The sequence below is a fragment of the Nansenia antarctica genome, assembly GCF_963989245.1.
Source record: "Nansenia antarctica genome assembly, chromosome: 19".
NCBI classification, from domain to species: Eukaryota; Metazoa; Chordata; class Actinopteri; order Argentiniformes; family Microstomatidae; genus Nansenia; species Nansenia antarctica.
In genome coordinates, this window is record NC_137692.1 from 7,050,327 (window position 1) to 7,194,505 (window position 144,179).

Consider the following 144,179-nt stretch of genomic DNA (forward strand, 5'->3'; position numbering starts at 1 on the left):
TCTGTGTGTGTCCTTCCTCAAGGACAAAGAAAATGGCGTCTAAGAATAGATTCTCTGACAGGACACTGCAAATGGCGCCTAAGCTCCGCTTACACAATGGCGTCCTTTCGCACAGACAAAGAGTCTCATATGTTTTTCACTGAAACACAATTTTACCGAATTTTACACAGACACACACGATATTCCAATACCGTACAAACAATATCTATTAGTTCCACAACTAATATCTTAACACAATATTACACCAAAAAACGAATTACCAAATTCGGCCCTTATCACCAACCCAGGCTTATTAAAGATTATGAAAAGTTTGTTTCTATTCCAACAAGATTACCGTTATACAAGATTCTTTTGACTATAACTTATCTGAGATTTACAGTCTATTTTAAACACACCAATCGACTAGAGAGAGATCTCTGCAGAAAACCTACCTTCTTCGTCAGATTGAAGAGTTTGCACAATACTGTAAATTAAGCTATATTGTCTCCTGCTAGGCTCGCCATGTGTTGTGTATTTCTTATTGGTTATGAATCAAAGAACAATTATTGAGTTTAAGACGATTTAATCCGAGTTACAAACAGATTTATACATACACGTGTTGATCCTGTGGCCTGGTGAAAAAAGAGACCGCTTTCTCCCTTCCTGGCTGGTTTTCTCCAGTCCCCTAGATCCCTGCCCTCTTATGCAAATACAGTCACAGGTCATAGCCTATCACCTTATCTAGATGGTCATGAGGGCCGTCCCCTGTGATGTCACTGTGATGTCACCCTTCCGGGTGCCCGCTGGTGCAAACATGAAGGCTACAGAATAGCATGACCCCCTATCATACTATCTATGCATGTGTGTGGAAATATACGACACACATGTTTGTGTTCTTCCCAATACTGTAGGGGGTTCTGCATCCTTTCGATGTTTGGTTCAGCCAGCTCGGTATGGACCTCCACTGTTGCGTCTGCAGTTACATTTTGGGTCCTCGCCTGCAGGACTGTGGTGTCTAAACGACGCCACAGTTTGTTACCTAAAACAGACAAACAGACTGTCAGTGTCAGTGAATATATACAATAAGACAATTAGAATGTATCCAGTATACATTACCTTGAGTCACAGGCTGCGAAGCTTCTGATATGGGGGGTTGTGATGACGAGGAGGAGGAGGAGCCAAATCCGAGCCACTTCCCGAATCGGTCACGTGGTACGGCCGGAAGGCGAAGCTTCGCTCTTACCACATACGTCATCAACACACGCCTCGTTACGCGCTTCACAAAAATCTGCCTCTGTTACTCGACACACGCTCAGAAGCGTCGGCTTCATCTCGCCATCACTACTGGTAAGATTATTTCTGCCCCCGTTCCCTCACCGAGAGGGGAAAAGACAGGGAGGAGAGTGGAAAAGACAGGGAGGAGAGAGGAAACGCGCCATGCTCCCCACAGATACATTATCTAATTTTCCTAACAATAATTTTCTTTTTAAAATCAGAGCAGACAGTCTTTTCAGTCCTTTCTAGCACGTCCTGCCAGGGCCTTGGCAAGCTCTCCGAAGACGGCCAAAAAACCACGGTTGAAGGCTGCAACCTCAGCAGCCTCCCTCTCCCGGGCGGCATCCTCCCTCTCCCTGGCACGGACCATGTCCTCCATCAGCACTGCGATATGTGCGTTCCTCTGGTCTTCCTGCTGCCTGTAGTACAGCTCTGAGTCCTTCATGAAGGCCAAGTGTTCAGATGCCTGGTCCCTTTTCCTTTTGCCTAAAATAAGAAGTACATTCAAGTTAACAAGTAATACATGAAGCAGCACAATGAAACACTCAAGTTCACAGAAAATAGAACTCAGTCGAGGTTTAACAGTTGAAAAGAACATTAAGAGCAGACTTTTCTTTCAATGGCATGGAATATGGCAGAAGGAAGCTTCTTGGCCTCTCCAGAGTTATAAATATGGCTTCTCTGTGGTAAAAAAAGGTATGGTTTGATAGTAAGATCATTAATATTGGACAATTCTCTGTCGTCTGGCGTGGCTGTGCACGCTGGGCTGGTGGCTGGGGCCTCATACGCCAGAAGCTCTTCCAGGCCAGTGGGATTCTGTATTCTCATGGAGGTGTCCACAGGCTTGTGGGGTTCAGTTGGGATCTGTGCAGGTTCACTCTGTGTGTTGGCCCGTGACTCCTCTTCCCTCAGTTTCCTCTTGAGCAATATGAGGTGACGGTGATCAGCCTGCTGCTGCCTCTTCATCTGGAGGATGATGCCTTTGGCATGCCTCATCTTCTCCTTCTCTTTCTCCAGGGCCAGAGCTAGGGCCTTGTTGTTGATCTGCACGCCCTTTAGGATGTTCGGCAACACATTACCCGCACTGGTTTTGTTGATCATCATCTTGGCCCGTCCTCGGTTGGAGCTAGAAGCACTGGCCAGCCGTTTGTTTCTCTTCTCCTCCATCTTGTCTTTTATCTCGTCCAGGCTCTGCTGGTAAGATTTTTTCTGCCCCCGTTCCCTCACCGAGAGGGGAAAAGACAGGGAGGAGAGTGGAAAAGACAGGGAGGAGAGAGGAAACGCGCCATGCTCCCCACAGATACATTATCTAATTTTCCTAACAATACTTTTCTTTTTAAAATCAGAGCAGACAGTCTTTTCAGTCCTTTCTAGCACGTCCTGCCAGGGCCTTGGCAGGCTCTCCGAAGACGGCCAAAAAACCACGGTTGAAGGCTGCAACCTCAGCAGCCTCCCTCTCCCGGGCGGCATCCTCCCTCTCCCTGGCACGGACCATGTCCTCCATCAGCACTGCGATATGTGCGTTCCTCTGGTCTTCCTGCTGCCTGTAGTACAGCTCTGAGTCCTTCATGAAGGCCAAGTGTTCAGATGCCTGGTCCCTTTTCCTTTTGCCTAAAATAAGAAGTACATTCAAGTTAACAAGTAATACATGAAGCAGCACAATGAAACACTCAAGTCCACAGAAAATAGAACTCAGTCGAGGTTTAACAGTTGAAAAGAACATTAAAAGCAGACTTTTCTTTCAATGTCTTGTAATATGGCAGAAGGAAGCTTCTTGGCCTCTCCAGAGTTATAAATATGGCTTCTCTGTGGTAAAAAAAAGGTATGGTTTGATAGTAAGATCATTAATATTGGACAATTCTCTATCGTCTGGCGTGGCTGTGCACGCTGGGCTGGTGGCTGGGGCCTCATACGCCAGAAGCTCTTCCAGGCCAGTGGGATTCTGTATTCTCATGGAGGTGTCCACAGGCTTGTGGGGTTCAGTTGGGATCTGTGCAGGTTCACTCTGTGTGTTGGCCCGTGACTCCTCTTCCTTCAGTTTCCTCTTGAGCAATATGATGTGACGGTGATCAGCCTGCTGCTGCCTCTTCATCTGGAGGATGGTGCCTTTGGCATGCCTCATCTTCTCCTTCTCTTTCTCCAGGGCCAGAGCTAGGGCCTTGTTGTTGATCTGCACGCCCTTTAGGATGTTCGGCAACACATTACCCGCACTGGTTTTGTTGATCATCCTCTTGGCCCGTCCTCGGTTGGAGCTAGAAGCACTGGCCAGCCGTTTGTTTCTCTTCTCCTCCATCTTGTCTTTTATCTCGTCCAGGCTCTGCTGGTAAGATTTTTTCTGCCCCCGTTCCCTCACCGAGAGGGGAAAAGACAGGGAGGAGAGTGGAAAAGACAGGGAGGAGAGAGGAAACGCGCCATGCTCCCCACAGATACATTATCTAATTTTCCTAACAATAATTTTCTTTTTCAAATCAGAGCAGACAGTCTTTTCAGTCCTTTCTAGCACGTCCTGCCAGGGCCTTGGCAAGCTCTCCGAAGACGGCCAAAAAACCACGGTTGAAGGCTGCAACCTCAGCAGCCTCCCTCTCCCGGGCGGCATCCTCCCTCTCCCTGGCACGGACCATGTCCTCCATCAGCACTGCGATATGTGCGTTCCTCTGGTCTTCCTGCTGCCTGTAGTACAGCTCTGAGTCCTTCATGAAGGCCAAGTGTTCAGATGCCTGGTCCCTTTTCCTTTTGCCTAAAATAAGAAGTACATTCAAGTTAACAAGTAATACATGAAGCAGCACAATGAAACACTCAAGTCCACAGAAAATAGAACTCAGTCGAGGTTTAACAGTTGAAAAGAACATTAAAATACTTTTCTTTCAATGGCTTGGAATATGGCAGAAGGAAGCTTCTTGGCCTCTCCAGAGTTATAAATATGGCTTCTCTGTGGTAAAAAAAAAGGTATGGTTTGATAGTAAGATCATTAATATTGGACAATTCTACACAAAGTTTCCCTCAAAAGAGTATTTCCAGGCCGAAAAAGGTGGCCATCTTGGAAAAAGGGCTTTATCAAAAGAGCAATACCCAAGGAGCATTTGTACCGATTTTTATGCTTTTATCCACTTGTGAACGATTTTACTATCAAAAATGCATATTTTAGCTGCCCCACTATCCGTCTGTGTATCCTCTGAAAAGCACATTCCATCAACACTGATTAATAAAAGCTACAACGTAGTCAAACAATGTTTGTTGTTAGCTAGCTAGCAGCTAGGACGTAAACAAACAATGGTTGTTGTTAGCTAGCTGTCCACAGGCTTGTGGGGTTCAGTTGGGATCTGTGCAGGTTCACTCTGTGTGTTGGCCCGTGACTCCTCTTCCTTCAGTTTCCTCTTGAGCAATATGAGGTGACGGTGATCAGCCTGCTGCTGCCTCTTCATCTGGAGGATGATGCCTTTCGCATGCCTCATCTTCTCCTTCTCTTTCTCCAGGGCCAGAGCTAGGGCCTTGTTGTTGATCTGCACGCCCTTTAGGATGTTCGGCAACACATTACCCGCACTGGTTTTGTTGATCATCATCTTGGCCCGTCCTCGGTTGGAGCTAGAAGCACTGGCCAGCCGTTTGTTTCTCTTCTCCTCCATCTTGTCTTTTATCTCGTCCAGGCTCTGCTGGTAAGATTTGTTCTGCCCCCGTTCCCTCACCGAGAGGGGAAAAGACAGGGAGGAGAGTGCAAAAGACAGGGAGGAGGGAGGAAACGCGCCATGCTCCCCACAGATACATTATCTAATTTTCCTAATGTTAGGGTTGAATGATGTTTTCATAATGTTTTAATGTTGTGAATATGTTTGTTGAAGAGGACACTGTACACTTTGTCCTGTTCTGTGAATTCCGTAGGTTCAACCTTGTGCTTTTTGCTGTGCACAAACTTACAACCTTATCTTCTGTCCCAGCTGGGCCTCCACTTCCTGTCACTTCCTGACATTGTGTTGTCCGAGGGGCCCAGCAATAAAACTGTTTTTGTTAACGCTGTACTTTCCCATGAAACTGTTTATGCTAACGCTGTACTTCCTCATGAAAACTGCCTCCCCCTATCCATCTGTGTTTGAGAATAAAATGACTGGCTCAGGAGAGGAAAAGATCAGTTTGAATCTGGGGTCTCTCGGAGGAGAGACCTGGGATTCACTCTCCTTGGCAAGAAAATAAGAATCATGATTGAATCCGGGTCTCTTTGTTGTTTAAAGTCCACTACGGTCTGTTTGAACTAGCGATGGGTTAACATGACCTGCTTTACAACCAGGCTGATCAGAATATAGCATTTAACCCTAGAACCGAACACCTAACAATAATTTTCTTTTTCAAATCAGAGCAGACAGTCTTTTCAGTCCTTTCTAGCACGTCCTGCCAGGGCCTTGGCAAGCTCTCCGAAGACGGCCAAAAAACCACGGTTGAAGGCTGCAACCTCAGCAGCCTCCCTCTCCCGGGCGGCATCCTCCCTCTCCCTGGCACGGACCATGTCCTCCATCAGCACTGCGATATGTGCGTTCCTCTGGTCTTCCTGCTGCCTGTAGTACAGCTCTGAGTCCTTCATGAAGGCCAAGTGTTCAGATGCCTGGTCCCTTTTCCTTTTGCCTAAAATAAGAAGTACATTCAAGTTAACAAGTAATACATGAAGCAGCACAATGAAACACTCAAGTCCACAGAAAATAGAACTCAGTCGAGGTTTAACAGTTGAAAAGAACATTAAAAGCAGACTTTTCTTTCAATGGCTTGGAATATGGCAGAAGGAAGCTTCTTGGCCTCTCCAGAGTTATAAATATGGCTTCTCTGTGGTAATAAAAGGTATGGTTTGATAGTAAGATCATTAATATTGGACAATTCTCTGTCGTCTGGCGTGGCTGTGCACGCTGGGCTGGTGGCTGGGGCCTCATACGCCAGAAGCTCTTCCAGGCCAGTGGGATTCTGTATTCTCATGGAGGTGTCCACAGGCTTGTGGGATTCAGTTGGGATCTGTGCAGGTTCACTCTGTGTGTTGGCCCGTGACTCCTCTTCCTTCAGTTTCCTCTTGAGCAATATGAGGTGACGGTGATCAGCCTGCTGCTGCCTCTTCATCTGGAGGATGATGCCTTTGGCATGCCTCATCTTCTCCTTCTCTTTCTCCAGGGCCAGAGCTAGGGCCTTGTTGTTGATCTGCACGCCCTTTAGGATGTTCGGCAACACATTACCCGCACTGGTTTTGTTGATCATCATCTTGGCCCGTCCTCGGTTGGAGCTAGAAGCACTGGCCAGCCGTTTGTTTCTCTTCTCCTCCATCTTGTCTTTTATCTCGTCCAGGCTCTGCTGGTAAGATTTTTTCTGCCCCCGTTCCCTCACCAACCGTCCTGTGGCTCCCCCTGCAGGTTGAAACGCGCCATGCTCCCCACAGATACATTATCTAATTTTCCTAGCAATAATTTTCTTTTTAAAATCAGAGCAGACAGTCTTTTCAGTCCTTTCTAGCACGTCCTGCCAGGGCCTTGGCAAGCTCTCCGAAGACGGCCAAAAAACCACGGTTGAAGGCTGCAACCTCAGCAGCCTCCCTCTCCCGGGCGGCATCCTCCCTCTCCCTGGCACGGACCATGTCCTCCATCAGCACTGCGATATGTGCGTTCCTCTGGTCTTCCTGCTGCCTGTAGTACAGCTCTGAGTCCTTCATGAAGGCCAAGTGTTCAGATGCCTGGTCCCTTTTCCTTTTGCCTAAAATAAGAAGTACATTCAAGTTAACAAGTAATACATGAAGCAGCACAATGAAACACTCAAGTCCACAGAAAATAGAACTCAGTCGAGGTTTAACAGTTGAAAAGAACATTAATCTACTTTTTTATCTATCTATCTATCTATCTATCTATCGATCACACTTTCAAAATATCAAATTATCTATCTATCACACAGTCAAACTATCTATCTATCTATCTATCTCATAATAGGTGGGAACTAATATTTCCTTAAAGACAGTTTCCGCCTGTGAGACATTTTTGACGCACGTATTACCTAAACCAGCCTCTAAACCTGCTCGCGACCAGAATTACTCAGAAGGATTGGTTGCATAGCAACCAAGCAGCGAATTATTTGAGCCACATTGATGGAACCGAACGCAAGCTGAAATTAGATCCCGGATCTGATTTAAACCTGGATCAGAGTTAATCGCGCTTCTAGGAATCGGCCCCAGGAGGGTATTCCACGAAGTGCGATTGTAGTGATTCTGAGCGGTTATAAGGCTGTATGTTAGTAAGGATCTGTGACAACAATAGACCACAACAGCCGTAGTAATGGACAAAATACAGATATACAGATATAGATGATATTATTTGTCAAGATTTATTGATGCTGTGTTCTCCCCTGCTTAATGCAAACATATATTTGTCATATATGTCACATGTGTGTGTGTGTGTGTTGTGTGTGTCTGTGTATGTGTGAGTATGTGTGTGCGTGTATGTGTGTGTGGGCAGTCAGTCAGTTGTTAGCAATGTCAACAAGATTGACTGGCTGGTCATTTGGGTACAGATGTATTGACATCTGTAGTACCTGGATGATACATATCATCTGGATGGCGGGAAGTGTCTTTTGGCAACCAAACAGGCTTCAGGCATGAAAACAGAAATGCTTCATGGGATTATTTCAACTGTCTTAAGCCATCAGAAACAAATATATAAGCACTTATTTAGCGAGCACATAGGCAATCATTTGTAGCTTTCTATGTGTTTGCTTTCTACCCAACCCCTGAAAACACCCCCCCCCCCCACACACACACACACACACACACACACACACACACACACACACACACACACACACACACACACACACACACACACACACACACACACACACACACATACACCCACACAAGTGTTGGCAGGACTTTTTGCAAAACAAACACATTTCAGGCATTACCTCAGCAAGACCCAGCCATTATGCTTATCACTGAACTACAGGAGACCTCTGCCTCTCTATCTGGCCCTCTATCTGCCTCTCTATCTGCCTCTCTATCTGTCTCTCTATCTGCCTCTCTATCTGCCTCTCTATCTGTCTCTCTATCTGTCCCTCTATCTGTCTCTCTATCTGCCCCTCTATCTGCCTCTCTATCTGTCTCTCTATCTGCCTCTCTATCTGCCTCTCTATCTGCCTCTCTATCTGCCCCTCTATCTGCCTCTCTATCTGTCCCTCTATCTGCCTCTCTATCTGTCCCTCTATCTGTCCCTCTATCTGCCTCTCTATCTGCCTCTCTATCTGCCTCTCTATCTGCCTCTCTATCTGCCTCTCTATCTGCCCCTCTATCTGCCTCTCTATCTGTCCCTCTATCTGCCCCTCTATCTGCCTCTCTATCTGTCTCTCTATCTGCTCCTCTATCTGTCTCTCTATCTGTCCCTCTATCTGTCTCTCTATCTGCTCCTCTATCTGTCTCTCTATCTGCCTCTCTATCTGCCTCTCTATCTGCCTCTCTATCTGCCCCTCTATCTGCCTCTCTATCTGTCCCTCTATCTGCCTCTCTATCTGTCCCTCTATCTGTCCCTCTATCTGCCTCTCTATCTGCCTCTCTATCTGCCTCTCTATCTGCCTCTCTATCTGCCTCTCTATCTGCCCCTCTATCTGCCTCTCTATCTGTCCCTCTATCTGCCCCTCTATCTGCCTCTCTATCTGCCTCTCTATCTGCTCCTCTATCTGCCTCTCTATCTGTCTCTCTATCTGTCCCTCTATCTGGCTCTCTATCTGTCCCTCTATCTGCCTCTCTATCTGCCTCTCTATCTGCTCCTCTATCTGCCTCTCTATCTGCCTCTCTATCTGCCTCTCTATCTGCCTCTCTATCTGCCCCTCTATCTGCCTCTCTATCTGCCCCTCTATCTGCCTCTCTATCTGTCCCTCTATCTGCCTCTCTATCTGCCTCTCTATCTGCCTCTCTATCTGTCCCTCTATCTGTCCCTCTATCTGCCTCTCTATCTGCCTCTCTATCTGCCTCTCTATCTGTCCCTCTATCTGTCCCTCTATCTGTCTCTCTATCTGCCTCTCTATCTGCCTCTCTATCTGCCTCTCTATCTGTCTCTCTATCTGTCTCTCTATCTGCCTCTCTATCTGCCTCTCTATCTGCCTCTCTATCTGCCTCTCTATCTGTCCCTCTATCTGCCTCTCTATCTGTCCCTCTATCTGCCTCTCTATCTGCCTCTCTATCTGCCTCTCTATCTGCCTCTCTATCTGCCTCTCTATCTGTCTCTCTATCTGTCTCTCTATCTGCCTCTCTATCTGCCTCTCTATCTGCCTCTCTATCTGCCTCTCTATCTGCCCCTCTATCTGCCTCTCTATCTGCCTCTCTATCTGCCTCTCTATCTGCCTCTCTATCTGTCCCTCTATCTGCCTCTCTATCTGCCTCTCTATCTGTCCCTCTATCTGCCTCTCTATCTGTCCCTCTATCTGCCTCTCTATCTGCCTCTCTATCTGCCCCTCTATCTGCCTCTCTATCTGTCCCTCTATCTGCCTCTCTATCTGCCTCTCTATCTGCCTCTCTATCTGCCCCTCTATCTGCCCCTCTATCTGCCTCTCTATCTGCCTCTCTATCTGTCCCTCTATCTGCCTCTCTATCTGCCTCTCTATCTGTCCCTCTATCTGCCCCTCTATCTGTCCCTCTATCTGCCTCTCTATCTGTCTCTCTATCTGCCTCTCTATCTGTCCCTCTATCTGTCCCTCTATCTGCCTCTCTATCTGCCTCTCTATCTGCCTCTCTATCTGTCCCTCTATCTGCCTCTCTATCTGCCTCTCTATCTGTCCCTCTATCTGCCTCTCTATCTGCCTCTCTATCTGCCTCTCTATCTGTCCCTCTATCTGCCTCTCTATCTGCCTCTCTATCTGCCCCTCTATCTGCCCCTCTATCTGCCTCTCTATCTGCCTCTCTATCTGCCCCTCTATCTGCCTCTCTATCTGCCTCTCTATCTGCCTCTCTATCTGCCTCTCTATCTGTCCCTCTATCTGCTCTCTATCTGTCCCTCTATCTGCCCCTCTATCTGCCCCTCTATCTGCCTCTCTATCTGCCTCTCTATCTGTCCCTCTATCTGCCTCTCTATCTGCCTCTCTATCTGCCCCTCTATCTGCCTCTCTATCTGCCTCTCTATCTGCCTCTCTATCTGCTCCTCTATCTGTCCCTCTATCTGCCTCTCTATCTGTCCCTCTATCTGCCCCTCTATCTGCCTCTCTATCTGCCTCTCTATCTGTCTCTCTATCTGCCTCTCTATCTGCCTCTCTATCTGCCTCTCTATCTGTCCCTCTATCTGCCTCTCTATCTGCCTCTCTATCTGTCCCTCTATCTGCCTCTCTATCTGTCCCTCTATCTGTCCCTCTATCTGCCTCTCTATCTGTCCCTCTATCTGCCTCTCTATCTGTCCCTCTATCTGCCTCTCTATCTGCCTCTCTATCTGTCCCTCTATCTGCCTCTCTATCTGCCTCTCTATCTGTCTCTCTATCTGCTCCTCTATCTGTCTCTCTATCTGTCCCTCTATCTGTCCCTCTATCTGCCTCTCTATCTGCCTCTCTATCTGTCCCTCTATCTGCCTCTCTATCTGCCTCTCTATCTGCCTCTCTATCTGTCCCTCTATCTGCCCCTCTATCTGCCTCTCTATCTGCCTCTCTATCTGCACCTCTATCTGTCCCTCTATCTGCCCCTCTATCTGCCTCTCTATCTGCCTCTCTATCTGCCCCTCTATCTGCCTCTCTATCTGCCCCTCTATCTGCCTCTCTATCTGCCTCTCTATCTGTCTCTCTATCTGCCTCTCTATCTGCCTCTCTATCTGCCTCTCTATCTGCCTCTCTATCTGCCTCTCTATCTGTCCCTCTATCTGCCTCTCTATCTGCCTCTCTATCTGTCCCTCTATCTGCCTCTCTATCTGCCTCTCTATCTGTCCCTCTATCTGCCTCTCTATCTGCCTCTCTATCTGCCCCTCTATCTGCCTCTCTATCTGTCCCTCTATCTGCCTCTCTATCTGTCCCTCTATCTGCCTCTCTATCTGTCCCTCTATCTGTCTCTCTATCTGTCCCTCTATCTGCCTCTCTATCTGCCTCTCTATCTGTCTCTCTATCTGCCTCTCTATCTGCCTCTCTATCTGCCCCTCTATCTGCCTCTCTATCTGTCCCTCTATCTGTCCCTCTATCTGCCTCTCTATCTGTCCCTCTATCTGCCTCTCTATCTGTCCCTCTATCTGCCCCTCTATCTGCCTCTCTATCTGTCCCTCTATCTGCCCCTCTATCTGCCTCTCTATCTGCCTCTCTATCTGTCCCTCTATCTGCCTCTCTATCTGTCCCTCTATCTGCCTCTCTATCTGTCCCTCTATCTGCCTCTCTATCTGTCTCTCTATCTGCCCCTCTATCTGTCTCTCTATCTGCCCCTCTATCTGCCCCTCTATCTGCCCCTCTATCTGCCCCTCTATCTGCCTCTCTATCTGCCTCTCTATCTGCCCCTCTATCTGTCCCTCTATCTGCCCCTCTATCTGCCCCTCTATCTGTCCCTCTATCTGTCCCTCTATCTGTCCCTCTATCTGCCTCTCTATCTGCCTCTCTATCTGCCTCTTTATCTGCCTCTCTATCTGCCTCTCTATCTGCCTCTCTATCTGCCTCTCTATCTGCCTCTCTATCTGTCCCTCTATCTGTCCCTCTATCTGCCTCTCTATCTGCCCCTCTATCTGCCTCGCTATCTGTCTCTCTATCTGCCTCTCTATCTGCCCCTCTATCTGTCCCTCTATCTGCCTCTCTATCTGCCCCTCTATCTGTCCCTCTATCTGCCTCTCTATCTGTCCCTCTATCTGCCCCTCTATCTGCCTCTCTATCTGTCCCTCTATCTGCCTCTCTATCTGCCTCTCTATCTGCCTCTCTATCTGCCTCTCTATCTGCCTCTCTATCTGTCCCTCTATCTGCCTCTCTATCTGCCTCTCTATCTGCCCCTCTATCTGCCTCTCTATCTGTCTCTCTATCTGTCCCTCTATCTGCCTCTCTATCTGCCTCTCTATCTGCCCCTCTATCTGCCTCTCTATCTGCCTCTCTATCTGCCTCTCTATCTGCCTCTCTATCTGCCTCTCTATCTGCCTCTCTATCTGCATCTCTATCTGCCCCTCTATCTGCCTCTCTATCTGTCCCTCTATCTGCCTCTCTATCTGCCTCTCTATCTGCCTCTCTATCTGTCCCTCTATCTGCCTCTCTATCTGTCCCTCTATCTGCCCCTCTATCTGCCTCTCTATCTGTCCCTCTATCTGCCTCTCTATCTGCCTCTCTATCTGCCTCTCTATCTGCCTCTCTATCTGCCTCTCTATCTGTCCCTCTATCTGCCTCTCTATCTGCCTCTCTATCTGCCCCTCTATCTGCCTCTCTATCTGCCTCTCTATCTGTCCCTCTATCTGCCTCTCTATCTGCCTCTCTATCTGCCCCTCTATCTGCCTCTCTATCTGCCTCTCTATCTGCCTCTCTATCTGCCTCTCTATCTGCCTCTCTATCTGCCTCTCTATCTGCCCCTCTATCTGCCCCTCTATCTGCCTCTCTATCTGTCCCTCTATCTGCCTCTCTATCTGCCTCTCTATCTGCCTCTCTATCTGTCCCTCTATCTGCCTCTCTATCTGTCCCTCTATCTGCCCCTCTGTCTGTCCTCTATCTGCCCCTCTATCTGTCCCTCTATCTGCCTCTCTATCTGCCCCTCTATCTGCCCCTCTATCTGCCCCTCTATCTGTCCCTCTATCTGCCTCTCTATCTGCCTCTCTATCTGCCTCTCTATCTGCCTCTCTATCTGTCCCTCTATCTGTCCCTCTATCTGTCCCTCTATCTGTCCCTCTATCTGCCTCTCTATCTGCCTCTCTATCTGTCCCTCTATCTGCCTCTCTATCTGCCCCTCTATCTGCCCCTCTATCTGCCCCTCTATCTGCCTCTCTATCTGCCCCTCTATCTGCCTCTCTATCTGCCTCTCTATCTGCCTCTCTATCTGTCCCTCTATCTGCCTCTCTATCAGCCCCTCTATCTGCTCCTCTATCTGCCCCTCTATCTGCCTCTCTATCTGCCTCTCTATCTGCCTCTCTATCTGCCCCTCTATCTGTCCCTCTATCTGTCCCTCTATCTGCCTCTCTATCTGTCCCTCTATCTGCCTCTCTATCTGCCCCTCTATCTGCCTCTCTATCTGTCCCTCTATCTGCCTCTCTATCTGCCTCTCTATCTGTCCCTCTATCTGCCTCTCTATCTGCCTCTCTATCTGTCCCTCTATCTGCCTCTCTATCTGCCCCTCTATCTGCCTCTCTATCTGTCCCTCTATCTGCCTCTCTATCAGCCCCTCTATCTGCTCCTCTATCTGCCCCTCTATCTGCCTCTCTATCTGCCTCTCTATCTGTCCCTCTATCTGCCTCTCTATCTGCCCCTCTATCTGCCTCTCTATCTGTCCCTCTATCTGCCTCTCTATCTGCCTCTCTATCTGTCCCTCTATCTGCCTCTCTATCTGCCTCTCTATCTGTCCCTCTATCTGCCTCTCTATCTGCCCCTCTATCTGCCTCTCTATCTGTCCCTCTATCTGCCTCTCTATCTGCCTCTCTATCTGTCCCTCTATCTGCCTCTCTATCTGTCCCTCTATCTGTCCCTCTATCTGTCTCTCTATCTGCCTCTCTATCTGCCTCTCTATCTGTCCCTCTATCTGCTCCTCTATCTGCCTCTCTATCTGTCCCTCTATCTGCCTCTCTATCTGCCCCTCTATCTGCCTCTCTATCTGTCCCTCTATCTGTCCCTCTATCTGCCTCTCTATCTGCCTCTCTATCTGCCCCTCTATCTGTCCCTCTATCTGCCTCTCTATCTGTCCCTCTATCTGCCTCTCTATCTGCCCCTCTATCTGCCTCTCTATCTGTCCCTCTATCTGTCCCTCTATCTGCCTCTCTATCTGCCTCTATATCTGCCTCTCTATCTGCCTCTCTATCTGCCTCTCTATCTGCCTCTCTATCTGCCTCTCTATCTGTCCCTCTATCTGTCCCTCTATCTGCCTCTCTATCTGTCCCTCTATCTGCCTCTCTATCTGCCCCTCTATCTGCCTCTCTATCTGCCCCTCTATCTGCCCCTCTATCTGCCCCTCTATCTGTCCCTCTATCTGCCTCTCTATCTGTCCCTCTATCTGTCCCTCTATCTGCCTCTCTATCTGTCCCTCTAGCTGCCTCTCTATCTGCCTCTCTATCTGTCCCTCTATCTGTCCCTCTATCTGCCTCTCTATCTGTCCCTCTATCTGTCCCTCTATCTGTCCCTCTATCTGCCTCTCTATCTGCCTCTCTATCTGTCCCTCTATCTGTCCCTCTATCTGCCTCTCTATCTGCCTCTCTATCTGCTTCTCTATCTGCCTCTCTATCTGTCTCTCTATCTGTCCCTCTATCTGCCTCTCTATCTGTCCCTCTATCTGCCTCTCTATCTGCCCCTCTATCTGCCTCTCTATCTGTCCCTCTATCTGTCCCTCTATCTGCCTCTCTATCTGCCTCTCTATCTGCCTCTCTATCTGTCCCTCTATCTGCCTCTCTATCTGTCCCTCTATCTGCCTCTCTATCTGCCCCTCTATCTGCCTCTCTATCTGTCCCTCTATCTGCCCCTCTATCTGCCTCTCTATCTGCCTCTCTATCTGTCCCTCTATCTGCCTCTCTATCTGCCTCTCTATCTGCCTCTCTATCTGCCTCTCTATCTGCCCCTCTATCTGTCCCTCTATCTGCCCCTCTATCTGTCCCTCTATCTGCTCCTCTATCTGTCCCTCTATCTGCCCCTCTATCTGCCTCTCTATCTGCCTCTCTATCTGTCCCTCTATCTGCCTCTCTATCTGTCCCTCTATCTGCTCCTCTATCTGCCTCTCTATCTGTCCCTCTATCTGCCCCTCTATCTGCCTCTCTATCTGCCTCTCTATCTGCCTCTCTATCTGTCCCTCTATCTGCCTCTCTATCTGCCTCTCTATCTGCCTCTCTATCTGCCTCTCTATCTGCCACTCTATCTGTCCCTCTATCTGTCCCTCTATCTGCCTCTCTATCTGTCTCTCTATCTGTCCCTCTATCTGCCTCTCTATCTGGCCCTCTATCTGCCTCTCTATCTGCCTCTCTATCTGCCTCTCTATCTGCCTCTCTATCTGTCCCTCTATCTGCCTCTCTATCTGTCTCTCTATCTGCCTCTCTATCTGTCCCTCTATCTGCCTCTCTATCTGTCCCTCTATCTGCCTCTCTATCTGCCTCTCTATCTGTCCCTCTATCTGCCTCTCTATCTGCCTCTCTATCTGCACCTCTATCTGCCTCTCTATCTGCCCCTCTATCTGCCTCTCTATCTGCCTCTCTATCTGCCCCTCTATCTGCCTCTCTATCTGTCCCTCTATCTGTCCCTCTATCTGCCTCTCTATCTGTCCCTCTATCTGCTCTCTATCTGTCCCTCTATCTGTCCCTCTATCTGCCTCTCTATCTGTCCCTCTATCTGCCTCTCTATCTGCTCCTCTATCTGCCTCTCTATCAGCCTCTCTATCTGGCCCTCTATCTGCCTCTCTATCTGTCCCTCTATCTGGCTCTCTATCTGCCTCTCTATCTGCCTCTCTATCTGTCCCTCTATCTGCCTCTCTATCTGCCTCTCTATCTGCCCCTCTATCTGCCTCTCTATCTGCCCCTCTATCTGCCTCTCTATCTGCCTCTCTATCTGCCTCTCTATCTGGTCCTCTCTGCACTCTATCTGGCCCTCTATCTGCCCCTCTATATCTGCCCCTCTATCTGCCTTTCTATCTGCCTATCTGCCTCTCTATCTGTCCCTCTATCTGCCTCTCTATCTGCCTCTCTATCTGCCCCTCTATCTGCCCCTCTATCTAATCACAAGATAGATTTACAAGAAAATACTGATCTTGCTAGGCAAATAGTTCACGTTTAAGTTTAGGCGAGCTGCACAATAGTCTGTTAAGAGTGGGGAAGAAAGTGCAAGAGGGGGAAGAACACTTGGGAAAGACACTGAACCCCAAATTGCTCCCAGTGAGCGGGCCAGAGCCTTGCATGGTAGCTTGCCACCATTGGTGATTGAATGTGTGTGTGGATGGGTGAATGAGAGGCCGTTGTAAAGCGCTTTGGATAAAGGCGCTATATAAGTGCAGTCCATTTACCATTTACCAAGAATGGGGAATAAGAAAAGAGAGGAAAAGGGAGAAAAAGAGGGAAAAGGAAGAGAAATTGAGGCTTATTTTCCATTATCTACATGTTTAATAGTCTGAGTGTATTCTTTTTTTTTATTATATTTTTTATTCCAGTATAGAAGATATATACATTGAAAAAGGCATGAATATTTTCTGTTTTTCTCCCTGCCCTCCACCCACCCCTCCCTCTCAAACATGTCTGCATACATACGTATATACATATAGATTTGTCCATCTAGCCACACACACATATAAACAAGTTACCAGTTTTACCAACAATTTAGTGAGTAGATAAAAAAAACTAATATCTGTATGGTAGTAAAAAAACATAAATAAAAAAAAAAGTTAAGAAATAGATAAAAAATAAATTATAAGAAATTATATATTTTTAAAATATATTCATACATACATACATACATACATACATATACACGAAATAATAATAATAATAAAATGTAGAAAAAATTGGGGGGGGAATAATATCATAAGGAATTCTGCTAGGTTGTATAAATGATGTAGTAGGAGATTGCTGCTTACATAAGTCATATTCAGGCGTCAGATCATGAGCTACAATATATTCATAGGTAAGTTAGTGTCAGTTTTATTTGGAAACGTCATGGTCTCAGAGGCCAAGGCAGACAACAAATTGCTTGGTTACAAAAGCATCAGTTTGTAGGAAGTGCTGTCAGGTTCTCAAAATATGTAATGAACGGTTGCCAAGTGCAAGTAGATTTTTTTTGTTGAACCTCTAAGCGTGAACTTAATCTTTTCTAACTTTAGGAAGTGCATTATGTCTGTAAGCCACATGGCTATTGCCACTTCGGGGTAAGAGGGGTATTGGGTTTTCACAAAGTCTCTGATCTGAAAATAACGAAAGATATTACTCCGGGGCAAGTTTAGTGCATATCATCTCGAAACTACAAAAAATGTTATTCTCAAAGAGGTTCGAAAAGTTTGTAAGGCCTCTGTCCTTCCAGAGCAAGAAGGCGGAATCCAAAGTGGAGGGAGGGAATAGATTATTCTTATTTATAGGACCATTAATGGAGCTGTCTGTAAACTTAAAGTGGAGACGAAACTGGGCCCAAATCTTAAGGGTAGCCAACACCACTGGGTTGCAGGTAAATTTGGAGGGGCTTATAGGCAATTTAGAGTAAATCATTGCAGGAGGGGAGGATATAGCAAGAGTCTGAGTGTATTCTACAGAGCCCCCCTGGGGTCACATAGTAGAAAAAAAATATTTGATGTGTGAATCCGTTCCCTCGGTTTTGTAATTCGTTCCCTTGGTTTAGGAATCCGTTCCCTCGGTTTAGTAATCCGTTCCCTCGGTTTAGTAATCCGTTATGGTTAGGGTTTGGGTTAGGCCCTACGAGCCAGAACGATCGCAAGGATTAGGGTTAGTGTTACGCTCCCCCTGAGATGTTCGCCACTAGGGAGGGAGTGCAACCTCCTACCGTGGTAAAGTTGTTTTTATATTCGACATTCAACAGACATTCACATTCGGCATTTTAGGGACCGTGGTAAAAGTGTGGTAAAAGTAGTGAAAACCCCAATGGAGATATGGCTGTCCTGATCAATAACTCTGCCAATATTGGGCCAATGCACCTCAAACCAAATGTAGATTGTTCTGGGAGTGCCCCTCTAAAAATGGCAACCTTTGGATTTCGTAATCAATTGATTAGGAATTTATTAAAATTCAAGAACTCAAAAACCCTATGGAGATATGGCTTTCCTGATCAATAACTCTGCCAATATTGGGTCAAAACACCTCAAACCAATTGTAGATTGTTCTGGGAGTGCCCATCAAAAAATGGCAACCTTTGGATTTCGCAATCAATTGATTAGGAATTTATAAATATTCAAGAACTCAAAAACCCTATGGAGATATGGCTGTCCTGATCAATAACTCTGCCAATATTGGGCCAATGCACCTCAAACCAAATGTAGATTGTTCTGGGAGTGCCCATCAAAAAATGGCAACCTTTGGATTTCGCAATCAATTGATTAGGAATTAATTAAAATTCAAGAACTCAAAAACCCTATGGAGATATGGCTTTCCTGATCAATAACTCTGCCAATATTGGGTCAAAACACCTCAAACCAATTGTAGATTGTTCTGGGAGTGCCCATCAAAAAATGGCAACCTTTGGATTTCGCAATCAATTGATTAGGAATTTATAAAAATTCAAGAACTCAAAAACCCTATGGAGATATGGCTGTCCTGATCAATAACTCTGCCAATATTGGGCCAATGCACCTCAAACCAATTGCAGATTGTTCTGGGAGTGCCCATCAAAAATGGCAATCTTTGGATTTCGCAATCAATTGATTAGGAATTTATTAAAATTCAAGAACTCAAAAACCCTATGGAGATTTGGCTTTCCTGATCAATAACTCTGCCAATATTGGGCCAATGCACCTCAAACCAATTGTATATTGTTCTGGGAGTGCCCCTCCAAAAATGGCAACCTTTAATTTTCCCAATCAATTGATTAGGCATTTATTAAAATTCCTTTATGTGGTCTCCATCCACAGCATACCGGCAGAGGTCACCAAGGAGGATTCCACTCCACAATGGGAAGATTCCCAAGTAGTCACTGAACAGCACATCTAGTAGCTCAGGACAGTAGTAGTGGTTTGGAAGTGCTTGATGGTTACTCTCCATCCGGATTTCACCAGAGACCTCCTCAAACACTCCCTTGAACTCCTTTGTAAAAGGTGACTGCAGGGTGAAGTGTACTCCCGACCGCTATCGGGCGATGGAGTACTGGGTTAAGTGTTAAGAGCATGGCGGAGGGTGTAGGACACGTTCCTGTTTTCTTTGGAATGAATCAATGCCACTACCACCCCACTGTCTTCCTTCCCCCAGAGAGAGTTGATCTGAAACACATTAGTTGAAATTGTTAAATATGATTTCAGACCCTCTTAGACAACATCATACTACATATCAATATGTGTCATACGGTATGTACACTTTGACACATTTGTAGATATATATATATGTATTTTGATATCAGATTGATGTGAACAGTAATCGCTCATGTTTGTGTTCATATATATGTATGTATTACAAGTTATGTCCATAGCATTCGCTCATGTTAGTGCTGTTACCTATTGTTAGTGCTGTTACCTATATGTGTTATAGTATGCTAACAGTATTGTCTCATGTCTGTTGTGTATGATATGTTTGTTTATATCTTGTTATGTGTGTCTTGTTATGGTCATTGTATTCACTCATACGTTGTATTCTCACCCACAGGGTGTTGACATATTTGTCTAAATAAATATCACAAACAGACATTGAGGAGTCTTCTTCATGTCAACACCATGAAGGTGGAATGCCCCTTCCCCGGCTGCGACTTCGAGACCAGAGACGTGTCCGAAGCACTCGCCATCGTCTTGCTGACAAACCATGGACATTCCCATCGAGGTGCGGCGGTTCAGACCCCAGCTCCACCTTGCAAAGATGGTTTCAGCATCTGTTGGAAGCTCATTCTGTTGGAGGAGAGGCTTTGTTTGTGTATCACCATGTAGTGTGCCAGTTTTGGCTATGAGCCCTTGCAAGACAGTGATACTCTTCTTTATCACCTCTGATGAGTACTTTGCCGTGAACACAACACACATGTGACGAAAGACTGTGAGAGCAGTCAGCATGCATGTGCTATTCAACAGCTGTGCAACGCAGTAAGTTGCAAACTCTCTCAGAGCCTTGTCTGTGGTCTTCCTGCTGAACGCCCCACTCACAGCCTTGATGATATGAGCAGAGCAGAGGTGGACAACAGTCATCTTCCTCATTTGTCTCCTGGTAAATCTCCCCTCAATAAGAAGGTGTGCCTTCTCGATGTAAATGATGACATTCTCCTTATTGAAGGTCAGAAGGGCACTCTGGATTAAGGCCCAACTGTAATCAAGCTCCACCTGGTGGACTCGGATGACTGTCACTTTGGAGATCCTCAAGAGGGTCTGCATCAACCAGAATGACAGATTTGGGCCAGAATGAGGCCAAGCGAGCTCCAGTCTGGAAGTGCCGTCTTTGCTGTGACAGTAAAAAGGGTAAACTCAGGTACATAGGAATGTAGCACCTTAAAGCCCATTGACACAAGGAAAAACACCTTACTATCAATGACTGAATTGTAACACATTTCCATCCCAAATAAGACTATCACCACCCATTCTATGGACTGGTGGCATTGTTTTCTGAACACCACAGCCTAATGTGTCAGAATATATGGAGAAGTAAAGAGAGAATGTCTTTGAATTATTACTTTGAAGTAAATATTATGTAGAAAGAAAGAGAGAATGGGTTTGAATTAAATGCGAGGAAATGTCCCAGTCCAAAAGCGTTACGCCAGGGTTCAGGCTATGTGGCCTGTCTACGCATTGACCCTTCTCTCCCTCTCTCTCGCTCTTCCTCCATTCCACAGGGCCCATTGAGCAGCTCAGTGACTACACCAGAATGCGCAGTGCCCTGTTCTAACTAACGACTTCGACGCCTCACCCCTCCCCACCAGTGTTGTTCTGTGCGTCATATCAGCTGTTTGTTCTCCTCCTCTCCATCACTCCTCCATCACTCCTCCCTCTCTCCTCTCTGTTCCAGCTGGTTAGGAGAGATAGTTTTATAATAGTTTATTTTTTGTGCCAATATTTTTTTTAAATAAACATTTTGTGTCCATTTTGCTGAGTCTGAGAAAATCTGCTCCTCGACTGAAATAAGTACACCTACTGATAGCCTAAGCCTTGTATTGTTGTGCTACAGTGATTACAGCAGATTCTGCTGTCACCTCCCCGATAGTAATCTGCAATTGGTTTGAGCTGCTTTGGCCCAATATTGGCAGTTATTGATCAGGACAGCCATATCTCCATAGGGTTTTTGAGATCTTGAATTTTAATAAACTACTAATCAATTGATTGCGAAATCCAAAGGTTGCCAATTTTTGATGGGCACTCCCAGAACAATCTACAATTGGTTTGAGGTGCATTGGCCCAATATTGGCAGAGTTATTGATCAGGAAAGCCAAATGGGGTTTTTGAGTTCTTGATTTTTAATAAATTCCTAATCAATTGATTGCGAAATCCAAAGGTTGCCATTTTTTGATGGGCACTCCCAGAACAATTTACAATTGGTTTGAGGTGTTTTGACCCAATATTGGCAGAGTTATTGATCAGGAAGCCATATCTCCATAGGGTTTTTGAGTTCTTGAATTTTAATAAAATCCTAATCAATTGATTGCGAAATCCAAAGGTTGCCATTTTTTGATGGGCACTCCCAGAACAATCTACAATTGGTTTGAGGTGCATTGGCCCAATATTGGCAGAGTTATTGATCAGGAAAGCCAAATCTCCATTGGGTTTTTGAGTTCTTGAATTTTAATAAATTCCTAATCAATTGATTTTGAAATCCAAAGGTTGCCATTTTTTGATGGGCACTCCCAGAACAATATACAATTGGTTTGAGGTGTTTTGACCCAATATTGGCAGAGTTATTGATCAGGAAAGCCAAATCTCCATAGGGTTTTTGAGTTCTTGATTTTTAATAAATTCCTAATCAATTGATTGCGAAATCCAAAGGTTGCCATTTTTTGATGGGCACTCCCAGAACAATTTACAATTGGTTTGAGGTGTTTTGACCCAATATTGGCAGAGTTATTGATCAGGAAAGCCAAATCTCCATAGGGTTTTTGAGTTCTTGAATTTTAATAAATTCCTAATCAATTGATTGGGAAAAACAAAGGTTGCCATTTTTTGATGGGCACTCCCAGAACAATATACAATTGGTTTGAGGTGTTTTGACCCAATATTGGCAGAGTTATTGATCAGGAAGCCATATCTCCATAGGGTTTTTGAGTTCTTGATTTTTAATAAATTCCTAATCAATTGATTGCGAAATCCAAAGGTTGCCATTTTTTGATGGGCACTCCCAGAACAATTTACAATTGGTTTGAGGTGTTTTGACCCAATATTGGCAGAGTTATTGATCAGGAAGCCATATCTCCATAGGGTTTTTGAGTTCTTGAATTTTAATAAAATCCTAATCAATTGATTGCGAAATCCAAAGGTTGCCATTTTTTGATGGGCACTCCCAGAACAATCTACAATTGGTTTGAGGTGCATTGGCCCAATATTGGCAGAGTTATTGATCAGGAAAGCCAAATCTCCATTGGGTTTTTGAGTTCTTGAATTTTAATAAATTCCTTATCAATTGATTTTGAAATCCAAAGGTTGCCATTTTTTGATGGGCACTCCCAGAACAATTTACAATTGGTTTGAGGTGTTTTGACCCAATATTGGCAGAGTTATTGATCAGGAAAGCCAAATCTCCATAGGGTTTTTGAGTTCTTGGTTTTTAATAAATTCCTAATCAATTGATTGCGAAATCCAAAGGTTGCCATTTTTTGATGGGCACTCCCAGAACAATTTACAATTGGTTTGAGGTGTTTTGACCCAATATTGGCAGAGTTATTGATCAGGAAAGCCAAATCTCCATAGGGTTTTTGAGTTCTTGAATTTTAATAAATTTCTAATCAATTGATTGGGAAAAACAAAGGTTGCCATTTTTTGATGGGCACTCCCAGAACAATATACAATTGGTTTGAGGTGTTTTGACCCAATATTGGCAGAGTTATTGATCAGGAAGCCATATCTCCATAGGGTTTTTGAGTTCTTGAATTTTAATAAAATCCTAATCAATTGATTGCGAAATCCAAAGGTTGCCATTTTTTGATGGGCACTCCCAGAACAATCTACAATTGGTTTGAGGTGCATTGGCCCAATATTGGCAGAGTTATTGATCAGGAAAGCCAAATCTCCATTGGGTTTTTGAGTTCTTGAATTTTAATAAATTCCTAATCAATTGATTTTGAAATCCAAAGGTTGCCATTTTTTGATGGGCACTCCCAGAACAATTTACAATTGGTTTGAGGTGTTTTGACCCAATATTGGCAGAGTTATTGATCAGGAAAGCCAAATCTCCATAGGGTTTTTGAGTTCCTGATTTTTAATAAATTCCTAATCAATTGATTGCGAAATCCAAAGGTTGCCATTTTTTGATGGGCACTCCCAGAACAATTTACAATTGGTTTGAGGTGTTTTGACGCAATATTGGCAGAGTTATTGATCAGGAAAGCCAAATCTCCATAGGGTTTTTGAGTTCTTGATTTTTAATAAATTCCTAATCAATTGATTGGGAAAAACAAAGGTTGCCATTTTTTGATGGGCACTCCCAGAACAATATACAATTGGTTTGAGGTGCATTGGCCCAATATTGGCAGAGTTATTGATCAGGAAAGCCAAATCTCCATTGGGTTTTTGAGTTCTTGAATTTTAATAAATTCCTAATCAATTGATTTTGAAATCCAAAGGTTGCCATTTTTTGATGGGCACTCCCAGAACAATTTACAATTGGTTTGAGGTGTTTTGACCCAATATTGGCAGAGTTATTGATCAGGAAAGCCAAATCTCCATAGGGTTTTTGAGTTCTTGATTTTTAATAAATTCCTAATCAATTCATTACGAAATCCAAAGGTTGCCATTTTTTGATGGGCACTCCCAGAACAATTTACAATTGGTTTGAGGTGTTTTGACCCAATATTGGCAGAGTTATTGATCAGGAAAGCCAAATCTCCATAGGGTTTTTGAGTTCTTGATTTTTAATAAATTCCTAATCAATTGATTGGGAAAAACAAAGGTTGCCATTTTTTGATGGGCACGCCCAGAACAATATACAATTGGTTTGAGGTGTTTTGACCCAATATTGGCAGAGTTATTGATCAGGAAGCCATATCTCCATAGGGTTTTTGAGTTCTTGAATTTTAATAAAATCCTCATCAATTGATTGCGAAATCCAAAGGTTGCCATTTTTTGATGGGCACTCCCAGAACAATCTACAATTGGTTTGAGGTGCATTGGCCCAATATTGGCAGAGTTATTGATCAGGAAAGCCAAATCTCCATTGGGTTTTTGAGTTCTTGAATTGTAATAAATTCCTAATCAATTGATTATGAAATCCAAAGGTTGCCATTTTTTGATGGGCACTCCCAGAACAATTTACAATTGGTTTGAGGTGTTTTGACCCTATATTGGCAGAGTTATTGATCAGGAAAGCCAAATCGCCATAGGGTTTTTGAGTTCTTGATTTTTAATAAATTCCTAATCAATTGATTGCGAAATCCAAAGGTTGCCATTTTTTGATGGGCACTCCCAGAACAATTTACAATTGGTTTGAGGTGTTTTGACCCAATATTGGCAGAGTTATTGATCAGGAAAGCCAAATCTCCATAGGGTTTTTGAGTTCTTGAATTTTAATAAATTCCTAATCAATTGATTGGGAAAAATAAAGGTTGCCATTTTTGGAGGGCCACTCCCAGAACAATCTACAATTGGTTTGAGGTGCATTGGCCCAATATTGACAGAGTTATTGATCAGGACAGCCATATCTCCATTGGGTTTTTCACTACTTTTACCACACTTTTACCACGGTCCCTAAAATGCCGAATGTGAATGTCTGTTGAATGTCGAATATAAAAACAACTTTACCACGGTCAACCTCCTGCCTATATTCACTCTGCTAGTAGATGTAAAAACCCTACCATGGGTGTGGTGCAAGCACTTATGGACAACTAAACCAAAAAGGGTACCTTTTAAATAAAATGATTTATTGCTGGGGTGAAAAGTATATTTACAAGTGCACAGTATATTTACAACATTCATATATAGTAAACAATTAACAAAGGGGATTAACAAAGGGTAGGAGAAGGGAGGGAGAAGGACCATGCGAACGGTGTCACAAAATAACAAACAGCCCTATTCATAGCTTTCAGTCACGTGGTTTCTTCCCTAGCAACCACCAACCTGACGGGCAAAAAGTATCATAGCAACATCGCTCAACATGGCTGCCTACTATTTAGACCACCTCACTCATGAAGAACTATCAAGATACACGACGGTGGTAGGAGTGGAGGATTGACACCATTCACATAGTGTTGGATTCCCTGTCTTCTACTCTATCCGGACACGTTGGAATTATTTTCCTAACCCCCGGATAATCAATGTTATTGACCTGCAAAGGGTGCCTCCTTGACCGGCTTTTCCCGTGAATAACACCGGTTATGGAGGTGGTACACACATAAGACTATTATTGCTAAATTCACCATCAGTATACGGTCATTTTGAGCCCTTAACCACCGCGCTGACACCCCGAGAAGATATACTTTTAATATGAAACTCGATCAACCGGGCGTTCACCGGCTGCTGGACGAAACTCCCAACTCCCGCTGTCAGCGAGGCGAGGGAATATTTATATCCGGGAATTCGCTCCTTGCTGTGTCCACGGTGATAGGAGTGGAGGATCGACTCCATTCAAATAGTGTTGGATTCCCTGTCTTCTACTCTATCCGGACACGTTGGATATTCTTTTCCTAACCCACGGGAAATCAAAGTTATTAACCCGCAAAAAGTGTGTTTTGCCCGTGGGTTTTGCCCGCAAAAAGTGCCTTTTGCCCGTCAGGTGGGCGTTTCCACTATGCTGTGACGTCACATGAAAGCTATGAATTCTTCCCTACACCACTGACCTACCTATATCACAAACTACTAACCCGGAACCTAACTACCTGCTACAGAACTACGGGGCGTGACACCCGCTCGCTTCTTACCTAATGTTTCTAGACAGTGGTTATCTACGTGATGCAGAGTGTATACCCCAGGGTATCTTACCTAGCCCTTCTCCCTTGGCGAGGAAAAGAGAAAACGGGGGTCATCAACACACTAAACCAAAGCTATGAACAAAAACAACGATTTCTAGTAACAGGATATTCAATTAGTCAAACAAAAACTACTACTTCTCTCTTAAACAAAACCACCACTTCTCTCTCAAACAAAACACCAAACTTCTCTCTCTCGCCACACATGACAAACACACATTAAGTAGGAGATATGATCTTCTGTGATTGGATGACCGGGGATGATTGCTGATGGAACACAGGTGAGGGCTGACAAGACAACGATGATGGACAGGAACCAATAACGAATAGGGGAGGAACCACATGCACACCACTTCACCTAGGGGGAGACAGACAGAAGCAAAACAAAAACAGACAGGACACAATACAAAACATACAAGTCTGTAACAGTTAGGGTTAGAGTTAGAATCCTTGCGATCGTTCTGGCTCGTAGGGCCTAACCCTAACCCTAACGAATTACTAAACCGAGGGAACGGATTACTAAACCGATAATTCAGATTCTGATTTGGACATAACTTTGACAGATGTAGATGTAGTCTCTCTTAAGTGCCCTTTTGAGTGGCAAAATGCCCTTTTGAGTGGCGAAAATGAGAGGATATGCCCTATTGGTGCCCCTCCAATGGTCTAAACTTGACCATGTGCACTGATGAGGTCCCATGTTGTGCAGTAGATGCCCTTTTTTTCTTTTCGCCCCTGCCCTTCAAACAGCCTGAGTCCACCACTGGTGGGGGGGCATCTGTCTCTGTGGAACACCCTTACACCAGACATCCAATGCTCTGATACTTTCAATACATTCCTGACCAGAATTCAAGACCCATCTTTTTAGACTGGCCTACATGGCCTGGTCCTGACTAACACTATTAACACTAACCCTTCCTACAGCATGGTCCTGACTAACACTATTAACCCTAACCCTTCCTACAGCATGGCATGGTCCTGACTAACACTATTAACACTAACCCTTCCTACAGCATGGCATGGCCCTGACTAACACTAACCCTAACCCTTCCTACAGCATGGTCCTGACTAACACTATTAACACTAACCCTTCCTACAGCATGGTCCTGACTAACACTATTAACACTAACACCTTCCTACAGCATGGCGTGGTCCTGACTAACACTATTAACACTAACACCTTCCTACAGCATGGCATGGTCCTGACTAACACTATTAACCCTAACCCTTCCTACAGCATGGCATGGTCCTGACTAACACTATTAACACTAACCCTTCCTACAGCATGGCATGGTCCTGACTAACACTATTAACACTAACCCTCCCTACAGCATGGCGTGGTCCTGACTAACACTATTAACCCTAACCCTTCCTACAGCATGGCATGGTCCTGACTAACACTATTAACCCTAACCCTTCCTACAGCATGGCATGGTCCTGACTAACACTATTAGTGGAGGCTGATGGAGGATGGTGGAGGCTGGTCTCATTGTAATGTGTGCATGCAACGGAATGAGGAATGGTATCAAAACACATCCCGTTCCATGCATTTACAATGAGCCTGTCCTCCGATTTCTGTATTACACCAGCCTCCCCTGATTGAGTTACCTACAGCTGAACAGAGGGTCAGGCAGCTTAATCACGCACACCTGAATCAAATCAAATCAAATCAAACTTGTGAGACACAATGTGCTTCACAGAATATCAAAGAAGATAAAAACAAGCCAGGATAGTGAAAAGTTGTGACCGAAAGTAGCTCTGTCAAGCACTGACAACTGTTAGTCAATCATTCATTCATGAGGCGATTACTATAACTGTTTAAGTCCCTCTGCTTTTCTGACAGGACACTGTAGGCTACAACAGGGTCTGACCTGGTGGCTTCTTCTTTAGTCATGTTTACGTGTGGCATTCAGGTGTGGAGATGGATTCTCTTTGTCTGTTTTCACTGGCTTTGTTTCTGTCAAGAAACCCCAAGACCGTAAGTAGCCCTGCGTTGTAAACCCTGACCCTGACCACTGAGACCGGTAGGGTTTACAGCTGTGTGTGTGTGTGTTGTCTCCGTAGGCTTTACATGGTCACCATCCCTGCAATCATCCAAGCAGGCTCTGAGACCAGACTTTGTGCCACCCTCCTGCAGCCCAACGAGTCCCTGGTCATGACCGTCTCTCTGGGCGCCGGCGAGGAGAAGAACGTCCTTTTCAACGAAACTTCTGACCAAGAGTTTTACCGCTGCTTCCAGTTTCAGGTCAGTCCAGCCCTGGTTACGGATGTCAGGTCCAGGAGACATGAAGTAGTGTTTCCCTTCCGGAGATTATAGTTCTCAGCTTAATGCATCTCTTGAGTTACAGTTCAATGCCAAGTTGAGGTCCCTGTGGTGTCCGACTGTGGCCCTTCTGGTGGTCCTGGTGATCTCTACCTGGTTTTGATTGGATGTTGATGTTGATGAAACCTTTGAGCAATGTGTTGATCCATACACTCTATGTTTCTGACAGGCCCCTGCAGTGCAGAAAGAGTTGGTGCAGAGCTTCAAGGTGGAGGTTCGTGGCGACACATTTCTGTCCACAGAGGAAGGGAAAGTCAAGATCAAACCCTACGACAACATGACGTTTGTTCAGACGGATAAACCACTCTACCTTCCAGGACAAACAGGTAATAACTGTACAGGCGTATTGCAATGATAGATGGAGTACGTCTTTGTTGAAAATGTCTCTTAAATGTCACAATATTCGGTATAACTGTAATAGGGATATTTTTACGGTATCTTGACGTCCAAGTTAAAAGGTCAGAGGTCATTATATTATTCTCCAGAGTAAATGCAAACTGTCTAGTTGTTTTGCGTCAACATGGTATCTCTTTCGTTGCCTTTCTACAGTGCATTTTAGAGTCATCACCTTAGATGTCGGTTTTCGACCTGTCAATCAGCAGGTGAGTGTTGGAAATGTTTAACGTTGAAACCTGTGTTTACATAGTTTGTTTGGCTAGGACTTCAAACATTCACCATAGGCAGCCAGGAGTTTCTCAAGCGACCTGACCAGACAAAAAACTTAAGGCCTTAAAAAAGGGAGGCTTCATTCATACTATAGAGGCCTGATGGGAATGTGATGCATTGTGGGGACTTTTAGAGGCTACTGAGTAAAAGCCCCACGACAGCACTTGCCTAAAGAAGACGACTCGTGTTGCGTGCACCATGTACTGTATCGTAGCCAATGCTTTGTCTCTGTGTCTATATAATATGAAGTGAGTCCACGTTCAAACTGTCTGTGTGTGAGTCAACAGCTTCAATTCAGATTTGTATATGCAAGGATTCCCCCTTTTTTTGTATGTTTGATTTAGGCTTTAAAGGTTAGATTAAGTGTAGTAAACCCCTGCATGTCATCATTGCTTTGAGGAGGACAAGATCTGCACTGAGAGAGGTGCAGGTAGAAATACTACATGATGTGACTGACGTTCACACTGCTACTAGCTGTAGAAGTTGACACTCTTTTGTTGCTGTTTGGGAAATGTGGTGAGTGATTGAACTTTAACCTCTAACCTCTATGTTTCCCCTCTACAGTACGACATCGTGGAGCTTGAGGTAAGACTCTGTAGTTCTTTGTCTTGATGATGGCAGTCACTGTAAATACCGGAGCCTATATTGTACCATGCAACATAAGGCGTCTTATTCCATTAGCACAAGTGTTGAACATCTGTCAGCTTCTTGTTTTTACAATCTTTTTTGCCCACATAGGATACAAATGGCAACAGGATAAGACAGTGGGTGAACACCACTTCCAATGGAACCAAAATATTACAACTTTCTCACTCCTTGACCTCTGAGGCACCTAAGGGAACCTATTATGTTATTGTGTGGATCGATGGGAATAAAATACGCCATGGCTTCAAAGTAGAAGAGTATGGTAAGTTGAGCTGTTGTACTTTGTTGTGCAAGCTACTTTCTTTCACCTTCCATATGTATCATGTGTTGAATTAGTTCATCAATATCCTGTATATCGTCACCTTCTTAAAATAATGGCTTAAGTCAAATTATGTTGTTGCCTAAATATCATATATTCTATATTATTTTACAAACATTTACAAAACAAAATACACATTTGGGTTCAGTTTATTCCGTTTTTCTCAAAACTTGAAAATATGACTTAAAATATGAAACATGACTTTAAATAATATATAGGCTATATATAACCTCTTCTTATCCACCTCATTTTTCTGGTTTTCTGCTCGAAATGACATGCCCACAGTGAATATAGAATATCTCCACAATCACAAGGGCCTTCATAATGATCTTGTTATCAAATGAAAGCTAACACCTGTGGGGTGGCTGTAGAAGTGTCAGAATCAAAATCTATGTTACTGTGTCAGAGTAAATAGAGCTAGAACATTATAAAAAATCTAAAATTCAGTCTCCGCCTAAAGAAACAACAGCTTTTACAGTGAATATCACCTTGGAAACCTGATAACGAAGCCCAAATCATCTAGGAATCAGTACTCCAGGGTCTTATTAGTACTTGTGCCAAAGTCGATGCTAGTAATGTGAGCAAATGCAACTTTGTACCTGTTTTAGTACAGGTATGTTTAGGCGGACACCTATATGTTTAGGCCATTTGGAGATATGTTGGCACCATCTTTGACCTTTGACCTTTCTCATGTATCAGATTTCTTTTTTTCTTTTCTTTTTCTTTTTTCTTTTTTTGAGTTGGCCGACCAATGGTATGGAAATTTGGCGTTGAAACCGGACATGACACATTCTCCAGTTGGAGAAAACTGGATGTGACTTAGGCCGTGTTTACCGTCTCTGGAAAAAAAATGGTGGCATCGTATAGCATGCAAAGTTGTGAAAAAAATGTGATATCGATGAAGAGAATTGATCGAGGTAAACTCTTTATCACTTCGGATGCCCATGGGGGTCCGTTGGCTCCTATGAGGATAAAATATGACTTACCGGTAACACCAGAACAGTCATGAGGGGTAGTTTGACCCCTGTGAGTAACGAAAAATGTTATATCTTTGCACTCGATCAAATTTCAGGACCCTCCTTTCATGACTTTTCCTAGATATAATAATAATAATAATAATTTATTAAATTTATATAGCGCTTTTCCAAGGCTCAAAGAAGCTGACAATATATGATACACATGGGGACACGTAACAACAACAAGTAACATGGAACACAGAGTCAGCGAACGGGGAGGGGGGGGGGGGGGGGGGGGGTGATGTGATATGTGCGTTCTACCACCCAGTATCCTTACATTTTCAAAATCACACCAGGATAAGATAATATAAAGCTATTTTGCTGTTTTTCTGTGAGCGAAGCAGGCTAATTTACAAACGGCCAACTAGTGGTCGTTGTGTGGAAGTAGCAGCTTGAGCATTGTAAAGAGGGGCCCCTGAGGCGGCTCTTTTAGTAGGTAAAAAAGGCACGGTTGTTCTAGTGTTAATCCATTCTTTTAAGAAGTTGACGATAGATGATATTAATATCTGGGCTCACTGATGTGTCTTATCTTTAGTTTTGCCAAAGTTTGATGTAAAACTGAAGGCAGCTGGAGAAGCCAGCGTCGGTCAAGAGGAATTCAGAGTTAAAATCTGTGCCACGTAAGTCTGCTGTACCTTACTGTTTTGAAGTTCACAATACAATGTCTGACTAAAAATAATGAATAGATTTTTTATTATTTTGTAGTATTTTTTTTATTTATTATTGCATTCACTATGTCACTATGAACCCCAGATACTTCAACCAAGTGTTGGGTTATGATATTAGATTGATTGAAAATTTGAGAAATCCAAAGTCTATTTATCATACGTTTTTGTGATTCTTTCCCTAGGTACACGTATGGCCAGCTAGTCCCTGGGACAGCTGAGTTCGGGCTGTGCCGTGTGCGGTATACATTAAAAAATGTTGCTAAATTGAACCCCTGCCACAATGCATCAGTAGAGGTCTGTCTACCCCCCTGACACTAGCGTCACAAGGACGCAAGGTTCTCACAACATGTAATCCTCATCAAAATGATCCCCCGTTAGATTTGGTGCATGCCTCGTTTTGTTATGGAATCTATGTGCATGATAGCATAATATGCAGTGGTATGCTACAGTATGTAACCCCACTGATGTTTACTGGATTCCATGAAATTTGTTGCAAATGTTACTTTTTATTGAAGGTAAACTGAATCTAATGGAGGAACTTAAATATAAAAATATTACTGGAACTTACTTTGATCCATTCTGAAAAAACTGGCCCGTGGAATGGCTTTGGCCAACATCTCAACTCTGTACATGATGATGATGAGGTTGAAATTAAAAGCAATATTTTTAAATTGTTTGCTTTTTCCAGTTGGACAGATCTGGCTGTGGCTCCTTTGCTTTCAACATGTCAATTTTAAAAAGAATCAATGAGAAAGTCATCCAAGACTACAGCCTTAATCTCTATGTCAGGGTAGAGGAGGAGGGGACAGGTAAGGCATTCTGTAATCACTTCGTAGACACAAAAAAATGCATTAGAAATCTTAGTTGATTTTGCTTCTTTTTTTTCCTTTAAAAAAAAAAAGCGGTCCCTTGTTCTGCTTTGTAACAATACATAACATTGCCCAACAACTTTAATAACCGTTTTACTACATGGATATTCAGCAATGTAATGGAATGCATTTCTGATCAATACTATATGTTTTGTGTTTAGAGGGAGTGATGTTTGGTATGAGAAATGGACCAGCTGTTAAAATGTTTCCCCTTAACAGGCGTTTCTCAATTAGTGTTACATTATAATGTTTCCCCACGGCAGGTGTTTCTCAATTGGTGTTACATTATAATGTTTCCCCTTCACAGGTATTTCACGTTCACAAGAGAAACGCATTTCGCTCACCTATGAGATTGGAAAGCTTTCATTTGTTGAGACTCCTAAGATTTATACGCATGGATCAATTGTAGAGGGCAAGGTGAGTTCAAATATAATTGACTTTCCTTTCCTGTTGTACATTTACACTATGATGAATGTTGTGTCAATTTACTATGTGTTGCTGTGCACGAATCCTGTTTCACTTGATGGGACATTGAAATGTATAACATGAATGAGATACTTTCCCCCTTTTCCTCAGGTTAAAGTGGTTCATTACAATAACACACCTATACCTGACAAGTTAGTCTACTTGCTTGAGGGTGAAAGGTGGTCAGCCAAACTCCTGCAGAACCTCACCACAGACAGTGAAGGCATTGCCAGTTTCTCTGTCAATACAACTGATATGCCTGAAGCAGATATTATACTGAGAGTAAGTGTGATTCTGACCTATTTTTGTGGGGGAAAGACGGTGCTAAACATTAGCATTGGGACTAATTAAAACATTTCTCCCTTTTGTTACCTTACAGATCAGCGGCACACAACAAATGGACTCTTATTCGTATAGGACCCCATATTTTGTCAGTGGGCTACTAACCATCTCCTTGATCCAGCCTGCCGCTCCTCACAGTAAAACAGTCAGCTATCTGGAAATCCAGGAGAGAGACCAATCACTGCCGTGTGAGGGAGAGGAGCCAATCATCATTGAGTACACCATCGTGGGGGAGACCGTGGCCATGGGCTCTGTGGATCTGTTCTACCTGGTGAGTAACATCAGGACCGGGCTGTGACAACCATAGAACCAGAAGGAACACAACAGATATTCTCTAGTGGATAGACCTCCGCTGGGACCATACTGAACAATGTATGCTCTCACTGCAATGTACGTCGCTTTGGATACAAAACGTCAGCTGAATGGCAAATATACAGTCACCAAACACTTTATTAGGAACACCTGTGGACATCCATGGACCCAACCTGCCTTGTGTCAACAGTCCCAGCTGGTGGAGGTGGTGTGATGGTGTGGGGAATGTTTTCTAGGCACACATTGGGTTAATGCTAAACAATCATCGCTTTAATGCCACAATCTATTTGAGTATTGTTGTTGATCAAGTGCATCCCTTCTTGGCTACAATATACACTGCCCGTACACTTTATTAGGAACACTATACTAATACTGGGTAGGGCCTTTGCTCTCAAAGCAGCCTATTCATGGCATTGATCCCACAAGATTCTGGTCCATATGATATGACTGCAGCACACAATTCCTGCATATTTTTCAGGTGCACTTTCAATCTGTGAATCTCCCGTTCTACCACATCTCAAAGGTCTTCTATTGGATTCATATCCAACTAAGTTTTAACCCCCCCAACCTTTAACTGGGGGATATATAGAAAAATATCCTTTAGTTGAAGGGAATAATGTGGGAATAATGCTGTGTTCGCGTATCTTGATGTGTTAACGTTACTGCAGTTCGCTAGGCAAACGTGAATTACTTGAGATACGGAGGTCTGTTGCCTGCATTGAAACATAATGGCTGATGTACAGACGTCAATCATGGCTTAATATATATATATATATATATACCACTATATTATATATATATACCACTATATTATTTATATACTGTATATATATACCACTGTCCCTCTTCTAGGTCTTATCCAGAGGGGCCATTGTCCATCAAGGACTCCTGAAGGTTGATGTACTTGACAGTCCAGGTGAGAGAGCAGGATTCTCCCTCAGAAAAGAGTTGTTGAGTGTTAGATGTCCTGTCTGATGTTCGCATGTTTAAAGATGTCCTGTATGAATATAATAGAATAGACTTTATTGTCCTTGTGCAGTTGCCTATACAATGAAATTGTAGTGGTTCTTCTGAAGGTGCAAAAACAGAAAACATATTCATATATACACATGTAATCACAAATATTACACACTAGACAAATTAAAAAGCGAAAATGCTATAAAACAAGCTGAGACAATGAGGTCCGTGGTGTCAAGTGCAAATAAAGACAACAATCTTAAGAAAATAAAAATGACGATGTTGACATGCTGTCTGATGTTAGCATGTTCAAAGATGTCCTGTATGACGATGTTGACATGCTCTTTGATGTTAGCATGTTCAAAGATGTCCTGTATGGCGATGTTGACATGCTCTTTGATGTTAGCATGTTCAAAGATGTCCTGTATGGCGATGTTGACACACACTCTGATGTTGCAGTAACCTCGGGGGAAATCACCTTAAAGTTGGCAGTGTCTCCAGATATGTCCCCGGTGGTTCAGGTCCTGGTGTACGTCATCTTACCCAGCGAGACTGTCATCGCTGACAGCAGGGACTTCCCCATGGAGAAATGCTTCAAGCACAAGGTGTGTGTGGATGTATGTGTGTGGATGTGTGCGTATGTGTGTGTGTGTGCGTGTGTGTGGGTGTGTGTCATAGACATAAATATAGAATGTTGTGTACAGTCGAAGTGGTCTCTTTTCATAAAATAAACAGAAAGGGCGTTATGGCAGTGAGCAGTGCTGTTTGTGTGTGTCAGGTCCAGGTCCAGTACTCCCCCTCCAGGGCCGTCCCGGGGGAGCAGAACACCCTGCAGGTGACGTCTCTGCCCGGCTCCCTCTGTGGCCTCAGCGCTGTGGACCAGAGTGTTCTGATCAAGGAGCCGGGCCAGGAGCTGGACGTTGACAAGGTAACGGAGCCACGCTGATGGAGAGAACATCAGCAGAGGAGAGAACCAGCCTGCCAGGTCACTGGGCTTGGAGGGGACACCACATTGGTTCATAGAAATGGGTCATTTGACTTAGCACCGCCATTTATAAAGTTGTTATAAGTAGTTTATTGACTGTTTATTATTCTGTTGTAGACTCTTGATAGGTCATACTAGGTCATAGGTCATGCACTGTTATTCATGTTGTATAATGCGTTGACAAATGCTTGCAATGCACATTTTCAAACCCTTTGTAGAACTTTAATTAACAAGTTATTCTTTTTATAACGTTTTATTGTCATCAGAAGTAATGGAGCTCTTTTTGCGGGTACAACAGGTAAAATAGTGTAAATATCACTGCTAATGCGTAATCAGATTCAGCTCAGGTGCTGGAGCTGAAGAGTATCAAATGGGATGAGAAGAAGCATCCGCACACTCAAAAAAAATTTATTGTGCAGCTTTCGGTCGTTCAGGTCTGTTGCAGCTTTCGGTCGTTCAGGTCTATTGCAGCTTTCGGTCGTTCAGGTCTATTGCTTGCGCAATAAAAAAACATCGATTTTTATGCACAGTCTTGAGTGTGCCGATGCCTCTTCTCATCCCATGCGCACCAACAGGTGACATAAATACCAACAGGTGAGAAAGATTTCATAATTAATCTGGTAATTCCATCTCATCTTTTATTCCATAGATATTCGATTTGTTACCAGTGACGAAGGTGTCACGTGTTCCATATGACCTTGAAGATCCTTTTGAGTGTTTACGGGTGAGACCAATACGGAGACCAAGAAGGTCGTCCCCACCATGGATACGCCCACGCCCAGGACGTGGTGACAAAAAGGAAGCCTATGAGGTTTTTCAGGTAAATTGCTTCATCTTGTTTTCAACCAATGGTGACACCAGCTGGTGAAATCATAAACCATAAACCAATCATAAACCACAAGTAGTTTTTCAGTTTTTTTGCATAGTCTGAAACTACAGATTGCAAGCTTTCACATTATTGTCATACATTGAATTAGGGAAGAAATTCAAGACGACATGAGTATTTGAATGTTGGAATGCGACAGAATGGGAGAAAAGTAACTCTAATGAAACCTCAGCTACAAACGCTGCTAACAGCTAGCGGCTAACAGCTAGCTGCTAACAGTGGTACAGAGCTACGAACGTCTTACTGCCTTTTTATAACATCACAACATGTTGAGAGAACATCGACATGCTAAAAACACATAACTACACATCATTTAATGAACACATGTCCTAAAACGAAAGTGTGTTTACAAGTCATTATCACTTACCGGTTGCCTACGGCAAACAAGAACAGTGAATCCAATCCACTTCTGCTTCTGCTTCTTCTTATTTAGCTGTAAATGTGGCGGCAGGACTGAGCCGTAGATTGTTGTCTATTACAGCACCACCTAGAGGCCATTTATGGTTTTGGAGTACAGGGTGGACATGAACTTCGATATGGCCAAATACAAAATGTTTCATAAATATTAGATTCAACTTTTAAACTCTCATTCATGTAGTAATGTGTGCTTTATTTCTGTTTGAATTTCATTTCTCAAGAACATGGGACTGAAGATGGCAACTAATTTAGTTACCAGAACGCCTTCATGTCTAACGTATAAAGGGAAAGAGTATCATTATGGGCTAAGTAAGTTTATCTCTTCCTACTCTCACCATTGACACCAGTTATGTAACCAGATGAAATTCAAGATGTCAGTTTGTTATGCTAATATATGGAATTATGTTTACGTAGGCTATATAACTAGGCTTGAAGATAGTGACCCTAGTATTATGGGAATGGCTAGCAGACCAGGAGGAGAACCACCACCCATACAGACAGTCCGTACGTTCTTCCCTGAGACATGGATATGGGAGCTTGTAGAAGTGGGGTATGTAGCCTAATAACCTTGTAGAAGTGGGTATGTAGCCTAACCTTGTAGAAGTGGGTATGTAGCCTAACCTTGTAGAAGTGGGGTATGTAGCCTACTAACCTTGTAGAAGTGGGGTATGTAGCCTAACTAACCTTGTAGAAGTGGGGTATGTAGCCTAACCTTGTAGAAGTGGGTATGTAGCCTACTAACCTTGTAGAAGTGGGGTATGTAGCCTAACTAACCTTGTAGAAGTGGGGTATGTAGCCTAACTAACCTTGTAGAAGTGGGGTATGTAGCCTAACTAACCTTGTAGAAGTGGGGTATGTAGCCTAACTAACCTTGTAGAAGTGGGGTATGTAGCCTACTAACCTTGTAGAAGTGGAGTATGTAGCCTACTAACCTTGTAGAAGTGGGGTATGTAGCCTAACTAACCTTGTAGAAGTGGGGTATGTAGCCTAACTAACCTTGTAGAAGTGGGGTATGTAGCCTAACTAACCTTGTAGAAGTGGGGTATGTAGCCTAACCAACCTTGTAGAAGTGGGGTATGTAGCCTACTAACCTTGTAGAAGTGGGGTATGTAGCCTACTAACCTTGTAGAAGTGGGGTATGTAGCCTACTAACCTTGTAGAAGTGGGGTATGTAGCCTAACTAACCTTGTAGAAGTGGGGTATGTAGCCTAACCAACCTTGTAGAAGTGGGGTATGTAGCCTAACCAACCTTGTAGAAGTGGGGTATGTAGCCTACTAACCTTGTAGAAGTGGGGTATATAGCCTAACTAACCTTGTAGAAGTGAGGTATATAGCCTAACTAACCTTGTAGAAGTGAGGTATATAGCCTAACTAACCTTGTAGAAGTGGGGTATATAGCCTAACTAACCTTGTAGAAGTGGGGTATGTAGCCTAACCTTGTAGAAGTGGGTATGTAGCCTAACTAACCTTGTAGAAGTGGGTATGTAGCCTAACTAACCTTGTAGAAGTGGGGTATATAGCCTAACTAACCTTGTAGAAGTGGGGTATGTAGCCTAACTAACCTTGTAGAAGTGGGGTATGTAGCCTAACCTTGTAGAAGTGGGTATGTAGCCTACTAACCTTGTAGAAGTGGGGTATGTAGCCTACTAACCTTGTAGAAGTGGGGTATGTAGCCTAACTAACATTGTAGAAGTGCGGTATGTAGCCTAACTAACCTTGTAGAAGTGGGGTATGTAGCCTAACCTTGTAGAAGTGGGTATGTAGCCTACTAACCTTGTAGAAGTGGGGTATGTAGCCTACTAACCTTGTAGAAGTGGGGTATGTAGCCTAACTAACCTTGGAGAAGTGGGGTATGTAGCCTAACCTTGTAGAAGTGGGGTATGTAGCCTAACCTTGTAGAAGTGGGGTATGTAGCCTAACCTTGTAGAAGTGGGTATGTAGCCTACTAACCTTGTAGAAGTGGGGTATGTAGCCTACTAACCTTGTAGAAGTGGGGTATGTAGCCTAACTAACCTTGTAGAAGTGGGGTATGTAGCCTAACTAACCTTGTAGAAGTGGGGTATGTAGCCTACTAACCTTGTAGAAGTGGGGTATGTAGCCTACTAACCTTGTAGAAGTGGGGTATGTAGCCTACTAACCTTGTAGAAGTGGGGTATGTAGCCTAACCAACCTTGTAGAAGTGGGGTATGTAGCCTAACCTTGTAGAAGTGGGGTATGTAGCCTAACTAACCTTGTAGAAGTGGGGTATGTAGCCTAACTAACCTTGTAGAAGTGGGGTATGTAGCCTACTAACCTTGTAGAAGTGGGGTATGTAGCCTAACTAACCTTGTAGAAGTGGGTTATGTAGCCTAACTAACCTTGTAGAAGTGGGGTATGTAGCCTAACTAACCTTGTAGAAGTGGGGTATGTAGCCTAACCAACCTTGTAGAAGTGGGGTATGTAGCCTAACCTTGTAGAAGTGGGGTATGTAGCCTACTAACCTTGTAGAAGTGGGGTATGTAGCCTAACTAACCTTGTAGAAGTGGGGTATGTAGCCTACTAACCTTGTAGAAGTGGGGTATGTAGCCTAACCAACCTTGTAGAAGTCGGGTAGGTAGCCTAACCAACCTTGTAGAAGTGGGGTATAAGGCGAGAAGAGCTGCGCAGATTCCAGTTATGTAATTGCCGTCATCAGTGGTCCTAAATGACATGATGTGTTTGTCTCTAGACAGTCAACCTCTGTATCACATGAAGTGTTTGTCTCTAGAGAGTCAGGCTCAGCCGACGTGCCCCTCACTGTCCCAGACACCATCACCACCTGGCAGACGGAGGCGTTCTGCCTGTCCCCTGAGGGCTTCGGTCTGGCTCCTCCCACGGAGCTCACCGTCTTCCAGCCCTTCTTCCTGGAGCTCACCCTGCCCTTCTCCATCATCCGGGGCGAGCACTTTGAGCTGAAGGCCACCCTCTTCAACTACCTGCCCAAGTGCATCATGGTACTGTTTGCACGGCATCCTGGGTGGAGCTCTGTGTTGTGTTTACATTGTGTTGACTCTTGTACCTTTGATACGTAATAGTGTGATATACACGTTTCATTGTTATAATTCAAGATTAATGTTTATACCTCAACAATGTCGGTGATTTTAAAGCGTTGAAAAAAAAATGGTTCATTAACTACTGTAGCTGACAATACTACATCATACACACAAGGTTGTCTAGAAAGTTAAGAAGGAATACTGTGATATTTCTGTACTGTTGCAGATAGTCTAGCTAGCTAGTTAAATTCGACTAACAATTGGCCATTAAGGCTAGTTTTCCAGGGTTTATGTTCAATTAATTCCAAAGAAGTTTGTTGTCTCATTGTTCATTTGGAGTAATTCTCCACATTGTCTTACGAGTGGTCTTCTCTGGCAGGTGTCTGTGACTCCCGGCCCTTCCTCAGACTACACTCTCACACCCGTGTCAGGGCTCCAGTACTCTTCCTGCCTGTGCGCCAGTGGAAGAAAGACCTTCAGCTGGACCTTAGCTGCCTCTGCCCTGGGTGAGTCTCCAGCCGCCATCCCACCGTCATCCTGCAGAGTAATAGTAATAGTAATAATAATAGTAATAATAATAATTCAAAGGCGCTGAAAGACGCTGACAATATGGGAAGAACAGAAAACACAGAAACAACAAGCAACAGATAACAGGAGCACATAGAACACAGAGTTAACGAACAGGGAACAATTAACACAGCAATGTCCAGGGGGGGGTAGGGGGGGTGCCAGGGTTGGGGGAGATGGGTAGGGGAGGTTGTATGCATGGGAGAACAGGTAGGTTTTGAGGTGGGATTTAAAAGTGATGGTGGGACAGTGAGAGTGTCTTCACTTAGACTCGCTGGGTCTAAACCCAAGGATGAAATTGCCCATATGCCAAATGGTTGTGACACTGCTGATCCAGTCTTCATACAGGGTATCCGCGGTGTCTTGAAAAGTATTAAAAGTTGATAAATCAATTTTGCGAAAATCAAGACCCAACTCTTTGACTGCCAGCCATGTTCAGAGCGGAGAGCTCCACACTGCCAGACTTTTGGGGCATTTTCGCTGAACTTTGAAGACCCACCAAATATTGACTTTTCGGACTACATAAACATTGAACATATCTACCAAAACTTTAGACTCTCTTCTTTCATCAGAAAAAGAAAGTTTGTTTCTAGCCTCTTTGAGTGTTTAGAAATCGGCCGTAGAACATAGGGTGGTTTCAGCAAAAACACCTGATTTTGACCAATAAACAGAGAAAACGAGCTTTTTCTGCAGAATTTTTTATTTATTTTTTTCTGCACTTTTTCTGTATCATCCGACTCTGAACTGTTTGAAGAGTCGCGCGATGGCCGCGCTGCTCCGCGATGCTCCGCAATGCTCCGCGTCGCAATGCTCCGCGCCGCGTTTGGCACATACCCTGATCCGTTTCGCCATTACTACAACCCACAGCAAGCCACTTCCTTCTCCAGGCTTTTATCGAACTACTGCCCCCATCTGGGACCGAAATACATTACACCCAAGTCTGAAATTCACTCGCTAGGTGTAGAACATGTCAATAACGCGATCCCCGCGATTTTTTTTTTCTTTTTCTATAAGACGCCAATTGGCGTCTTTGGCAGTCAACGTTACTATTCTATAAGACGCCAATTGGCGTCTTTGGCAGTCAATGAGTATTAAAAAGTCTTATCACGATTTTATGAGGTCTTGAATTTTGTAGGTATTTTTCGGAATTAGACTCTGTCCAAAGAGTTTGACTCCTAAAAACTTTTAGTAAAAGTTTGTGAATTTATTAGTTTTATTAAAAAACAAAGATGAACCTGAAATTGTGTTATATGATAGTGGTCTAGTCTATTGCGAACTAAAACTGTTAAGTTAAAGGTGTCACTGATGTCAACGGTTACAGCTCGAAGTGGCGGTGAGGTCTGGAAAAATATTTACAAGGTCTTTAAAAAGTCTTAGGAAGGTATTGAAATTAACCTCAAGATTCCTGTATATACCCTGTCATAGAAACCACACCTAGTCACTACCTGCACCCTGGCAGGACACAGAGGAAAACCCTGACAGACATATGGACGGCATTATCATTACCAGACATATGCATTATCATTACCAGACATATGCATTATCATTACCAGACATGTGCTTTATCATTACCAGACATATACTCACTATATATTCACTATTCTAAAACCAATTGAATCACTCTACAAACAAACACTGAAAATCTTGGATAAAAAGCCTAATAGTCATCATCATTGTCACATTATCCTCAAGTATAATCTGTTCAGTATGGAGAACTTTAAACAATATACATACATGTGTCTCATATTTAAGATACTTAATGGATTAGCTCCCCCTCCTTTAGGTGCATACGTCACTGTTAAGGAGTCACGGGTAACACGGTCAGCAACCAGACGAGACTGTGCTGTTCCATATAAATTTAACATTTTCCGTAAGAGCCGCAAAAATGTGGAATACACTCCCTACTAGTATTAGGAACCATAGTAATTATCATACATTTAAAATTAAACTGCAACATCACATAAAATCTCAACAAATCTGCACACATTACTAACTGATTACCTGTATAGTAGCAATATGATAACGTTGTTTTTTTGGTAATTTGTTATTGTTTATTTGATATTGTGTGTCCTGTATAATCCGTTTTAATGTAACTTTTAAGTATGCTCCTGCTCAGGGACTGCAGGTGCAATTTAGCCCTTATAGCTAACCCTGGCACATTTACATTGATTGAGATATTAATGTTGATTAATGTGCGTTGTCCCTGAATAAAATAAAATAAATAAAAATGCATTATCATTACCAGACATATGCTTTATCGTTACCAGACATATGCTTTATCGTTACCAGACATATGCTTTATCATTACCAGATGTATGCTTTGTTGACTCTGTAACAGTAACTGTCAGGCCTGCGTGTTGTATTCTCAGGAAAGATTAATCTAATGGAAGATTAGATCAGATCAGATCAGATTCAACTTTATTGTCATCGCAGAGTACAAGTGCTATACAACGAAATGCAGCTTAGCATCCAACCAAAAGTGCAAATAGTGATATACGGTAATAACATGATATGAATAGAACAAGAATGGTAGTGATGGGTAACTATGCAATATACAGTGAGAGATAGTATTGTAAACATCAGTGTAGTTTATAGGTATATACAGTTATGGGTTATATACAGTTAGGTAGCTTGTACAGTGTGGTAGTTTAGGTACAGTATCTAATGTGCAGAAGTATAAAAGAAGCTATATCAGGAGACATGTGCAAATGTGCAAAAGAGGGTATTGTAAACATCAGTAGTGCAAAGGTCATAGAGTGATCACATTAACCAGGGATGTGCAGCCATCTCAGTATTGTCATTGTCATGGTAACGAGAGATTGACTCTGTGTAAATGTGTGTAGGGGTTCTGAACGTGACTGTGAGCGCAGAGGCTGTGGTGTCACATGTCGCGTGTGACAATGAGATCGTGAGTGTACCGGACAGAGGTCGCATCGATGTAGTCACGCGCCCTCTGGTGGTGAAGGTAGGTACTACAGGTGTAGTGAAATACACTCAACAGACCAAATTTAAAAGAGACTCTTGATTTGTGTGTTATAATAACACATCTGCAGTCAAATAACTGTATCAATAAAGATTAATATCACTGGCTATATTGGTCCTGTTTTAGTAGCTAGTTGAAAGTGTAACTGGTCTCTCTCTCGCTCTCTCTCTCTCTCTCTCTCTCTCTCTCTCTCTCTCTCTCTCTCTCTCTCTCTCTCTCTCTCTCTCTCTCAGGCTGAAGGGACTGAGCAGACCAACACCCACAGCTGGTTGATGTGTCCAACTGATGGTCAGTGTTTAAATGTACAAATAGGGATGAAGAGAAAACTATGTACTTTCTTTTCAAATTTAAAAGGATTCATTGGCATGGGAAACACATGTTTACATCAAATGTCAAAGCAAGTGGGAAGATAAAAAACTAAAAATAATGAAATAAAAAACAAAAAAGAATGAAATGTACATACAATGAAAGATATACTAGAATAAAGAGCATGGTGCAAATAGTGCAGATGTTTGTCCTCTCCCTCCCTGGTAACGATGTCTCTCCTTCCCTCTCGGTGGTGACTCTCTCTTCCTGTTTCCAGGTGAAGCTCTGACAGAGGAGGTGGAGCTTCAACTCCCCAAGGTTGTGATTGATGGATCTGCCAGAGCTTCCCTGTCAGTCCTGGGTAAAACAAACTGCCATATGTTTGGTTTAGAGATGGCCGATGGTGCTGGTGGTTAACACTAGGACAGCCGTGCCTATTTCACCTACTCTTAGCGCCGCCTCATAGTCTTTAGGATGGGGAAGCTGCTACTTACACACAAAGACCACTAGTTGGCGCCTCTTGTAAATTAGCCTGCCTACACAGAAGAAAAACTATGTACTAGCTTATCCTGATGTGATTTAGAAAATGGTAAGGATACTGGGTGGTAGAATGCACATATCTAGAAAAGTCATAAAAGCAGGGTCCTGAAATTTGATCGCGAACAAAGGGATAGTCTTATTGTTTTACTCACAGGGTCACCGTGACCCCATCCATGGCTGTTCTAGTGTTAGACACCAGTTCTCCAGGGGGTCTCACGTGCCGTGTTCCTCACTAGGAGACATCCTGGGCCGGGCCCTCCAGAACCTGGACGGGATGCTGCAGATGCCGTATGGGTGTGGAGAGCAGAACATGGCGCTCCTGGCCCCCAACATCTACATCCTGGAGTACCTGAGGGACACACAGCAGCTCACTGCAGCCATCAAGGACAAGGCCACCCGCTTCCTGACTGGCGGTGAGAGTCTGCAATGCTAATGTAGCCCATGTAGAATGTTAGCATAGCATAGACACTCCTTCTTGCTAGTGGTGAGAGTCTGCAACACTAACGATTCCTACAGTTGAGAAGTTGTTTCCGCGTCTATAATGTTAGCTACAGCATAGACACTCCCTCATCTGTGGAAATATGGTTCGCCCTAAAACACAGGATACCAGCGGCAGTTGAACTACAAGCATCATGATGGTGCCTTCAGCACGTTTGGACAAGGCTCTGGTAACACTTGGTGAGAACTTTGACGGCAGCATGTTCTGCACATGAAGTGACACACGATTGCTGAGTTGTCCTTTCATTTATAATAGCTAATAATACGGTATTGTATTAATGACAGATCATTGAAATGCAGATTTCTTCTTTCCTCAGGCTGACTGCTTTTGTCTTCAGATGTCTTGGCAGAGCGAGGTCGTTCATCTACGTCGACCCAGCGACAACAAAAGAATCCAGAGTCTGGTTGGAGAAACGGCAAAAACCAAACGGCTGTTTCCAGAGCATGGGGAAGCTCTTCAATAACAGAATGAAGGTACTAGAAGGTTCTAGGAGTTGTATTTCTACTGCTCAGCTAAAGCCCAGGCGTCAGCTTGGGGGATCTAACACAGGTCTCCAGGTATCAGGCAAGGCTACTTGTGTGAGCGTGGTTCATACAACCACTTCCTTTATCCAGTACTGTGGTCAAGGTGTGATGACATCATCCTACATAAGGTTGCAGAGAATAGGAAATGTTAGAATAGGTATAGCATAGCATAGAGTACAGCACAGTGTTTTATTTGTACAGTATAGTATAGTGGATAGTGTACATAGCCTTTATTTATGTAAACCAGCTCCTTTCCCTTCTTTTTTCTTTTTCTTTTTTTTTTCTTTCCTAGCACCAGGGGAGCCCCCCCCTCCCAAATTTCGTTGTTTGGTACCTGTACTACTGTATATCAAATTCATTCATTCATTCATTCATTCATCCTGTTCTACAGGGAGGGGTGACTGATGACGTGACGCTGACGGCCTACATCACTGCTTCAATGCTGGAGCTGAACACCTCAGTGTTGGTAAGTTGGAGCTGAACACCTCAGTGTTGGTAAGTTGGAGCTGAACACCTCAGTGTTGGTAAGTTGGAGCTGAACACCTCAGTGTCGGTACGTTGACTCTCTGGACAAGTCCTTTGTGACACGTTCTAGTGTTTTGGTCGGCATATCGGCAACCAGTCAAAATATTCAGACTTTTCTTTTGAAACACGGAAATACTAATATTTCAACGTTGTTGAGAATCACAACACAAACTCGCTAGTCAAGCCAAAACACTGCAACGCAATGGATTCGTGATCCCCACTGCTACCTAGTTAACTAGAACACTACTTTGCATTGTTAGCATGCTCACAAAACAAGCTGTGTTAGCTGACTAGCGACGTGTCATTGATTTTCAACAACGCTGAAATGTATTCACATTTTTTTAGAAAGAAAAGTCGGATCATTACATCAGATCTCGATATGAGGACCAAAAACTAGAATGTGTCTCTGGACAAGTTGTTAAGCTGCTCTGCTGTAGGCTGACTAGAGCACACTCTTAATGTAAGGAATTTAAGTTTTGTTAACATGTGACACGTTCTAATGCTTTGGTCCGCGTATCGGGATCTGATGTAATGACTTTTTCCTGACTTTTCTTTCGAAAATTGTGAATACATATCAGCGTTGTTGAAAATCACTGACACATCGCTAGTCAACTGACACAGCTTGTTTTGTGATCCTGCTAACAATGCAAAGTAGTGTTCTAGTTAACTAGGTAGCAGTGGGGATTACGCACCGAATCCATTGCGTTGCAATATTTTGGCTTGACTAGTTGAGAATCACAACACAAACTCGCAACGTTGAAACGTACTTCTGTGTTTCAAAATAAAAGTCAGAACATTTTGATTGGTTGCCGATATGCGGACCAAAAACTAGAACATGTCACACACATAGTAGTGGTACCGGCTGGTAGACATTGTGTTTCTGTGTATAGTAGCATGTCCTTCTATGGTGTTCTATCTCCTGTGTTTCTCTGTGTATCGTAGTATGTCCTTCTAGGGTGTTCTATCTCCTGTGTTTCTCTGTGTATCGTAGTATGTCCTTCTAGGGTGTTCTTTCTCTGTGGTGCTGTAGGATCCTGTGGTAAACAACAGCCTGTCTTGCCTGAGGGGGTCCGTCAGTGACCTGAGCAACACCTACACCACAGCTCTGCTGGCCTACACCTTCACTCTGGCAGGGGACATGGAGACCCGGGACCTTCTTCTACAGCACCTGAACAAAAAGGCCTCCACTGAGGGTGAGCCCTGCTCTGATTGGCTACTGGCCAAAGATGCCAGCCCTCATTGGCCTAATGGTTCCCATCACTACTTGACTTCACTACTAGAAATTCACACAAAGTGAAATGTTACACAAACACTGTGGAAGGTATAAATGGTTTAACTAAAACCCTTAACTAAAAGTCTCAAATCAAAATCCAAAAATCTAATTAAAATGTATCTGTCACTTAGATGGCACACAGTTGTAATAGACAGAGTGACACTTTGGGATCTTGCTCCACGCTAAACAACAGCAGCAATAACAATTCAATAATAAGTATTAAAAAGTGACAATGAAGTCTACGTGTGTGTGTGTGTGTGTGTGTGCGCGCGCGCGCGTGTGTTCGCATGTGTGTTCGTGTGTGTGTGTGTGCGTGTTCCTGCATCCTCAGGGGGTCTTCTCCACTGGTCTCAGACCTCCTCCTCCTCCTCCTCTTCTCTGGCGGTGGAGATCAGCTCCTACGTGCTGCTGGCTGCTCTCAGCTCCGCCCCTCTGACCAGCGCAGACCTGGGCTACGCCTCGCGCATCGTCAGGTGGCTGGTCCGCCAGCAGAACGCCAGAGGAGGGTTCTCCTCTACCCAGGTACCTCCACCTGCCCCCCCCCTCTCCTCCACCCAGGTACCTCCACCTGCCCCCCCCCCTCTCCTCCACCCAGGTACCTCCACCTGCCCCCCCCCCTCTCCTCCACCCAGGTACCTCCACCTGCCCCCCCCCTCTCTCCTCCACCCAGGTACCTCCACCTGCCCCCCCCCGCTCTCTCCTCCACCCAGGTACCTCCACCTGCCCCCCCCCCCTCTCCTCCACTCAGGTACCTCCACCTGCCCCCCCCCGCTCTCTCCTCCACCCAGGTACCTCCACCTGCCCCACCCCCCCTCTCTCCTCCACCCAGGTACCTCCACCTGCCCCCCCCCTCTCTCCTCCACCCAGGTACCTCCACCTGCTCCCCCCCCCTCTCTCCTCCACCCAGGTACCTCCACCTGCTCCCCCCCCCTCTCTCCTCCACCCAGGTACCTCCACCTGCCCCCCCCCTCTCTCCTCCACCCAGGTACCTCCACCTGCCCCCCCCCTCTCTCCTCCACCCAGGTACCTCCACCTGCCCCCCCCTCTCCTCCACCCAGGTACCTCCACCTGCCCCCCCTCTCTCCTCCACCCAGGTACCTCCACCTGCCCCCCCCTCTCCTCCACCCAGGTACCTCCACCTGCCCCCCCCCTCTCTCCTCCACCCAGGTACCTCCACCTGCTCTCCCCCCCTCTCTCCTCCACCCAGGTACCTCCACCTGCCCCCCCCCTCTCCTCTACCCAGGTACCTCCACCTGCCCCCCCCCTCTCTCCTCCACCCAGGTACCTCCACCTGCTCTCCCCCCCTCTCTCCTCCACCCAGGTACCTCCACCTGCCCCCCCCTCTCTCCTCTACCCAGGTACCTCCACCTGCCCCCCCTCTCTCCTCCACTCAGGTACCTGCTCCCCCCCCTCTCTCCTCCACTCAGGTACCTGCTCTGCTTTGTTCCCTGAAGTATCTTGACTTTAAAGAATTTGGTTGAAATAGATCACGAGTAAAACTTCTGAGTTGAGACTATTTATTCAATCAAAAAGGTATTGTGTGTGTGTGTGTGTGTGTGTGTGTGTGTGTGTGTGTGTGTGTGTGTGTGTGTGTGTGTGTAGGACACAGTGGTAGCTCTCCAGGCTCTGGCCCTCTACTCCACTCTGGTGTTCAGCCCCGAGGGCGCCAGCACAGTAACAGTCACGCCTCCCAGTGGGGAAACGCAGCTGTTTGATGTGAACAGCAGCAACAAGCTCCTCTACCAGGAGAGGGCGCTGCAGGACGTGTCAGGGAGGTACAGCCTGGAGGTGAAGGGCAGTGCTTGTGCCTCAGTGCAGGTCAGTGGAGCAGCTCCCCTCCTGGGGCTAAAACCCCACTTTGACATTGACCAGGGGGGTATTCCATCAACGTTTCTAAAGGAAACATCCAGGCTTATTTGTGATAAGGCATCGTGAGATGTACCCAAAATCCTCTGTATTACTGACCGTTCTAGATTTTTAAAGGTGAATATTTCCATTTTATTAAAGGTCTGTGTGTATTTACTTCTCAATGAAATGGTTACTGATTCAAGATTATAATTGTCAACATTTCTACGAAATGTGATGTTTGCTCTTCCATGTTATGAGACATTGACATCCACAGAGGGCAGGTTGACTTAATCTTCCATGTTATGAGACATTGACATCCACAGAGGGCAGGTTGACTTCATCTCCCATGTTATGAGACATTGACATCCACAGAGGGCAGGTTGACTTAATCTTCCATGTTATGAGACATTGACATCCACAGAGGGCAGGTTGACTTAATCTCCCATGTTATGAGACATTGACATCCACAGAGGGCAGGTTGACTTAGTCTTCCATGTTATGAGACATTGACATCCACAGAGGGCAGGTTGACTTAATCTCCCATGTTATGAGACATTGACATCCACAGAGGGCAGGTTGACTTCATCTCCCATGTTATGAGACATTGACATCCACAGAGGGCAGGTTGACTTAATCTCCCATGTTATGAGACATTGACATCCACAGAGGGCAGGTTGACTTAATCTTCCATGTTATGAGACATTGACATCCACAGAGGGCAGGTTGACTTAGTCTTCCATGTTATGAGACATTGACATCCACAGAGGGCAGGTTGACTTAGTCTTCCATGTTATGAGACATTGACATCCACAGAGGGCAGGTTGACTTAATCTCCCATGTTATGAGACATTGACATCCACAGAGGGCAGGTTGACTTAATCTTCCATGTTTCCCAGGTGGCTGTTCACTACAACATCCCTACTCCCTCTGACAGCACCTCCCTCAGCATTCAGGTGACGCCAGAGGCTGAGTGCAACAGCAACTCTCTGAGACCCAGACTCACCCTGAAACTCCAATCCCTGTAAGAACCAACCGTCCCCACATGTACAACTTCAATGCTTTGTGGTGGTGTGGTGGCAGTAGACATTTGTGACACGATCTAATGCTTTGGTCCGCGTATCGGGATCTGATGTAATGATCGGACTTTTCTTTAGAAAAAATGTGAATACATTTCAGCGTTGTTGAAAATCAATGACACATCGCTAGTCAACTAACACAGCTTGTTTTGTGAGCCTGCTGACAATGTAAAGTCAGGGTGCGAAATAAGGGGGAGCTCGGGGAGCTATAGCTCCCCTAGTGGTGACATGAGCTCCCCTGGAAACATGGTTTGTGAAATTTTGGGGGAGCTCTAAAATATTCTAAATTGCGATGGATTTATTCCAAGTTGTGACGGATTTTACCTTGTGTAATATGATTTGTAGAGGCATACAATCTATTTTGATGTTGGTATTAGGTATATAAATGATATATAATAGCCTTTATAGCCTACATATAGGCCTTTATTGGCTACAACTATGCGACAGTAACTTGCAGCGGGGTGCACTGACGCTGAACCCCTCATAGTGATAAGTAGGTGGACAACGCGTGGTGCTGAAATAGCCGACATGCGGTGTGTGGTTTGAAAAAAGTAACGCCAGCTCAGTAAATAATTCAAACTTAATGTTTACTTATAGGCTATGTGAATGTGACTGCACCACACATGTGAACAGTAACAAAGCAAATGCAGTTTAATTTTATGAAAAACATTGACAACTAAATCGGTGCAAAAAAAAGAAGAAGCTGAATCTGCTTAGCCTATGCTCCTGAAAAACATTTAATGACAGAGCAAACACGCTACATTACTAGGGATAATAATTACAATGAGCCATTCATTAAAAATAGAAAAAATAATATTAGGCTATTAAATCTCACTTAATGAGAAAACTGGCATCTCCCATCGGTCACTATTTGTTGGCTATCTGGTGATATGGACGTCTTTGAGTGTCTAGAAAAGCGCTATAAGTCTAATGTATTATTATTATTTATTATTATTATGGACGTCACTTTAATCCGGCAGTTCTCAAGGTTTTTATGCACCAATCGATTCCTCTAGCGCGTCTTTATCACATTCATTGACGAAAAGGACGACTCGCATGTATAGGTGGAAGGGAACATTCATTGTGAGCACGGAAAATGCGAGTCTCTCACAACGGCTTTGCATTGATGAAACCAGGTAGGATGAACGCATAGTTCGCTGTCCATTCCTCTTTAAATGCCCTGTTTTCACCGTCAACTTTCCTCTTTAGACCTTTGGAGAGTGACATGATGTTTCTCTTGCTAGCTAGCAGGTTAAATGTTTAGCCAACTTCACCCGGCACCAAACAACCAATCCAATAATAATGTGACCTTGTAAGTCTGGGAGGAGGGGAGGAGGGGGGAATCATTATCAGAATAAAACTATGTTAAATAATTATTAGAATAAGTTAGGCTGCGCTACATCATCAGTCCACACATGTATTATTCCAAACTATGGAAAAGGGTGAAACTACGTTGTTGAGAATCACAACACAAACTCGCTAGTCAAGCCAAAATACAGCAGCGAAATGGATTGGACTGCTACCTAGTTAACTAGAACACTACTTTACATTGTTACCTAGTTAACTAGAACACTACTTTACATTGTTACCTAGTTAACTACAACACTACTTTACATTGTTAGCAGGCTCACAAAACAAGCCGTGTTAGTTGACTAGCGATGTGTCATTGATTTTCGACAACGCGGAAATGTATTCACATTTTTCGAAAGAAAAGTCAAAGCATTAGAACGTAGAACGGAAAATCGCACGCGCGCTTTGCGCACGGAAAGCCACCGGCCCCGATTTGGCCTGAATTTTTTTTTACGTCAGGAGATTTTTGGGGGGGGCTTTAATCCCTGGGCTCCCCCGCACACCGTGATTTAATTCGCACACTGTGTAAAGTAGTGTTATAGTTAACTAGGTAGCAGTGGGGAGTACTCACATTGGCTTGACTAGCGAGTTTGTGTTGTGATTCTCAACAACGTTGAAACGTAGTTCTGTGTTTCAAAATAAAAGTCTGAACATTGAAATTGGTTGCCGACATGCAGACCAAATGATCAGACTGTCACGTCACTATACGTAGATATGACATCGTTGGTAGAGGCCTTTCACATCCTCAGGTCACATGATGAGTTACAGGAAGGCACAGGACAGATCTTTGCATCAGGTGTCTGTTACTTTAGAGCTTCTGTTACTTTAGAGCTTCTGTTACTTTAGAGCATCTGTTACTTTAGAGCTTCTGTTACTTAGAGCATCTGTTACTTTAGAGCTTCTGTTACTTTAGAGCTTCTGTTACTTTAGAGCTTCTGTTACTTTAGAGCTTCTGTTACTTTAGAGCATTTGTTACTTTAGAGCATCTGTTTCTGGGAGAAGACTCGACCAATAAGTTATGTGGTTATACCCAAGGTTGTATCTTTGCTTCAGTAACAGGAAGTAAACTCAACCTGTTATTAATCCAGGTATCTGATACCTTGGTCATTGCATGCTCTTGTCAACCTTAACACTCGAACAGCCATGAGGGGTCATCTGACCCCTGTGAGTAAAGTAAAGAAAAATATTATCTTTGCACTCGATCAAATTTCAGGACCCTCCTTTCATGACTTTTCCTAGATATGTGCGTTCTACCACCCAGTATCCTTACATTTTCAAAATCACATCAGGATAAGAAAAAAGCTATTTTGTAGTTTTTCTGTGTAGGAGGCAGGCTAATTTACAAGCGGACAACTAGTGGTCGTTGTGTGTAAATAGCAGCTTGAGCATTGTAAAGAGGGCTGATCTACTGTTAAACTTTGATGTAGTATCATTTGTTTTCTCTCTCTTTATTTATCATGTGTTTTCTCTCTCTCTTTATGTGTCCAGATATGCAGGCAAGGAGGAGACGACCAACATGGTTATTGTGGATGTGAAGATGCTGTCTGGGTTTTCCCCTGACCCAGACTCTTTGGCAAACGTGAGTTTTTGTCGTAGCGTGCGTTCTGCCTTCTGCCAAATGTCGTTAATCTGTGGAGACAAACACAACATGAGTGATCAGTGAATTGTTGGTCCTTACAGCTGAAGAAGGCCCTTTTGGTGGATCGTGTTGAAACCAAAGATGATCACGTTATAATATACCTGGAACAGGTGAGATGACCCCTATCCCTTTGAAAAAGGACACATAAACTCACAGCAGATCGTCCTTCAAACTAACATACATCTGTGGACATCTTCGGTAACCTCCAGCTGTTGATAATAGTTTTGATTCTTTCTGCAGTTACCCAGCATTCCCATCAACCACCACCTGGACATCGTACAGGATCTCCCTGTACAGAACCTGAAGCCAGCAGTGGTCAAGATCTACGACTACTACCAGCCAAGTAAACTGATGTCTAATCCTCACAACAACAACAACTTCAACAAAAGTCTATTTTATTCAACACTTGTGTTCATTTACTGAGACTAACAAACCTCTCTGTTCCACTTAGGCGACCAGGCTGAGACAGAATATATCTACTCTTGTGCTGCAGGTGAGCTCCATTAGGTCTTGTGTAATTGGTTAAATATTTGCATTCATACCATAACCATACATACATGTGCTGGTAATTCACAAGGTATGCATGCAGGGTTCCCGCGCTGGTCTTAAAAAGCCTTTCAGAATCAGAATCAGAAGACTTTTATTGCCATGACATGTAAACATGTTAGGAATTTGGTTTGGAACAATGGAGCACGGTTTACAGCAGGACAGGTGCAAGACAGGACAAGACAGTGCAAACCAACATCAAAGTGCAAGAGTCATAATTAATATAAATATAAAGTGCAGAGATCAAGTGTTCAAGTGTTCATATCCAGACAGTCCAAAGCTCTCTGGGTGGGGGTGGAGGGAGGGTAGATAGATAGGGGTCAGGTCAGGGGGGGGGGGGCCCCAGCGGCATTTAGGAGCCGGATGGCTGTGGGGAAAAAGCTGTGTGTATGTCGGGCCTTCACAGTTTTTAGGGACCGCACCCTCCTGCCTGAGGGGAGCGGGGCGAAGAGACCGTGTCCTGGGTGTGCGGGGTCAGCCATGATCTTCCTGGCCCTCCCCAAAGCCCTACTTTTAAACAGGGCCTCAAGGGGGGGGCAAAGGGCAGCCAATCACCCTCTCCGCCGAGCGTATCACCCGCTGCAGCTTGGCCTTGTCCTTGGCCGCTGCAGCGGGGAACCAGATGATGATGGCGGAGGTGACGATGGACTCAATGATGGCCGTGTAGAAATTCACCAGCGTGGTCTTTGGAAGGTGGAATTTCCTGAGCTGCCTCAGTCTAAAATCCAGCAATCCGATTTATAAGGCCTAAAAAGGTCTCAAGTTTCAGGCATTAGGTCTAAAGAATGAGGTGCTAGGTCTAAAAAAATTGATTGTCCTGCAAGGAAATCAGTCCGACCACATCTATTTACGTGGAAATGAATCAAGCTGGAACAAAAAAAATGCCAATTCGTTGCCCCCGGGAGAAATGATTGGCGAACAAAGCTACGGCAGGATGACAAAAAGCTATCATACAGTGCCACGACTAGGTCTAAAAGTATATTCAAAGAGGTCTAAAAAAGGTCGTAAATTTGACTTGTTGAAACTTGTAGGAACCCTGTGCATGAGTCAATATTTCCTTACTTTTTTATTTTTTGTAAAAACAATACGGATGTAGCTACAGTATATATTCATATTGTATGAGTAGTTATGTTTTGAGTTAAATTATGTTTTCATTGAAGATTTAATCATTAATGCTGACTATTGTTTTGCTCCTCAGCAGATCAGAAGTGAGAAGAACATGATGTTTGAAATAATTTTTATTCGAAACAACATAAATAAAATGTATTAATTTAAAACCCTTGTCTCGTGCACTTTATCCTAACACCTTTCCATGTGTGTATTGATATTGAATGAGCTGCAGTCAGATGGACTGGAGGCAAAGAATATGTAGGCCACATTGATAGATTAAATACATTGGCAGTCAGTTGTTAGCAAAGTCAACAACATTGACTGCATTGGGTGCAGATGTATTGACATCTGTAGTATCTGTATGATAAATCTCATCTGAATGCAGGCATGAAAACAGGTCGGGGTGAAAAAGGTGAGAAGGATATGAGACCCGGATCCTGCTAGGGCAGTCGGAGACTGAGAGCCAAAAAAGATTATTGGGGTACCAGAAAGAGACACATCATACATGCAGGCTCACAAAAGCACTCACTCTCACTCTCCCTCACTCACACACACACACACACACACACTCCAATAGGCTACGAGACCAGTGGCGTCATTTCAGCAAAAGCCACGATATGGCATGGTACCGAATGGGGGGGGGTAGAGGTGGATTTTCCCCCTCCAAATCAGTTATGCAATAGTCAATTTTAGTGAGTTGTTTCTGTACAAAAACGAAAATATGAATGTATAATTAAGTGCAAATAAAGTATCTTTACATGTTCACATGTAAACATACACATATGTTGTATAAGAAACTAGACTGACAACTTATCATGAAATGCGCAACAGTGCAGCTTTAATATAAGCTAGTAGTGTTTCCCAAACTGTGAGGCGTGGGGAGTACTGCAGGGGGGGCGCGAAAAAAAAAAAAATGTATTTGATGACGCCCTTAGTCTGTGTACTACGGTAGCAGTCGCACTGTTATTCTGTTCTTGTATGAAGGTACGTCCTAATGCTGAAGAGAATACCGAGTCTGCTTTACTTATTGTTCATACGCAATCCATGTGCACCCAAGCTCAACACATATACCATATACTGTATCTGCCATATATCATACTTCCGTTATATATCGAAAAATATGATGATAAATACATATAAAACGGAGGTATGATATATATGGCAGTCTCACGCGCCTGTCACGTCTCCGGGCCGGCGACTGGGATATGGTCGCGGAGTTTGGAGGTGTTTGCCTCCCACTCCGCGCGCCACATATAATCCGCCCATCCTGCCGCACTGATGTTAAGATCTCTGCATTGCTGCCTGAGATCCTGTGCGGCAGGCACAAATGGGTGTCTCGACTTGAGACGCCGGGAGGGCTCCGCTGTTATAGTGAGCCTATCGTGGAGCAGATGGTTATTAAGCTCCACGGCCCGGCAGGCGAGACATGCTGTGGCTCCCATGTGGCGGAGGCCTGCGGGCTGGATGCCTGCTAGGGTGGGAAGGTTGTCCACGGGGGTAGGACGCAGGCATCCTGTCACAAACCGCAAGGCTTCGTTTATAGGCGAGTCGATGAGGCCGGTGTGGGCACTGCGACACCATACTGGGGCGCAGTATTCACTAGTTGAATAAAGGAGGGCTAGGGCTGCCGTGTGCAAGGTCTTTGCGCCGGCGCCCCAGCCTGAGCCAACCAGTCGCCTCATCAACGCCACACAAGCTGTTAACTTCTTGCCCAGTGACTCGAGGTGCCGGCGAGACATGAGCGTCCTGTCCAATGTCACGCCGAGATAGATTGGCTCAGCGGAACATGGCAGGGGAGTTCCATCTAGGTATACTCTAAGCTCACATTTAGCCTCCCTGTTGTTAAGGTGGAAGGCAGCCGACACCGTCTTTGCCTCGCTAAGCTTCAATCTCCATTTCCGGAAGTATGCCACTAGTGTCTGCATGTCCTGGCTCAGAATCCCCTCCACAGACTGCCAATTTCCAGCAGAGTACACCACTGCGAGGTCGTCTGCGTAGGCGTACTTCCGCGAGAGTGTGTTGGGCAGGTCATAGGTGTAGATATTATAGAGGAGGGGGGCCAGGACCGATCCCTGAGGGACGCCGTTCTTAAGGCGTCGAAGCCTGCTTAGCTGTCCGCAAACCGTGGTAAGGGTAAAGCTGCGGTTACGGATGAGCTCCATGATCATTCTGACCATGTGCCTGTCCGGCAGCAGGCGGAGCAGCTTGCAGGTGAGGCCGCGATGCCATACGGTATCGTAGGCAGCCGTCAGGTCTATAAAGACGGCCCCGTCTCGAGGATCTTGAAGGGGATGCATAACAGAGAGATGGGACGGTAACTCTTAGGGTCGCCTTCAGGCTTATTCGGTTTAGGGATCGCAACAACTAGGGCTCTTCGCCAGATTTTGGGGATCTTGAGTTGGCGCAAACAGGAAGTGAGGAACGCTCTCAGGCAGGACTTCAAGGCGGGTGCGGCATGGAGAATAAGCTCTGTATATCATATTTAATGATAAAAATAGGGAATGAAACAAAATAAATGAATGGGAGGAATGTGGGGAGTGTATGGTGTGCTGGTTGTTCTGTTTGTGGGATGTGTATTTACTCTATGTGTAATGACAGGCGGGTTGTGTCTCTTGACCAGTGATGCCGGTAACACGTTACTAAGTAACTCGTTACTCTAATCTGAATACTTTTTCCAGTAACGAGTATTCTAACGCGATACTATTTCCAAATCAGTAATCGGATTAAAGTTACTTATTCAAGTGACTGTGCGTTACTATTGCGTTACTACCTCATAACTTAGGCTAAATGCAGTATTTCTTTGTAATGTTCGATAGTAAACAAACATTTGTTTGCTTTTCTCGTGTCTTGGGGAGTGACGTCAGTGCTCACGTTTTCAACACGAGGTTGCAGCAGAATCGCTCACGTGTATCACCACGCTGATTGCACAGTGTAAACAGAAGAATGGAGCGAGAACAGAGATATGCGTTAAATAGCTGGAAATATAAGGATTATTTTGAGTTTGTGTCAGCAAAGGATGACAAGAACATAAATGTTCGTTGTACACTCTGTGCTGGCAAAATATTGTAAAATATTGTCCTGTGGTAAAAGCCTGAATGGTCAGGGTAGGTTTTAGGTTTTGTGAAACCACTCCTTGCTAGTTACTGTTAAATAAAGATTATATTTATTTTATTGTTTAAAAACAAGTATTTATGTTGGGTGAGGCAAAGAAAGACTCTTTATTTTGTTGTTTTAAGTTATTGTTTAAAGTTTAATTATGTAATTTAAGTTACTGTTAAAATAAAGTGAGTTTTGGCAAAACCAGTTTTCATTTTTATGTTGCGGGGGGGGGGGGTCGGGTGCCTAGGCAGCTGCCAATAGTAACTAAAAAAGTAACTAGTAATCTAACTTAGTTACTTTTAAAATCAAGTAATCAGTAAAGTAACTAGATTACTTTTTAAAGGAGTAATCAGTAATCAGAATACTTTTTCAAAGTAACTGTGGCAACACTGCTCTTGACTATGTATAAGCGTTTATGCTATGTGTGATGTGATATGTGAATGGCGAGTCCAATGCGTGCCAATGTGAGCTGGGCTGTTAGATTAGTTCATCATCATCACTTTCGTGCATCACAGCTTGGGAATCGTCATCGTTCTGGCACTGGCTGCTGCACATGTCGGTACAGGCTAAGTTCTTAGCTCTGCATGAACATCTGCCAGAAGAACAGTCAGTTTTGCATTTGCATTGTACCATCTCAATGATGGACTTTGGGGCTGGGAGGACGTCTGTGGTTGTTGGTTTAAGCATGCCATCCTCATGTTTGGAGTACCAATTTTGCAGGGGATCCAATTAGCCTATGGATCCTGCAGAGCAATGGCTGCCTGTGCCCATATACTTTTTTTTTTTAAGAAGAAGAATACAAAAAATTGCTTTGTAACTCCAACCATTGGATTCATTGACCCTGAAAATGTAGGTTTAGCAGTTAAAATCAATGTTCTAGCTTATTTAGAAGCCAAGATATTACAAAACGTGTGTATTATGGCGGCCATTTTGTAAATGCCAAGATGGCCGTCTTTCAGACATCTGTGCAAATGGAAACATATATTTTCTGATTCCTCATACAATGCCCTTTCCAAAAATGTATAGATTAGCAAATCCCCAAAAAATTCCCACGAAAGTTTAAATTGAAACATAGTGAACCTGACTATTGGGCCTAACTTGCTGAATATGGTCGAGCCATTCATCCCTTGGAGTAGCTCATCCACAGTGGGGATTGGGAAGCGTTCCCTCACTATGGCTTTGTTGGCCCGTCTCATATCCAGGCAGAGTCGCACATCGTTTCCAGGTTTTGGGACAATTACGACCGGATTCACCCACGGGGTGGGCCCATTCACTGGTTCAATAATGTCTAAATTCTCCAATTATTTTATTCTGGACTCTACTGCCCCCCGGAGGTGAAATGGAATTCGCCTGAGTGGCTGGGCTACTGGTTTAACCTCTGGGTTAATGTGTAGACTAACTTGTCTTGTTTTTAGTTTCCCGACTCCACTGAACACTTCAGGGTATTGTTGTTGGAGTGTTTGCTTTGTCTCTGTGACAGCAGCAATGTCGGCACCTATTCTCAGGACGCCCAGTCTCATCGCTGTGTCTTTTCCCAGCAGTGGTTCACCTTTCCCCCTGATTACAATGAATTCTGCATGTTCAGTTTTGTTTCCTATTGACACATTACATGTAAATGCACCTTTGACAGTTAATGGTTCACTGGAACAATATGAGTACAATTTCCTCTCTGTCTTAGGGACATAGGAATGACACTTAATGTGTTCTGCTTTCACATTTTCCCACACATTTTCTCCCATCACATTGATTGTTGCGCCAGAGTCAATGAGCATTTTCATATTCACTCCCCCCACACAGAAATCTAGTCTCTCTGACATGTGATTGTCATTAATGGCAAATGCAAAGTCTTCCTCTTCTTCTACATTGTTAACTTTTTGTTTCACTTTCTCGCCTTTAGTGCGGCACACCTTTGCAAAATGATCTTTACCCTGACACTTGTGGCATGTCACGCCGCGTGCGGGGCATTTTGGATCTCGGCCAATGTGATCAGAATTTCCACATCTGTAACACTTTCCATCACTTCTATTGTCTCTGTTCGGTTTACCTTTCTCGTTCCAGTTTTGCCATCCCTTTTTTTCATTGTGATCAACTCGGTTAACAGTCTCCGAGGTAGCTCTGGTCGTTGTGCATGACATGTCCGCCATTTGCTCCTCGATGCTCTCACAACGAGCAGCTATTTCCATAGTAACTGCTAATGTCAATCCACGACCCTCTTCCAAAAGCTTCCTACGCAGATACTCTGATGTTCCTTTCCTTAGAATTGTGTCCCTTATCTGGTTATCAGAATCTCCCCCATATCCACAGTCTCTCACAGCTTGTCTCAGGCGTGTAGCAAATTGCTGCACTGTCTCACCTGGTTTCTGGTGCATTTTTTTGAAACGCGTACCTTGCTAGCGCTGTGTTGACTTGGGGCCACCGCTGGACTGGCCATACAATCTTTCTGCCCGCTGGCAGATGGGCCGCGCTTGTTTTGGGCCGGTCGGGCCGCCTGACCCCCCCCCGCGCGCGGCCGAGCCCAAACAAGCGCGGCCCAAAATAGCGCGCCATCAACTAGCGCTGAATCAAGCGGCGGCCCCCGTTTATACTAACACATGGGCTGGCCCAATCACACACCTGCTGTCCATCGGCCCCCTCCCCCACTCTGATCCCTCGGCCGACAACCCAAGTACAGTGTCATGTCCGTAGATAAGATAGTGAAAGGGGGTGCCCAGAAAATTAGGGAGAAAAAAAGTAAGAAGCTAGCAGAGGATGCCTCAAAATGTCAGAAACTGACAGATATGTTCTCTGCATCGACTGTGGGGGCTAGGCCTACTACAGCTGCGGCTGCCACAGCTAAATCTTTACCGCTAACTAACGTTAGCACTGATGTGTCGTTAGCAATTGAGGAGGAGACAGAGGACACTTGTTACTTGGTTTTACAAAAGCAAAGTTATGTTAGTCGCTTGCATTGGCCAGATTAAGGGAGCAGCAGCAGAGAATGTCTTATGACTTATGCTAACCTGTACAGGCAGCATGATTGCATTGCGCTTCACCAGGACTTGGCTGGAATTCATGCACACACAGTGATCTCTCTCGTGGTGTAACGTTAGTGCTGCTTGGCTGTGGACTCTATAGCTAACGTTAGATGGGGGTGTTCTGCATTTTGTGACTTTCTATTTCGTTGCTAGCTAGCAAGTTGAGGTATCACTGTCACTGACAAAAATGCAATACCAACAATGGGTGTTAATAATACTTTTTATTTGAAAATAAAAATATTTGTAAAAAAAATCTACACTAGCCTAGTTCAGAACTAATGAATGCTTTTTATTGCATAGAGAAATAAAACTTATGCAGTCTGCAACCCAATAATGTTGTCTTGCAACCTTCCATTTGAAATGACTGGGCTTCTGGTGTAACATAATGCAATCATGCAGCCTGTGTGTACATGTAAATGAGAACTTTGCTGATTTTGACAACCAGTTAGTTTACTTCTCTGTCCATGTCTTGTTGAACCAGGTTGAGCTGCTGCTGCTCTCCCCAGAAAAGCAGAGTGTCAGGGAAAGAGAGGAAAAGGAGAGAGAAAAATATGAAACAGAGGAAACAGTGCCACGTTCAGGACTTCAATTACTTTGCCTGTCCTGAGCCTTCCATGCTAGATGGAAGCAGAGAACCAAAAATACAGCGGCACAAAAGTATTTCACATGTGCAGATGGCACCAGTAGGAAGTGGCTCACATATCGCGAAGAACAGCATACATTGTTTTGTTTTGTCTGTATGGCATTTGGCAATAGCACTGACCCCAGAACATTTATTACTGGAATGACAGGATGGAGACGTGCGCAACAGAATGTGGAGGAGCATGAAAAGAGTGCTACACACCGAAAGTGTGCTGAAGCCTATTTTCTAAGAAGTAGAAAAGGAGATATCCAGAGCAAGTTTGCTGGCAGTCAGATGTCTGCTCATAGGCAGCAAGTAAGAAAGAAACGCCAGGTTTTGGAGTGTGTTGTGGATGTGGTGAAGGTGATAGGCAAGAGGGGCTTGAGCTACAGGCATGTGGAGAACGAGGCAGCATACAAGTGGGACGACAGTACCCTGGATCATGGCAACTTTTTGGAGCTCATCCTTATAATAGGAAAGTGCAATGTTAGCCTCAAAGAGCATCTTGAGGAGTGCATTAAAAAGAGCAAAGAATTGCATGCATCCAGTGGAACAAAAGGTAGATTGTCCCTCGTCACCTTACTGTCCAAGACCACTGTAAACTCAGTGATAGACAGTATTGGTCATCTCATTCAGGAGACCATCGCAAGTGACATACAAAAAGCTGGAATGTTCACTGTTCAGCTCGACACCACACAGGACATAACCAGCCAGGATCAGTGTGCCGTCGTTATTCGGTACGTGACAGAGGAAGTCCATGAGAGGCTGGTTGCTGTGGTGAAGTGCCATGTATCCACAGGGCAATACTTTGTGGAATTGCTCTCTGGGGTCCTGGATGGTCTGAAACTGGACAAGATTTAGAGAAAAAATAACGCACATCCTCCTGTCTTTGGTGCTGAGCTATAACTGACAGTGCAGTAATATTTAGTACAAAACAAGGTAGCCCGCACTCACTTTTCGTTGCTCCATTTTTTTTTTAGCAAGCAGCAAGTAAAAATAGACGTTTCGACCGTGAGGTCTTCTTCAGTATAGCAGGAAACAGAAAACAATGTCTTTTTTAGACAAATGTGACATTGACAATCATTAGCCCCACCTGGTGTGTTGGAGCACGTATCAGTGTAGACATGATTTAGAAGACCTCACGGTCGAAACGTCTATTTTTACTTGCTGCTTGCTAAATAAAAATTGGAGCAACGAAAAGTGAGTGCGGGCTACCTTGTTTTGTACTGAAACTGGACAAGGCCATGTGCATCGGCAACTCAACAGATGGAGCATCAAATATGCAGGGTCAGTACAGAGGCTTTTCAGCACTTATGGCATCCCAGTCTCCTACTCATGTCCATGTATGGTGCTATGCCCATGTACTGAATCTTGTCCTGCCAGACACGACTGGAAGTGTTTTGGAAAGTGGATCTCTGTTCAGTCTACTAAACGACGTGGCAGTCTTCATCAAGGACTCATATCAGAGGGTCATACTGTGGGACAATGAAGACCAAGACAAAAGGCACAGACGACTATCTCCAATAGGAGAAACACGGTGGTTGTCCAAGCATGAAGCAGTTGGAAAAGTGTTTGGACACTTTAATAAACCGACAAGCAGCCTCTACCTCGAAACAGTGCTCACACTGACAGCCATAGAACAGCAGGCAAAGGAGAAGCCAACCATCCGTGCCAAAGCAAGAGGATTCAAAGAGGGCCTCCTCAAATACGAAACCGTCTTAACAGCACAGATCTTCCTCAGAATATTTGAGCTGACCACGCCACTCTCCAAGTACCTCCAGACCAGTGGGATGGAAATCCTCTCCGCCCATCGGATGGTGATAGCCACACAAGACAGCCTCAAAAACATCACACAGGATTTCAGTACTGTGAAGGCGGCTGCAGACACCTTTGTAAAGTGGGCCAACGAGAACTTGGAAGAGAGAGAGGGAGGAGCAGACATTGAAGTGGAGACTTCACTCCCCAAGAAAAGAATAAGGAAGAGGAAGAACATGCCGGGAGAGAAGGCTCTAGATGAGGTACCTGACAATGCTCTCAGAGCATACGAGGTGAATGTCCACAACCTAATTCTGGACACAGCCAGCGAGGTAATCCAGAGAAGGTTTTTAACAAACGGCACTCTCATTAATGATTTGGCATGCCTGGACCCCAGGAACTTCAATAATTTCAAGACGACAGACCTTCCTCACAATGCTTTCCAGGACCTCAGCAAATGTCTAATCAGATTTGACAGCAGGGCTACAGTGGAAAACCTTCAGATGGAAATGAAGAACTTCGCTCTGCAGTGGGACAGGCTTAAGGCATCCCACATGGAGGAATACACTGCCAGAACAGTGGAAGAAGATGGGTCTGCAGGAGAGGATAAGGAGCCAGATATTGTCAGCAAAAGCTGCGCCTCCTGCAGAAACTGCCCACTCTGCTGCTTTCAGGTACTTCGACAGTTCAACATGCTCTCAGATGCCTACCATGTCCTTGGGCTTGCCTACAAGTACCTGCTGACGCTCTCCGTAACCCAGGTGGCCTGCGAGAGAACATTTTCAACACTCAAGTTCATCAAGAACAGACTGAGGAGCACCCTGTCTGCAGACAAGCTGGAGACGTTCTTGTTGATGGCGACCGAAAAAGATGTCCTCATGGGGTTGGACTCTGACACCATCATTGACAGGGTAGCTGAGAAGAGTGACCTCATGAGAAAGATGCTCCTCTAGCTTAAAAAGGTGAGACATATATTTAAAAATATCTAAATTCTCATCACTAGGCTAGTCCAGTCTCAGGGATGTGTGTGCCACACACAGCCACCTACTGTGCGGGAGTGTGCCACAGACTTGCCAAACAAATGTTAATCTCTCTCCTTTTCTCTCTCTCTATGTCTCATAGGATGCCTTCCCTTGTCATGTTTTAAAGACTGCAGCCTTTCCGTTTGTGTTGGTTGATCTGGAGTTCACAGGCAGCGTTTTGACTTGGTGAGTATACACTATATAGACATGCTGCAAATCTGTTTTTTGATTCCCAGAAGATTCTGATCTGAATCTGTCATGTAATCATTCCTCTCTCCTTCTCTCTCTCTTGCTCTCTCTCTCTCTCTCTCTCTCTCTCTCTCTCTCTCTCTCTCTCTCTCTCTCTCTCTCTCTCTCTCTCTCTCTCTATGTCTCATAGGAAATCTGCAAATCTCTTTTTTGATTCCCAGAAGATTCTGATCTGAATCAGTTATGTAATCACTTATCATGTCTTCTCACTCCTTGTCTCTTTATCTCTGCCCCTCCCTCTACTCTGTTCCTCTCACTATCTTTCGGATATGGCCATTAATTGTCCAGGTGGAGATTGAAAGGGCTGAGCCTTTCAGAACTTGGTGAGTATCCAATCTTTTCAGCTATAGCCATCTTTTACATGTGTTGCTGTACCATGTCTCACATTTCTCTTGTTTGTGTGTGTGTGTGTGTGTGTGTCTTTCTCTCTCTTCCCTATTGCATTGTCTGCAAATGTTTTACAGTGGTGTTATATTGAGTGATATTTTATATTGTTTGTATTTAAAATGTTAATAAATAATTGTAATTATTCCTATGACTGCAGAGCTTTTTGTTATACAACTACTTAACAGTATTAAAATGTTAATAAATAATTGTAATTATTCCTATGACTGCCGAGCTTTTTGTTATACAACTACTTAACAGTATTGAGTATGGGTATTGTTTGCTCAGCACAGCAGCCATGGAGTACCGTGGAGTATGTCAACAGTGAGTGAGTACACTGGTTCACACTTGCATTGGTATACTTGCTGTCCATGTCACTTACTCCGCTCTATAGGGGGTTTTACAAATGGTATATTCAACAGACTGCCAGCATGTTGATCGGCGGTGTCGGACCGATTGTGTTGGGCCGGTCTGAGCCACATGGCAGGGCCTAATTTTTGTCCCTGTCCAGCCCTGCTTGGGGCACGAAGTATGCGTTCAAAGCCTCGACCGCCTCCATGTAGTCCGTTGCATCACCATTGTCCGGTAAAGTTGAAAAAACATCCTGAACGTCTGGTCCAGCTAGATGTAGTAATAGTGCACGTCTCCTTTGCTTTGTAGTATTAGGTGAATCGTCATCCAAGATGAGCCCTTTTCCGTCGCATATAGCTCGAACGACGTTAGCCAACGCTTCCATCTCGGACCTAGCGTGGCTGGCTCTGTGTAGCATGCGAAATGTTGAATCCCGGTTTTCTCCATACTAACTAGCTAAACTTGATTCTTGTAATTACAAATACATGTTTCTCCTCGTCACCAATGTTGAATCTCTACTAGACCTTGCAGAATCTAATCAATAATTAATAACTGGGGACGACACATCGAACTTGCGGTCTCAACTCGAGCACGCTTTATTATAGAATGAACTGGCCTGAGGGGCGTGGCAATCATAGACATGACAGATACAAGAACAATTACAAACCCTTCTATCATATTGCCATGATCCCTTTTACCATTTTTAAATGCTGAATAAAGTTTAATTTCGGTGCTCTTATTTTGAATCAAATAAAATAAAATTTCAACTCAATGCGCTTCACATAATAAACATTCTCAGTCAATCAGTCAATCAATCAATACTGACAGAGCCGCTAGCAGGCAAAAGTAAAAACCTGTACACTATGTAGCCAGGAAAATTCCCTTGCGGCCCTCTACACATAGAGCGACTACTAGCCAGTTTGCCTACCAGCACCCAGCGGTGGGTCCCCCCCCCCCCCGGGGGAGCCCCCCTTATTTTGAAGACCGAAAGTATGTGGGCGGAGTTCCACTATTCATCAGAGCAACGCATCCGGGTACCACGCCCCTTTTTGGGTGATAGAAGAGTAGAAGTTTGACTGGCGGTCAATGGGAATTTCTGGTCTTTGCTACTTTAATCCGATACAATAAAAAAACTGTATTGCTTTTTAGATATTAGATGCACAAATCCGATGGCCAGTTAAGCAAACTATTATATAGTGTGGTTTCCGATCAATGATCGATGTCGTTATATGGAGAAAAGTAATGAAATAGGCAGTGTGTCCTTTCAGTCTGCCTCCAGAGCAGTCATACGTCATCTCCCTGTCATCAGAACGATCACGCGACCGCTTAAAACTGTTGGCGCCTTATTGGAAAATGTAGTGTCACCATGCCCAGAGCTGCCAAGTCTCACGCAATCACCGTGAGACTCACGCATTTCAACCAGTTCTCACGCTCTCACGCCGCATCTCTATTTCTCACGGCGAGAAATAACAATTTGTTTTACGGGACTTGAGTTTCGTGGCATCTTTCTGCATGCGCGTTAACTTGAGTCTGCAATCGAAGCGGCAGGCGAGCGCTGATGGAAGAACCTGTGTTCACGCGAGCTGCAAGAACGTAGCAAGCAGGGTTGCCAGATTGGGCTACTTTTGGTACTGGACGGGTGGATTCGGCAGCTTTTAGACCGGTTGGGCTGGACATTGTCAATTCCGTCTGGCAACTGTGGTAGCAAAATATGTGCATACATTACAACATCGTATCTGGTCTACTGGACTGGGTTGCACCAATTTGGCGTAAGTCATTACTAAATGCATTTGTTTCTCTACTGTAACATAACCAGGTACATTAATAATAATTGTTAAAGGAGCATAGTCTACTACTTGCTACTGAGATGCTAACCCGACGGATTGTCCGGTTGACGCGCCGTGCGTCCTAGTTTGATGTGTTGCTGTTGGTTATATAAGATCCGTAGTCGTTGGTTTGCTGCATAATAAACATGTATTGTGTTACTATGTGCCATCAATGGCTTAATCACTGGTACAAACAATAACAATAACAAACTTAGCGCCCTTGCGGTCAAACCTATTTGCCCTTCCGGGGTCAACACCTGACGACAACAACAAATGTGCTACCTGATATACACCTGCCTCAGGTATTGTGACAGTGCCACCCCATGCCCACACAGTAAATTACAACACGTATCACAGGACCATATCTGGCTCCTACAATAGTAATAATAAATAGTAATTGCAATTTACAATACAACAATTGGGGGTCCCTCAAAAAAAATGTGTCCGCGCTACGCGCGCACAAGATCAACCACCAAGGCCTCATTCTGACCCAGGAAAAACCCTGGTATGTAGCCTACTGTATAACATGATAGCCATCTATGAGCAATGCACTGTATATAAGATGATGACCAAGGGTCTTTCTGCTGCTGACCAAGGGGCTGAGTCCTGTTGATGGGGCCCAATTTTCTTTTAGAGTCTGTAGGCTACTGTATTTGTTCATTAAGATTTCATAAATATGATATATTGTCTGAATTTTTGTCTTGTTTTATAAAATGTTAATTATTTTCATTTCTTGTGCTGGTTTATTATGAACAACATGTAAAATTGCAGGAAACTAGCACAAATAATTGGGTGGGAGAGAGGGGCCGCTGCCGCCAAAACGTGCACAGTTTTGGGTCGCTCCACCGCCAAAAAATCTCACTCCAAACTTTTGGTGAAACTTGGCAGCCCTGCCATGCCTAAGGCTTGCTGCGTAGTGTTTTGCACGGCAAACAATAAAAAAAAAAATCTGATTTACGATTTTCTTTACTTCCCCAAAAAGCAAAGGACAGTAAAAGAAGAGATCTGTGGCTTCAGGCCATCCGCAGAGAGGATGAAGGTGGTCAGCAGTGGAACCCTTCCAGTCAATACGTGTATGTCTGTGGCAAACACTTCATCACAGGTTAGTTAATGATGTTAAATGAAGTCAACAGTTATAATGTTAAAAGTCAAAGTAGTGAATGTTGATGCTGCATTGAAAGGGAAATATATAACATATATATATAGGGAATATAAAACAAACTGAAAAGCCAAGGAAATCCCAATTTAATGTTAAAGCTTGTAGCTTGTAGCTTTAGCCTGTAGCTAGGTTTACAATGGCCTCTCATTCACACATAAATGGCGGCAAGCTACCCATGCAAGGCACCTGCCCGCTCATTGGGAGCAATTTGGGGGTTAGTATCTTGCCCAAGGACACCTCGACATGTGGCCATGTAGGGTTCAAATTGCCGATCTGCTGACCTTGCGATCAGACGCCGGCTCTACCAATGTCATGGTAAAGGGCAGGTGTGGTGCAGGAGGTAGAGAACCCCACATGGCCACATGTGGAGGTGTCCTTGGGATCACCATGACATTAATGTCATGATAATAAAACTATAGGGAATCGAATCGTCATGGATTCAATTAACCCATACATGTAATTGTTCATTTTGCAGCAATACACATCATTTACTTGTGAAATGTGATTACGGTAATTGTAATCCAGAATTAGAATTGGTGACTATTGAGTGAAGTATCAGCTGGCATACTTAATGACTACATTTGATGAGTGCATTTAATCAAAGCTGTATAAAGTTCTTTTGAATGAGTATCTGCATTTGGCTTACACTTACTCTACTGGTTTCAGGATTCCATGTGAATGATTGTAGTCATCCGGATTATGTCCCATCTATTTTTCCACATCGGCAGCAATTGACACAAGGCAGAGTTAAATTACGGCGCTACAAAAATGCCAGGAAGAGAGAGGCTGGTGATGATGGGAAGGTCCTGTCAGCCAAAAGAAAACAAAGGTCACCTTCAGAAGAAGAACCTCTCACTGAGCCCACTGAACAACCTCTCACTGAGCCTACTGAACAACCTCTCACTGAGCCTACTGAACAACCTCTCACTGAGGACAGGACACTGAGCAACAGGCCAGTTTCGCACAGGGAGCAGGTTGCTATTGCCATAGAGGTAGCCAATCTCAGGAGAGAGAGAGATGAGGCCAGAAGAGAACGTGATGCTGCATTGCAGCGATTGTCTGTGAATGCTGTTCGAGGCAACAACAGTGCATGCAGGGCCATGACTGGGCTTGACTGGGCAGTGTTTGACTGTCTACATCGCTACCTTCTTCAGTTTATCAAGTCACCACCTAAGGTTTTTCGATTGTCGACCGAGGACCAGCTTTTCCTCTGTTTGCTCAAGCTACGCCAGAATCCGTCTATTGCTTTGCTGAGCCAAATACTGGACCAACGACAGTCTACCATCCGCCACATATTCCAACGTTGGCTGAATCTTCTGTATGCAAAGATCACCTTCCTCATTCACTGGCCTGACAGGGATTGCATCAGACAAACCATACCACCAACGATAAAGGCCAAATTTCCTCGCCTCACATCAATCATTGATTGTTTTGAAATCAGAATTGTACATCCAAAGGGGCTTAAAGCCAGGTAAAGACACCAAAAAATATGTAATTCATGATTACTTGGCCAGGTAACTTCTGAATGCTAACCATGCTTTGTTTTTTCCACAGGGCCAAATCTTACTCCAGCTATAAGAAGTGGACTACGGTAAAATATTTGATTGCGTGTAGTCCTGCAGGCAGCATCACCTTCTTGTCCAAAGGCTGGGGTGGAAGAGCATCCGATGTTAAGATAGTGAGGGAATCTGGCTTCATTTCACCACTGTACCACCATCCTGGGGACCAGGTAATGTAGAATGAATGAATGAATGAATGAATGAATGGTCTTTATTGTCATTGCTATAGTACAGGTACCAAACAACGAAATTTGGGAGGGGTGGCTCCCCTGGTGCTAGGAAAGAGAAAAAAAAACAAAAAAAAACAAGAAGGGAAAGGAGCTAGTTTACATAAATAAAGGCTATGTACCCTATGCACTATACTATACTGTACAGATAAAACGACTAGGGTTGTCATATTGCACATATTGTTATTGCACATTCATTTAAAGTGTCGCAGTTTGCAGGCTTGAAATGTACACATTTGTGCCTCAGCACTACACCTGATTTTTTCAATCCAGCAGCTGCCATCAATCCGTCCAGACTGTCCAGGGCCCAGAACCTAGGTCTTTGCTGTGTTCAGGGCCTGGATGGCCCTGGGGTAGAAGCTGAGCTTCAGGCTGTTTGTCCTTGCGGCCATGGTCCTGTACCGCCTTTTCGAGGGCAGCCGGGCAAAGTGTTCGTACCCAGGGTGGGTTGGGTCTCTGGAGATCTTGGAGGCCTTCCTGAGGCAGCGTGTGTTGTACAGCTCTTCCAGAGAGGGGAGGGGGGCGCCGGTGATCTTCTGGGCTGTTCTCACGACTCTCTGTAGCGCATTTCTCTCTGCGGTTGTGCAGCTGGAGAACCAGTTGCAGATGCAGTAGGTGAGGATGCTCTCCACTGCGCCGCGGTAGAAGGCCACCATTATCTCCTGCTTGATGTGTTCCTTCCTGAGGACTCTCAGGAAGTAGAGCCGCTGTTGTGCCTTCTTGATGGTGGCTGCTGTGTTGTTCTTCCAGGACAGGTCATCCTGTATGTGCACCCCCAGGAATCGGAGGGTTGAGACTCTCTCCACGCTCCCTCCATCGACGAGCAGGGGCTGGACCTCAGATTTGTTCCTCCTGAAGTCCACGATGATTTCCTGGGTCTTTGACTGGTTCAGCAGCAGGTTGTTAACCTTGCACAGCTTGCTCAGCTGCTCTACCTCATCCCTGTACGCCGCCTCGTCCCCCCCCGAGATGCAGCCCACCACGGTGGTGTCGTCTGCAAACTTTACGATGGAGTTGCTGGGGTGGACGGGGGTGAAGTCGTAGGTGTAGAGGTTGTAGAGCAGGTGTCCCCAAACTACGGCCCGCGGGCCGAACACGGCCCACCCCCACACTTGGACCGGCCCTTTGAACAACAACATTTCTAACTGCAATTGCGGCATTGCGCCGACGTGGTGGCGGGGGCGCTGTTTCGCAAATAAGTTAGCTTTCGTGTTTGCTAGCGAAATAGCTGATAGTTGATGTTGACTGCTCAAGGAGAATACATATTTGAAAGTACAGAATGCCTGAGGGGATTATATTGCATTATATTACATTACATTTTGAATGGTCATCTGGTGCCTGTGTTTTCCTTTACATAAATAATGACATTTCCACCATAAATTGATGCAGAAAGGGCACAAATTGCATCTAAATTCACCAGAATGCAAGAAATTAAGTGTTTGATGCTCGTTTAAGGACCCCCAGACAGCCCTGCTTCATGGGTCCCCCCGTGTATGATGAGGGTCCTCCCTCAAGTATCAGACTGTAAAACTGATTATATTTCATTGACATATCACTATAGGTATAAATTCCATCCAAATTCAACTGTTTAGACTTTGTTTGCATCCACCAGTGCTCTCCTGCGCGCAATTGCTTTGCGCAACCGCCTCCATTCCACTCCGTTCCATATTATTTTATGTTAGAGACCGACCCAGGCCCCCCATCACAGAAAGGAAAAATGATGTGGCCCTCACAGAAAAAAGTTTGGGGACCCCTGTTGTAGAGGATGGGGCTTAGCACGCAGCCCTGGGGGGACCCAGTGCTGAGTCTGAGGGCTGTGGAGGTGTGGGAGCCCACCCGCACCCTCTGGGGGCGGTCGGACAGGAAGTCCTTGATCCATGCACATAGAGTGTGATAGTCCCAGGTCTAGTAGTTTGGTCACTAGCCTGTCTGGAAGGATGGTGTTGAAGGCAGAGCTGAAGTCCACAAAGAGCAGTCTCGCGTAGCTGTTTCCCCTCTCCAGGTGGGATAGAGTGGCGTGGAGAGTCGTCGCGATGGCGTCCTCTGTGGACCTGTGGGCTCTGTAGGCGAACTGGTATGGATCCAGGTTGGGCGGGAGGCGTGTGACTATGTGGGCCCGGACTAGTTTCTCGAAGCACTTCATGATGATTGGTGTGAGTGCCACCGGGCGGTAGTCTTTTAGGCAGCTCACCGTGCTTTTCTTCGGGACTGGGATGATAGTTGAGGTTTTCAGGCAGGGTGGGATGGTGGCCTGGGACAGGGACTGGTTGAAGATGTTGGTGAAAACCCCGGCCAGCTGGTCGGCGCAGTCCCTCAGCACCCGTCCCAGGACGCCATCCGGCCCAGAGGCTTTCCTGGGGTCCACCGCCTTCAGCACGCGTCTCACTTCATGCTCTGTGAGGGTGAGGCTGCTGAGAGCTGGAGAGAGTGGTGTTTGTGTTGTGGTTACCTCCGTTCGCCCCTCGTCGAACCGGGCGTAGAAGGAGTTCAGCTTTTCCGCCAGCAGGGGGTCGTCCTCTGCGGCTGTGAGCCTGTTGGCTCTGAAGTTTGTCATGTGCTGAACCCCCTGCCACACCCGCCTGGAGTCGTTGCTCAGGAAGCATTCCTCAATCTTCTCTCTGTGGTCTGCCTTGGCCTCCCGGATGCCGCGCTTTAGGTTAGCCCTGGTGGTGCTGTACAGCAGTGTGCCCTTCCCTGCGAAGAAGGCGTTGTCCCTCTCATTGATCAGTTTTTGGACCTTCCCAGTCATCCATGGCTTCGTGTTGGGGTAGACCCGGACCCGTTTGTCCACGGTGACTGAGTTGGTGCAGTTCACTATGTGGTTCAGAACCGACGACGTGAACTGTTCCAGGTCCTCATGCTCATATTCCTGCCATGAGGTGTCATTTAGGCAGATCTGCAGTGGAGCGGACCCTTCTGGCCAGGTTCTGACAGTCTTAGTGGTGATGGGAGCACTTTTCCTCATGGTAGTGTAGGCTGGAATCAGGAGGATTGACACATGGTCAGACATGCCTAGATGAGCTAGCGGACTAGCCTTGTAAGCACGCTTGATGTTGGTGTATACCTTATCCAGTGTTTTTTCTCCTCTTGTTGCACATTTAACATGTTGATAGAACTTGGGTAGTACTACTTTCAGGTCGGCATGATTAAAGTCTCCGGCAATAATATGGACTGCCTGTGGGTCAGCGCTCTGTTCACCACTGATGACGTCATATAGCCGCGCCAATGCTAAGCTACCATCTGCGTTTGGTGCTATGTAAACACATGTAATGTACACTGCGTTGAACTCCCTCGGGAGGTAAGCGGGTCGGCATTTAACAGTCAAGTATTCCAGGTTTGGGGAGCAGTGGCTACTTACAGTTTTCGTGTTTAAGCACCAGCTGTCCTTCGTAGATATAATGAGCCCACCTCCGCGGGTCTTCCCACTAAGCAAAGTCCGGTCTGCCCGGTGTAGGGTTCTCCCTTCTAGGCTTACCGCGGAGTCCAGGATAGTGTCATTTAGCCAGGTTTCTGTGAGAATAATCACACAGCTATCTCCCACGATGTTATTTGTAACGACCTGTAGTCTCAATTCGTCCATCTTGTTAGCCAGGGACCTGACGTTGGATAGGAAAATACTCGGCAAAGCAGGTGTGTTCGGGCTTCTCCTCAGCCTGGCTAGCAGGCCCCCCCTTCGTCCTCGGCGTTGCTTACGGTCTCGCCTCCGACGTTTGCGCTTGAGTGTTGGGAGAGCGTAGTATTTTTCACCCGGCGACCGGGCAACGTCGAGTGGAATCCTCGACGTACTGTATACTATACTGTAACAGTTCATCACATACACAAATGTTTTTGTACTCATTATGTACAGGTGTAAATTAGTGTTTCACCACAAACATTAAAAGCAATAGACTTACTCTATTCAATCGCATTCCTTGTTTCAGATCTTGGCTGACCGGGGTTTTACGCTTAAAGATGACTTTGGCCTGCTTGGTGCCAGTCTCCTAACCCCAGCCTTCACTCAGGGCAGGAAACAACTCCCAGGCAAAGACGTGGAAGAGTCCAGAAGAAAATCCAAAGTTCGGATTCATATTGGCAAGTATATATATTTATTTATACATTATTAACAATTTCATTGAAACTCCTGCCAATATTCAACAACACAGCACAACGTATGACTGTAGCCATTTGTATAACAGTGCTATGACAAATACTGAGAACATGGGTAAAGTTATGAGAAGTTTTTCCTAAAAAGATTATCAAAAGACTTGGTATTTTACAGAACGTGTGATTGCGTCCTGAAGTGCAGATTCCAAATCCTGGGTGGGCCGCTTCCTTTTTGCTTCGTGAAGTCCCTGCGGGATGAGATTGAGAACAGGGATGTAGCTACAATTGACAAGATAGTACACGTGTGCGCTGCCTTGGTCAACATGTCAGGTAGCATTGTGTTAAATAAAAACAGACAGGGGGATGTATAGCCAGTTAATCAGTCCTGCTCTCTTTTCTGTTTGAGCTCATATGAACAATCTTACAACTTAACATACACCGTAATGTGTCTGGTGCTTAGGTCACATTTACTGTAAATCACATCATAGTCAGTCTTTTGACAACTATTTGCTCCCTCATCTTCCAAAATCTACCTTACTGCACTGCTCTCCACCCTGCACTGACTGTGGACTCCACCATAGTCTCCTGTGAATATAAATAAATCATTTTTGATTAATTATGTTTCCATGAACCTCATGAACTCATAATAGCAAATGGTAGCAAATGCTATATAAACAGATATGAACTATAAAAGCATTTCCATATGACTGCAATGCAGTGTTTGAATGCTGTATGTTCTACCAGAAGTTCCTGCTCTGCTTCTGGGACTGCACAGTCTGTGGACTCCACCTCAATCTCCTGAGATTGCAAACACATCATTGGTGATAAATTCTGTTGGCATGCACCTCATAATTAACAGAAATTGTTACATTTGTAAATGTTAATTATTTATGTATTTTCCATATTGCAGTGTTTTAAATTGTGTGTATTTTACCTGAAGCCCTTGTTCTGTGTCTGGGACAGCACTGTCTGTGGACTCCACCTCAATCTCCTGAAATTACAAATAAATCATTTGTGATTAATTGTGTTGGGTTTACCTATATTTGTATGGCATATGTTACATATATTACATGACAGACAATGTATTTGCAGTCTCTGAACAAAGTGTGTTGTACCTGAAGCTCCAGCTCTGTTTCTGTGAGGTTCCTGCCAGCTGAGGGTAGATGTGCCTGGCCCAAAAACGGCTGATGGTGTCCACTGCCTTACAAATAAAATCTTCATCTTGATGGACACGGAAGATGACCGTTTGCTTCGGGGTCCAGGTGATGAAGTCTGCATAGGTTGTTTTGCACACATACATCTGCATCTGCACCTGTAAAATAAAAGGACAGCATAGCTCTACCACCCTACAATCACCAAAACTGCCACAAACACAGAAAATGAAATTCCTTGTGAAGTGTTATGTATTGTATTACCTGGGTGTAGTAGCTGTGGTTGGTCCTCAGCGACAACAAAGTGTTGCTGTCTTGTCTGTGGACCAGTGATCAGGTGAAATATCACTGGCCCATTTCAAGGGACACTTTGCCTCAACCACTCCTTTCCCACAGCAATCACATGATATGTATGCATCACAGCTTACACCAATGTAGGGCTTCTCTTTGCACACTCGGAAGCCTGCCCTCCCAATCTTGAGGCTCTTGTGGGCTGTATATACCTCACTCGATAAGGTGATTGCAGTTTGTGCTGTGAATGTTGTTGTTAGGCCTAAACATACTTATATGTTTCGATGGCCTCCTTTTCATGTTCCCTACCCCAAACTATGCCTGGAGTTGTCAGACGGTTTTGCAGAGACCCTTTCTGCACAATATCTCTCAGAAGTGATTTTGAGGGTTTCTCAAGAGGTGTGGGTAGTACCCTGTGCGCGGAGGTGCCTGTCACCCTCCCAACTCTTTGCAGGTGCCAAGTTCAACATTCTGCCTGGTCTTTAGTTTCTTCCTCTATTGCCAGTACTTGGTCATCAGAAAACCCTAACAGATTTTCATACCATGGCATTGGCCTGAAAGAGTCCGCATATCCATTCAAAGTGCTGAGACCAACGGGCAGTGCTACAGTGGCAGACAACATATCAAGGAACTGTTTTTGATGTTGTTCTTTTGCCTTCGGAACTACCCCACACTTTTTTCCAACAGCCCTCTTTCTTTTTGCCTTGTCTGTGTAGAATTTAATGTCCTTCACCATGTCTGCCTCCACCTTTTTGGTACAGACTTTATTCCAGGCACAGGCGATGCTGGTTGGTGCCGTCCTTGTGTAGCCAAGGCGGACAGATGCCTCTAACTTAAAAAGAAGTGCCCCGACGTGGGAACAACTTTCTCCCAGTCTAGAATAAAATAGAATACAATGAGCATTTATTTTCTTCTGAAAGAATTTGATATGGCATTGAGATTAAAACTGTGATGTTATGCAGTCAGCTTACCCTGCCATGCAATCACAGTGAGCTGCTTTAACCTCTCCAGTGACCCTCCATGATGGCTTGACCTGGGTCTTGAAAACTGTGATGTCAGCAGAGGGTTTGTGGTGCAGTACCACATCCACCCAGCCACTGGTGAAGAACTTATGTGCTTCCAGGGATTTGTAGTTCTTCATTTGACTTGCCGTGTAAATCCCTAGATGAGAGTGTTACATTAGTTTTCTTAAGATAGGATCATTAATAAATCTGTTCAATGGGCATAGATGATGCATTTGCCAAAGTGATGAACTGTTAATCAGTATTTAGCCTGTATGGTATATATAGTATATGTATGTATACATGTGTGTATAATATATATATATATATATATATATTTTAAAGACGTTATAGCTAGCTATGAGTTATCCTCAAAATATCCTCAAAATAATGAACAGCAAGCTAGGTCCTAAACTAGGGCCGGTGGAGGAGGGCAATTGTCACATTGGACAGACTACCAAAACAGAAAAATAAAGTATCTTAACGACAGCAAAAGTGAAAGATGTCAGAAATGCATTACCTGGAGACTCAATAAGGTAATTGTATATGTCAGGATATGACACCTCAGGCCATTGGGTCGGGTCACGGTTCATCCACATGGATGGAGGCAGACTGAAAGGACACACATTGCCTATTTCATTAATTTTCTCTATATAACAACGTCGATCATTGATCGGCAACCACACTATATAATAGTTTGCCTAACTGGCCATCGGATTTGGGCTCCTAATATCTAAAAAGCACTACGATTTTCTTATTTTATCGGATTAAAGTAGCGAAGACCAGAAATTCCCATTGACCGCCAGTCAAACTTCTACACTGCTATCACACAAAAAGGGGCGTGATCATTCTGATGACAGAGGGATGACGCGCAATTGCTCTGATGAATGTGGGCGGAGCTCCACTTTTGGAGCGAAAACACAATTCGCACACGTACTTTACTATGGCGTCAAAAGAAGTGACCAGGATTCGGAGGTTCGTTTCTGGACAGCTGCGTGACTGTCAGGACCTCAGGTACCTAACCCTAACCCTAACCCTAACCCTAACCTTAACCTTAACCCTAACTCTGCAGAGCTCTGATGTTAACCAGACTACACCATGCATGACTCTGTTTCAGCTGTTTACACTACTAGCTAGCGAAACGTTAGCTACCCAAATACTGTCGTTGGCAATTCTTAAGTCCCTTCCTGGTATGAACTGATTTACGTTCAGATAACTTCTCTCGTAGTCTAGAGAATAGCTTGCTTCAATGTCATGGGGCACTGTAGCCGGATAGCATAACACACTGTAACCTGACACCCTTGTTTAAGACAACAGTGGTTTGCGCCTTCTTGCATTGAAGCCTCTGTGTGGTGGTCGGTGCCGCGCAAACCCCTGGTCCTAAACAAGGGTGTCAGGTTACAGTGTGTTCTGCTATCCGGCTACAGTGCCCCATGACATTGAAGCAAGCTATTCTCTAGACTAGAGAACTTCTCTGAACTTCTCTTTTTTATAAAAGAAACATAACTAAAACCTTAGACTTACAATAATCAACAGTTTGTAACATCAAAGGCCTAATCAATGAAATGTGTATATATATACACGGATTGATGGCAGCTGCTGGACTGAAAAAATCAGGTGTAGTGCTGAGGCACAAATATGTACATTTCTAGCCTGCAAACTGCGACACTTCAAAATGAATGTGCAATAACACTATGTGCAATATGACAACCCTAGTCGTCTATCTGTACAGTATAGTATAGTGGATAGTGTACATAGCCTTTATTTATGTAAACCAGCTCCTTCCCTTCTTGTGTTTTTTTTTTCTTTCCTAGCACCAGGGGAGCCACCCCTCCCAAATTTCGTTGTTTGGTACCTGTACTATAGCAATGACAATAAAGACCATTCATTCATATTTCAGCCTCATAATGGCTTTCTTGAAGTCTTTTTACTAGACCTCATCTGACAGACGCCAAGCAGACTCCGAAGGCAAATACAAAGCCTGGCTAGTCAATACTAACTAATAGGGCTGCAACGATCAGTCGACTAGTCACGACTAATCGATTACAAAAATTCGTCGGCGTGAAATGTTGTTGTCGACTAATCGCATAAAAAAGTTGTATTAAAAAAAACGGGATTTTTTTTTTTTTTTTTTTTTTTTTTTTAGGGAGCCATGCAAGAATCAGCTGGGTAAGTTTTAGCTAACGTTGTTAGCCAACTGGCTAACGTTATATTGTTAGGGTCGTAATGTTTATGTTAGCTTTACTGTTACATGTTGGAAAACAACGTCTCATGGACAGGGCTGTACATGCTATGAGCGTTTGTGCTATTAATTTATTTGCCCTGTGCGCATGTGACAGACAGAGGCGCTTGTATGTAACGTTACGTAGCAGGGGTTTTCCATGTTGAAGCCAGGAGAACGCGAGATGAAATGAAGTGAGGGGTGGTCGCTATTAAAATACCAGGTAGTCATGGTGGATGATCATGAATGATGCTTGATAAGTGAATGCTATTTCAATTATGTTGAGTCCACCAGCGAGCTGTCTGTAAGATAAACAGCGCCAAGCGTAGCCTACTAACGTGAGCTGTCTGTAGTCTAGCCAGCAATGCTAGCTAGCCAGTCAACTAGCTCTGTGAGCAGCTGTAGCTTGGCGTAACGTTAGGTTAGATAGCTAGTTAAGCCGGATTTATGCTTCTGCGTCGCCATTTACGCGCAGCGAAAAGCCACGCGACTAATCGAAAAAATAATCGACAGATTAGTCGACTACCAAAATAATCGTTAGTTGCAGCCCTACTAACTAAGCAATATCACACGAGAGGGAGTGTGTTATACTGAATATCAGCACGGCTGTGATTCGGTCGTAGGTACGAGGCCGAGTACCGAAGACAATCAATAAGTGACAACAGATTATTATTTGTTTGTTTATTTAATCATTTATTTTGGCTCCGTCAAGAAAAAATAGTTCCGCAATGGGTTTAGACCAGCACGAAGCCCAAGGTAGCTGCTGATGCTGTAGTGCTCCCCTTTAGTTGTCCGGATGGACCCAAAAAACTGCCTCAGGACTGTATTTAGCTCTGCTTTCTCAATGGACTGAATGTTGATGTCTATATGTTTAAGGCTTAGCCAAGTCTGGAGGCAGTTCAAGGCCCATGTTGTTTGCCTTACGGTGTTAATTTCATTTTTACTCTTCTCCAATTTGTCCAGGTCGGCCTGTGTCATATCAGCACACCTGGGGGTTTGCACTGAAGTACCTTCGTCCTCTCCTTCTGATTCATAATTTAAGTGAAATGTTATATTTGGAAATATATCCATCTTCTGTTTCTGTTGTAGGCTATATGACCGTTAATGTAGTCTAATTAACAGTAATTTAACACCTGTGCGGCGGAGTGATACATATAGTTAAAAGTCCCAGTGCTGTTATACTATATATCGTAACTCATGGAATGCCTCTTGTCCAATCAAATTACTTGGTTGGAACTAACTGTTGTATAACTAGACATTAACAGACTGGCTAGTCAATACTACCTAGACATTATTTCATTTCAAACCTTTATTTAAAAACTCGATAGGCACTGAGGTCACCCTCATTTACAGTGACGTCGAGTGTACAAATAGAATATAGATCATTAATATAGATGGGCAAACAAACAGTGAGCAAGACAGGATTAAAGGAAAAAAAACAAAAAACAAAAAACAATTGCAATTATTAGAATACAGTTTTTGCATCAGGAGTTTAAAGGTAGAGGCAGAGGGGAGGACCTCCAACCGGAGAGTTTGCTGCAGAGTGTTCCATGTATTAGGGGCATCAATAAAAAAGGCTGTTTTACCCAGGTCTGAACGTGCATACGGAACCCGAAAAGAAAGCCAACTATTAGATCTGGTCACATAAGTACCAAGACTCCAGTCTAATAATGATGAGATATAAGGAGGAAGCTTGCCACAGATGGCCTTGAAAACGAACAATTTCCAGTGGTAACTGCGCCTCAGAGAAAGAGAGGGCCAGCCAACCTTGTCATAAAGTATGCAGTGGTGAGTGTCATAACTGTCCCCGGTAATAAACCTTAGAGCTGAGTGATAAACTGAGTCCAATTGTTTCAATGTAGATGAAGCTGCATGCCTATAGATAACATCACGGTAATCTAATACGGACAGGAATACCGCCTCGACAACTCTCTTCCTACAAAGCAAGGGGAAGCTAGACCGATTACGGTAAAGAAAGCCCACCTTTTGCCGAAGTTTGGAGGCGAGACTGGCTAGTCAATACTAACTAGACATTAACAGACTGGCTAGTCAATACTAACTAGACATTATCAGACTGGCTAGAATCAATACTAGACATTGTCAGACTGGCTAGAATCAATACTAGACATTGACAGCTCTCTTATGCCCGCACAAACGATGCGACACAACACATCTGACTAACCGGAAACATGCTTTTTCTAGGCTATACCTTACATTTACATTTACATTTTTGGCATTTAGCAGATGCCTTATTCCAAAGCGACTTACAATCAATACATTTGACTAAGCAAGTGAATCAATCCACCAGTCGTAGCAGGAAGAGTAATCCAGCTCAGGCCCGGGGCCATTGGCAGTCTCTGTGATAGAAGGAAAAACGTTTTTTTTTTTTAAATAGACACTGGAGAAACAGAGAAACAGTACAAGGGGGGCAATATAAGTTTTAGGGGACACAGTAAAGGGGAAAAGCGGGTGTCTTCAGGAGACGCAGTGCTGGGGACAGTAGATGTCTCAGGAGGAGCAGTTAAGGTGTAACCTGAAGAGATGGGTCTTCAGTCTCCGACAGAAGATGGGTAGTGACTCTGCAGTTCTGACAGCCGTGGGGAGGCAGTGTCGTAAAGAGACGTGATCCGGCAGCATGACTGCCGTGTTGGTGTAGAGGTGGTGGGGCCAGTCACCAAAATACCTTTGGTGTCCTGAAGTAGGGGGAGTATGCATAAAAAGGGTTACAATTTCTAAATGGTGAAACTAATCTGAAAAAGTAAAACATTGAATTAAAGCTCTCTTTAATCTACAGATCTGTACTGAATCTCTATTTTAACCTAATAATTGTGTAATTGTTTGATTTCAAATCCAAACTGTTGGAGTATAGAGCTAAAAGAAGACAAAATGCTTCCTCTTTCCAATACTTAAGCAGGGCACCACTGTAGTTGGTCTTATGCAGGGCACTGTAGTTGGTCTTATGCAGGGCACCACTGTAGTTGGTCTTATGCAGGGCACTGTAGTTGGTCTTGCTGAATCAAGCCCAATAATAAGTATGTAGGATAACTATAGTTGGCTTGCTAATTACTCAGCTTGTTATATTTCTACATTAGATTCCAGAGTGGCATCTTATCTAGTTCATCTATTTGTAAAAGACAGCTATAGGGAGACATAATGGGAAATATCAAAATATTGAAATTGATCCCTTCCCCAGAGATCGACTGGGCACTTTCCTAGCTCACCATTGGTGTGCTTCTCGGTCAGATCTGACATGATTGAGAGTATCAAAGGGTGAACTTGTTTTGTGCAGAGCCGGGAGCTCTCGTGGCATGTGTCAAGACTATTGTTCCGCAAAGTCTTGTGTTAAATTTGAGACTATAGGCTCCCCCTATGTGGGTAATTGCGTATGTGTGGGCTGCAGTGTCTGAAAATGCTTTGAATTCTTCCGAATCTTTGTCCATTTCAGAACCATGGATAGCCAGGTGTCATTGTGTGACAAACAGGGTATGGCATCTGTGTAAAGTTTGGTGATTATTTGATTATAGGCATATGAACGTAGTTTGAGAAAATACCCTATCGGTTCTGTAGATCATGAGGCCTAGGCTAGTTATTTTTATTATAATTCCTTCCATGGAAAAGTCTTTGCAGCCTTCACTGGAACAATTCATGGAGCTTTGTGTGTAGTCAAATATAATAATAAAAATGTAAATTACCTTGGGGGAAATAAAACGTTTAGCCTACTATGTTAATTTAATGTGCATTGTAGTTCCTATGCTTGCTCAATGAGGCACATTTACACAATGTAACACTTTAACACACTCGATCTGAATCTCGTCAGCAATATTGACTTTTGGGGGATTTTTAGGATTGCAGGTTTTCTGTAGAATGGCGATAGAATTGCATGAAATTCACACACACCACATTTTCCTGTGAAAGGACTCTGTAACAGCCCAGGCTCAAGGCACTGTACACAAAATAAGGGGAGACCACACAGCTTTAAATCAGAACAAAAGTATTTATTTAATTAACTAACTTAAAGTACTTAAAGTAACAATAGATATGTTAGTCAGTATCATCAGTAGTGAATGCAGTGTATGGATGAGTGGAAGGTGTAGTGTAGATGTTGTAAGGTGTGTTAAAGTAAAAGTAAAGCTAAAGAGAGCCTAAGCTCAAAACAACCAAACCTGGTGGAAGGAGGAGAAGAGGGAGAATCAAGGGAGCAGCCAGCAGTAAGCCACTCCCCAGGTGCCTCAGATCACCTAATCAACCCCTCCATATATGGTTATGAGTGAGGCCCTGTCCACACCTATACGTTTTTTTGATAAACGTGGATTTTTATATTCGTTTTGGGGGGTTCGTCCAGACGCAAACGAGTTTTTGCCCGTTGAAAACGAAGATGTTTAAAAACGGCTGCCAGAGTGAAGATGTTTAAAAACGCTGTATATTCGCCGTATATTTTTGACGTGTGGACGAGATAGACGGAGCTTTTTGTATTCGTCACGTCATCATACGCGTAGATTTCTATGATCATGCGCACTGCAGCTGTTTGCTGTTCCCTCCAACGTCATATCCTAGCACCAATAACTACTATGTTTACAACAGGCAACGGTGTTCGAGGCTACACAAGGGAGGAAAATGGATGTGAACAAAGTAGGGCTGGGCAAACGATCAACATTTTTTTTCCGATAATCGTAAGAATTAACGATCAATTATCGATTAATCAATAAGCTTTTTTTTCATAAAAAAAAAAAACTAGGGCAGAAATAACAAGCATGTTTTCCTTGGGGAAAAAACGTTATTTGTGTTGCTATTGCAGAATTGCACAATGCACACATTCATTCATTCACATTAACTAGACACTACAGTCAGATAACAATCCTCTTAAACAAGGCAGTGAGTAGCCTAAATTGTTTAACTTAAAAACACATTTTACATTATAAATAAAAATATAGAAAATAAGTAACTCACCATAGGAGCAGTAAAAAAAACAGTTACTCACAAATAGGAGGATGACTGAAAACGTTAGTGTCCTTAAGAGCGTCCAGCTTAACTTAAATTTAAACTCCAGCGAGAGACTGTAGGCGGCAGGCCTACTGGTTCTTGTTCAAAAAGATGATCATGTTAACATGTTCAGGGGTGAGAGACGAACGCAATCTGGTGACAGTTAGGCCAGCCGCAGAAAACACTCGCTCCGAGGTTGCGGGGATGCAGAGGTAGGTCCGCGCTAATTTGGCCAACCGAGGAAACCTTCTTTCGTTTAATTTCCACCAGTCAGTTCGGTCGCAGTTCAGGCCCGCAGAAGGCTCCCTCAGAAAGGTGCAAACTTAGGTTTCGATGGGGATGTCAGCAGCAGCGCCTGCTGCGTATTGCTCCCCGAGGAGCTGTGCCATGGCGCTGACCGGAGCAGGTGCTGAGAAGTACAAGGTAGCGAAGGAGCAGTCAGGGTCGGGTGTACGGTTTGCAGGTGGTATTTCATCGGGGTCGTCGTCGTATTATATTTATAGGTCACTGCGCAGTGTTTGCAATGAACGAGGTCGCCTTTCAGATAAAAATGCTCCCACACCAAGCTTCGTTTCGCTCGCTTCGCCATTTTCCAAGCAGTGTGTGTTCCAACAGTTTACCGCACAGCTGATTAATCAATTAAACATGCAAGGTGCCTTTCAGGAAGTAGTGGAGATCGTGCACCTATTACTGGAGGTCAGGTTACACTAACGTACGGGAACTTCCGTCATGCCATACTGCGTTGCGAAATTCAATGCGAAGGCAAATGCAAAGTTCATTTCTCACACATAACGTGGACAAACTAATTTCCATTATTATTATTATTATAAAAAAATAATAATAATAAAAAATAAAAATAACGATTATCGAGCAAAATATTTTGTGATCGACCAAGACCTTATCGATCAATTAATCGATCATCGATCATTGATGCCCACCCCTAGAACAAAGTGCTTCTAGTTCTTTCACTGTTAACTGGACTTTTAACCTGTTTACAGATAAATGCACAGTTAATGATCGAGAACATTGAGAGACAGAGGCGTCTGATTGGCCAGCGGGGCTATGGGGATAATATTATATCGCCGACTACTGGTGTGGAATGCTCAATGACAGCGTTTATATTGCGTTCATGCGTATGCATGTGGACACAGACATTGTTTATAAACATGCTGGTGTGGACGGTAATATGTTTATATACCAAAAACGTTTATCAAAAAAATGTATTGGTGTGGACAAGGCCTGAGAGGGCTGCCACAACTCCCAGACCTTCCGCCCAAATTAGGATCATGAATTTTTGCACCAATGATTCTGTTACTCTAGGTTTAGCTATAATGACGCCCGCTATGGATAGCACTATTTTTTCCAAGCGTTCAACAAATATTTTTGCTTAGGGGAGGGTTGTACATTTTTGTATTTTGGAGATCCATTTACCTCCATGTGCTCCTCATCATAAATAACACAGCGGACAGGGCTCGATGATAAAAACAAACAAACACTAACAAATAGTTATCTTCCCTTTTTCTAGCACCGTGACTTCTTATGGAAAGTTAATTGCGTTGACTGTGATGTATAGGCCTAGTTGATTCACCTACTTTAGACTCATGTACTTATTGCAAGTCACTCTGGATAAGAGTGTCTGCTAAATGACTTGTGTCTTATTACTTTAAATGTACACTTTAGGAGACTTTAGGAAACTTTTGTCCGCCGCATCACTTGAGTTTGAAGTTGTGTTTTGACTCATCTGCGTTGTCCGTTTCTACTCTACCTACAGCAATGAGACTCCCTCTAGCGCTTCATATTCGGCTTGTGTACAAAAACTGAGTTTGAAATGCTTGAGCATGATGTTGTGCCACCCAGTAGTTCAGGGCTGTGTTACAACAGCAGCTGCTAGTGCCCACATGGAACTACACATATTGTTGCTTGGTGGTCATAAGAATGCTGAGACAGTTGTCTTAACTCCTCCCTCACACTGCTGATTTCTGCCAATTGTCTGTGTCTGTCTATTTATTCCTCTTTATTTATTCCTTTTCCTTATACAGCACTTTGACTGTTGGCATCTTAAAAGGGAGGTACTTGGCATGTGTTGGTCGTGAATCACTCACCCAGGAGGAGAAACTGTTATTCAAGAGAGTGGTGGAAGAGGAACTGATGATGATGCAGGTAAAGACATAATCAGCAATTACATCTTTTTACCTGGCCTGCTACGGGTAATAAAAGATATGTGCAGTTCTGTGTAAAAGGACCCATGTGAATTCATGAGAGCATATCAAATTGGATGTCAAATGGAAGCTTAGAGTAGCCTATATATTTTTTTGCTTTATTTCTGCTTTAGCCTAAGTAGGGATGTACACTCAACTCACGATTCGATACGATTCACGATACTGGGTTCACAATATGATTTTCTCACGATTTTTTAATAAAATGAGATTGCAGACAAATTATGATTGAAAAATATTTTGTAGCGATAATTAACTGTCTCGCAACGTATCGTAACATCCCTAGCTTTAAGTCAACATACATTTCTCAACCTTCTTCCATCATAAGAATAGGGATAAGCAAAGGTTTTGATTTCTCAGTCATTCCATATCAAATCAACAAGCCATGACACCCACCATCGCAGATTGTTCTGAATTGTTGTTGTTGTTGTTGTTGTTGTTGTTGTTGTTGTTGTGTAAGTACTCCTTCATAATTTTGTAGAAATACAGTTTAATCCCTGAGAAATAAGCTAATTGATTGTACCCAAATTGTGTTTTTTCTTTAGTTTTTAGTTGGACTTGTTAGAAGTAGTCCTTGTGCATAGCGTTTCAAGCTGGTTTGGAATTAACTGGACAGAATGGTGAAAGCAAAGCAACCAACAAGTGCAACACATTTGTGGGAGCTTCTGCAACAGACAGTCTTGGGAAGAACTTTCTGAACAATATTTGGTTTCCATTGTAGAAAGAATGTCACGAGTGTGTTCAGCTGTTACTTGGTGCGCTTCCTCTCGTTGGCCACGTCCAGTTCCCCGTTGGTGGCCATGGTGAGAAGAGCAGATTTTGCCTTAGTTTGGCGGTGGGGCTTCTCTCCAGCTCTGAGGAACACAATGGACTATGGCTGGTGGTGGCCTTCAGCACCTGGTCATGGCACCAGCAATAGTGCCCATCTCCAAGGGCTTTTGAGCAGCCGCTAAGGATCCAAAGATCCTCTTCCAGGGCAACGAGGGCAGGAAGGTGTCTCACTTTTGCCCCAGACGTGGAGGTTTGTTGGACTTGGTAGGACATTGTAGACAGCTTGGACAAGGAATCTAATGCGATGGAAGTCTGCTTGCCAGATGTTGGACCAGGTGATCTTTCGTTGCAGTGCACTTTCCCATGTAGTCCATGCTCCTTGTTGTCCCATTCCTACCATCCTGCATGCTTGTATCTCCTCCACGTCTGCTCGTACTTCCTCCTGGAAGAGATGTTGCCGCTCTTTGCCCTGGACATTGTCGACCCTGGTCACTGGGAAGTAGCCTATGCCAGCACGTCCTGTTGCTACAGATCCCACCAGTGCCTTAGCCGTGACTCAGCCACTAAATTGTGTTAAACAGTTCCATGATTTCTTCTTTTAAAATTATGGAAGAAGTGGAAGAATTGAGGTGTTCTATAACTTTTATAGTTAGGGAAGGGGCAGAGATGTCCAGACCTAAAACCTGACTGGTGCACATTTTTATGAATTGATAAAAAGGACCGCTTCTGTAATTATTCAAGTCACTGGGATAACCCCTCTTTTGAAGATGAGAGTACATTCCACACTTTGGGAATGGTACAAGAGATCATTTTCATGTTACAAATATGGGCCAGGGGCTCAACTATAAAAAGGAGAGTTGCGGATCAAGCATATCAGCCCCCTGTAGACTTTATAACATCAATCTTACACAAAACATAGACTTCCCTGGTAGAAACACAACAGTGAATTTAGAGTCGTCGTTCGCCAGTTTTAAGCCTGGCTAGGGAGAGATTCAGCCTGGCTTGGTCTCCTGTTTAGACTACCTGTCTGATTAAGGATATTTAAATCATTATTCATGACAGTTAATCGTTACCCAAAATATCATAATTGTCACTGACAATAGATCTGCCTAATGCCTAGTGTTTTTTAAGACAATAGATCTGCCTAATGCTTAGTGTTTTTTAAGACATTAGATCTGCCTAATGCTTAGTGTTTTTTAAGACATTAGATCTGCCTAATGCTTAGTGTTTTTTAAGACATTAGATCTGCCTAATGCTTAGTGTACATAAGGTACTTAGAGGATGGTGGTGAGAGGGAAGGATGCATGTCAAAATGGGGCCTATTATAATTGTGACCTTTGACCCTCAGGTTAGTGACGATGAGCCCCGCCAGAAGAAACGGAAGAGAGAGGAGGCAAAGGAGGAGGAGGAGACACAGGAAAATGGAGGGGAAACGGAAGTAGATGGATTCAGGGGCAAGAGACCTAGGCGTCAGTCTACAGATAACTCACCAGGTAGGCTACTGCTTTTTAACCGTAACAGAAGACTGTGTACACTGCTGTTCAATTAGGGCCAATTAGGGCCAAACTCACTTTTGTGCAGTACTCTTAGGTAGCTGGAGAAGGACAGTCATAGTGATTTATACCATTAGGTCAGGGGCTTATTTGGTACTGGTCTTGAAGAGCAACTCCAGTGAAAGAAATCGACCTATTGAGTTGAAAACCTTGACCAGGTTGCACATGGTGAAATACACTATACAGGGCTTAAAGTTCTCCGGCACGGTGCCGAATTTCCGGCGCGGGGGAATATTTAGCATTTTTTTTTTAAATCACATGCTATTTGTTTACATCGTAATTTAAAGAGTCATCTTCAGCAAAGAAACAGTTCCGCCTACCAATGGTATCACATTGCTCAAGCCAACCAACGACTTCTAGCCAAGAGTAGTGGGGCGGGCCTTAAGAAGTTTGAATGAGTGTAATGTTAGCTTGTAGAGACGTTCGCTTTTAGCAGCCCGCTATCTCGCTAACTTTAGTAAGAGTCCATTAAAATGGAAGCCAAGTTTCTTAAACCTGGCGAAGACACAGCTATACTAGAACGAGGAGTAAGGAATAAATGGCGCTGGGCATGGATAGAGGAGAGTAGTGACGGGAAGCCTTATGGGACGTGGTGCCTCAAACTGAGGGAGCCGGGTGCTTGTTTCTGTACGCCGTGCTCAAAGAAACTTGTCTACGGCAGTATATATATATATATATAGTATAGTAAAGTATATAGTATAGTAGTGGGAAGAAGGTTATTGCTCGACATGCCTCAGATCCCGGTCACCAAGCTTCGGTTCGAGCGCTTGCTCATACAACAACCTTGCCGGGAGCGACTGCTACAGGTAGCCTACCACTTCATCTTCAATGAACGACCGTGTTTGCGAGCAAAAGATCAGAGTGTGTGCGTTTATAGCTGAACATGATCTGTCTTTCGCAATGGCTCAGCCACTCGTCGATTTGTGCAAGAAGCTATCAGACGACAAAAATGCACTGACAAAGCTGTCCGTTTCCAATCAGCACGCCAGCTATTTAAACACACATGGCCTTTGTCCCGGAATTTAAAAAACAGCTGTGTGAAAAGCACAGTGTGAAAAAAGCAATGTTTTCAATGAATATCGACGAAGCTACTAATCTTAACATGGACAAAATCCCCAATGTCCTTGTTCGATTTTTTTATGATGATCTGGCCAAAGTAACAACACAACACCTAGCCAGAAAGAAAGTAAACATCGCCAACTCGTCAGCCCTCATGCATGAGCTCAAAGATATCCTGGAGTCCAATGGTCTTGACTGGTCACTAGTCATCAGTATTCTACTTGATGTAGATCTATTGATCTATTGTTATAGTGATAGTGGCTTAATAAGTAATGCAATCAGTTTGGCCTTGAGTGATTTAATCAGTTTGTTCTTTTAAAGACATCTAAATATATTATTTTATTTTGTATTGAGTATAAAACACTATTAATGCATGTTAACATTGAGACATATATTTTGTATTGACTATAACATAGTATTAATGCATTTAAACATTGAGACAAGAAGCTGTCTTCTGTACCCGCTCTCCCAATATCTCAAACTGTGACCCCCCTCCCCAAGAAAAAGTTTCAGGCACAGGATTTTTTTCCACTTTAAGCCCTGACTATATGGACAAAAGTATGTGGACACAATTATTGTCTGGGGCTGTTTTCATGTTTTCGGCTAGGCCCCTTAGTTCCAGTGAAGGGAAATCTTAATGCTACAGCAGTGTTTCCTCCAGGATTTTCCACATTAGGGGGTGCGATTTTCCGCGTAGTGCACGCGCACTCTCGCTCAAAACAAAGACGTGCGCATTTTCACTCTAGCAGAACAAATGTAAATCTCCAGAGCTAAGCTGTAGCTAGCTTGAGCCTAGCCACACACAGCCAGCTTTAGGCTAGCCCCATGAGTGAGCCGAGATATCGTAGTGTACCTCAACCCTGGTGCCCACACTTTAGGGCTGCAACGATTAGTCGACATAATCGACGACGTCGATCATAAAAACTTTTAGTGTCGAATTTTAGTGTCGACTAATCGTATTGGGGGAAGAAAAAAAAAAGGATTTTTTTTTTTTTTTTTTTACGGGAGCCATGCAAGAATCAGCTGGGTAAGTTTTAGCTAACGTTGTTAGCCAACTGGCTAACGTTATATTGTTAGGGTCGTAATGTTTATGTTAGCTTTACTGTTACATGTTGGAAAACAAAGTCTCATGGACAGGGCTGTACATGCTATGAGCGTTTGTGCTATTAATTTATTTGCCCTGTGGCACGCGTGTGACAGACAGAGGCGCTTGTATGTAACGTTACGTAGCAGGGGTTTTCCATGTTGAAGCCAGGAGAACGCGAGATGAAATGAAGTGAGGGGTGGTCACTATTAAAATACCAGGTAGTCATGGTGGATGATCATGAATGATGCTTGATAAGTGAATGCTATTTCAATTATGTTGAGTCCACCAGCGAGCTGTCTGTAAGATAAACAGCGCCAAGCGTAGCCTACTAACGTGAGCTGTCTGTAGTCTAGCCAGCAATGCTAGCTAGCCAATCAACTAGCTCTGTGAGCAGCTGTAGCTTGGCGTAACGTTAGGTTAGATAGCTAGTTAAGCCGGATTTATGCTTCTGCGTCGCCATTTACGCGCAGCGAAAAGCCACACGACTAACCGCGACTAATCGAAAAAATAATCGACAGATTAGTCGACTACCAAAATAATCGTTAGTTGCAGCCCTACCACACTTCCATAAAACTAATTAGGTCAAGATATTTGGGCAAAAATGGCGGAAAAATCAACTGGGGGAGAATTTGTTTTTTGCAGATATACTAGGTTGAGGACAAAGCTATTATTTGGCATACAGAACAGAGGATGGGGAAAAAACTGGCGGCCATGCTGGCCAATCCCTCCCACCCGATGTACTGCGAGCTGGCAGGGATGAGGAGCAAGTTCAGCCACAGATTTGTTCTCCCCCGTCAAAGTACAAAAAGATTTGGACAGTCCTTTGTTCCAGCTGCACTCCGACTCTACAACCAGGCCCTGCAGGGTGGGGGAGACCTGGAGCTGGAACTTTTGGAACTTTTTACTTATTGAGCCTCCACTGTTTTATGTATTTTATTGAATGTTTTTCTGTTTTCTGTATTGAATGTTTTCTGCCCTAACTGAGCTGTTTGACAACAAAATTTCCCCATTGGGGACAATAAAGGTTTTCAATCAATCAATCAATTCAATCAATCAATCAATACATGGTAAGCATTACATAGCTTTGATTGTTTATCCCAGCTTGATAGTTCCAGGATATGTAAGGGGGATACTATTCTCAACTTCAGAGCTGACTAGCTAGCAGACCTATTGCTTATCTTGACTGAAGACAGAGATTTCTCTCGGTTGAGCTAGGGTAGTTGCTTGCTGAAAATCTTTTTTATTTATTCTTTTTTTACAGAAAAGGGGCTGGATTTGCTCCTGGAGTTCCTCTTTACACTTTAGAGAGGCACTAATTGTATTCAGATCATTAAGGTTCTGTTGGACCGACAGAAAGAACATGGATGATACCTTGTATTTTCATGAGATTTCATTCTACAGAAACAACATGCATAGTGTATCTTTGGGTACATTTTAGGATGGAAAAGTGACTCATCAAAGATAAGGAGTAATGGGGCATGTTTTATAAGATTTGTTAAGACTAACCAGACTTTTACACTGTGGCAATGTTTTGAAATAAGATTTGTATCTCAGTCTTGTCGTAATTGATTGTTGTTTGATTTGTTTTTGTGTTGAACATTCTATGGATTGTGGAATAGAAAGACTTGGAAGCGAAGAGGTGGTGGAGAACGACTGCGAGACTGGCAGTGAAGAAGAAGAGAAGAGTGCAAAGAAACAAGGACATGAAACCAAAAAAACGAAAACGAGTCAAGTGAATTCAGACAGTGAAGAAAACGAAAAGCAAGTCAAGGGAAAAAGTCTTGGAGGAAAAGAGAATGTGGATGTGAAGAATAAGCAGACCCCGGGAGTCAGAAAGGACCGAAAAAGGAGGCAAAGTAAAAGCGAGGAAAAGAGGGGGAAACCATCAAAGAGTGAAGTAGGAAAAGATCCAATGCAGGTGGTTAGCATCAACTCAAAGAGTGCTGGAGAGAATAAAACAGTGGAGCAGAAGAGAGTGAAGAGGAAACAAACCACTGAAAGCGACTCCAGCTCTGAGAGTGAAAAGAGTGTCAAAAAGAATGGCAGCGCAGAGTCTTCAGAAGCAAGCGATGAGGGAGAGGAGGAAAAGGGGAAGGAGGAAATAATGTCAAAAAGAACAGCAGCGCTGAGTGTTCAGAAGCAAGCGATGAGGGTGAGTGTGTGCATATGTCTGTGTGTGTGCATGTGTCTGTATCTCTGTGTGTGTGTGTGCATGTGTCTGTGTCTTTGTGTGTGTGCGCACTTGTGCGAGCCCAATTGTGTTCTAATTCTTTACCCTTCTTCCTAACGTACATTTGTTCGCTTCAGTACATTACCTTCTTTTCAGTGGCTGTGTATCAGTAGCATTGGCAACAGGTGCACACCTGTTATGGGTTGGAAGTGCGCTATGAATAAAGAGTACTATGAATAAAGAGTACTATTGTTGAATTGATCCCGTGATCCTTTTTCGGTGGAAGACTCAGAACTTACATAATGTACCTGTGTGTGTGCCGTGGGGGGGATTGGCTTGACAGATGTTTCTAGTTAGTCAGGTGTGTCACATTTGAGCAGGCATTAGAGAGCTGTCAATATCTAATAATGATTCTAGGCTTTGCATTTGCCTTTGGAGCCTGTTATTGTAACACGTTACTTAAACCCATCTATTATGTCATTATTATGATAAATTAACTATTAAGTCCATATGACATGGTATTAAGTCCTTGATATTGATATTCCACAATGTTGACCAAAAGTGACCCCTCACCTCTTTGTTTCTCAGAGGAAATTGATAAAAAGGATGAGTCAGCCCCGGACTCAGACCCCTCGTCTCTCCCCTCATTGGACGATGAGCAGGAAAGTGAGAAGGCCCAATCCAGGCAGGTGAAAAAGACCATGAAAAAGAGCCGCAGGAAACGCAAGAACAGTGAGGACAGCGAGGACAGCGAGCCGGCATCTAAAGGAGGGACGGTGAGACCAAAGGGCTGTTGGTAGTTCAGATACCACATGTCTGCTCTGCACAGTCTGCAAATTTCACTTCAATAGGCTAATTGGAAATACATTTACTGAACAAAATGTTGATGTGTTCAATACTTATTTACCCCACTGTATCTGTTTTTGCCAAAGAAACCCTCATATGTTGCACAGTTTAATCGGATTAATTGGAACTCTAATTATTACACTTATAATTAAGTATTAATACTTGCATGTTATGAAATGTATTCTTATAAATAATAAGATGTACAGTAGGACAAATTACGTTTAAACTGATGCTGTTTTCGATGCCTCAGTTGGGCAGATACGAGTGCAGTTTCATATTGTTATGACATGTTCGTTTTTTTATCCTTTCTGTCACGATTTTCTTTCATTGTTCTCATGCAGTTCATCAGTATGGATGAATATTAATTAGGGGAGTTTCACTGACTATAAGCAACTATGGCCGTTAAAAGGGTGGGACAAGAAGCTCGGTCACGCGTGTAAAATGTTGTTGATTGTGGACATTGTGTGTTATAAATAAGAATATTTTTTGTGCGTAAGCACTGTCTGTGTTTCGTCCATACGCAACCTTTTCACGTCAATCCACCCGGCTATATACATGAGGCCCCAGGACACTGTAGATCTGAAAACCCCAGCTCAGAGGGCCTTTAGCTAATGCAAGTGTTCCCTCCCTCTCATGTAATGTGAAGGAAAAGGAGGCGAAGGAAAAGGAGGCGAAGGCAAAGGAGGCGAAGGTGGCGAAGGTGGCGAAGGCAAAGGAGGCAAAGGAGGCGAAGGCGGCGAAGGCAGTGTCCAGGCTGAAGCGCTACATCGCCCTCTGTGGTGTAAAGCGGAACTACAAGACTCTTCTGGGTGGCTGCCGGTCCAGCCGCTCCACTGTTGCTGTGCTTAAAAAGGAGCTTGAAGAGCTGGGGGTCGAAGGTCAGTGCGAGTGAGCTGCTGTGCGACCGTGTTTCTGTTAGCAGGTCATTGCCAGTGTTTGGCTGGTAAGAGTCATCAAAAGCTGGCATTACATACAAATAACAATAAATAGCCTACCTGTCAATATGCTCTGATTTCAGATCATAGGCATATTTCGTCAGGCTGCTTGGAAATTATTTTTGTGTGTGTTTGTTTTAAATTAATATTAATATTTTTTTTGCATAAGTGAAGCTCAGGTGGTGCGGTCATGCCTGATTGGAGAGCTCAGAGCATCGGCTCTTTTTTGGGGGGATCCGTGTCACACAAGCACAGGTGGCAGGTGTCTGTGGAGGACGAATCGTGCCACAATGAAATACAATACACAATTATTCTTATGAGCTGCCCCAGCCAGAGGCACGGGGGGCGGCCTCTTCCGCTGATGTAGCCCCGACCTCACTCTGTGCTGATTGGTCGATGCAGGGCAGCTGTGTGAGGAGAGGGTGTGCCCTCTCTGTGCTGCGCTGTCTTGACCCTCCGGTCGACAGGCAGGGCTGCACACAGCGTACACTCTTTTTTCTGCATGAGGATACAAGCTCATATTCATCCTCGAGGATGCGAAGACGGGAGGAATCCACCTGTTTGGACATGAGGAGCGAAGTGGATTGGGAAATACTGGTTAAGTGAATAATGTCTTTGCCCCCCCCCCAGGTCAGCCCTCTATTGCGAAGTGTAAGAATGCCAGACTGAAGAGGGAGGAAACTCACCTGGATGTCAGCAACATCATTACCACACAAGGTGACCATATTTAGTTCTTTACTACCCATCCTTTATGAAGTCCTCGGACGCTTCAACTTAATTTTTGAGGGTGACATGACTTTGGCAAAGGAAAAAGCACGATAGATTGTCCAATGCTTGGGCCACACCTTGGGCTACACTTGGGCTACCTCTACCTCAGCAGCGTGTGGGTGGGTGGGTGGGTGTGTGTGGCAGAGCTGCTGAGGCTCTCACAGCAGCGGTGTCCTTACAGACAGCGTTTCTGCTGGGGAGCTGCTACCACCAGCCCTATATTTGTACATTGAGTTTGCCTTTGATAATGGCCATCAATAATATCATGTTTCATTTCACTTCATTATGAATTGTTCTGGGTTCAGTCTCTGCTGTCATCCATCCTTAATGAGCGGTTTGAAAAAGTGAAACGGTTATAAGCAGGAAGCAGTCACGTCGGTTTTTTTTTACCCTCGTTCAGAGCGAGAGAAAGATCGATCCATCACTGGAAAAATACTGATTCACCTGATGTTCTTTTAACTTGTTAACATAACATCATTCTAGCCTACGTGGGGGTACTTTAGTATAATGGTACCTATACAGATTTTTAATTGAAACCAATTGCGGAAGTGTTGAGTTAAAAAAAGAGGGCTGGTTGTCTGCTCTAACCTGTTAACATGGGTGTCGAAATGAAAAGCACACACGCTGCTGAGGTAGAGGTAGCCGTTGTCCCTGGCTTTAATCTGGAATCATACACACACAAAAGCGTTCCCCATTGAAAGCAATGTAACTGTTGCCTTGGAAACCACAACAGTGAAGGATCAGAATCCGATAGAAGAACAAATCCTGACAGGTTAATGTCTCCGGAAAATCTCATTCTGTTCTCTCCTTTCAGGGCGCCCTAAACGGAGGGGGACGTCAGCATGGCAGCAGCCGCCCTCCCCTCTGCCCTCGTACAAGCGGACAGTGGCCTCCAGCTCCGACAGTGAGGACAGCCACACAGGACACAGGCGAAAGAGAGCCACGGACTGGAGCAACCTGCAGGGGGTCATCAGCGATGACGGTGACAGTGACTGACAGCTTGCGACTGACATCCTTCTGTGTAGGTTTTCTCCTCTGTTGGTTAAGGTTAGGGTTATGGTTATAGTTCTACAGATTATCCTTCCGAGGCACATATAGTGCAGTGAGTGCAAAGAACAAGGGTATCAAAGTTACCACAATTACCAGTCTATTTTATGAAAATGTAATTTTATGAAGTATGTTGTATGTACAGTATGTTGATGCTTGTTCAGTTTTTCAGATGTATTTCTACCGTATCTGTCTTCTTCATTTGATGACTTATTAAAGGTTTACATAGTTTAAATTCCATTGTCAAGCCACCTCCTTTTCATTGATGGAACGATTAAGCGTTATGGAACTCGAAGCCGTGGTATATCGTGGATATCGGCACGGCTAGCGGGGTGGTTAGGCACAACGCGAAGCGGAGTGCCGTTACACTCCCTAGCCGTGCCGATATCCACGTTATACCACGGCTTCGAGTTCCATAACGCTTTTATACAACGGTTACCACATTTATCTATCAATTATATTTCACAAAAGATAGACAAGACAATTAATGTATTTTAATGGAACTATGTTTTATCAAGTGTATTAATCCGTTGAACAGTTGTTTATCGGTTGCTAAGCAACGGTAAGAATGTAACTTCGATAACGGTAATATATACAAACGCAGAGTAATATGAAAAGGTGTGTCAACATTCCCTTTAGCCATGCGTATATCATGGATATCAGCGTGGCTGGAACGCAAACTGACCAATAGAGACAATGGACCGGATCTATCCATTGTATAATATGCATTCAAGACACTGTAGCGGTGGGGTTCCTGTGGCCAGCCACGAGGTCCTTTGTTTGTTTTGAAAAGTTCACTCACTGGGGGGTATTCCATCAATGTTGCTAAAGGACAATCCAGGCTTTGATAAATCCAGCGATATTTATATTTTTAAAATGTCCTTTGGTGATGTTGATGGAATTACCGCCCTGGTGTGATACCAACTTCATATAAGTGAATGCGAAGAAGTGCTCACATACCTGGGGATTTAGGTGATTTTCTTTTAATAGCAAATTATAATTCACAGCATATGTCCAAAACTGAAGCATACAGGCTGGAAAGGTTGGGATGGAGGCTATGAAAGGTTGGGATGGAGGCTATGAGCAGAAAGGTTGGGATGGAGGCTATGAGCAGAAAGGTTGGGATGGAGGCTATGAGCAGAAACCTGTTTTGGATCTGTAGACCAACCTGGTTTTGGTGAAGGCGTATCACAGGAGCAAAAGCCCGGTACCCACATAAAGATAATCTGGCCGATTTTGGGCCGGTTTTCCCCCCTTCTGACCAAGAAAAATTAAGGGAACACTTAGGCTACGTTCACACGGCAAGTCTTGATGCTTGTTACGAACCCCAGGTCTTATGGCTCTACGTCTAGGGCAGGGGTGTCCAAACTACGGCCCGCGGGCCAACTGCGGCCCATGGTCCGTTTTTAATTGGCCCAAAACAAATTCTGAAAATATAATTATTCTGTCATTTCTAACTGCAATTGCGGCATTGCGCCGACGTGGTGGCGGGGGCGCTGTTTCGCAAATAAGTTAGCTTTCGTTTTTGCTAGCGAAATAGCTGATAGTTGATGTTGACTGCTCAAGGAGAATACATATTTGAAAGTACAGAATGCCTGAGAGCCTTATATTGCATTATATTACATTATATTTTGAATGGTCATCTGGTGCCTGAATATTGTGTTTTCCTTTACATAAATAATGACATTTCCACCATAAATTGATGCAGAAAGGGCACAAATTGGTGCATATAAATTCACCAGAATGCAAGAAATTAAGTGTTTGATGTTTAAGGACCCCCAGACAGCCCTGCTTCATGGGTCCCCCCCGATGTCAAACACAACTGGTACCACCTCCGCCTCATTTTGAGCCAGGAAAAACCCTGTACACTCATCATCCACCAAGAAGCCCTCTGTGCCAAGGCAGTCCAGCTTAATGATGTGATGAACACAGTTGTGAAAACTATTAACATAATTAGAGCACAAGGGCTCTACCACAGAGAATATTTCAAGTGTTCCTATCTGATGTTGATGCTGAATATGGGGACGAGCTCTATCACTCTGACTAAGAAGCAATCTGAGGCTGCTGTTTTGAGAATGAGCCGTCTTTATATATATATAAAATAAAATAAAAATGTAATGGAAAGTTATGATATGGGCTGTTTTTCTTTAAGCATATTCAGGTATCAAGCATACTTTACCTACATTTGATTAACTTTAATACATTAGAGGTGAGGCGATACCTCACCTCTAGTGAGTGGCCCAGCCTTGAGTATATTTTTCTGTATGTGGCCCTCTGTGAAAAAAGTTTGGACACCCCTGGTCTAGGGGGTGTAGGGGGATCCGTAACATAAAGGGTGTAAGCAAGCTGCCACTTGTAGTGTGGGAGGGAAAAAAACTAAATAAAAGGCACAACACGAACGAACTAAAGTGCAATGATTTAATAAACAAATGGTGGTGTACAAAAACACAAGCCATAGGACAACAGGCAGACTATGAGCGGTGTCAACCCAAAGAAACAAAAGAATAAAGTGTGACCCTACCAGTGTACAATTCTACATAATGACAGCCGCTCCTTTGCCTACTGTATTTAACATAGATGAGCGTGAGCCTACGTGATGTAATGTATACCCAAGGGTATCTCACCTACGCCTGTTTCCTATGGCTAGTGTGTGACAGTGGCGGCTGGCCGATAGAGGGCGCTGGGGCGCCGCCCCCACCTTCACTTCCTAGTTGCGATTTGTAAAAGTTTTTTTTTTAAATAAACATTGTTTATTCACAAAATGCGGCTGATATTCTGTCGGCGCCTATCAGCATTCATTAAAAATCCTCCAATACAATAAACATTTTATCTGTGTGTGTGTAAAATTCACTGTTAAAATACATAGGGGGAGGAGTCGGGGCGCCGGCCGATTGCAAGTCTATGGCAGGCCAAATACTTTTGGCTTACACGTGAGCTGTAGCAGCGCTCCAATTGGCTGTCTCCTATTTCTCGGCCGGGGCGCAAACCCCGAGCATGCGCAGATTATAGGCTTACCTAGGCTGCAGCCTAGGGCCACTACCACTAGGGGTAGTAAACATTTAAAAATGCCCTGAATATCCCTGAATATCCGGTTGTTAAGTCTGACGTCAAGCGTGACGTTTTGCAATTTCCGGCTCCAAACCAGAAATACAACATTGTGCGCGCAAAGCGAGAGAGTTTTTGCCGGGTGAGATGTCTTCAGATAGAAAGTAAGCAAGTTGAAACGTTAGCAAATATAATTGCTGAGTGTTCTGACAGAGAAAGTTGGTTAAAATTGGTCGTTATTATTGTGACTAGAAAGTGTCTGACTGACACTTGACAATGACTATAATTCCATTGTAAATAGTGTCAAAGAACTATCAAGCTAGCTAGCTAGCTCAGAGGTGATGAGATGAGCTAGTCTGCTGCACACATGCCAGCTAAAGAGCTAACTGGAGGCACTTTATTATTTTACTTAAGTGAAATTAGATATACAATCTTTCTTATTCTGCTAGAATTGGGCTTCATTGGTAATACCATAATGGCATATTTACAGTACATGGACAGTGGATTGAAGCATTTGAAATGTCTGTTTTGTATAGTATAGTTGGACATGTTTTTTTTCCAGGTGAGAGAGTAATGTCAAAATGACATTATCTGACTGCATTGCCCACAGCAATCCAATATTCAATTATAATTATATTATTAGATTATAAATACTCTGGTTGTTATGTTTGCCTTTTGGTTGACAGCAAAAGGGAGAGAGGAGGATAGAGAGGGAGAGAAGGAGAGAGAGCAGGATGGTGTCGGCACACCAGAGAGAGAGAGAGAGCAAGAACCAGGTGAGAAAGTGGACAGGTAGTTAAGACCACATAAGTAAGTAGCCTTGAGAACCGATGGTTCTCGAGCCTAATGGCCCATAGGGAAGGAGCCTATCTCCTGTTTCCGTAGCGTGAGGCGGCTTAATGTACAAGTTAGTACACCCCCTGGACATGACGCTGGTATGTCGCAGGGTCTTACCCCCTGGGGGGGGGGGGGTCCATGCCACGGTCCATGCCACCCCCCCAAGGCAACAAACCTAGGGGAAACACTGTTATTCTCATGCTAAAATCGACTGTAAATCCAGATTTTAAAGTTTATATTCTTCCCCGTGGAGCATGCCCCCATAACCTGTGCCCCACCCAAAATGTTTAGCACCAACCGCCACTGGTGTGTGACAATACAAAAATAGAAAATAAACTGTAGTCAAATACTAAATCAAACAAACAAACAACCAAACTTAATCTTACTCTAAACAAACAACTAAATGGAAAAGGTACGTACGAAATAACACAAACAACCTAAGAAACTAAGAGTTGACAAACTAACAAACAAAACACAACCAAACAGTCAACTAACAAGGAGACACAATGAGGAACATTTAAACAGACGGGCAGCCCTCTGATTGGATGATGAGCAGCCTTCTGATTGGATGGGAGTGGGATGATGAATGAGGGAATGATTGGCCACACCTGGATGGAGAATGACAGAGGAGAACACAGAAGGGAAGGAAACACAACAAAGACACATGTGGACGTAACAATGCTAAATTCCGAATTTTTACACAGATCCGACTTTTTTGTTTGGCAGTTCACATGACTTTTAAAATGTAACCTATATTTGAACTACATTGACTAGTGTGAACATTCCACGGCCCTGAACAGACCGGCATGCGCAGAAGGACAATAACAATGACGTCAGGATGTCACACGCAGCGCACTGTTTACAGAAGTAACCATGGATAATAATAATAATAATAATAATACATTAGACTTATATAGCGCTTTTCTAGACACTCAAAGACACTTTACAAACTGAAAAGATCGAGTAGTAAAATAAAAAGAAACAAAAATAAATAATTTTGATTACTAAATCTAAATCTAAGTCTCTTTGTAGGATACAGGTCTACTCTGTATACTGAAAGTATATCTAGATTTATGATATATAATATATAGGATAACATATATAGGATAACATGTTACAACCGGTTTCATTTTCAAGTTTTTGTGCAGCGGAAGCCGGTAAAGATACAGTATGAGCAAGATATAATATGAGGTTGCCAGATGGGGCGTGTTACCGCCGAATGGGCTACTGGATTTAGCGGTTATGGGCTGGTTAGGCTGTAAATTGTCAATCCCATCTGGCAACCCTGCTAGAGTGACGTAAAAGTCGCATTAAACGCGACTTGACAGTTCAGACGGGGGCGCATTGCTAAATATCAGACATGTATCCGATATAATACCACCTCTGAACGCGACCCAGGTCGGATTTAAAAAAGTCAGATTTCATGTGACTTACGCTGTTCCCACGGTCAAAATCGGATTTGGGTCACATTTCACTGCAGTGTGAACGTAGCCTATATCATCACAGTATAACACCAAGTCAATTAAACTTCTGGAATATCGATCTGTCCAGTTAGGAAGCGTAAACAATTGTTAATCAATTTCACCTGCTTTGGTGCAAATGAAAGTGACAACAGGTGGACAGGAGAGGCAACAGCATGACAACCCCCAAAAAGGAATTGGTTTTGCAGGTGGTGGCCACAGACCATTACTCCTTTTCAACTCCATGTCCACGTGGATAGAAATACAAAGTATTGACATATCTACAATCAAATACTATATCAGCACGTTGTCTCATTTATATGAATTCACTCACAGTTTCAAGTGTCCTCAATAAATATTCCAATGACAATGTTCTCAGACATCACATCAGTCATATGTAAGTTGTGTCAATACATACATTGGTAAATAATGTTATGTCACACATTAGTCATTTTGATGTTTTTGGCTGATGTATATACGGTACACTACCATTCAAAAGTTTGGGGTCACTTAGAAATGTCCTTATTTTTTTAAAGAAAAGCACCGTTTTTTTCAATGAAGATAACATTACATTAATCAGAAATACACTCTATACATTGTTAATGTGGATGATGACTATTCTAGCTGCAAACATCTGGTTTTTAATGGAATATCTACATAGGTGTGTACCTAGAGGCCCATTTCAGATCTCCAGAGACCCAACCCACCCTGGGTACGAACACTTTACCCGGCTGCCCTCGAAAAGGCGGTACAGGACCATGGCCGCAAGGACAAACAGACTGAAGAACAGCTTCTACCCCAGGGCCATCCAGGCCCTGAACACAGCAAAGACCTAGGTTCTGGGCCCTGGACAGTCTGGACGGATTGATGGCAGCTGCTGGACTGAAAAAATCAGGTGTAGTGCTGAGGCACAAATATGTACATTTCAAGCCAGCAAACTGCGACACTTTAAATGAATGTGCAATAACACTATGTGCAATATGACAACCCAAGTCGTCTATCTGTACAGTATAGTATAGTGGATAGTGTACATAGCCTTTATTTATGTAAACCAGCTCCTTCCCTTCTTGTGTTTTTTTTAGTTTTTTTTTTCTTTCCTAACACCAGGGGAGCCACCCCTCCTAAATTTCATTGTTTGGTACCTGTACTATAGCAATGACAATAAAGACCATTCATTCATTCATTCATTCATTTCCAGCAACTGTCACTCCAGTGTTCTAATAATGGTACATTGTGTTTGCTAATCGCGTTAAAAAGCTAATGGATGGTTAGAGAAGCTATACAAATGGCCTTCCTTTGAGCTAGTTGAGTATCTGAAGCATCACATTTGTGGGTTCGATTATACTCTCAAAATGGCCAGAAAAAGAGAACTTTCATATGAAACTCGACAGTCTATTCTTGTTCTTAGAAATGAAGGCTATGTGAGAAATTGCCAAGAAACTGAACATTTCCTACAACAGTGTGTACTACTCCCTTCAGAGAACAGCACAAACAGGCTCTAACCAGAGTAGAAAGAGAAGTGGGAGCCCCCGGTGCACAACTGAGCAAAAAGACAAGTACATTAGAGTCTCTAGTTTGAGAAATAGACGCCTCACAGGTCCTGAACTGGCAGCTTCATTAAATGGTACCCGCAAAACGCCAGTGTCAACGTTTACAGTGAAGAGGTGACTCCGGGATGCTGGCCTTCTAGGCAGAGTGGCAAAGAAAAAGCCATATCTGAGACTGGCCAATAAAAGGAAAAGATTAATATGGGCAAAAGAACACAGACATTGGACAGAGGAAGATTGGAAAAAAGTGTTATGGACAGACAAATCGAAGTTTGAGGTGTTTTGATCACATTTGTGAGATGCAGAACAAGTGAAAAGATGCTGGAAGAGTGCCTGACGCCATCTGCCAAGCATGGTGGAGGTAATGTGATGGTCTGGGACTGGTAATGTGGGAGATTTGTACACGGTAAAAGGGATTTTGAATAAGGAAGGCTATCACTACATTTTGCAACGCCATGCCCCATACCCTGTGGACAGCACTTGATTGGAGCCAATTTCCTCCTACAACAGGACAATGACCCAAAGCACACCTCCAAATTATGCAAGAACTATTTAGGGAAGAAGCAGGCAGCTGGTATTCTGTCTGTAATGGAATAGCCAGCACAGTCACCAGATCTCAACCTCATTGAGCTGTTGTGGGAGCAGCTTGACTGTATGGTACGCAAGAAGTGCCCATCAAGCCAATCCAACTTGTGGGAGGTGCTTCAGGAAGCGTGGGGTGAAATTTCTTCAGAGAGATTTGAAGAGATTTGAGTCCTATTTCCCTCCTATGAACGAAGACTACGACTGGCTCCGGGATCCATTCAACCAGGGTTCGAGTTATGTGGGAGCCAATGGGAGCTGAGCTCCCATAAGGAAGGTCTGAGCTCCCATGAAAGCAGTAAAATCATACATCTGTGGGGGGTCGCTAATAATACATTACCACAACCATTATTTGATCAAAAATGTCAATGTAATGAGTATTATTTATATTTATTTATATTATAAATATTCTAAAATAAACACGTTTTGCAAAAGAACTACGCGCACCAGCATTAATCTCCTGTGAATGACAGTAGGGCTTTGACTGCCTGCACTTTACCACCAAGACACTATGGGGCGCAGTAGAATATTGTGCAACAGCAGAATATGATCGTTGAGAGCTTGCGAACGTGAAAACATGATTATTGAGAAGAAAACATTCAGTAGCTAGTTATCATGCCGCCCAAAAAAAGGCCACTGCTGCCGACCGAGTCGACAAGCCTGGAAAGTTTCGTGTTTTCATCCAAGAAACCAAACTTGAATTCAGCTGCCCTGTTATGACACCTAACGTTGAAACTGTTGAAATAGCAGAGCTCAAACAAAACCAAGTGCTTCCGAAGAAAGTAGCAGAACTCACCTCCAGTATGTATAAGGAGACAGCTAGCTAGTTCGTTCAGGGCAGCCTATACTGTCGCTAAAGAAAGGATGCCTTATACAAAACTGAATCCAATTATGAAACTTAATGAGATGAATGGCGCGACAGTTGGCCCCTGCTCACCGATCCGATCATTCATGTGCCCAGATTGTAGCACATTGCACAAGCGATGAAACAAATTAATTTCTAATGTCAAATCACTTGATTCCCGTAGTAGCATAACATTAGATGAAAGCACAATTCATGGACGAGCATACATGATTATTTTTTTACATTTTTACATTTTTGGCATTTAGCAGACGCCTTATTCCAAAGCGACTTACAATCAATACATTTGAATACTAAGCATGTGAATCAGCAATCCACCATTCGTTGCAGGAAGAGTAATCTAGCTCGGGCCCGGGGCCACTGATAGAAGGAAAAACCTTCTCCCTATCGCCTTCTACTAAAACTTTTTTTTTTTTTTTTTCTGGAGAAACTGAGAAACAGTACAAGGGGGGCGATAGAAGTTCTTAGGGACACAGTAGAGGGGAAAGCGGGGGTCTTTAGGAGACGTAGTGGTGAGGGTCAGAAGATGTCTCAGGAGGAGCAGTTAAGATGTAACCTGAAGAGATGGGTCTTCAGTCTACGACGGAAGATGGGTAGTGACTCAGCCGTTCTGACGGCCGTGGGGAGCTCATTCCACCAGCGGGGAGCCAGTGTTGTGAAGAGACGTGATCGGGCAGCCCGACTGCTGTGTAGAGGAGGTGGGGCCAGTCGGCCAGCCGAGGTGGAGGAGCGGAGTGTGCGGGCAGGGGTTTGGGGGGTTACCATTTCCTTCAGGTAGGCAGGGGCTGTCCCTTTAGCTGCCTGGTATGCAAGCACCAGGGTCTTGAATCTGATGCGAGCTGCTATCGGGAGCCAGTGCAGGGTGCGAAGGAGAGGGGTGACATGCGAGTATTTGGGGAGGTTGAATACCAGCCGGGCAGCAGCATTCTGGATGAGCTGCAGAGGTCTAATGGCTGAAGCGGGGAGCCCAGCCAGGAGTACATTGCAGTAATCCAGGCGGGAGATGACCAGTGCCTGGGTCAAGAGTTGCGCTGCCTCTCTGGTAAGGAATGGTTGTATCCTTCTGATGTTGTAGAGGAAGAATCTGCAGGAGCGAGCCGTTGCTGCAATGTTCTCCGCACAGGATAGTCGGCTATCCAGGATCACTCCAAGGTTCTTGGCTGTCAGGGAGGGGGTTACAGTAGAGTTCTCCACTGTGATGGAGAAGTCTTGGAGAGGGCAGGCTTTCCCGGGGATGAAGAGGAGCTCGGTCTTGTTAAGATTGAGCTTGAGATGGTGGTCAGCCATCCAAGTTGAAATGTCAGCGAGACATGCTGAGATACGGGTTGCCACGTGTACATCAGACGGGGGGAAGGACAGGAAGAGTTGAGTGTCCTCTGCGTAGCTGTGGTAGGAGAGCCCATGTGAAGAGATTACCGAGCCAAGAGACTTGGTGTAGAGGAAGAAAAGTAGGGGCCCTAGGACAGAACCCTGGGGTACTCCAGTGGAAAGGGTTCGTGGAGAAGACAGCGATTCTCTCCAGGTCACCTGGTAGGAGCGGCCCGCCAGGTAGGAAGAAAACCAGGAGTGTGCGGTGCCAGAGATGCCCAGGTCTGAGAGGATGGAGAGAAGGATCTGGTGATTGACTGTGTCGAAGGCAGCAGACAGGTCAAGGAGAATGAGAACAGAGGAGAGGGAGGAAGCTTGGGCAGAGTGGAGGGCTTCCGTGACAGCAAGGAGCACAGTCTCAGTGGAATGCCCAGCCTTGAAGCCGGATTGGTGGGGGTCTAAGTGATCCATCTTCCGGAGATAGTCAGTCAGTTGTTTAGATGCCGCGCGTTCAAGGGTTTTGGAAGGGAAGGAGAGAAGGGATACAGGTCTGTAATTGTGGACAGATGATGGGTCAAGGGTAGGTTTCTTGAGGAGAGGCTTGACTGGCTATTTTGAAGGCCGCTGGGACAGATCCTGTGGATAGGGAGGAGTTGATTAGGGTGGTAAGGTAAGGAAGGATGTCGGCGGAAATGGATTGGAGAAGGGGGGAGGGGATGGGATCAAGAGGGCATGTGGTTGCCCGCTTTGATGTGATAAGTGTGAGAATCTCATCGGGGGAGAGGGGGGAAAAAGATGACAATCCAGAGACCGAGTGTCCGGGAGAGAGTTTGGAAGGGGTGTTATCATTGTTAGTGGGAGGAGGGAGAGGTGGGGGGGAAAAGGTGCTGCTGATGTCGTCCACCTTTTTTTCAAAGTAGGTGACAAAGTCATCGGCGGACAGGGAGGAAGGAGGAGGGGGAGGAGGTGGATTAAGGAGTGAAGAGAAAGTGGAGAACAGTTTTCTAGGATTAGAGGCAGAAGAATGTATTTTGGAATGATAGTAGGATGCTTTAGCAGCTGATGCCGAGGAGGCGTAGTTGGCAAGGAGAGAGTGATAGAGGTTAAGGTCATCAGAAAGGCCAGTTTTTCTCCATTTCCTCTCAGCTGCTCTGAGCTCTAGTCTACAAGCATGTAGCGTTTCAGAGAGCCAGGGAGCTCGAGGAGAGGATCGAGCTGGCTTCAGGGTTAGTGGACAGAGGATGTCGAAGGATGAGGTGAGAGCGGACAGGAGGGTTGAGGATTTATGTCAGGTGCGATGTCACTGGAAATGGAGATGTGGACAATGTGTCGTGCTAACAGGAAAAGTGAATGGACTGTATAGCAAAAACAACAACATTATTGGCCGAGATACCCGTGACTATCGCTTATAGCTGTTGTTTCATGTGGTGCTGTTGATGTGGTGAAATGAGTACTCTATGGCTAATTAAAACTTGTGTTGTCCCAACGCTGTGTGGGCATGATTCGCGCGCGTGCATGAGAACATTTCGCACTGTTATTTTGGAGACCCCCACAAAGCTCAGCTTATAACTCGAACCCTGCATTCAACCCCCTCTCATCAGCATCAGCCGCTAGTTTGAGCAGCAAAGCTCAAGATGAACTGGCAGAGCTCATGATGGACCGCACACTGAAGCTGTACGGGTGAACTATGTTTGGGTAGGTTTTGGCTGCTTGTGGGACATGAGTATCCATCTTCTCTCAATTCTGTCATGATTATTATTGTTATTATAGTTGTGAGTTACCCGGTTCACATGTGAAATAATAATCTCAGAATGAGCGTTGAAATGAGAATAACATGTTTAGCCATTATTTTAAGAAAAAAAAGAAAGATTTTATATCCTTTGTTTCATTGATTTATTATATAGGCCTTTGCCTATTTTATTTGTGTGAAGAACTCCCTCTGAGTCTCCTCCCATATTGTGCAATCCCCGAGGGCTGCAATTTAATTTAATTGAATGATAGTTTGACAGACCTATGCATTCTTGCCCATCCATGAAAGTTCATTTACTTGTATTATCTTGTTAAAATTCATTGGGGCAATACTAATGTTAAATGCATTGTTATTTCATTTTTACAAAGGCATTATTTTCAGCCAAAACTAAAGAACCTACCTATTCATAATACTGTATTCACCAATAACTAACCTCATAATACTGTATTCACCAATAACTAACCTCATAATACTGTATTCACCAATAACTAACCTCATAATACTGTATTCACCAATAACTAACCTCATAATACTGTATTCACCAATAACTAACCTCATAATACTGTGTTCACCAATAACTAACCTCATAATACTGTGTTCACCAATAATTTAATTGAATGATGTTGAAGTTTCATGGCTTAGTCTTGTTATTTCAATTTGTTCAATGGATTTGAACTCTGATTGCAATTGTAGCAAATCACTTAGCAGTTTTAAACACACATTTTCAAACCAATTCATCATGTATTGTTTTTAGTTTAAGCTCTGAGGCATTTTTTTAATCGTCGAAGAGTTGGGGTGCCTTGGAGACGGGGGAAAGCTTCACGAGCGCCTTGGTTAAAAAAAGTTAACCAACAACAGGGACTTGTCACTATTACATGACCTGTTATGATTTTTTTTGTTGTCATAGCAACACTTTGTAAACAGATCAGGGCTATTGCTCTGTCATCTAGCTTCCATACCTGACATGTGTTTGTGTCCGTGTGTTCGTAGCATGAGATTATTATTTTTTTACAATATGTTTATTGTTTTTCAGTTTGCAAAATCACATCAAATTGTACAACAGTACAAAACACAGCAAACATTTTTCACCCTGTTCTCCCGCCCATAACCCCATCCCTAACAATTGAAAAGACACACACAAAAAAGGGAAAAACCTTAACAATAAATAAATGATATAACCTAAAGAATATTCATAATAAGTAGTAATAATAATAAAATAAAATAAATTAATATAAAAGGGTGCATTCCTGGTCAATGTACACGATCATAAAGCTACTCTACTCCCCCAGAGCTTGTTCTTGTTGAAGCAAGTTACCAACATTAACCTTACGCCTTAAGAAATACTTAAAGGGCCTCCATATATCATCAAAAACACTCTGTTTACGTCTAACAATATACGTTATCTTTTCCATCGACATATTTGACGCCATTTCTTTAACCCACATTCCAATTCTTGGTCCATCAACATTTTTCCAATTAAGAGCAATTGTACGTTTTGCTTGTAATATACACATGTCTATGAATCTAAACTCTTTGCTTCGTAAATGTGGATTGGTAGGATATATACCAAGAATAAAAAGCATGGGATCCAATGGTAATTTCTTTGATAAAATTTGATCAACCATATTAATAACATCCTGCCAAAAGGTATTCACTTTCACACATTCCCATACACAGTGGTACAGTGTCCCTCTTGCCTCATTGCACTTAATACAAGTATCAGGAATGTTGTCATTAAACTTATGCAACTTAACAGGGGTTATGTATGTACGCATCAACCATTTATATTGTATCAGTTTCAAGCTACTGCTGATTGTCTGCCTCTGTGCCTCCTTACATGCCTCACTCCAGTCTTACATGCCTCACTCCAGTCTTCTAAAGAGATCTCCTCCTCTATGTCTTACTTCCATAATCTCGGTTTTGATTCTGACGATTCATCAGATCCAGACACAAACAAGTTATACATAGTTGAAATTAAACCTTTATCATAACAATGTCTTGTGACTGCTAACTCCAATGTGGAAAGGACAGGTATATCTAACGAATGGTTTTGTGATGATTTTCCAGCCCATATTCGAAATCCCGTATCACTTGTCCCCGGTTTAACATTGGCATTACCCCAAATAGGACTGAAACGTGACATGGAAGAGTTTATATTAAAATATTTGCAAGTTGTAGCATGAGATTTAAACCAATCAGGAGTCACCTACGCGTCACAGACCCAGCCATACAATAGAAGCCTGAGAAAAGCATGCCCAGCTTCAGCTAGCTCTATCTCAAAAAGTTTAAACGTCACAACTTAGATATTCACACCGTAGGAATCCTGGGAACCAGATGCACATATGTATATAATATGTTTTGTGTACCTTAAAAACTGTTAGAAAATGGGTTTGAAATGGAAATTACCAGCTCCTGCTAGAGTGGAGTTTTGAACATTCCATCATAATATTGAATTAATAAAACATAATTAGAAAATAACAATTCACAAACAAAATCACAACGGTTAAACATAATGCGGATAATTTATATACATTATTCTACAATCAACTTTTGCAAATGACATAGTATTGTGTGTATCAAAATAAAGTAGTTTAGCTCTTCTCAAGCCCAATGCACACAGCGTGCGATTTTGTCGAACGGCAACATTCGATTCTCCATTCACACCACCGAAGTGAGTGGGTGTGAATGGAGAATCGAATGTTGCCGTGCGACAAAATCGCACGCCGTGTGCATTGGGCTTCACTCTAATCATCGGAATTCAACTTCCCCATACAGCAATGATGTCATAATGCCCACTGTGACATCATAGACCACTGTATGACAGTACATGGACCTCATTTCATCCCTGAGTCCAAACGAACACAACTCAACTGTTTCTCTTTGAGTGCAGCTGCTTTTCAATTTAATGGATGATTTTAGCTCTTTTTAAATAGCTATGAAGTGTGCCACTGTAGTTGTATTATTGGTTATTGGTGTTTTGGTGGCTCTCCACACTCTGGAGCTCCCGCATGGTGAGGTCCTTCTGGACACACTCACGCCCCCAATGGTGATCTGGCAGTGGGCCAGCACTCCTCGTCTCCAGGTGGACACCCACACGGCCCAGAGTGACCTGTTCAACCGCCGGGCAAGCTGGACGAACAAGCTGACTATGGAACACACTCACCAGAGGACCAGGGTGGCTAAGGCTACACCCACCATCAGTGCCCCTCGTAGCCATGTACCTGACCTCACGGGTGGGGAGATGACTAAAACCATTGGGACTGTGTGGAGGAGTGTGGTGAGGTTGATGTGTGGTGAGGTTGATGGCAGGCCAGAGAGGACCAAACTGGCCACCACAGAGAACACTGGTAATGTTCACCAGAGGACCAGGGTGGCGAAGGATACACCCACGATCGGTGCCCCTTGGGGCCGTGTAGCTGACGTCAGGAGTGGGGAGAGAGAGAAAGCCAATGGGTCTTGGTGGATGAGGAAGGTTGGAGAGATCCTTCTGCAGGTACAGTGATGTGAGGAGGCAGTGGGGAGAGGGGTAGAGGAGGGCGAGGAGAGAACACCATGTCTGTTAGAATTCACATAATAGTTGGACAGTATTCGTAGTGCATCTAAGTGTGCATCAATGTGTGTGTGTCACAACACTCTTCACAACAACAACAAAACAACACCATTGAAAAGTCACCATTGACTACCGGGTCAATAATATTAAAGTGAAGAGAAGGAATTATATAACTACAGACGATGAAACAAAAGGATTCAAAGGGTTTGTCTTACACACTTGCCACATTACCATTGGCGCTTTTCCATTGACCAGACCGGTTCGGCTCGCCTCGGCACGCTTTTGAAAAGTTCCGAGTAGGATACGTTCTCCACTATACACAAGAGACCAGCAACGAGCGGCGACAGTAGGAGGAGTTAAGTGTGTGAGTTAAGAGCACTTCACTTTAATAAGTGCCGGTATACAGCTCAATGGGGGGAAATGCGATAAGAATTATGTTAAAATGCAGCACTGTCATGCACAGATCAGCCTTAAAACATGTAAAGTTACGTGCCTGTTACTTGCCGCTTTCAGTTCTAGTAGTTTAGATCTCGCAACCAGGGAAACGCCGACATACGTGTGTTAAAGGGAGCAAGACGCGAATCTACTGGCATTAGTCAACTACATGCTCACATCCAGTCATCCGTTCACTGCTCTCCATCAAAAATGGCACATCCATCAATAATATTCCATAATAACAACTGCTCGGATTAGATTGCGGGTTTTCGTCGCGAGTATCATGCTTCCTCCATTGAACAGAAAGTCCTATCTATTCCATTCTAAGTGTTTTAGCCTTCCCCCTTTCCACAGGTAATAAGGAATTGGCAAGAATAGATCGATATAAATAGATCAACATAATCCAGCACTATCATGCACAGATCAGCCTTAAAACATGTAACGTTAGATATATAACGGTGCGACGTATTTCTACGGAAAGGCTGACTGACGCGGGGCTCATACAATCTCCGCGTTTGTTTTTGATACGAGTGCTCCAGTGTCTTGCTGGTAGTCAAATATATTTATTTATATATACAGCATATGGATGTTACGTGCCTGTTACCTGCCGCTTTCAGTTCTAGTAGTTTAGATCTCGCAACCAGGGGATCGCCGACATGTTAAAGGGAGCAAGACGCGAATCTACCGGCATTTGGCTCATGAGTGAATGGCGAAAATGCCTGGACGGCACAGCTTGGGATTCCATTGAAGTTACAGGGAACTATGTGTGAAAGAGGCTTAAATGTTTAAATAACAGTAATAGTATGTTCATTTATTTAAAAAATATTTTAAGATATAAATATCCTGATTACCAGAATAGTCATTTCAATATGATTATGTCCGAGATCATGTTTACCGCAATATAAATTCAGCTATGCGTATTAAAAATGCAAGATAGCCACCTATACATCTGACCATGACCATCTATATAATTTGTCATTAGCACCATTGGATTCCTTGGCCCAAAAAAGTTATATTTGACAACTGCAATCTTGATTCTAGGTAATCCAGGAGGCGAGATATTGAGAAACTTGTGTTTGAAGATCGCCATTTTTAAATGACCAAGATGGCCGCCATACTGACATTTGAGAAAATGGAATCAAACATTTTCTGGTTTGTTATGCTAAAAGGTTTTCTTCTGACTATGAACTCGTCCCCACTCTGGTTGGCATGCATCCCACGGCCAATATGATAATAACACACGTGGGGACAAATTACGTCATGACTAGAAACAGCTCCCAATTACACCTGGACTTGGAATGTCTGTGCACCACAATTGAGAGTATGGGAAAGCGCTGTATTGTGTCTGGCCCCATTCCCACTCTTTCTAAAAACCCTGAACGTTTTAGCCGGCTCTTTGGTCTTCACCAATGGCTGCAAAACGTCTGTTCTGCTACTGGATATGAATTCATTTCATTTCATCGAGCCATGGCTTCATTTCGAGGGCTAACTATGACTTCGTTTCGAGCGATTCCAGGACCAGACTAGCTTCGAAGCCATAGGGGTACGCTACCCCTTGATTCCAGGATGCATTGCGAATCATCTACAGAAATCTTATGTCGCTCTATTCAATGCGGAAATGTCATTTGACTTTCTCTGTAATTACTTATTAATAAAGATTTGAAAAATGATGATAACCATCTTATTGTCTTAGTTTAATGTCATTACAATGCATTATAGACCTTTTATTTATAACAAGCATAACCCAAAAATCGCTTTTATGTCGGTGCTGTGTCTAACGTTACAGTAACGCAACGCTGCATGACAGTCGAGCATTTCAGACATGTACAATCATAAATCAATTATTACCTGTGGCGTTTGACAGCGGATGATGGTACACATATATGTAAAGTTATCTATCAAACGTTCGGCTGACTTGTACATGATGCGCATTTTGACCTATTTCTACCTGTAATGTTTAGACCACCTACTGCCACCCGGTGGTAGACTCGATACACTGTCAAGAGTCAAGACCCGGTCATGCGCAGTCCGGAGTCAGTGAATGCATATGCTGTACTGCGTGCACATCGAATAACTAAAGAGTCCAATTGATATCCAGTGTGTGTCTCATCATTTATACATTATATTCTTGCTACACGTCAGAATATCACAATGGCGACGAGGATTCAAAGTGGAAACGCCACCAGTGTCGATTTTTGAAGGAGGAAGAAGAAGAATCCGTCCGGAAAAGTCGAAGTGAGTAGTTAGCTAGCAAGAAGCTAAGCTAAGCTACCCAGGCTAACGCTAGTATCATGCAGTCGGCATTTTCGGGCCACATGGCCATACAGCCATTCGACACAGAAACCGATCCCAGTTCGCTTGGAACGCGATGGAACAAATGGATCAACCGATTTGAAAATTACACCGTAGCCACAAACATTACTCAAGAAATAAGGAAAAGGGCACTGCTGCTTCACTTAGCTGGAGAGAGAGTCCATGATATCTACGACACGCTGGCTGACGACAGTGATGACTATGAAAACACAAAGACGAAGCTCCACGGATATTTCTCACCGAAAAAGAACACACACTACCTTGTGTACAAGTTCAGACAAGCCATACAGCTTCCCGGTGAGTCTTTAGACACATTTCATACCAGACTGAGGATGCTAGCTAAAGATTGTGAATTTGCAGATGCAGACAGAGAAATAGTCGCGCAAATAATACAGAGCTGTACCTCATCACGGCTGCGCAGGAGAGCGCTCAGAGAGCCAAACATGACTTTGACTAATATGTTAGACCTAGGGAGAATGTTAGAGATCTCTGAACAACAGGCAGAAAGCATAGAAGAGAAGGCTGTCACCGCAATCAATGCACTGCATCTCAAGGGCGCCAAACAGCAACATGCAGCATACAGGCACAAAGAGAAGAGCTTGCAATGTAGAAACTGTGGAGGAAATTATCCACACGAGGGTGACTGTCCAGCCAGAGGGAAGGACTGCAGGGCCTGTGGAAAGCCTAACCACTATGCCAAACACTGCCGTGGTCAGAAATTTGCACATCAAAGCCAAGAGGAAGACACAGCTCACTACAAGCAGTGGAGCACTAAGAAAGTGAACCAGGTGACAGCATGCTCCGAGACCAAATCAAGAGACTCATCAAGTGGAGACGAAAGGTATGTGTATGTAATCAACAGCACAAGTATACAGCAACCCCAGACCAACATCAAGCTGAATGGTGTCAGTGTTAAAATACTGATTGATTCAGGAGCAGCTGTCAACATAATTAATGAAGATGTGTTAAACACACTTGACCCAAAGCCTATGCTCAGCACAGCCATGATCAAAATATTTCCATATGGGTCCAACAACGCTCTACCTATCATTGGTAAATTTGCATGCAAAGTACAGGCTACTAACAAGCGGACAGAGAGTGTGTTCTACGTTCTCAGAGGCGACGCCGGACAATCTCTGCTCAGCTACGCAACTGCCAGTGAACTAGGGCTGATCCAGATCATCAATATGGTGAACACGCCGCCAGTGATGCCACCCAGTGGGCGTACTGTCGCAGATGAGCTCGTGCAGAGCTACCCAGAGCTTTTCACCGGAATCGGAAAGCTGAAAGACTTCCAGGTGAAACTGCATATAGACCCCGACATCCAACCGACGTGCCAGCCGCACAGACGGGTCCCTTTCCATGTCCGTCAGAAGGTCGAGGCGGAGCTTCAGAAGCTGGAGAACGACGGTATCATTGAAACTATATCTGGACCAACACCCTGGGTTTCCCCGATCGTCACACCACCGAAGCCAAAAGACCCTGATAAAGTCCGAATCTGCGTTGATATGCGTCAGGCGAACACAGCAATTCAGCGAGAACGACATATCACCCCAACAATGGACGATGTAATACACGAGCTGAACGGTGCCAAGGTATTCTCGAAGTTGGACCTCACAGCAGGCTACCACCAGCTCGAACTGCATCCAGAGAGTCGTTACATCACAACGTTCACAACACACCTCGGGCTAAGAAGATACAAACGCCTGAACTTCGGTATATCATCCGCCGCTGAAGTGTTCCAGAACGCCATCTGCCAGACGCTGCAAGGTATACCGGGCGTGAAGAACCTCAGCGATGACATCATCATCTATGGCGTCTCTCAGGAAGCACACGACGACACTCTGAGAGCAGTGTTTAAAAGACTGAAAGACAGTGGTTTGACACTCAATCGCAACAAATGCGAATTCAACAAGCAGCGCCTTGAATTCTTTGGGTTCATTTTTTCTGCCGACGGGATTTCTGCAGATCCAAAGAAGGTGTCAGCCATTCACGACGCCAGCGACCCCAAAGATCCAGGTGAGATCAGAAGTCTTCTGGGCATGGCCAACTACTGCGCCAGGTTCATAAAGGACTACTCAACCATCACTGCACCGCTCCGTGGGCTCACGAAGAAGGACGCTCCGTGGCAGTGGGGCAGTGATCAAGCTACGGCACTCCAGACGCTCAAGGACAGCCTGACGAGCGACACAACAATGTCATATTTCGATCCCAGGAAGGAGACGGAGCTCATTGTTGATGGAAGTCCGGTGGGGCTAGGCGCCATCCTCTGTCAGAAAGGAGGAGGGGGAGAGAAGCGCATCATAGCCTACGCCAGCCGCGCACTCAGTGATGTAGAAACGAGATACTCGCAAACAGAACGTGAGGCCCTAGCCATCATCTGGAGCTGCGAACATTTTCACCTGTATCTGTATGGACATCCATTCACCATGGTAACCGACCACAAACCATTGGAGATGATATGGAATAACCCGAGATCAAAACAACCTGCACGGATCGAGAGATGGGGCCTCAGACTACAGCCGTACAACTTCAGAGTGGAATATAGAAAAGGAGCTGACAATCCAGCTGACTACATGTCTAGACACCCTCTCCCGGTACAGTCGTCACAGAACACAAGAGCATCCAAGGTTGCAGAGGAGTACGTTAACTTCATAGCACTTCAAGCAACACCCAAGGCGATGACACTACAAGAGATACAGCGAGAGACATTGAAAGACACACTCCTGCAACAGGTCAGTGCACACATCAGAAATAACTCATGGCGTTTAATCACAGACCGCTCACCAGGTGCTGCTGCACTGAAACCATTCAAGCTCGTCAGTGATGAACTCACAGTGTCCACAGGTAACGACATCATACTGCGAGGCACCAGGATTGTCATACCTGCAGCTCTACAGCAGAGGGCGCTGCAGATTGCTCATGAAAGCCACCAGGGCGTAGCTAAGACAAAGGCCCTACTCAGAGAAAAGGTATGGTTCCCTACCATAGACCAACAGGTAGAGACCATCACCAAGACCTGCCTCCCATGTCAAGTGAACACTCCAGTTACCCGGACCGAACCACTCAAAATGTCTGAGCTGCCAGACGCACCATGGCACAGTGTTAGTGCTGACTTTTATGGCCCACTCCCATCGGGAGAATACCTGTTAGTTATAGTCGATGACTACACACGATACCCAATTGTTGAGCCAATTCGATCTACCTCAGCAAACACAGTCATACCAGTCATGGACAAAGTCTTCTCCATGTTTGGAATCCCAAGAATTGTTAAGACTGACAACGGACCTCCTTTCAACAGCAACCAGTTCGCTGAGTTTGCCAACTACCTAGGGTTCAAGCACAGGAAGATAACACCTCTATGGCCACAAGCTAATGCCACAGCTGAGAGATTCATGCGCACCGTCGGGAAAGTACTCAGAATCGCCCAGATGCAGAGGATGCCATGGAAACAACAGCTGCACGTCTTCCTGCGTGAGTACAGGTCCACTCCCCACAGCACGACGAACACGTCACCTGCCGAGTTACTATTCCAACGGAAGATGACCACCAAGCTACCCTCAGCAGACACAATCACCATCCCTGCTGACGAAGAGATACGCAGAATCGACAGAGAGGCCAAGGCAAAGATGAAAGCTCTCTCAGATGCTCGACGACACGCTACGCCTTCTGACATCAAGCCAGGAGACACCGTCCTGTGTCGTCAACCAAAACAGAACAAGCTTACTACGCCTTACAACGCAGAGCCGCTCACAGTAATCGATGTCAAAGGTTCCATGATAACAGCTGGAAGAAGTGGTTACACCACCACTAGGAACAGTTCATTCTTTAAGAAGATTGTCCGAGATAACCCAGACACTCTAATGGACTTAAGTTCAGAGGTCAGTGAGGAAGTAGGCCCAGCTACGCCTCCACCCGCACCTCCGCCGAGGTATCCAGTTAGGGAGAACAGACAACCTCCCGCATACCTGCGTGACTTCGATTAAAGAGCAGGAGTACCAAAGGACTGTTAACATGTTCTTCCGAGTTAACAATGTTCCAAGTTAATGGACTGTTTGAATGTTATGCACTTTATCATTTATTAAAAAAAAAGGAGTGATGTAATGTTTAGACCACCTACTGCCACCCGGTGGTAGACTCGATACACTGTCAAGAGTCAAGACCCGGTCATGCGCAGTCCGGAGTCAGTGAATGCATATGCTGTACTGCGTGCACATCGAATAACTAAAGAGTCCAATTGATATCCAGTGTGTGTCTCATCATTTATACATTATATTCTTGCTACACGTCAGAATATCACACTACCCGCAATCTAATCCGAGCAGTTGTTATTATGTAATATTATTAATGGGTTGTATCATTCATTTCAATGCATTATAGACCTTTTCTTTATAACAAGCACAACAACAACAAAACGTTATTATGCCGATGTGCTGTGTGCCGCGCATTGACATATTTCCATGTCTAATGGCATATGACACGCGAAATGTAACTACAGTTAAGGATACGCGTAAAGGATAATGATCTATCACCGTTCGACTCTACTGAGAAATGTTTCCGCTTATTTGTCATCTCTCCTTCACGGGCAAATGTGGCCGCGTCCCCAGGAGATCCTCTTTCTACGTTTTTGACCACCACTATGATGGATTGATTTTTGAATTCTAGACGACGAATTGTTCTGAGAAAGGCGCTTGGTAACGTGATTTTTGGACAACGCTTTATGACTACTGATGGACTCGTGTGTATGTGGTGGCTGAGGATTGAGTCACGGGTATCTTTGGAGGAACATCGTGCGCTGACAGATCTGGTTAATACTCTGTGTTTTGGTTGGAGTCATTCATTGTCATTATTGCGATGTCCACAAAAAAGACATCGCTGACGGCATAGACGGATCATGAAAAAATGGGCCCCTGGGCCTGGACGTGTAGAAAGCCCCCCCCCCCCCCCCCCCCTCCCCAGCGCAAACACATTTTTTTTTTAGAGCGCAAGTAAACACAATGCCAACAGCATATAAGACATAGCCTACGTTCACCTGCATCTCAACAGGTTTTACAGCGGAGGAACACTCAAAGCCAACAGCACAATAACTAGAAAAAATTCACCTGTATTTCAACGACACAGGATTTACAACACAGGCATGCCACACTCAATTGAAGCCAACAACAGTACATGTACAGTAACAAAATACACCGCTTTCAACCAAAAACTATTGGCAACACTATGGTGTCATATATAGCAACCACAGGATGGCTTTATAAGACTAAATTAATCATAAAATAGTCTTACCTTATGCAATGCATTTTTTCCTGGCTCTGCTTCGTGCAAAATCATCCACGATATCATTAAAGTGATTTGGTCAGTTCGCTCTCAATTGCCATGAGAGAAAGAGCCTTGAGACGGTGTTGCGTCATTTTAGTCTGCAATTCGTTTTTAATCCTGGACAGCACAGAGAATGACCGCTCCCCTTCGCAATTGGTTACAGGCAGAGTCAAAAATAGCCGCAGCGCAACATAGACATTTGGAAACATAGATTGCAGGCCACAATCGATAATTACGCGGAGTAGTCCTTGTGGGCTTTTATCATCTTCAGCCTTAATAAAAGATCTGTAAAAGACCTGCACCAGTGTGACCTCGTGACCTGTCCCCAGTACACACACTTTAATGGCGCCCTCTAGTGTCTAGTTTCTATAGCCTACTCATTAATCTAATGGGAATGTAGCCTGTATTCGCATTAGAATCTGAGTAGGCTATAGAAACTATGTAGCCCACACAAGCTTCTCTTTTTTTTGCAAGACGTGGGCCCCTATAACATTGTTCAAAATAGTATATTCAAAAGTATTTTCAAAATAGTTTTTTTACGTTCATATAAGGAATCTCATTTGTTTAATTTAATGCATCTGTATTTGCCAGTGTTTTATTGTTTTATTGTTTTATTGTTTATTGTATTACTTAACCTTGTTTTATTTCTAGCTTCCCCCCCCCCCCCCCCCCCCCCCCCCAAAAGAGCCATTGCTTTTTGGTCAGGCTGCATTTGCAAATAAGAATTTGTTCTTACATGTTTGCCTGGTTAAATAAAGGTTAAATAAAAAATAAAAAAGTGTCCCAGTTACAGTAGGACATTTTCTACCGGCATCCCTGCGACAAGAAATGCAAAGGGCCCCCTGATCTCTGGGGCCCCTGCGCCTGGGCCCGGTAGGCCCGTTCAGTAATATGTCTTTGGCTGACGGAAGAGACTAAAAAAGGAACGTCTAAACACTACAGTGTGTTGATAACAAACGAAAAAAGATCCTTATAGCACACGCAACAGAAATAAACACAGCTGAAGAAGGCATTGCGAGATCGCGTCACCTGTACCGCGTCTATTTAAACTAGGGATGCTCCGATCTGGATTTTTGGGGCCGATACCGATCACCGATTTTTTTCCTCAAGATCAACCGATACCGATACCGATACCGATTTTTTTTTTTATACATAACTGTAGGCCTACTGACTGGATAGCCTACATATTTTTTGCTTTTTAGACAAAAGTTTTGATCCATTAGGCACCAAGCAAACGCAGACCCATTTTTATGGCATAGTAAAGGTCTGGCCTATCACCCAGTTAGGGCCTGAAGCCCAAGTCAGTCGATATGGCTGTATAAAAGACATCATAAACGTGGCCTTCATGGTTTACATACTGTTACGTCCTCCTATGTTTTCTGTTCAGTTATCTGTCTTCCCCAGGAAAAAATAAAAAATAAAATAATTTTTTTAAAAAGATCGGTTTTTGCGATCGGCCATTTTTGCCGATCACCGATCGAGTCATTTGGAGTGAAATCGGCCGATTTAAATCGGTGGCCGATAAATCGGAGCATCCCTAATTTAAACCACTGTTGTTGACGTCATGAAGGGCTGTCCCAATTCATAGGGGTAGATTTCAACTAATATTGCTTGTGGCTCTGTTCGAAGGCCTTGGCTTCGAATCGAGTCACACTCGAAAACGAGCCATAGGGGTAGAAAAGGGAATTGGGATTGGCCCTTTGTGTCTCCCAGTACTGTATCCAACTCTTACAGTGTGGGTCCTGCGACTGTGTACCCTGTCTCTGCTATTTTTTTGTCACCCCTCCTGCTGGCCACATCGGCCAATACACTATCCTACCTCGGTCTCTACTGTGAATGATTGCCATATCCAGACTGTATTATCTGAAAGGACCCCCAGGTTGCACTGTAGAATAGGGGTGTAAACAGTGATGTCCTTGTACCTTTGAAATCTCACTGTAGCCAGCGTTACCTCCAACCAATCACAGTTGCTCCCCAATCTATGAGTCTCACTAGGCCTATTAAGTTAGCTCTTACAAACACAAGATCCTTAATGAATAAAATCTTTGTTTTGAACGATTTTATCACTACATATAATTTGGATGTTCTATTTCTAACAGAGACCTGGTTACGGTCCAGTGACATCAGTGCCTTGGCTGAACTATGTCCCCCCAAGTACATGTTTTTTAATTCACCCAGACTCACAGGTCGTGGAGGTGGCCTTGCTGTGGCTTTTAAAAATCATTTGCACTGCAGCCTTATCCCAGTGGAGAAACCTTCTAGCTTTTAAGTACTGATGTTCAAAGTCAAGTGTGATACCCCTGTTTGCTGTATTGTTATATGTGTCGTGATATGGTGGAATGATCATCAAGTAGGCAAAGTCATTTTTCTGTTTTTTACATATCCTTAAACTACAGATTGTAAGCTTTCAAATGATGCGTCATACATAGAAATCGGGAAAAAAATTAAGACGACATGAGTATTTGAAACTTGTTAACCCTGAAAACTAAATCCTGAGAAAACGGCCTTCAAAGATTTCGTACTTTTGCACACCTTCACACAGGCAGGTAATGGGTGGTAACAATAGCTGGTTAACCCCACCCCCAACCACTCCCCCTCTAGATTGACAGCTATCAGCTGTCAATACCTGTCAGTGTTAGTCACTGGGTTATACAGCTATAACATTATTACCTAAGCTAATTACCCAGCTTATTATTATTAATGGTTGTTGTAACTGTTATTGTTACTGTCTTTTAATGATACAAAAAAGTCTTCAATCAGAATCTGAATTTATTTTACAGTACACAAGAATAGATAAGATAAAGATATACCTGTAAATATTGTGTCATACACAGAATATGGGCACACAGTGCCAAACACTTCACACCAATATTGCACGTCACGTCAGGTCGACCAGAGCACATCTAATAAATATATAAATAACCACGGCAAATGATAACACAAAGGAGGAAGAGAAGAAAAAGATTAGATGCAGTGAAAAGTAACATCACAGAGGTGTGTGTGGGTAAACGAAATTCAATCAACCAAATCAACGGTGTCATAGGATGAACTTATTCTCACCTGTTGTGCAAAATCAAAACTGTAGTGCATTGTGATTTCCTTGCTTGCTGGTGTGGAGGGGCCAAGAGAGAGCTGCAAGTCCTCACTGTCACAGCTCCGCCCCTGGCTCATCAGCCGTCTATCAGTGGTGCCAGGTGTGGCCGATTAAGACCGCGACTGGCGCCTACTTAAGCTCTGCTCCTGCTTCCAGTCAACGCCAGATCGTAGCCATTTAATGGTTGGTTCCAGTGTTCGTTCCCTCTACTCTAGTTCTTTACCCGTTACCCTAGCCTAACCCTATTCTCCCTGTTCCCCGTTAAGGATCCCCTGCCTGCCGACCTCCTGCCTGCCTGACTACCCTGCTCCCTGCCTGATCCCTGCCTGCCTGTTACTATTCCTCCTTCCTGACCCCCAGCCTGTCTACCGACCACTCCGCCTGCCTGACCCCTGCCTGTCTGCCGACCACTCCGCCTGCCTGACCCCCTGCCTGTCTGCCGACCACTCCGCCTGCCTGACCCCCTGCCTGTCTGACTACCTATCTACCTCCAGCCTGCTCCTCCTGACACCCCTACCCTACAATAAATCATTATTATTGTTGTACTACCTGTTCTCCGTGGTCTGCTTCTGGGTTCCGCCCTCTGGTCGTGACAGTACGATCTGGCGATGTCGAACCCAGCAGACATCGAGACAGTCCGTCAGATGGTCAACAGTAAACCGTGTTGGAGAAACACGACTCCCTCCTACAGTAGATAGTGGGGAGGCTCCGTGACATGAGCACTACTCTGACCAGTTTCCAGGGCACGGGAATAGCCACCGCCGCCGCTGCTAATGCTACACCGACCGCCCCCCAGCTCCTGCCCGCTCCAGTGATCTGAGAGCCCCGGGTCCCCATGCCGGATCGTTACGACGGCAAACAGGGTTGCTGCCGTTCTTTCCTCATGCAGTGTGAGCGAGTGATGGAACAACAGCCTACGTCCTTCTCCACCGACCGGGGTCGGTTTTGCCTGGTAATCGGTCTCCGCCGTGGGGCCGCTCTGGAGTGGGCGTCGGCGCTGTGGGAGAGACAGGACCCGCTCACTGCTTCCTACTCAACTTTCTCCGGTGAGATGAGGAAAATATTCTATCACCCGATCCGGGGCCAGGACGCTTCCAAACGCCTTCTCGCCCTCCGTCAAGGCACTCGGAGTGTAGCTGACTATGCTATTAGTTTCCGCACCCTGGCAGCTGAGAGTGGGTGGAACGACGCAGCTCTCGTCGCGGCGTTCACCGGTGGACTCGCTGAGACCATCAAGGACGAGCTGGTGTCACATCCCGAGTCCTCCGACCTGGATGGATTAATCTCCCTGGCCATCAGAGTGGATAATCGCCTATCAGAACGGAGACGTGAACGCGGAAGTCGTTCCCCCGTTAGCTTCGCCACCCGGCGTGCTTCGTCTATTCAAAACCCAATTAATTATTCTCGCCCTTTTCAGCCCAACGTCACTCCTAGAGAGGATACGTCCTCTGTCCCCGAACCTATGCAGCTTGGTCGGATGCGTCTCAGCCAGGAAGAGCGCCGCCGGCGTTTTGAGAACAACAGCTATCTTTACTGTGGGGAGCTCGGTCATTACCTCTCCACCTGTCCCACTCGGCCGTTAAACCGGCAGGCTCGTCAGGAAAGGGGAGGACCCTAACGAGCCGTTCTGCCATCTCTGCCTCTCCCCGCACCCGGACCCAGCTCAACGCCACTATCACCGTTAAAGGTCAGTCCACTGTGTTCCCCGCCCTCATTGACTCTGGTGCTGATGGTAATTTTATGGATGTGTCTCTGGTGGAGCAGTGGACTCTCCACCAGTCCCCTAGACGTGCCCCTAGAGGCCATCGCTTTGGATGGCAGGCTCCTCGCCAAGGTCACTGATAGGACAGAGCCTGTGTCTATGTTACTGTCCGGCAATCACCAGGAGGAGGTGAGTTTTTTCATTACATGCACTCCCCATGCTCCCATTGTTCTGGGTCACCCCTGGCTGGCCAGACATAACCCCAACATCAACTGGGCCCACGCCAGGGTAGATAGTTGGAGCCTCGAATGTCATGCCGCCTGCCTCCGGTCCGCTGTGTGTACCTCTGCTTCCCTCCAGGCGCCCAGACCAGAGGCCCCTGACCTGTCTTCTATTCCGCCGGAGTATCAGGACCTCCAGCAGGTGTTTTGTAAACAGCTAGCCCTTTCCCTACCCCCTCATCGGCCCTATGATTGCGCCATTGACTTGCTGCCCGGAGCACCCCTTCCTAGCAGCCGCCTGTACAGCATATCTAAACCCGAACGGGAGGCCATGGAATGTTACATCAATGACTCCCTGGCTGCTGGCCTCATCCGTCCCTCCTCCTCACCCGTGGGCGCTGGTTTCTTTTTTGTGGTTAAAAAGGACAAGACTTTGCGGCCCTGCATAGATTACAGGGGGCTTAATAACATTACCATCAAAAATTCTTACCCTTTACCCCTCATGAACTCTGCTTTTGATTCTCTCCAGGGAGCCACAGTGTTCACGAAGCTCGACCTCCGCAACGCCTACCACCTGGTTCGTATACGAGAGGGGGATGAGTGGAAAACAGGGTTCAACACCCCTTTAGGCCATTTTGAATACCTGGTCATGCCTTTTGGCCTCACTAATGCCCCTGCTGTGTTTCAGGCCTTAGTCAACGATGTCCTCAGGGACATGATAGGCCTTTTTGTTTTTGTGTACCTCGACGACATTTCTTTTTTTCCTAGGGACCCAGTCACCCATGTCCAGCATGTCCATCGGGTGCTTCAGCGTCTCCTCGAGAACCGGCTTTTTGTTAAAAGAGAGAAGTGCGAATTCCATGTCCCATCGGTATCATTCCTGGGTTACATCGTCTCAAATGGACAGGTGAGGATGGACCCCGCTAAGGTGAGAGCAGTCCTGGAGTGGCCCGTCCCCTGTAACCGTAAGCAGCTCCAGAGATTTTTAGGGTTTGCCAATTTTTACAGGCGGTTCATCCGCAACTATAGCCGTGTCGCGGTCCCACTCACTGCTCTTACTTCCACTTCCTGTCAGTTCCGTTAGACCCCAGAGGCCGAGAAGGCCTTCCTCGACCTCAAGACCCACTTTACCTCAGCACCCATCCTCATTCATCCGGACCCCTCCAGGCAGTTCGTGGTGGAGATGGATGCCTCGGACATCGGGGTGGGGGCTGTCCTCTCCCAACGCTCTACGGACGGTAAGGTCCATCCCTGCGCCTTCCTGTCCCACCGTCTCTCTCCGGCGGAGAGGAACTATGACGTGGGTAACCGTGAGCTGCTAGCCGTGAAGCTGGCGTTAGAGGAGTGGAGGCATTGGCTGGAGGGCTCGGAACAACCCTTCCTCGTGTGGACAGACCACAGGAACCTGGAGTACATCCGTACGGCTAAACGGCTCAATTCCCGCCAGGCCAGATGGGCGCTGTTTTTTGGCCGTTTTAATTTTTCCCTCACTTTCAGGCCGGGATCCAGGAACGTGAAGCCCGATGCCCTGTCCCGCCTCTATGACAAGGAGAGTGAGACCAGCGCATTGCCGGACACCATCATGCCGGCCACCTGCGTGGTCGCGGCCGTCACCTGGGAGATTGAGGAGGCGGTCAGGACCGCGCAGCGGGCTCAGCCCGACCCTGGAAACGGTCCTCCTGGTCGCCTATTCGTCCCTGACACGGTGAGGTCCCGGGTGCTATTATGGGCCCACGCCTCCACTCTCACGTGCCACCCTGGGGTGACTAGGACCCTGGCGTTCCTCCGCCGGTGCTTTTGGTGGCCAACTATGCCTGAGGACACCAAGTCCTTTGTGCTGGCCTGTGCCGTGTGTGCCGGGAACAAGACATCTAACCGGCCCAGTTCGGGCCTACTGCGCCCTCTGCCCATTCCCCGTTGCCCCTGGTCCCATGTGGCCCTGGATTTCGTTTCTGGCCTGCCGATGTCTGATGGGATGACTGTTATTTTGACTGTTGTCGACCGTTTTAGCAAGTTTGCCCACTTTCTGCCCCTGCCCAGGGAGACGGCGGATCTGTTGGTGAGGGAGGTGTTCCGGCCCCACGGCCTACCCACTGACGTGGTGTCTGATCGGGGACCACAGTTCACCTCGGCGGTCTGGAAGGCTTTCTGCTCGGGGCGTCCATCAGCCTGACTTCTGGGTTCCACCCCCAGACCAACGGCCAGGCGGAGAGGGCCAACCAGAAGCTGGAGTCCACCCTGCGCTGCTTGGTGTTAGCCAACCCTACTACCTGGGCGTCCCAATTAGCGTGGGTGGAGTACGCCCACAACACCCTGACTACCTCGGCCACAGGTATGTCACCATTTCAGTGCCTTTACGGCTATCAGCCTCCCCTGTTCCCTTCCCAGGAGGAGGAGATCCTGGTCCCGTCCGTCCAGGCTCACCTCCGCCGCTGCCATAGGACCTGGCATCGGGCCCGTGCCACCCTTCTTCGGGCTTCGGAGCGTTACCAACGACAGGCCAACCGCCGGCGTATCCCTGCTCCCAATTATGCCCCTGGGGACAAGGTATGGCTCTCCACTAGGGATCTACCTTTAAGAACTGAATCTAGGAAATTGTCCCAGAGGTTCATTGGTCCCTTCACCATTGAGCGGGTGATCAACAGCTTTCGGAAGGTTTGCGCACTAACAACACGTTGCTCTGCAAAAGAAGATTTTATGAGTATGAGATTGGATTGCTCAGTCAATGCTACGTGTTGTTTCATGTTCAATGCAATGGCAAAATGTGATGATGTAACAATCATGCTATTATCACATGAATTCCATTCCCATGTGCTTAACATAATCTATTCTATAGTCTCAATGAATGTGCCTTTTTTAAACAAACCCCCCATTGAATTGGCAATAGCAACTTCAGGCTCATGAATCTGAATTTGTTAATTGCACATTAGCATGGCTATCACAGTGTATTTAACACAGGGCCTGGCTGTTAACAACACATCACTCTCAGTCAGTCAACATGAACAGTCGCATTTCTCAACGCTCCTGCTGCTGCTTCAACAACAATGCAACGACGAGGATTATTCCACACTTTCTTATATTCCTTCTGTGGATTACGGATTTATACATTAAATCACCACAGAACTTACATCTTAAGGAGAAGGAGACAAACTTTATTGGAAAAAATTAAACCCATAGCGACTTTTATCTCCACGCCGCAAAGAAGTATTTAAACTTCGGAGCGGCAACTATTCACACGACGCTGACTGCTAACCTGACGCGGAAGAACAAGCCCCCGACAGGTAGAATGGACCGAAGGACCATGATCTGTCTCTATCTACTTCTCTCGGGAGACATTCAACTGAATCCCGGTCCAGTTACAACCAGGCAAGCTACACGTTTGGCCAGAGAACAGCTGTGCCTTTCCCAGGCAACTGTTGCTAGCGACGCCATTGTCGTCAAACCGGCACCGGCAGCGGACTTCCTGGATTCAAACGAGACTATCAAAACAGAGGGTAGCTATGCTAACAACATTAGCCCCCCACCTAGCTTCCACCAGCTATCCAGTGAACACAGAGGCGTCACCACCACCACCGCCGCCTCAGACGAGACCGAGGACCCCCAGCCCCCTCACACAACCCCCATTGATGTCCCATCTCCAACTACCGAGACCTGGGGAGACTACGGCTACTTCCCGGCCTTCAATGCAGTTTTCATGGCTCGTTTCACCGAGTCCTGGAGGCAGCTTACGGCCGGTATAAACACCACCAACGACGTCCCCCTCCCCCACCCGGCGACGACCCCCCCTCCCCCCTCCCTCCGCCACCCGGCGACGACCCCCCCTCCCCCCTCCCTCCCCCACCCGGCGACGACCCCCCCTCCTCCACCCAGAGACTCTCTACCGAAACCGTGGAACAATGGGCAACCCCCCCCATCCCCCAATCCTCAACTTGACGATGACCTGAATGGAGACTATTTCCAAGTCAAGGACATAAACACTCTTTTTGGACACAACAGTAAGGGCCTGCATATTGTTCACCTTAATGTGAACAGTCTTGTGCCTAAACTGGACCAAATCAGAGAAATGTTCCATGACAGCAAGGTTCACATTTTGAGCTTCTCTGAGACCAAGTTTGATGAATCAATCAAAGACCCAGAGATTGAAATAGTAAACTACTCAGTCATCAGAAACGACAGGAACAGGTATGGGGGTGGTGTCTGCATGTACATTCACAACGATATTATCTTTAACACCCGGTATGACCTGAATCGTGACGAATTAGAATCTGTTTGGGTTGAAATTATCTTTAACAAAGCAAAACCGGTGCTGGTTGGTACTATCTACAGACCTCCCGATCAGAATGATTTCTATGATATTCTTGAGGGGTGCTTGGATGACGTTGACTGTGTGGAAAAGATTCTTATTGGGGATTGGAACACGGACATGCTCAGAAATGAAGCATCCGTCTTCAAATCCTTCACTAGGTTTTCTGAATTACACGGTCTACGCCAACAAATTACCAAACCCACTAGGGTGTGTATTTCTACTCAAACCACCATAGATCTCATTCTAACATCGGATGAGTCCAAAATCTCCAAGAGTGGGGTTATTGTATGTGGGCTAAGTGATCATTACATGATATTTTGCACTCGTAAAAAGCATAAACCCAAGGCTGGCGGTCATAAAACTGTAACCACTAGATCCCTTAAATCCTATTCTAGTGAGGCCTTAAACCATAAACTGGAGAATCAAGACTGGTTAGATGAACTAAAAAGCACACAGGTTGAGGAGGCATGGCTAGGTTTCAAAACCAAATTCCTAAATATTATTGACAGTATAGCCCCCATGAGAACCACCAGGGTTAAAGCCCGATCGGAACCATGGATGAATTCGGACATTCTAAATGCTATGAAAGTCAGAGACCTAAAATGCTCTGAAGTTCAAAAATGCAAATCAAATTAGTGAAACACTTAAACGAAGATCTCAAAAACCACTTTGAGAAAATTAAAAAACAATGCAACAAACTATGCAATCAGGTAATTACCATGACCAAATCTGCTAAGAAAAAATACCTCGATAACAAAATCGAAGAAAACTTAAACAAACCACGTGACCTTTGGAAGCTACTTAATAGCCAACTTGGTTGCAGTCAAAAACTCAAAACCAGGTCTACAAACATCAGCATAAAATCTGGAGATTCTCTCTTTACAGACAAGCTGGATGTGGCTAAGTGCTTAAACACTTTCTTTACAACCATAGCCACTAAATTAGTTAACAATCTACCACCCCACTCAGGGCGTTATGGTGTAGAGCACATTCGTGCGTTCTACAATAAACTGGGTGTACGCAAAGATGATTTTAAACTCTCCATGGTGTCAAAAAATCTCCATGAGGTGTTTAAAAAACTGGGCGCTCTACACTCAGAAAAGGCCACGGGCCATGACAATATTCCAGCCAGATTTCTAAAAGACTCAGCTGCCTCCATTACCCCAATCATCACCCACATAATAAACCTCTCCATCAAACAGGGACACGTCCCCCTTGACTTTAAAATAGCAAGGGTAACCCCACTGTATAAAAAAGGAAGCAAATTAGACCCAGGCAACTACCGACCTGTTTCTATTCTTAATTCCATCTCGAAACTTATGGAAAAAATAGTTTATGAACAGGTTGATAGGTACCTTACCGAAAAAAATCTGATGTATGAATTTCAATCAGGATTCAGAACATCCCATTCCACTGACACATGCCTTCTCTATTTGAACGACCACATCAACCATGAGGTGGACTCGGGCAAGTACTGCGGCATGGTCATGCTGGACCTACAGAAGGCCTTCGACACAGTAGATCACCACATATTGTTAGATAAACTGAAAGCAATTGGGTTCGATAGAACATCGGTGAGCTGGATGCAATCCTACTTAGAGGGGAGGGAACAGGTGGTTAGTGTGAACGGAACACTGTCCCCCCCCCTCCCAGTGACCTGCGGCGTTCCACAAGGAAGCATATTGGGACCTTTACTGTTCCTAATATATGTGAATGACATGTCATCAGCATGTGATTGCAATTTGTTCCTGTTCGCGGATGACTCGGCTCTGCTGGTCTCTGACAGGGACATATTGCAGGTGGAAAAAGCGCTAAGCACTGAACTGAGTAGAATCTGCATCTGGCTAGCTGACAATAAACTATCAATACACCTAGGTAAAACTGAAACCATCCTATACGGATCCCCATCTAAACTCAGAAAGGCTGTAAATTACAAAATAAAAGTGGGTAACATTACTATCACAAGAAAAGAGGATATTACATACCTGGGCTCCATCTTAGAGGCAAATCTTTCCGGAGATAAAATGGCAGCAAAAGTAATCAAAAAAGGGAACCATAGAACTAGATTCTTGTACAGGATATCCTCACTTGTCAGTAAAAACACACTGAGGACCCTATCAGGAGCTCTCATTCAATGTCACTTCGACTATGCCATAACATCATGGTACTATAGAACCACAAAGGCCCAAAAAACAAGACTCCAGACAGCCCAAAATAAACTGGTTAGGCTTCTGCTAGGCCTCAACCCTAGGACACATCTAACCGCTGCTCATTTTTTGAGCCTTGATTGGCTACGAGTAGTTGACAGAGTGCAGCAGCTTGCACTGGGCCTGGTCTTCAAGATACGCTACACCACAAAGACACCCAAGTACCTGTCAACATACTTCCAAAAAGTGAACAACGTCCACACATACAATACCAGAGGAAGCTCCACGAACCACGTTCAACCGCGTTGCACCACAAACAAGGGGTTAAACTCGTTTGCAAACTATGCAGTAAAAATGTGGAACGCCCTTCCTATAATCTTAAAGGAGTGCAAAACACTGCCCACCTTCAAAACCACTCTCAAAAAACATTTACAGGAGGCTGCAATCCGTAACTGGACCCTCTAAATCAAAAACTGTACATACTTGTTGTTTTGTCCCCCCGCCCGAACTACCCATTGTACATATTATATGTCTGTCCCCCTGCCCGAACTACCCACTGTACATACTTTGTGTTTTGTCCCCCGCCCCCACCTGTGGTGTATGTCCCCACCTGTCCTACCCGCTGTACATACCTTATGTTTTGTTGTATTGTTCTTCCCATGCTGGATGTATGTTTATCTTGTAGATAGTACTAGTTATTTGTCTGTATTATCTTGTAGATAGTACTAGTTTTTTTGTCGGTCTTACATGTAACGATGAATTGAGAATCAAGGACCCCAATTGAAATAAGCCAGTGGCTTTCTTGGGTTTTTATCCTGTTAGTTGACCTTGTATGTAATATGTACTTTCATGTACCTACTTCTGCAAATCTTCTAATAAAGTTTTCAATCAATCAATCAATCAGTCAAGTCATTTTAAAAAGTTGTTTTAGCATATTTAACACAATGTAACATATTTTACATTATGTTACATTTCTGTAATCTTGGATTGTAGTCCCACACACACATTTTACATACCAGATTTTTGCAGAGCATCACTGTAGAGACGCCAGACGGAGGTTTTGGTGACATTTGACGGCAGCAGTTTAGCACTGTAGTCCCTGTGTCCAGGGTGTCGGCCAGGTAGAATAATGGTGTGATCTTCAGCGTAGTTTCGGATGAATTTCACGACTCCCTCGATGTCATCAGTGGTGTGAACATTTTTGTCTTTTCGACATGTCTTCCTCTCGCGTGGCAGAGCACCGTGCTCCTGGTACCATTGGGAAATGGTTTGGAGAGTTCGGCTGCTGATCCTGAGCAGAAAAAACAATAACGGAACGTATAAATAATAGACCACAGTAGTAATAGCTAATGTCTGCTAGCTAGCATGGCTAACGCCACGATACATACTAAGTCATGTTTACTTACCCCAATACGAAGCAGAAGGTGTCACGGCAGACGTTTGTCCCGTGAATTGAGTATGATACCCTGGATAACTTGCATTACTGAACGATTCATTGACGTCAAGAGAGCACCCATAACTAGCAAATCCTTGTTCTCTGGTAACAAAGATGCTGTATTCAACCGCGTCTCGTAGATCAGTTCAGAAGACAGTCTTTTGCTGCAAGGGATTCTCGGTCGAGCATTGTCTTTGCGTCTAAGCTGGCAATTGCACTCAAATCTTTTGATTACGTCCAATTCAGAGTATCGCTCGGTAAACTAATTTTCAACATTCTCGTCAGACCAATCTTCGGTGAGATCAGCTATCTGAGATCGTGGTTGAAGCGAGTCTTCTTCTTCGCTATTGGAATCCGAGGACAGAGGATCTGTCTCCGAAGAGCCTCCGTTCATGTAGTCAGCAATGACTGAGGTCATCAATTCTCCATTGTCGATCCTTGTACTGGCAGCAGAAATTCTGTTGATCTCATCGTCGAGCATTTGCGATTCCATCTTGCAGTCAAACACAACACAGCACAATACAGTAAACAGACCAACATGTGGCTTTTTATCCCTCCCCCTCGCCCAGCTATTGGCTACGTCGATTGAGCTCACAGCCATTCACACCTAATGAAATCACACATTGTTCTTTGCTGCGCTCACGTTCCCGCCCCCAAGCTACTAAAACTCATCTCTCCAATTACATGTGAAACAAGCTTATTTTGAAGACTTATTACACGCATTTAATTAAATGAAAACGATGAAAACTGCTCGAAAAAATAACGAGTGGGTACTTCAAAACTTCATGTTGCGTCTGATGACAAAAAAAGGAAATCAGATTTTTTGCTCTGAACAACTTTGAACGCTTTTTTCAACCCTTTCCCGTTTGCGAGTTCTGTGCAACTCGACTATATTACGTCACATATATCGCCCTCCTAAACCAAACAGTAATTTTTTTGCTGACTTCTCTGATCTTATTTCTTTTATCATTCTTAACTATGACAAAATCATATTGGTTGGTGATTTTAATATGCACGTGGACGACCCTACTAACAGTCCTGCCACTGAATTTTTAAGCATTTGTGATTCTTTTAACCTAAAGCAGCATGTATCTCTGCCTACACATGAACGAGGCCACACTCTTGACTTAGTTTTTACTATGGGCTTATCTGTTAACTCCCTCACCCTAAAAGATTCAGTTCCTGATCACAAAACTGTGCTATTTGATATTTCCCTTCCCGTAGCTGTTCCTTCCCCAAAATGTATAGTTCACTCCCGCATTTTTAACGAGAGATCTGCTGTTAATTTTTCCTCTCTCTTCTCTGCTCAGTGCAACAGTTTAACACAGTTTAATGATGTAAATGATTTGGTTGATTAGTTTAATACTCTATGTTCATCAGTTTTAGATCACATTGCTCCCATTACGGCAAGGTCAAGGCGTCAGGCAAATCCATCACCTTGGGTAAATGATGATACTCGCCAACTAAAAAGAGAATGTAGAAGAGCGGAAGTGGAAGAAAAGTAATCTACAGGTCCACCTCCTTATTATGAGAGAGATGTTGTCTGCTTACAATTTATTAATCAAAAAAGAGAGACTTTTCACAAGCCTTGTAGCAGCACAAAAGTATTCTCTTCAGCACCATTGATAAACTTCAGAGTTCTCTTCAGCACCATTGATAAACTTGTAAACCCTGCTCCTTCAGTTGTCTCGGCCTCCTGTGTTGAAGATTGCAACAAGTTTTTAGCTTATTTTGTTGAGAAGGTTAAGGGTATCAAAGCCCCCTACCTCATGCATGGTTACTACAGACGCCTCCCCCACAGTGCTGAGTGAATTCACACCAATTTCCATGGATAATTTGCTTGACATTGTGTCACATATCAACCTGGTCTCACACGGAAGCCGTCAGTATTCGACGTCTGTCGTTCGTCTCCAAACGTCGAATTCCGACGAGAAAACGAGCTCTGAAAGCGCAGGGGTGCGCGTGATATGTGCGCCTGTCGGGCTGCACGCCATATTTTGAGATACAAGCGCTTCAACGTTCATTCATTTGGAACCGCGAGAATGAGTAACATTAGCCCGATTGCACTTGCATTAATAAAGCGTTAATATATTTATTCTTTAAACAAACAAATCTGGGGGAGTGGTCGGAGTTAACGAGATATTGTTCCAATCCATTACCTGGCCATTCAAGTTTGCATTGCCTAGCGTGTAGGCCCGTGAGAAATTGAGAGCATATAAATCACTAGATGCCTACAACTACGCAATCTGTGGTCATGTACAGTACATCAAATACAGTGGCGTAGCGCAAAATCCCGGGGCCCCCCCGCAAGGTGGCGGCGGGGGCCCTTTCGCAACGGAGTAAAAAAAATAAAAAAAAATAAAAAGTGCGTTTTTTAGAGGCCGATGCATTATTGACGTTGCGAAATTTCGCAATATGCACTCTACATTCTAAATGCTTGACTTAGCAAAAGGTACAAACAAGTGAGAGCAATAGCCTATAACTAAAACCAAATGGTAGACTACACTACATCAGTAGAATGTATTATAAGTGGAATAGTACAAGCTTTATTTCTTTTAACAAAGTGTGGTGTGCACAGCAGTGTGATATCTGTAAACATATCTGTAGACTCTCCGCTAAGGGTTGCCAGATGGGATTGAGAATTTCCAACCTAACCAATCTAAAAACTTCTAAATCCACCAAAAACCAGCCCATCTGGCAACCCTGTCACCGCTGCATCAGAGTCTACTTGTTGCGTAAAATTGGCCAGGGTTAGTCAAATCCTTTGTTGGACATCTCGTATATTGGTATATTGTGGCATTTCTTTACTGTTTGCCATCTGGTCTAGGAATACCCAGGGAGACGCAGACAGCAGAAGTAGATTCGAATAGTAGAATAGAAAAAAGAAACAGCTATATATAGCCTAACCATGCTGAATTACAGTATGTACCTGTATGATGCACTGACAGCCTGTGACTGTGAACCTGCCCGGACCCTGCCCTTCTGCCTGAGTTTGAGTATGATGCTGCCCAAATAAATGTTATTGTTTAGTGCTGTACGCTTTCGTGGTATTATATTGTGTGAATTATCATCTGTATGTTGTTTTTCTTTCACTCGACTAACCGCCGAGATAATACTTGAGACATACGGAGTACTTCCGTAAACATACATTTTTTATTTGATTTCTTTACAATATCGGACCGACAGTCCCACATATAGCGGCTATAATGTCCGAATAGAGAATCTACCACCACCTAAAGAATGCTTATTGTACTTTGTATTGTATTTTCGCTTGCTCATTTTCCTTGTGTCTCGCTGCCTACGTGTGACGTCAAAGTCATGTTGCTATTGGATACGGCTAACTATGTATATATTTTTAAATATAGGCCTATATATTAAAATTAAGGTTGACACAATGAAGGGCCACTTATTTTCTTTATTTTATATTTTTTTAAATTATTAAAAAAATAATAATAATAATAATTTGGATCCAATGTTAGGGGGCCCCCTAGTGGCTGGGGCCCACCCGCGGTGCGTCGCTTGCGGGCCCGTCCGCTACGCCACTGATCAAATACCATGACATATATTCTAAATAAGAACAATATTCCATTTGCTTACAGATTCCGGGGTGGTGTTATTTGCCGTCCGTGTGAGTCGTCCGCGAATACATGCGTCTTCCTCTTTGCTGGATTTGCTTGACTGCATCACGTTGTTTAATTATAAATAAGAACAATATTCCATTTGTTCATTTGCTTTAATGAAATGACAATAATTAAACAAGTCCTGAGCAGGGCGAACGCAGGTGTAAACATTAGAACAGTCTATCTATTTCCTCTTCCGGTGCGTGCACCTAAACATAATATGACCGTAGTGCAATATTCCCTAGATTCAGACTTGTATGTCTTGAAATCAGAAGTCCTCCCAAGCCAAAGACAAGATAGGTTGTCTTACAATCCGTGCGTTTAATTGCAAACTAAAGGCCGATTTAGAGTTCTGCGTCGAATTTACGTGCGTAACTTACGTAGCCTCTTACGTAGGTCTCGCAATTTACACTTCTGCGTAGGCCGCGCTGCAATTACACCTTCACATCGCTAGGTGGCAGTGTGTTTTCAGCCGCTGTGCTGTGCCTCTTCCGGTTAGGAACTCAACGGAGCTCAAAGCTCAAAGCAGCATAATAGCGATCTTTTTGTTGATATGCTTGTTGTAAATAAAAGTTATATGATGCATTGAAATGACATTAAACTAAGATAATACGATGGTTATCATAATTTTTCAAATCTTTATTAATAAGTAATTACAGAAAAGGTGAATGACATTTCTGTCATGACTTCCGCATTTTGGGCGACGAGAGAGTTGGAAACTTGTCTGAATCATGTGCTACCAAGCGGACCAATCACAGAGCTTACGGTTACGTGCGCTCTGACGCGTGGTTAGATTTTTTGAGAGGAGCGCGTCAAGGCTACGCAAGGGCACGTGGGACTACGTAAGCTTACGCGTAGCCTACGGCGTCGACTTTACGCAGAAGCCTAAACCGGCCTTAATTGCTCTCCTTTCCTCAACGCAACACCCGCCCCCCCCCCCCCCCCCCCCCACCAATCACAGGAATGCATTTGCACACAACACAGCTCACAGTAACAGAGCTAACATTGAATTTCTGAGCATTAATTGCAACATTAATGAACATATTATTACACGGTTGCTACAATACTTTACCTGATATAAAATGGGCGGCACATGCACAAGCATTTTTTTAAATCTTGTCCTCAGTCCAGTTGACGCCGCCTGTTGCTCTGAAATGGTCTGATCCTGATGGAATTTGGTAGAACTTGAGTCCGATAGTCGTGGAATGTCGATTCTGACAACCGAACACGCAACAATCAGACATTTCTTTATGCTAGAAGCCGTTGTAAGCTATTTTAAGCGTACCTAACTCTATGGAGGGTGGATCGTGCCACATTTAAATGCAATACACACATCGGAATGCAATACACACATCGGAATGCAATACACGTGTAACACTAAATACAATGCAAAAATACGGCATATTTGTGCCAAAATAAAATCAATGTGTATTACATTTGAGTGCAGCGTATTACATTTGGTCATGATTGTATTCCATTCGAGTGTCGGTGGAAGAGTTTGAAGCAGCGGAGACAGGGTTGCCAGATGGGCTGTTTTTTGTGGATTTTGCTGTTTTTAGACTGGTTAGGCTCGAAATTGTCAATCCCATCTGGCAACCCTGAGCGGAGAGTCTACAGATAGTATTTTTACAGATATCGCACTGCTGGAGATGCACTCTACACATTCTTAAAAGAAATAAAGCTTTATTGTACTTAAAACAATATTTCGTATGTGTTTTTTGAGAGTTCTTTAGATCAAATTATATACATCATGTCAGCTGTGTGCCAATCAATCAGGGGGGTGGCACCTGGGGTGGCCAATCAGATTTCAGGGGTGGCACGTGCTACCCCAGGCCACCCCCTGGACACGCCCCTGGCTGCACTTGCATTAATTAGTTAGGCCACATCATTAGTTAGGCCACATCATTTTGAGATACAACCAACGGAGAACAGATTTTAATAGGCCACATTTTGAGATACAACCAACGGAGAACAGATTTTAATAGGCCACATTTTGAGATACAACCAACGGAGAACAGATTTTAATAACAACAGCAGAAACAATTGTCATCTTCACTGTTTTATTCGCTGTCAATAGGCCTATCAAACTAGGCTATTTTACAACCCGACGGCAGTGCGCTTCAACGTTCATTCATTTGGAACTGCGAGAATGAGTAACGTTAGCCCGATTGCACTTGCATTAATTATAGGCTACATTTTGAGACCGGTCGGATCTATTCATACAACAAGGGACACAGCACTTTCCCGTTTTCCCCATATTGTCAGGGTATTTGAGCCTCGGAAAAGCGCTATATAAATATAATTTATTTATCAAAGTGGGTGTGGCTTAGACAGTTAGGGGGAGTGGCTTGTATCAAAGTGGGTGTGGCCTGTCGGTGGGGCCGAGCCGAGTCGGAAAATATCTGAACCGTGTCTGTGGCACCTACGGTTGCGACGCTAAAGTCCTTTAACCTTTAATGTCACACTAGACTAGGCCCAAAAGCCTGAATTAAAGTGCTGGGGTACGTTTGGGCCCAGGGAACGGGCTGCGAAAGAGTCACACTCACCAAACTTGACACACTCCTTCCCCTTCATGGGACATTGTACAATTTCAACTTTCACCCTCCTAGGCCATTCCCTAGAGGCCCTGCACGCGACGCGGCGGACAACTGTAGGGAGGTTCTAGTGCTTGATGTGAAGTGCCGTTTGGAATGAGACATCTTCTCACACGTACAGGCACACAACGAGTACAACATGTTGCATTTTCATGCCATTAGGCAACTTGCTTCCTAGCATAGCAGGTCCATTTGGACTTTGAAATACGTCCATGACTTTATATGGCCACTGTGTGTGTCTGTGGAGAAAAGGGTACGTTTGGGCCCAGGGAAGGGGCTGCGAAAGAGTCACACTCACCAAACTTTACACACTCCTTCGCCTTCATGGGACATTGTACCATGTCAACTTTCACCCTCCTAGGCCATTCCCTAGAGGCCCTGCACGCGACTGCTATATATTAGCAGGGACCTGCTATGCTAGGAAGCAAGTTGCCTAATGGCATGAAAATGCAACATGTTGTACGTGTTGTGTGCCTGTACGTGTGAGAGATCGTTTAGGGTGACTATTTATGATTTTGTCTCATCATCAGCTCATATGCTGTGTGGGGTCTGTAAGTGCAAATTATTCAATAATGGCAGCCTGTTTCGTTTCAAGATGTATAAGAAAAGATATTTAATAATCTTCTGCAGAAGGAGGAAGTTTGCAAGCACGTCAGACAGGTCTTAACAGTGAAAGTTCCTCGTAAAAGTAAAGTTCATTCATTTCATCGGAGTATTTATACAAACAGGTACCTTCAGGTAAGGGGTCCGCCCTCAGGTGAGGTTTAGACCAATCATGAGCAATGGGTGTGGACCTGTACATTTGATGAAGATGATTATGATGAAGGCTAGGGGGGAAGCGCCCCCACTTTCTCCCAGACAGACAAAGGGTGGAAGCGGAACACAATGGCCACCACTGGTTCAGTCTGGTCTTAGAGCACTGGGTCTGGGGCAGCACAAAGGTCCGAAGCTGCTCTAGATGGTAGGGCAATCAGGTCTTTGTAATCATGTAAATGTGTCTATTGTCTTAGCCCATGTCAAGCCTCAAGTAGAGAAACTGGTTTTACTGTGTGACAACAAACAGGAAATCATCTTCTACAGTCTGCTGCAGACATTCAACCCAAGATGATGTTTGATTCTTAAATGTAGCTTATTACATATAAGAATTTTCTCTCACATTCCACACTTTTTTAAGATGTAAACTCTTAAAACAAGAACAATTTTGAAAAATATGGTTCAAAACATTTTTGGAGAAAGAATAACAAAAATTCATCACAACCCCAAAATCCTAAAATTAACAACCAAGCTTAAAATTAAGCACAGTACATCATACATAAGACAAAAAAAATAATAAAAATAAATCCAAACGACCGACGCCTTCTTGATTCTTGCATCTTCAATCTCTTCCTAATCGGTCGTTGTCTGTCAGTGTCATTGAGGTTCAGGCAGTCGTCTGTCTCCTTCCATGTTGGACATGGTCTGGGGAGTGGTCTTTAGCACCATCGAAAACATGATGCAGGCATTCACCAGCATCTTCACTAGTACAGGTGTCCACACTTTGGACCCTGGCTGGACTCACAGGTATCTGTTGACAGATCCAACAATCAGAGTAATTCATCCTCGAAGCAAAATCTCTCATGATACTATGTGTCTTTCCTCCTTGAAACGGCCATGCTCTGATTTGGAAACTGGAACACTGTCGTCGATGGTCGTTTGGTGGTTCTCTGTCGGGCCTGGCACCCTGGTGGCTGCGTCCTTCTCTGTCGGGCCTGGCACCCTGGTGGCTCTGGTTCCTCCTCTGTCGGGCCTGGCACCCTGGTCGTCATCTCCTCGGTGTTCTCTGGTGGGTCTGGTAACCCTGGTCGTCGTTTCCCTCTCTGGTGGCCCTGGTTCATCCCTCAATCATCTGGCTGGATATTGCGTAGCACGCCGTCTCTGGATTCTGGTAAAACGGCTTCCACTCTGAAATATATATCACATTCTTGCCGTGGCAAAAATCAAGTGTATCTGCAATAATACAGGGCCACCACTGGTCTGTCTGAGGAGACAGTTAACAAAAAAAACAAAAAACTGCAACAGAATTTTATGTCTAATCAAACCAACATCTTAATATCAAAATAGGAAACGGTAGAACATTTTCGTATGATTTGAAAATCATAAACAAATGTGTCATGTTTTATGATGTCAAAATATACTTACTGAAAAATCATTCGAAAACAAGAAAAAACAGGGTTAATTGTTAATGAGTTAGTGGGAGTTAGCAATCAAAAATATAGTATTTTATGAGCCTCTTATACGACAGGCCACATGGTTCTTTTTTCAATACATCATGGTCTGAACAATGCATGAATACCAAACAGATCTATATAATTTTGGACAGGTTTATGCAAAAAACTCAAAGTGGAGAGTGATCAGTTCTCCCAGAGTTTCACACATAAACCTACCTTCTTGAGAATATAAATAACTCTCAGGGTCTTTCTGCGCAAGAAAGCAGCTCCCCTTGACTTGGGTTAGAAAATATAAAACCTTGCCTAATGCAAAAATTTGTTTTTAAAATAGAAAAACGGAAACTCAAAAACCACTAGGGTCTCTTTTCACAACAAGAAAATTCAAAACTCAACAATTTTCCTAAAAGTGTCGGAAAACAATAACATTCTTAAACCATCAAAGATATACAAAACTGGAGCTGTACATGGAGAAACAACAATTATAGACTATTTCCTAAAATTGCTGCTGTGGTGTCGGGCAGAATCTGTAGGAGTGGTTGCCCCCACAATTATAACATGCAAAACCCTTATCACCCCACTGTCCGAAATGTGTCCGTGGCCGGCCACGCTGCTCTCCAGAACGTTTCTCCTGTCCCTCACAAAATCCAATTTGTGCAGAATGAGTCATATGTTTCTGTTTCCCATGGTTAGGAAACCTTTTTGACGTCGGACAGGATCTATAGGAATGGCCGCCCTTACCACAATGATAACATGCAAAATCCTTAACAACCGTGGGACAGGATCTATAGGAATGGCCGCCCTTACCACAATTATAACATGCAAAATCCTTAACAACCTGCTGCCTATTATTTGTTTGTGGCTGGCTATGTTGTTCTCTAGAACGTTTCTCTTGTCTTTCACTATTCTGCTCTCTTTGCCTAGCTTCCTGTCTAGTGTTAGGCCATGCAGGCTGCTCAACAGGTAATGGGGTCTCAGGTAAAGGGGGTGCATATTTCGGGGGAGCTGGACGGAGTGGGGATCCTAGCTGTGTTGAGAGATTTTGGAGGTCAGGGTACAGGGGCAGAGGATCTAAATCCATGCTATTGGTTGGAGGTAATACTTTATCTTCCTGCTCTTTTACTTTCTGTAGCAATTTCAAAAGTAAACCCTCTTCTGAGTTCTTGTGTTTGTCCTCTGCCATGCGTTCCCACTTTCTAAAGCAATCCCAATTTATCTCATTCTTTGCTTTCTTTCCTACAGATGTTTTCTCAAAAGTCTCCAATTCTATTCTAATCCCATTTAACATGCTAACGCTCAGTGTCCCACATGTAGCAGGAAAAGATGAATATTTGGACCATAACCCAATATGTTTAACAGCAGATAAACCCCATTTGTCTGCCATTATCTTAGCAGGACCAAGAAGTGGTGTCACTCTCTCTGAACGACTTGATTTTATACCCATTTTAAACTCAAAATCAAGATATATTCAAAGGAACAATATAGATACAAATAGCACTATTAGTTAAAATGGCTTAAAAAACACACACAAGGAATGAAAACAGCATTCTTATCACAAATAAGAAAATTCAAAACAATTACAATACAATACACAAACAAACTTGGTCTGTGGAGATTAGACTCTGGGCTTCAGGGGAGGGGTGGCTGGTAGGTCTTTTACATATGCACTGAGTCAACAGAAAAACTGAAGTATTAACACTGATTAACTAATTAAAACTGGAGTTCAGAACTTTGGTTACCTCAATGAAACTCTATATTCATACATGGAAAATTCAGAACACCTGGTTGGCTCAATGGATTTTATGGATAAGTACCACCTCCCCACTTTTACACAGAACTAACCTCTGTGTAATAAAAAACCCAATCCTAGATCAACCTAGGATTATTTTTAACCAATATGTTTAACCAATATGTTGATGTTGGACCTTAGTTAACCAATTTACTGCACAATCAAATGGCACTAGTTAACCACTGTTCACGATCGGTTAGACTCCCTGGTTAGGCCCTCTCTGTAACCAGGTGAACAGCAACACCCCCTGATTAGTCCCTGTCTGCAATCAGGTCAGCAGCCACTCCCTCTGGTTAATACTTTTACTGTAACCAGATAACAGCAACGTCGAAAGATACACGTATATATATATCATATACACAAAAAGAGCAGTCCTATGATTTTGCCAGGTGCAATTATAGCCACGATAACATGTAAATCGTCTAAAAACGCCACAAGCCTTGCATCACAAAGTGCACCCGGAAACAAAGACCTCTCCAATCGGGTATCTTTCTCCGATTAAATACCGTTCTAATACAAATGAAAATCGACAGGCTTACCCTTGTTCGTGTGTTTACGTAGACAGCGTGCCAAGGCCCTGATCATCCGCTCTCAGCCAATCCCAAAAATAGAGGGGATCTCTTGACCGCGTCACTTGCTAGGTGAAACGGGAGAGCTCCTTCTCAAAACAGCTCGTCAGCTGAAAATGGCTGAGAACGGACAGAACAGGATACCTCCGCAGCCGCTCCCTTTGTTTCCTCGTCGCCAACTGTAAGTGCAAATTATTCAATAATGGCAGCCTGTTTCGTTTCAAGATGTATAAGAAAAGATATTTAATAATCTTCTGCAGAAGGAGGAAGTTTGCAAGCACGTCAGACAGGTCTTAACAGTGAAAGTTCCTCGTAAAAGTAAAGTTCATTCATTTCATCGGAGTATTTATACAAACAGGTACCTTCAGGTAAGGGGTCCGCCCTCAGGTGAGGTTTAGACCAATCATGAGCAATGGGTGTGGACCTGTACATTTGATGAAGATGATTATGATGAAGGCTAGGGGGGAAGCGCCCCCACTTTCTCCCAGACAGACAAAGGGTGGAAGCGGAACACAATGGCCACAACTGGTTCAGTCTGGTCTTAGAGCACTGGGTCTGGGGCAGCACAAAGGTCCGAAGCTGCTCTAGATGGTAGGGCAATCAGGTCTTTGTAATCATGTAAATGTGTCTATTGTCTTAGCCCATGTCAAGCCTCAAGTAGAGAAACTGGTTTTACTGTGTGACAACAAACAGGAAATCATCTTCTACAGTCTGCTGCAGACATTCAACCCAAGATGATGTTTGATTCTTAAATGTAGCTTATTACATATAAGAATTTTCTCTCACAGGTCCCACAAGGTTCAAGCCTCGGTCCCATAAGACTGAATCCTACCATTGCTATGCAGATGACACCAAGCTTTATGTTTCTTTTAAATCCGACGAGCTTTAAAATGTGGATACTCTACAGCAGGGGTCGGCAATAGGCGGCCCGTGGGCCATTGCTGGCCCGTCACCAATAATATTTGGCCCAGCAGATTATTTTGAGAATCCACTTTTTTTTTCTTTTTTTTGTTTACAATATCGGACCGACAGTCCCACATACAGCGCCTATAATGTCCGAATAGAGAATCGACCTCCACCTGAATAATGCTTATTGTACTTTTATCCATGTTGAGAGTGAATGACACAGGGACAGACAATCAGGCAGCGGGGTGCACCGAAGCGCACTGACGCTGAACCCCTCATAGTGAATCATAAGCAGGTGGACAACGCGTAGTGCTGAAATAGACGACATGCGGTGTGTGGTTTGAAAAAAATAACATCAGCTCATTAAATCATTCAAACGTAATGTT

The 144,179-nt window shown here is 44.3% G+C and overlaps 2 protein-coding genes across 2 annotated transcripts; both read left to right on the plus strand.

Moving 5' to 3' along the window:
• Nucleotides 1–27,977: 27,977 nt before the first annotated feature.
• Nucleotides 27,978–54,893, plus strand: LOC308173856 (alpha-2-macroglobulin-like; the record flags this gene model as incomplete). Its single annotated transcript, XM_080548911.1, has 33 exons — nucleotides 27,978–28,063; nucleotides 28,150–28,330; nucleotides 28,578–28,734; nucleotides 28,958–29,010; nucleotides 29,639–29,659; nucleotides 29,813–29,981; nucleotides 32,899–33,008; nucleotides 33,168–33,338; nucleotides 33,436–33,669; nucleotides 34,563–34,626; nucleotides 35,127–35,278; nucleotides 35,452–35,595; nucleotides 36,302–36,376; nucleotides 37,177–37,264; nucleotides 37,334–37,505; nucleotides 39,702–39,927; nucleotides 40,346–40,472; nucleotides 43,377–43,498; nucleotides 43,750–43,804; nucleotides 44,100–44,183; nucleotides 44,599–44,775; nucleotides 44,965–45,040; nucleotides 45,178–45,334; nucleotides 45,777–45,851; nucleotides 46,941–47,103; nucleotides 47,515–47,705; nucleotides 48,786–49,001; nucleotides 49,928–50,052; nucleotides 52,946–53,036; nucleotides 53,138–53,206; nucleotides 53,337–53,439; nucleotides 53,548–53,589; nucleotides 54,841–54,893. 33 exons carry the CDS (start codon nucleotides 27,978–27,980, stop codon nucleotides 54,852–54,854), a joined length of 3,990 nt encoding a protein of 1,329 aa, XP_080405037.1. The 3' UTR covers nucleotides 54,855–54,893.
• A 22,595-nt stretch (nucleotides 54,894–77,488) lies between these two features.
• On the plus strand, nucleotides 77,489–96,291 carry hirip3 (HIRA interacting protein 3; the record flags this gene model as incomplete). The annotated part of the gene is made up of 8 exons (XM_080548912.1): nucleotides 77,489–77,559; nucleotides 85,786–85,906; nucleotides 88,082–88,226; nucleotides 92,052–92,584; nucleotides 93,193–93,378; nucleotides 94,095–94,326; nucleotides 95,014–95,100; nucleotides 95,966–96,291. 8 exons carry the CDS (start codon nucleotides 77,489–77,491, stop codon nucleotides 96,145–96,147), a joined length of 1,557 nt encoding a protein of 518 aa, XP_080405038.1. The 3' UTR covers nucleotides 96,148–96,291.
• Nucleotides 96,292–144,179: the final 47,888 nt, after the last annotated feature.